General features: G+C 41.7%; 4 protein-coding genes across 8 annotated transcripts; 1 reads left to right on the top strand and 3 right to left on the bottom strand.

Annotated features, from left to right (window-relative positions):
- Positions 1 to 11076: 11076 nt before the first annotated feature.
- LOC110532374 (pleckstrin homology domain-containing family M member 2) lies at positions 11077 to 63988 on the bottom strand. Of its 3 annotated transcripts, none has more exons than XM_021616223.2 (20): positions 63148 to 63988; positions 62074 to 62180; positions 61883 to 61992; positions 59767 to 59866; positions 49944 to 50031; positions 49577 to 49751; positions 49073 to 49126; positions 47410 to 47686; positions 46212 to 47060; positions 38800 to 38869; positions 34152 to 34242; positions 33829 to 33893; positions 33057 to 33145; positions 32645 to 32777; positions 30876 to 31066; positions 18710 to 18775; positions 18219 to 18378; positions 14111 to 14290; positions 13275 to 13391; positions 11077 to 13133 (listed from the first exon to the last, which is right to left on the bottom strand). In XM_021616223.2, the coding sequence occupies exons 1-20, from the start codon at positions 63205 to 63207 to the stop codon at positions 12996 to 12998; spliced, it is 3120 nt and encodes a 1039-aa protein (XP_021471898.2). In that variant the 5' UTR covers positions 63208 to 63988; the 3' UTR covers positions 11077 to 12995. The 3 variants fall into 3 exon arrangements, with proteins under 3 accessions (XP_021471898.2, XP_021471900.2, XP_021471899.2); XM_021616225.2 differs by having other exon boundaries at positions 61883 to 62006; positions 63148 to 63166; XM_021616224.2 differs by lacking the exon at positions 49073 to 49126 and having other exon boundaries at positions 63148 to 63987.
- A 364-nt stretch (positions 63989 to 64352) lies between these two features.
- Positions 64353 to 68769, bottom strand: LOC110532373 (dolichyl-diphosphooligosaccharide--protein glycosyltransferase 48 kDa subunit). Its single transcript, XM_021616222.2, has 11 exons — positions 68482 to 68769; positions 67846 to 67956; positions 67645 to 67731; positions 66800 to 66903; positions 66475 to 66569; positions 66278 to 66371; positions 66002 to 66150; positions 65708 to 65855; positions 65373 to 65493; positions 65162 to 65268; positions 64353 to 65021 (listed from the first exon to the last, which is right to left on the bottom strand). Exons 1-11 carry the CDS (start codon positions 68714 to 68716, stop codon positions 64872 to 64874), a joined length of 1401 nt encoding a protein of 466 aa, XP_021471897.1. The 5' UTR covers positions 68717 to 68769; the 3' UTR covers positions 64353 to 64871.
- A 4261-nt stretch (positions 68770 to 73030) lies between these two features.
- Positions 73031 to 88323, top strand: LOC110532372. 2 transcript variants are annotated; one of them, XM_021616221.2, is made up of 7 exons: positions 73031 to 73179; positions 75143 to 75204; positions 78967 to 79036; positions 83392 to 85699; positions 85820 to 85894; positions 86121 to 86153; positions 87421 to 88323. In XM_021616221.2, exons 3-7 carry the CDS (start codon positions 78992 to 78994, stop codon positions 87627 to 87629), a joined length of 2670 nt encoding a protein of 889 aa, XP_021471896.2. In that variant the 5' UTR covers positions 73031 to 73179; positions 75143 to 75204; positions 78967 to 78991; the 3' UTR covers positions 87630 to 88323. The 2 variants fall into 2 exon arrangements, with proteins under 2 accessions (XP_021471896.2, XP_036844205.1); XM_036988310.1 differs by lacking the exon at positions 78967 to 79036.
- Positions 88324 to 90525: 2202 nt separating this feature from the next.
- On the bottom strand, positions 90526 to 106895 carry LOC110532371 (zinc finger and BTB domain-containing protein 17). 2 transcript variants are annotated; one of them, XM_021616219.2, is made up of 15 exons: positions 106688 to 106895; positions 105374 to 105579; positions 97370 to 97549; positions 96834 to 97163; positions 96660 to 96749; positions 96235 to 96476; positions 95090 to 95232; positions 94503 to 94803; positions 93810 to 93897; positions 93408 to 93524; positions 92893 to 93013; positions 92673 to 92803; positions 91563 to 91835; positions 91276 to 91365; positions 90526 to 91189 (listed from the first exon to the last, which is right to left on the bottom strand). In XM_021616219.2, coding segments are annotated over exons 1-15 (2757 nt in total). In that variant the 5' UTR covers positions 106690 to 106895; the 3' UTR covers positions 90526 to 90746. The 2 variants fall into 2 exon arrangements, with proteins under 2 accessions (XP_021471894.2, XP_021471895.2); XM_021616220.2 differs by having other exon boundaries at positions 106699 to 106894.
- Between the last annotated feature and the right edge of the window lie 4165 nt (positions 106896 to 111060).

The raw sequence follows: 111060 nt of genomic DNA, 5'->3' as shown, positions 1-111060 counted from the left end.
AGGTTTGTAGGCCTCCTTGCTCACACACACTTTTTCAGTTTTCACACACATTTCTATAGAATTGAGGTCAGGGCTTTGTGATGGCCACTCCAATACCTTGACTTTGTTGTCCTTAAGCTCTTTTGCCACAACTTTGGAAGTATGCTTGGGGTCATTGTCCATTTGGAAGACCCATTTGCGACCAAGCTTTAACTTCCTGACTGATGTCTTGAGATGTTGCTTCAATGTATCCACATAATGTTCCTTCCTCATGATGCCATCTATTTTGTGAAGTGCACAGTCCCTTCTGCAGCAAAGCACCCCCACAACATGATGCTGCCACCCCCACAACATGATGCTGCCACCCCCGTGCTTCAAGGTTGGGATTGTGTTCTTCGGCTTGCAAGCCTCCCCCTTTTTCCTCCAAACATAACGATGGTCATTATGGCCAAACAGTTATATTTTTATTTCATCAGACCAGAGGACAATTCTCCAAAAAGTATGATCTTTGTCCCCATGTGCAGTTGCAAACAGTAGTCTGGCTTTTTTATGGCCGTTTTGGAGCAGTGGCTTCTTCCTTGCTGAGTGGCCTTTCAGTTTATGTCAATATAGGACTGGTTTTTCTGTGGATTTACATACTTTTGTACCCGTTTCCTCCAGCATCTTCACAAGGTCCTTTGCTGTTGTTCTGGGATTAATTTGCACTTTTCGCACTAAAGTACGTTCATCTCTAGGAGACAGAACGAGTCTCCTACCTGAGCGGTGTGACGGCTGCGTGGTCCAATGGTGTTTATACTTGCATACTATTGTTTGTACAGAGGAACGTGGTACCTTCAGGTGTATGGAAATTGCTACAAGTTACAGCCACAGTCAACTTAGTGTATGTAAACTTCTGACCAATTGGAATTGTGATACAGTGAATTATAAGTGAAATAATTGTTCTGTAAACAGTTGCTGGAAAAATTACTTGTGTCATGCAAAAAGTAGATGTCCTAACCGACTTGCCAAACCTATAGTTAGTTAACAAGAAATTTGTGGAGTGGTTGAATAACGAGTTTTAATGACTGCAACCTAAGTGTATGTAAACTTCTGACTTCAACTGTAGATTGGGGCATAATGAATGTATTTCAATTGACTTATTCCCTTATATGAACTGTAACTCTGTAAAATATTTGAAATGATTGCATGTTGTGTTTATATTGTTGTTCAGTATACAATTATCCCAATCTGTAATGTACCTAAATTGTTCTGTGCCATATACCTTGCTAATCCTTCCTGATCTAAAAGTTCCAAGGGGGTGGGGCTTAAACATGATATCCTTCATGATGTTGGTCACGAGGGTGCTTAAGCAGTAACAACATTTTGTTGTGTTACAAAGTGGGATTAAAATAGATTTGTCTAATGTAAAAGTGAAAGAAAAAAATGTACATTTGTAAAAAACTTTTTTTTTAAAACACTAATATATCTTCAGATCAGAAAAGTATTCAACCCCCTGATTCAAAATATGTTAGATTAATCTTTGGCAATGATTACAGATGTGAGTCTTTGTGGGTAAGTCTCTAAAAGCTTTCCACACCTGGATTGTGCAACATTTGCACATTATTGTTTTCAACATCCTTCAAGCTCGGTTGCTAGACAACCATTTTCAAGTCTTGCCATTGATTTAAGTAGATTAAATTCAAACCTGTGACTTGGCCACTCTGGAACATTTACTGTCTTCTTGGTAAGCAACTTCAGTGTACAGTGGGGCAAAAAAGTATTTAGTCCGTCACCAATTGTGCAAGTTCTCCCACTTAAAAAGATGAGGCCTGCAATTTTCATCATAGGTACACTTCAACTATGACAGACAAAATGAGAAGAAATAAATCCAAAAAATCACATTGTAGCATTTTTAATGAATTTATTTGCAAATTATGGTGGAAAATAAGTATTTGGTCACCTACAAACAAGCAAGATTTCTGGCTCTCACAGACCTGTAACTTCTTCTTTAAGAAGCTCCTCTGTCCTCCACTCATTACCTGTATTAATGGCACCTGTTTGAACTTGTTATCAGTATAAAAGACACCTATCCACAACCTCAAACAGTCACACTCCCAACTCCACTATGGCCAAGACCAAAGAGCTGTCAAAGGACACCAGAAACAAAATTGTAGACCTGCACCAGGCTGGGAAGAGTGAATCTGCAATAGGTAAGTAGCTTGGTTTGAAGAAATCAACTGTGGGAGCAATTATTAGGAAATGGAAGACATACAAGACCACTGATAATCTCCCACGATCTGGGGCTCTGTGCAAGATCTCACCCCGTGGGATCAAAATGATCACAAGAACGGTGAGCAAAAATCCCAGAACCACACGGGGGGACCTAGTGAATGACCTGCAGAGAGCTGGGACCAAAGTAACAAAGCCTACCATCAGTAACACACTACGCCGCCAGGGACTCAAATCCTGCAGTGCCAGACGTGTCCCCCTGTTTAAGCCAGTACATGTCCAGGCCCGTCTGAAGTTTGCTAGAGAGCATTTGGATGATCCAGAAGAAGATTGGGAGAATGTCATATGGTCAGATGAAACCAAAATATAACTTTTTGGTAAAAACTCAACTCTTCATGTTTGGAGGACAAAGAATGTTGAGTTGCATCCAAAGAACACCATACCTACTGTGAAGCATGGGGGTGGAAACATCATGCTTTGGGGCTGTTTTTCTGCAAAGGGACCAGGACGACTGATCCGTGTAAAGGAAAGAATGAATGGGGCCATGTATTGTGAGATTTTGAGTGAAGACCTCCTTCCATTCAGCAAGGGCATTGAAGATGAAACGTGGCTGGGTCTTTCAGCATGACAATGATCGCAAACACACAGCCCGGGCAACGAAGGAGTGACTTCGTAAGACGCATTTCAAGGTCCTGGAGTGGCAAAGCCAGTCTCCAGATCTCAACCCCATTGAAAATCTTTGGAGGGAGTTGAAAGTCCGTATTGCCCAGAGACAGCCCCGACACCTGAAGGATCTGGATAAGGTCTGTATAGAGGAGTTGGCCAAAATCCCTGCTGCAGTATGTGCAAAGCTGGTCAAGAACTACAGGAAACGTATGATCTCTGTAATTGCAAAGGTTTCTGTATCAAATATTACGTTCTGCTTTTCTGATGTATCAAATGCTTATGTCATGCAATAAAATGCAAATTAATTACTTAAAAATCATACAATGTGATTTTCTGGATTTTTGTTTTAGATTCTGTCTCTCACAGTTGAAGTGTACCTATGATAAAAAATTACAGACCTCTGCATGCTTTGTAAGTAGGAAAACCTGCAAAATCGGCAGTGTATCAAATACTTGTTCTCCCTACTGTATATACACACACACAAACACACACACACAGTTGAAGTCAGAACTTTACATACACCTTAGCCAAATACATTTAAACTCTGTTTTTCACAAATCCTGACATTTAATCCTAGTAAAAATTCCCCGCCTTAGGTCAGTTAGGATCACCACTTCATTTTAAGAATGTGAAATGTCAGAATAATAGTAGTGTGATTTATTTCAGCTTTTACTTCTTTCATCACATTCCCAGTGGGTCAGAAGTTTATAAACACTCAATGGAATGATGGAATGAGTGGAATATTGGAATATCTAGATGGGCGTGCAGAGGCCCATTTATCAGCTACCATCACTCCTGTGTTCCAAGGGCACATTGTGTTAGCTAATCCAAGTTTATCATTTTAAAAGGCTAATTGATTAGTATTTGGTAGCATTGCCTTTAAATTGTTTAACTTGGGTCAAACGTTTCTGGTAGCCTTCCACAAGCTTTCTGAAGACATCAGTCAGGAAGTTAAAGCTTGGTCGCAAATGGGTCTTCCAAATGGACACTGACCCCAAGCATACTTCCAAAGTTGTGGCAAAATGGCTTAAGGACAACGAAGTCAAGGTATTGGAGTGGCCATCACAAAGCGCTGACCTCAATCCTAAAGAAATTTTGTGGGCAGAACTGTAAAAGCGTTTGTGAGCAAAGAGGCCTACAAACCTGACTCAATTACACCAGCTCTGTCAGGAGGAATGGGCCAAAATTCCCCCAATTTATCGTGGGAAGCTTGTGGAAGGCTACCTGAAATGTTTGACCAAAGTTAAACAATTTAAAGAAAATGTTACCAAATACTAATCAATTCGCCTTTTAAAATGATAAACTTGGATTAGCTAACACAACGTGCCATTGGAACACAGGAGTGATGGTTGCTGATAAATGGGCCTCTGCACGCCCATCTAGATATTCCATTAAAAAAAAAGTTTAAACATTTTTTATTTTATTTTATTTTTGTAATTATTATGATTTTTTTTTAAATCGTCCGTTTACAGCTACAATAGTCATTTACAACATTAACAATGTTTACACTGTACAGTCGTGGCCAAAAGTTTTGAGAATGACACAAATACTAATTTTCAAAGTCTGCTGCCTCAGTGTCTTTTGATATTTTTGTCAGTTGTTACTATGGAATACTGAAGTATAATTGCAAGCATTTCATAAGAGTCTAAGGCTTTTATTGACGATTACATGAAGTTGATACAAAGAGTAAATATATATATTTTTTGAATTTTACCCCTTTTTCTCCCCAATTTCGTAGTATCCAATTGTTGTAGTAGCTACTATCTTGTCTCATCGCTACAACTCCCGTACGGGCTCGGGAGAGACGAAGGTTGAAAGTCATGCGTCCTCCGATACACAACCAACCAAGCCGCTGCTTCTTTAACACAGCGCACATCCAACCCGGAAGCCAGCCGCACCAATGCGCCGGAGGAAACACCGTGCACCTGGCCACCTTGGCTAGCGTACACTGCGCCCAGCCCGCCACAGGAGTCGCTGGTGCGCGATGAGACAAGGACACCCCTACCGACCAAGCCCTCCCTAACCCGGGCGACGCTAGGCCAATTGTGCGCCGCCCCACGGACCTCCCGGTCGCGGCCGGTTACGACAGAGCCTGGGCGCGAACCCAGGGCTCTGATGGCACAGCTGGCAAAGAGTAAATATTTGCAGTGTTGACCCTTCTTTTTCAAGACCTCTGCAATCCGCCCTAGCATGCTGTCAATTAACTTCTGGGCCACATCCTGACTGATGGCAGCCCATTCTTGCATAAACAATGCTTGGCGTTTGTCAGAATTTGTGGGTTTTTGTTTGTCCCACCTGCCTCTTGAAGATTGACCACAAGTTCTCAATGGGATTAAGGTCTGGGGGGTTTCCTGGCCATGGACCCAAAATATCGATGTTTTGTTCCCCAAGCCACTTTTTCCTTATGGCAAGGTGCTCCATCATGCTGGAAAAGGCATTGTTCGTCACCAAACTGTTCCTGGATGGTTGGGAGAAGTGGCTCTCGGAGGATGTGTTGGTTGGTACCATTCTTTATTCATGGCTTTGTTCTTAGGTAAAATTGTGAGTGAGCCCACTCCCTTGGCTGAGAAGCAACCCACACATTAATGGTCTCAGGATGCTTTACTGTTGGCATGACACAGGACTGATGGTAGCACTCATCTTGTCTTTTCCGGACAAGCTTTTTCGGGATGCCCCAAACAATCAGAAAGGGGATTCATCAGAGAAAATTACTTTACCGCAGTCCTCAGCAGTCCCATCCCTGTACCTTTTGCAGAATATCAGTCTGTCCCTGATGTTTTTCCTGGAGAGAAGTGTCTTCTTTGCTGCCCTTCTTGACACCAGGCCATCCTCCAAAAGCCTTCGCCTCACTGTGCGTGCAGATGCTCTCACACCTGCCTGCTGCCATTCCTGAGGAAGCTCTGTACTGGTGGTGGCCCGATCCCACAGCTGAATCAACTTTAGGAGACGGTCCTGGAGCTTGCTGGACTTTCTTGGGCGCCCTGAAGCCTTCTTCAAAACAATTGAACCGCTCTCCTTGAAGTTCTTGATGATCCGATAAATGGTTGATTTAGGTGCAATCTTACTGGCAGCAATATCCTTGCCTGTGAAGCCCTTTTTGTGCAAAGCAATGATTATGGCATGTGTTTCCTTGCAGGTAACCATGGTTGACAGAGGAAGAACAGTGATTCCAAACACCACCCTCCTTTTGAGGCTTCCAGTCTGTTATTCGAACTCAATCAGCATGACAGAGGGATCTCCAGCCTTGTCCTCGTCAACACTCACACCTGTGTTAACGAGAGAATCACTGACACGTCAGCTGGTCCTTTTGTGGCAGGGCTGAAATGCAGTGGACATGTTTTTTAGGGATTCAGTTCATTTGCATGCAGGGACTTTGCAATTAATTTCAATTCATCTGATCACTCTTCATAATATTCTGAAGTATATGCAAATTGCCATCATACAAACTGAGGCAGCAGACTTTGTGAAAATGTATATTTGTGTCATTCTCAAAACTTTTGGCCACGACTGTATTCCAGATCAATTTGATGATATTTTTATGGACAATTTATTTGAGCTTTTATTACAAAAACAAGGACATTTCTAAGTGAGCTCAAACTTTTGAATGGTGGTGTAATTACATACATGCATACAGCTTTTCAAACACCCAATGACACCTCTTAGATTAATTTTAAAGAAACAAACAAAACCGAAGCAAAACAGGAAATAAAATAAAAGGCTGTTGAGGGAATAGCCTAGTCCTTACTCTCCATAGTCTCCGTTGCAATAAGCCATCCATCAACGTTGTTCATTAACTTTGCTTAGAACACCTGTAATCAGGTCATTAAAACAAAGTAACTAAGACCTGCTCTTTAAAGGTTTAGGTTTTAATTATTTTATTAATGTAGTCCTATTCACAAGCCTTTTTTCATACATTCATTATCATATGTACAATATAAAAACATTCAATACATGCAGGATTTAGTGTGATCAAGGGTTAGCATACAATAGATTCATCCCATTATTGTTTATATAATAAAAAAAATAACTGCTAAAACAATATACATACAGTACCAGTGAAAAGTTGACACACCTACTCATTCCAGGGTTTTTCTTTATTTTTACTATTTTCTACATTGTAGTGAAGACATTAAAACTATGAAACATATGGAATCATGTAGTAACCAAAAAAAGTGGTAAATCAAAATATAGTTTTTATTCTACATTATTCAAAGTAGCCACCCTTTGCCTTGACAGCTTTGCACACTTCTTGATATTCTCTCAACCAGCTTCATGAGGCAGTCACCTGGAATGCATTTCAGTTAACAGGTGTGCCTTGTTAAAGTTAATTTGTTGAATTTCTTTCCTTCTTAATGCATTTGAGCCAATCAGTTGTGTTGTGACAAGGTATGGGTGGTATACAGAAGATAGTCCTATTTGGTAAAGGACAAAGTCCATATTATGGCAATAATAGCTCAAATAAGCAAAGAGAAAAGACAGTCCATCATTACTTTAAGACATGAAGGTCAGTCAATGCAGAATATTTCAATAACTTTGGAAGTTTCTTGAAGTGCAGTCGCAAAAACCATCAAGCGCTATGATGAAACTGGCTCTGATGAGGACAGCCACAGCAAAGGAAGACCCAGAGTTACCTCTGCTGCAGAGGATAAGTTCATTGGAGTTAACTGCACCTCAGATTGCAGCCCAAATAAATGTAACAGAGTTCAAGTAACAGACACATCAACTGTTCAGAGACTGGGTGAATCAGACCTTCATGGTGGAATTGCTGAAAAGAAACCACTACCAAAGGACACCAATAAGAAGAACAGACTTGCTTGGGCCAAGAAACACGAGCAATGTACTCGGTGGAAATCTGTCCTTTGAGTCCAAATTTGAGATTTTTGGTTCTAACCGCTGTGTTTGTGAGATGCAGAGTAGGTGAACGGATGATTTCTGCATGTGTGGTTCTCATCGTGAAGCATGGAGGTGGTGGTGTGATGTTGTGGGGGTGCATTGCTGGGGACACTGTCTGATTTATTTAGAAAACAAGGCACACCCAGAATGGCTACGACAGCATTCTGTAGCGATTCGCCATCCCATCTGGTTTGGTGCTTAGTGGGAATATCATTGGTTTTCAATAGGACAATGACCCAAAACAGACCTCCAGGCTGTGTAAGGGATATTTGACCAAGGAGAGTGATGGAGTGCTACATCAGATGACCTGGCCTCCACAATCACCCAACCTCAACCCAATTGAGATGGTTTGGGATGAGTTGGGCCACAGAGTGAAGGAAAAACAACAAACAAGTGCTCAGCATATGTGGGAACTCCTTCAAGACTGTTGGAAAAGCATTCCTCATGAAGCTGGTTGAGAGAATGCCAAGAGCATGCAAAGATGTTATCAAGGCAAAGGGGGGCTACTTTGAAGAATCTCAAATATATTTTGAACAATTTTGGTTACTACATGATTCCCTATGTGTCATGTCATAGTTTTGATGTCTTCACTATTATTCTACAATGTAGAAAACAGTCCAAATAAAGATAAACCCTGGAATGAGTAGGTGGCTGAACTTTTGACTGGTACTGTAGATACAAAAACTAAATGTAAGAACTAGTTAATAAAAATATGTAATCCACCATCGGCCAGCAATGTCCAACATTCAAATGACTGTTCATAACAACAAACTTCACTTTGCATACGATTCCAAGACGCTTCATATCTTCATACTTTCCTCAATCAAATATTGACAAACTTTTCAAATACATACACTACCGTTCAAAAGTTTGGGGTCACTTAAAAATGTCCTGTTTTTGAAAGAAAAGCACAATTTTTGTCCATTAAAATTACATCAAATTGATCAGAAATACAGTGTGGACATTGTTAAAACCTCTTGAAGCAAGGGGGCAGTATTTTATGTTTGGAAAAATAACGTTCCCAAAGTAAACGGCCTATTTCTCAGGACCAGAAACTAATGCATGCATATAATTGACAGATTAGGATAGAAAACACTCTAAAGTTTCCAAAACTGTCAAAATATTGTCTGAGTATAACAGAACTGATATTGTAGGCGAAACCCTGAGGAAAATCCAATCAGGAAGTGCCTCTTATTTTGAAACCTCTCTGTTCCTATGCATTCCTATCCTCCATTTAAAGGGATATCAACCAGATTCCTTTTTCTATGGCTTCCCTAAGGTGTCAACAGTCTTTAGACATAGTTTCAGGCTTTTATTTTGAAAAATGAGCATGAAAGATCACATTGCATAAGTGGATACGTGGGGGCTCTGAGTGAGTTTTTGCGCTACAGGGTAAAGCAGCCATTGTTCCTCCCGCTGTTATTGAAAAGCCTACACACTCGGTTGATATATTATCAAATATATATTTTAAAAACTACCTGAGGAATGATTATAAAAAACGTTTGACATGTTTCTGTGGACATTATGAAGACTATTTGAAATTTCCGTCTGCGTTGTCGTGACCGCTCTTTCCTGTGGATTTCTGAACATAACGCGACAAACAAACTGAGGTATTTTGGGTATAGAAATAATCTTTATGGAACAAAAGGAACATTTGTTGTGTAACTGGGAGTCTCGTGAGTGAAAACATCTGAAGATCAAAGGTAAACGGTTAATTTGATTGCTTTTCTGATTTTCGTGACCAAGCTTCCTGATGCTACGTGTACATAATGCTATGCTAGGCTATCAATAAACTTACACAAACGCTTGGATTGCTTTCGCTGTAAAGCATAATTTCAAAATCTGAGACGACAGGTGGATTAACAAAAGGCTAAACTGTGTTTTGCAATATTGCACTTGTGATTTCATGAATATTAATATTTTTTAGTAATATTATTTGACTGTTGCGCTATGCTATTCAGCGGTTGCTGACGAAAATGATCATGCGACAGGGATGGTAGCGTCAAGAAGTTAATGCTGTATATGACTATTGGAGCTGGAAACGGCAGATTTTTTAAATGGAATATCTACATAGGCGCAGGGAGGCCTGTTATGAGCAACCATCACTCCTGTGTTCCAATGGTAAGTTGTGTTAGCTAATCCAAGTTTATTATTTAGAAGGCTAATGATCATCTTTTGCAATTATGTTAGCACAGTTTAAAACTGTTGTTCTGATTAAAGCAGCAATAAAACTGGCCTTCTTTAGACTTGTTGAGTATCTGGAAATCAGCATTGTGGGTTTGATTACAGGCTCAAAATGGCCAGAAACAAATACCTTTCTTCTGAAACTCATCAGTCTATTCCTGTTCTGAGAAATTAAGGCTATTCCATGCGAGAAATTGCCAAGAAACTGAAGCTCTCATACAACGCTGTGTACTACTTCCTTCACAGAGCAGCGCAAACTGGCTCTAACCAGAATAGAAAGAGTGGGAGGCCCCGGTGCACAACTGAGCAAGAGGACAAGTACATTATAGTGTCTAGTTTGAGAAACAGACGCCTTACAAGTCCTCAACTGGAAGCTTCATTAAATAGTACCCGCAAAACACCAGTCTCAATGTCAACAGTGAAGAGGCGACTCCGGGATGCTGGCCTTCTAGGCCGAGTTCCTCTGTCCAGTGTCTGTGCTCTTTTGCCCATCTTAATCTTTTCTTTTTATTGGCCAGTCTGAGATATGGCTTTTTCTTTGCAACTCTGCCTGGAAGGCCAGCATCCCAGAGTCGCCTCTACACTGTTGACGATGACGTAGCCTTTTAAAATGATAAACTTGGATTCGCTAACACAACGTGCCATTGGAACACAGGAGTGATGGTTGCTGATAATGGGCCTCCGTACACCCATGTAGATATTCCATACAAAATCAGCCGTTTCCAGTTACAACAGTAATTTACAACATTAACAAAGTCTACACTGTATTTCTGATCAATTTTATGTTATTTTAAAAATGGACAAAAAATTTGCTTTTCTTTCAAAAACAATGAATTTTCTAAGTGACCCCAAACTTTTGAACGGTAGTGTATAAGTACCGTAATTGTACATTTCTCTAAAATAGACTTAAGTATAGGATAGGTACCAACAAAAGACGAAAGGAGATATAAAATGACAAGTCAGTCGAAACTAAAATGTAGGACACGGTTACCCCTGGCTTGAGGTGTTGAGTCTTTTCTGCATGGGATCTAGGCTACTACATTTAAATTATTTGTACCATTTCTAACCTGAGATGCAAAATGCTAGGATGTTGGCTTCCCACGCCTTCAGAAAAAGCAGAATAGAGGCAAGACCACAATGCTCAAAGCAGAGAATATGTTTACTACTATTACTATAATGCAATGGTTAGACAAGGAACACACATAGGTCTTATACTGACACTTAAACAGTGTGTGTATTATGACTTGTCAGAAGCCCAATTCTCAACAGCAGTATAAGGCCACATTCAAGAGTAATACTTTATTTGGTAAAAATTGGGCCTGAGGCCATTATCTCCAATCAAATTAAGGTAATGAAAAAGGGCACATGATTAAGGGCACTGAAAGCCTCCAGAAACCTTCTCCTGATGATAGAGCAATTCCAGGATAGCAATTCCAGGATAGCAATGGCATTGGATAAATTCTCCTCTCGCCAATAGCAACACAAAAATTGAATTTTGACATGTCTACATCAGCAATTAGCTACATTGTCAAAATAATATTTGTGAGGATGATTTGCGTTTACTTATGTATGAATAGAATATGAGGTTGGGGATAGATTGTTTCAGGGGTAAATTGGATTAATGCAATGACAAATCATATGAATGAAGTAGTATAATCACTAGTCAACTAGATTTTTTCCCTAATGCATATTGATTGATTGTAGTATAACTACAAGCAATGGTCTGTTGTGTCTCAACAGCGATTTTACCACTTCATTGAGTGTTCTCCCAATGGGACGAAATAACTAACGACGACCTTCTCTTCTGAGCAACATCAAAACTACAGGGAGAATAATAAAGTAGGGATGCACTGATACCTCCACCAGACGTAGAACATAACGACATTGACACTTCCCACATCTTGACCAGGCCACTCTCAACATCTAAAAATGCAATGACAGACACTCACCTGATAAAGGAGTACTCACTCAAATAACAAAGACTAGAACAAAAACAATAAAATTAAAGTAAACTTATCCCCTTTATAAATTGCACACAATTACACTACCATAACAAGTCGTGTTACAAATAAACAACTATTTGCTTAAAATTAAAACGCAACACTGAACATGAACTTTGCACACAACCCCAATGAACTTATCAGTCCCCTCAAAATCGAACAACATGGACCAAACCCAAAAGCAATGTGCAATCTCGCATTCGATGGCAAGTTAGTCTCTCCTCTCATCCTTCTTGTTAAAAGTATATCCATGCTAGGTTAGCCCATTCCCCGCTATGATACTCCAATACTGACTTTGACCTGCCAAACCATCATAACTAAAAAAAACAATGGTAAACCAACATGGCTGACAAAGGCAATAGACGAGTGCTGTTAACGTCACAGTCCAAGTGGTAAACTCTCCATAGACATTCTTCATAGTTTAGGCCACTTCAAGTGACCGTCGATCCTTGAGCAAAATATCCATCACAACCTGTGCATTGGAGAGAAGGGTTGAGTTTTGTGAGGTATTTTTCAATAGACAACCTATATAAGCGGAAACCAATGTATGTCTGGATTCATGGAGGGATGGGAAATGTACATTTGAGTACGGATTGATTATAATATAAGTCAATACTATACTGTGCCATACACCACACTATAAACGTTGTGCAGTCGTTAAGGTTCAAAATAACACCTTAAAGCTGTTTGCGAACAACGTCTTATTCTATAGGGTAAGGGGTGCACTTCCTACCCTAACGTCTGTCTCAATGACAAGAGGAAAGGCTTGATATTTGTGAAGGCCAGGAGTGTGAACTGAGATTCAAACTGACATTCGTCTCGCTACCTCTGGTGATGATGCGACCCCTCGTATACTTATAATCTTCATGATGTACACAAAACGGAGTGTGTTTCCCTCTATTTGGCGATTGTCATAATTAACAGGTTTGGTGTGAATTCCATTAAAACTCTCCCAAACAAATGCCATTCAATGATCGAAAAAAATCCTCATAGAAAATACTGGTCCGTAGGAGTGCTAGTGAAAGCCTTTTGTCCTATATGTCCGTCCACCTGTCTGTTTGTCCGTCAGCACCAGGGCTCTCTCTGGGCGCGTCCCCGGGCAAGGCTGTCACTCCTCTGCCAGGCGCTCCTCATCAGAGCCAGGGCATCGCCACAATGCTTCTGCACCAACGGCTCTGACACCCTCCTACGAGGCAGACACACCTGGATCATCACAAGAAAATGAAAGAGGGGTGGGGGACAAAAAGTGTGAGAAAGAGATTGAGACACAGGAAATCATGTTATTGATATAATGCTTTTACCGTCACAGCAAATCCTTTCCTCTTCCATTCTTCTCTACCTTACCTGGAAAATGTCTCTCCAGACACTCTCTAGTGCCTCCAGCAGGCGGTCTCTCTCTTCACAGCCACTGAAGTACAGCACCCAGGGAGGCAGGAACTGAGCTCGGTCTGATGCAAACTCCTACACACAAAGAAAGAGAGATGGGAAGAGAATGTGAGGGAGAGGTCAAGACAAGAGACATGCAGAGGGAGAGAGTAGAGAGTGAAAGAAAGAGAAAAAGATAAAGGGAGAATGAAAGAATGTTAGAGAAAAAGAGTATGGGGCAAGATAAATAGTCAACTCCAATACCTGTCAATGCCTTTCTAATTTCCCCTCAGGGATTAACAGTAATATTTAATTGAGAAGAAAAATGGATGGGATGCGCATCTTTCCAGTTTGAAGGTTAAGGTGTTAGTTGATAATCAAAACAGGAGGACCCAAGGCATTCTTCATATAATTTGAGAAACAGGAAAAAGTATCTGCACATTTCCAGTCAGATGCAAATGTATTTTAATAGTAGCTGAGCTTTCAGTCAGTCGACCTTCATGATAGCTCATCTACTTTTAAAATACATTTCCATCAGACTGGAAGTATGCAGAGACTTTTTCCTGTTTCTCCAGTTTAGCATTTTGCCTCCAGCACCTTTACTAATCGTTTTTGGGTGTGCGGTAGATTCAGCCTATTATCTACAATATTCTTCATATAAATAAAATGCCTTTATAGTGGTGGCATGTTCAATAGAACAAATTCAATTTGTTCTGAGAATTTAATTGAGACACAGAAAGAAAAGACTAGAGAGCACAGGAGAGTGAGGACAACCGCCATTTGGTCAGAGGTTAGGCAGGCGTGAGGTCACTCACAACAACACAATACTCCTTGTCATCCTCCAGGCTGACTGAACGAATGTCAGAGAGCTCAGCTCCGCCCAGTGAGCGGAAGAAGCTGGTCTGGCAGTCCTGGTGGCATGTCAGCAGCTCCCTGTCCGTCACCACCAGGCAGCAGGGGATACACGGCGTGGGCGGCACTCCCTGGGGGATCACCTGCAGTAACAGAGAGAGGGGTAAATAATGAAAACATTTATATTGGGGGGGGGTCATCTAGGGAAACCAGTCTAATATAATTCTAAAATACAGACATACAGTTGAAGTCAGAAGTGTACATACACTTAGGTTGGAGTCATTAAAACTTGTTTTTCAACAACGCCAGAAATGTCTTGTTAACAAACTATAGTTTTGGCAAGTCGGTTAGGACATCTACTTTGTGCACGACACAATACATTTTTCCAACAATTGCTAACAGACAGATTATTTCACTTACAATTCACTGTATCACAATTCCAGTGGGTCAGACGTTTACATACACTAAGTTGACTGTGGCTGTAACTTGTTGACGCTACCCATCCCGGTAGTGGGATAATTGTCATCAGCAACCGCTGAATAGCATAGCGCCACAGTCAAATATTATTACTAAAAAATATTCATATTCATGAAATCACAGGTGCAATATAGGAAAACACAGCTTAGCCTTTTGTTAATCCACCTGTCGTCTCAGATTTTAAAATGATGCTTTACAGCGAAAGCAATCCAAGCGTTTGTGTAAGTTTATCGATAGCATAGAATAACATTATGTACACTAAGCATTAAGTAGCTAAGTCACGAAAATCAGAAAAGCAATCAAAAAAATAGTTTACCTTTGATGATCTCCGGATGTTTTCACTCAAGACACTCCCAGTTAAATAACAAATGTTCCTTTTGTTCCATAAAGATTATTTTTATACCCAAAATACCGACGTTTGTTTGTCGCGTTATGTTCAGAAATCCACAGGAAAGAGCGGTCACGACATTTATTCCAAATAATATCCATAATGTCCACAGAAACATGTCAAATGTTTTTTATAATCAATCCTCATGTTGTTTTTAAAATATATTTTCGATAATATATCAACCGAGTGTGTAGGCTTTTCAATAACAGCGGGAGGAACAATGGCGGCTTTACTCAGTTGCGCAAAACTCACTCGGGGCCCCACATATCCACTTACGCAATGTGATCTTTCACGCTCATTTTTCAAAATAAAAGCCTGAAACTATGTCTAAAGACTGTTGACACCTTAGGGAAGCCATAGAAAAAGGAATCTGGTTGATATCCCTTTAAATGGAGGATAGGCATGCATAGGAACAGAGAGGTTTCAAAATAAGAGGCACTTCCTGATTGGATTTTACTCAGGCTTTGGCCTGCAATATCAGTTCTGTTATACTCACAGACAATATTTTTACAGTTTTGGAAACTTTAGAGTGTTTTCTATCCTAATCTGACAATTATATGCATATTCTAGTTTCTGGGGCTGAGAAATAGGCCGTTTACTTTGGGTACGTTTTTTAGCCAAAAACGAAAATACTGCCCCCTACACGCAAAAGGTAAACAGCTTGGAAAATTCCAGAAAAAGATGTCATGCTTTAGAAGCTTCTGATAGGCTAATTGACATAATTTGAGTCAATTGGAGGTGGTGTACCTGAGGATGTATTTCAAGGCCTCCCTTCAAACTCAGTGCCTCTTTGCTTGACATCATGGGAAAATCAAAAGAAAATCATCCAAGACCTCAGAAAATAAATTGTAGACCTCCACAAGTCTGGTTCATCCTTGGGAGAAATTTCCAAACGCCTGATGGTACCACGTTCATCTGTACAAACAATAGTACACAAGTAAAAACACAGTGGGACAACGCAGCTGTCATACCGCTCAGGAAGGAGACGTGTTCTGTCTCCTAGAGATGAACGTACTTTGGTGTGAAAAGTGCATATCAATCTCAGAACAACAGCAAAGGACCTTGTGAAGATGCTGGAGGAAACAGGTACAAAAGTGTCTATATCCACAGTAAAACGAGTCCTATACCGACATAACCTGAAAGGCCGCTCAGCAAGGAAGAAGCCACGGCTCCAAAACCACCATAAAAAAGCCAGACTACGGTTTGCAACTGCACATGGGGACAAAGATCGTACTTTTTGGAGAAATTTCCTCTGGTCTGATGAAACAAAAATAGAACTGTTTGGCCATAATGACCATCGTTATGTTTGGAGGAAAAAGGGGGAGACTTGCACTCCGAAGAACACCATCCCAACCGTGAAGCACGGGGGTGGCAGCATCATGTTGTGGGGGTGCTTTGCTGCAGGAGGGACTGGTGCACTTCACAAAATAGATGAAATCATGAGGAGGAACATTATGTGGATATATTGTAGCAACATCTCAAGGCATCCGTCAGCAAGTTAAAGCTTGGTCGCAAATGGACAATGACTCCAAGCATACTTCCAAAGTTGTGGCAAAATGGCTTAAGGACAACAAAGTCAAGGTATTGGAGTGGCCATCACAAAGCCTTGACCTCAATCCCATAGAAAATTTGTGGGCAGAACTGAAAAAGAGTGCGTGAGTAAGGAGGCCTTACAAACCTGACTCAGATACACCAGCTATGTCAGGGGGAATGGGACAAAATTCACCCAACTTATTGTGGGAAGCTTGTGGAAGGCTACCCGAAACGTTTGACCCAAGTTACACAATTTAAAGGCAATGCTATCAAATACTAATTGAGTGTATGTAAATTCTGACCCACTGGGAATGTGATGAAAGAAATAAAAGCTGAAATAAATCACTCTACTATTATTCTGACATTTCACATTGTTAAAATAAAGTGGTGATCCTAACTGACCTAAAACAGGGAATTTTTACTAGGATTAAAGGTCAGGAATTGTGAAAAACGGAGTTTAAATGTATTTGGCTAAGGTGTATGTAAACTTCTGACTTCAACTGTATTTAGCCTATGTACTTAAGAGCTACTGATAAACAAAATAAAAATAATCTGGAATTCAAGATTTAAAATCATGGAAAGATCCCTTTTCTGCAGTGAACCATCGATTTAATCTGGAGGAACTGTACTCAAAAGGTGGGAGAGAAGTAACGACATGACGTGGTCATCCTGTCTGGGTTGGCGCCCCCCCTTGGGTTGTGCCATGGCAAAGATCTTTGTGGGCTATACTCGGCCTTGACCTCAGGATGGTAAGTTGGTGGTTGAAGATATCCCTCTAGTGGTGTGGGGGCTGTGCTTTGGCAAAGTGGGTGGGGTTATATCCTTCCTGTTTGGCCCTGTCCGGGGGTGTCCTCGGATGGGGCCACAGTGTCTCCTGACCCTTCCTGTCTCAGCCTCCAGTATTTATGCTGCAGTAGTTTATGTGTCGGGGGCTAGGGTCAGTTTTTTATACCTGGAGTACTTCTCCTGTCCTATTCAGTGTCCTGTGTGAATTTAAGTGTGCTTTCTCTAATTCTCTCTTTCTCTCGGAGGACCTGAGCCCTAGGACCATGCCCGAGGACTACCTGACATGATGACTCCTTGCTGTCCCCAGTCCACCTGGCCGTGCTGCTGCTCCAGTTTCAACTGTTCTGCCTAATTATTATTCGACCATGCTGGTCATTTATGAACATTTGAACATCTTGGACATGTTCTGTTATAATCTCCACCCGGCACAGCCAGAAGAGGACTGGCCACCCCACATAGCCTGGTTCCTCTCTAGGTTTCTTCCTAGGTTTTGGCCTTTCTAGGGAGTTTTTCCTAGCCACCGTGCTTCTACACCTGCATTGCTTGCTGTTTGGGGTTTTAGGCTGGGTTTCTGTACAGCACTTTGAGATATCAGCTGATGTACGAAGGGCTATATAAATACATTTGATTTAACATGGTGTGCATACAAAGGTTTTGAATACTACTAGGGTATTCTGCTCCTCATGCCAAAAACATGGTAAAATCTGCATGTATAGCCATGCATGGTCACTAATTTTCCCACAGGGCTGTGAGCAAAGCCAAACAGCCATGAGGCGAGTTTTAAACATGTGCTGGGAAGTATGTAGGTGATATGTGAGTGTGTATGTATACACGGCGTGTGTGAGTCAAAGTGCATCTGTGTCAGAGTGCAGCGTGTGTGTCCTCACCCCTTTGGAGACTGACTGGCAGAGCACCAGCATCCAGTCGGACATGTCTCCATCATTGTCAGCGCTCAGCACCAGAGGAGGCCGCTCTGTGAGGATCACCTGGAAGGCATGAGGCAGCTCTGTGCTGTTGGAGCGCCGGCAACCTCCGCAGTGCTCACCCCTCGATTAAGAAAAATAGAGAGTACACATAGATGGTCAAACAACAATTAAAAGATGAAGTGAACCATAGCCTACTATTTCCAATTAAATAAGAGAGGGTAAAACATTTTATTTTCATAGCAATAGATGTAGTATCTATGGGTATTTCCTAAACAATGACTTCGGATGATTCAGCAAAATAAGTGTGATCAACTATGTTTGAACCCAGTCCACTTGTTCTAACCACTTGACCCATAAAAGCTCTAGCCACAAATCCATTCTCTTGAGAAAATTACCCCACCATAAACAGACACAGCACACATGATTATGAGCAGTAACACAGTATGACTTACCCCATAGTGATGGACATCAGTGGTGTCGCATCACTCTTTTCTGTATACTGGTACAGATTCCCATTGCTGAACAAGAGGATCACATTATTGAAATATATTATTGTATGTAATGTATGAAAGAGCTATTCATATGAAATGTATGATTAGCATTATATTATTACATTTAATATTGCAGTTTCATTAAAATAAGAACAACATGTTAAATGGTTATTGTAGCCATACTTCAACCTGTTAAAGTAAAGTTACACAACATTCTATTACAAATGTAAGGGGCAGATATGTAAAATCGGTAACACTTAAAGCATTCAGTTATGATGCTTTATTACTTGTTTTAAGCATGTATGAGCCTTTATAATGTCTAATAACAAGCTGTTGTCTTGTGGCGGAGGAATCAGAATTAGTTGGGTAACATAGATTAATAAGATGTTTTATTTATCTAATATGCTTATGTGAGATACTTGTCATTAGAATGTATCCTTTTGGACTATAGTGTTGGCAGTTGCATTTTTTTTAAAGCTGAGGCTCAGTCATTTGGGGCCCAGAGAGGGGAGAGGTCAGGATTGTCTTTTACATGTCTCTGGTGCTATGCAGAATATCAGAAAGGGAAGAGGACAGGATGGGACTTTGTCTTCATATGTGAATGTATCTGTTAAACCATGTGAAGGGATGGCATGATTAAGGGGGGAACCAATTAATTGACTCCACAATGTCTGTGTGCAAGTCACTCCCCTCAGTGAGCTTGTCCAGGAGTGGGGAGAAGAGGGGGTTTACTTGAGATGGGAGTATTAAGAGTTGACAATTGAGAATAATTGACAATTCAATTATGCCTTGGATGAGGTAATGTTTTGGTACTATGATGTACCAGGAACGAGATTAGAAACTCGTTTTAGAAACCAAACTGAGCGATAATTTATAGCGAATGCAATCTGGCTAAGGGATACTCCTTTCTCAAGTAAAAGGCCCTTTGTGAAGAGATCCTAAGATCTGTGGTTCGTCATGTAAGTTGAGAGGGGTGTATCTTTGCTATAAAAATCTCAATTGCCATTATGTTGGGACTCTCAACAATTAATTATAGATAGTGAGTTGTTGAAAGTCAAAGGGCTATTGTAAAGCTCATATTATTAAAGATGAAGTTTAAGTATAACTCTGACTGGTGTGTGGTTTGTAACTCTCCTCATTTGGTAATACAGGACATTTCCACAACAGTCTACATACTGCTTGTTGGTATTTGGCCTTTTACTCTTAATAACTTAATCAAACTGTATTGAAACTAAATTTACCAATGCCTTAGCTTTGTCCTCACAACTTTTTCACCCTGGACACTTTACCTGGACATAGTTCTGCCGGACCACCTCCAGCCGAAAAAAGCTAAGTAACATTATGCCTTCTCATTGCATTCGCTGTACTCATAATATACAGAAGAACTATCACGTTATGGTGAGGATAGCAGAGTTGCAAGCTCTGCATCAGATGCAAATCGTTAGGCAAGAGCAATTTAAGTGTTGGAAAGAATGATACAGCGTCTGTGCTACCAATAAATACAGGTAGTTGTGTTAATCCCCCTGCACAGTCCCAGCAGCCAGATCATTTTCTCATGGCTTCAGGAAAGCAATGCCGGCATGCTCCACCGGTGCCGCTCACTCAGGCGATATTAACTTTCACCCTGTTTTCCCCACTGAGTCAGAGCCCGAGCCTTCTCATGTCTCTGAGCTGCCGAAGACTCCCTCCCACAAATTGAAAACCCTAGTCATTGGAGACTCCATTACCAGCAATATTAGACTTAAAAATAATCATCCAGCGATCATACATTGTTTACCGGGGGGCAGGGCTACCAACATAAAGGCTAATCTGAAGATGGTGCTGGCTAAGGCTGAAACAGGCACGTGTAGATGGCATAGGGGTATGTTGTCCACGTAGGCACTAACAATGTTAGGATGAAACAGTCAGGTCACCAAGCGCAAAATAACTTCAGCTTGTAACTTAGCTAGAAAGATGTGTTGGAATCAAGTTATTTTCTATGGCCCCCTCCCAGTTATGGGGAATGATGAGCTCTACAGCAGACTTGCACAACAAACGCTGGTTGAAAACTGTTTTCTGACCCTCATAAAAGATAGAATTTGTAGATAACTGGCCCTCTTTCTAGGACTCCCCCACAAACAGGACCAAGCCTGGCCTGCTGGGGGTGCTGGCTCCATTCAAGTTGGGGGGGTACTCTCGTCTTCTCTATCAACATAGACAGGGCACTAACTCCACAAAGTTAGCCAGCCTGACAGCTTAGTGGAGTCTGCCACTAGCACAGTCAGTGTAGTCAGCACAGCTTTACCCATTGAGACCCCCGTGTCGGTGCCTCGATCTAGAAAAAAATGAATGCATTTGTCTTTTGAACTTCAAGTCATGAAATCTATGGAGCCTAATCAATCACTTTATATAGCTATTGTCAATCACTTTATACAGCGTTCCCTGAATTTCTCAAATCGGACTTCGTAGTCATGGCATATAATATTAACATTTTTGGTGACTTCAATATTCACATGGAAAACTCCACAGACCCACTAAAAGGCTTTCTGAGCCATCATTGATCCAGTGGGTTTTGTCCAACATTGGAATGGAAATGACGCTCAACCAAACTGGGAGACTTCCGACAAGCTTGGAAAGACAATACCGTGCAATATCGAAGTGCCCTCACTGCTGCTCGATCTGCCTACTTTTCCCAAACGGATTGAGGAGAATAAAAACAAAAATCCCCTCCAAAAATGTTATGTCGCAAAGCCCAAGTCATGGCCTTCACTTCAGCAGTAATGAACTCATTAACCAAGACAGTCGTGAAGAGGCCACGACAAAACCTATTTCCCCTCAGGCAACTGAAAATATTTGGCATGGGTCCTCAGTTCCTCAAAAGGTTTTACAGCTGCACCATCGAGAGCATACTGACAGGTTGCATCACTGCCTGGTAGGGCAACTGCTCGGCCTCCAAACGCAAGGCACAGAGGGTAGTGCGTACAGCCCAGTGCATCACAAGCTTCCACCATCCAGGACCTTTATACCAGGCAGTGTCAGAGGAAGGCCCTAAAAATGGTCAGACTCCAGCCACCAGAGTCAGACTGTTCTCTCTGCTACCGCACAGCAAGCAGTACCTGAGCGCCAAGTCTAGGTCCAAGAGGCTTCTAAACAGCTTCTACCACCAAGCCATAAGACTCATTAAATGGCAACCCGGACTATTTGCATTGCCCCCGCACCCTTCTACGCTGCTGCTACTCTCTGTTATTATCTATGCATAGTCACTTTAATAACTCTACCTACCCATACAGTGGTGCAAAAAAGTATTTAGTCAGCCACCAATTGTGCAAGTTCTCCCACTTAAAAAGATGAGAGGCCTGTAATCTTCATCATAGGTACACTTCAACTATGACAGACAAAATTAGAAAAAAAATCCAGAAAAATCCCATTGTAGGATTTGTTACAGGCCTCTCACCTTTTTAAGTGGGAGAACTTGCACAATTGGTGGCTGACTAAATACTTTTTTGCCCTACTGTACATATTACCTCAATTACCTCAACACCGGTGCCCCCACACACTTACTCTGTACTGGTACCCGCTGTATATAGCCCCGCTATTGTCATTTACTGTTGCTCTTTAATTATTTATTATTATTATCTCTTACTTCTCTTTTTAGGTATTTTGGTTGTTGGTTAAGGGCTTGTAAGTAAGCATTTCACTGTAAGGTCTACATCTGTTGTATTCAGCGCATGTAACAAATAACATTTGATTTGATCATTAGAAAGCAAATTAAGGACTCTAAAATGCATTTGTCCTGAGTCTGCACAGAACTGCCAAGACCTAGGATCAATGGAGATGGAGTTTTTTTTTTAATCCTGAAACTCTCGACACATTTATGAAAATAGTCATGGCCTCTAAACCTTCCAGCTCCCTACTGGACCCTATTCCAACTAAACTACTGAAATAGCTAATTCCTGTGTTAACCATAATAAACGTCTCCCTATCCTCCGGATGTGTACCAAACTCACTAAAAGTGGTAGTAATAAAGCCTCTCCTGAAAAAGCAAAACCTTAAACCGGAAAACGTTAAAAACTAAAAACCCGGCCTATATCGAATGTACTTCCTGCCATCATGAAGAAAAATAAATACGAAAGGATCCAGTCTCTTTTAGACCCCATCATAGTACTGAGACCACGCTCTTAATGCCGCTTGACACCATCGATCCCAGCATACATGGACTTGCTCCTACCCATCTCTCTGATTTGGTCCTGCCGTACATACCTACACATATGCTACAGTCACAAGACGCAGGCCTACTTATTGTACTTAGAAATTCTAAGCAAACAGCCGGAAGCAGGGCTTTCTCCTATAGAGCTACATTTTTATGGAATGGTCTGCCTATCCATGTGAGAGACGCAGATTCTTGACCTTTGTATTTATTAGGGATCCCCAAGCCAAGGCAACAGCTACTCTTCCTGGGGTCCAAACACAGTAAGGCACTTACATCACACATAAAATAAAAGGTAACAAACAGTACATAATATAACATTATTGCACCACTACATATTTACATTACAAAACATTACAATATACTTCTGTGTAAAGTTTGTGTGCTAGCATGTGTGTGCCTGTGTCTCTTCACATTCCCCAAGCTGTTCCATAAGGTGTATTTTTAGCTGTTTCTTAAATCTGATTCTACTGCTTCCATGTAGTCATGGCTCTATGTAGTACTGTGCGCCTCCCATAGTCTGTTCTGGTCTTGGGAATTGTGAAGATACCTCTGGTGGTATGTCTTGTGGGGTATGCATGGGTGTCCGAGCTGTGTGCTAATAGTTTAAAAATAGACACCTCTGTGCATTCAGCTTGTCAACACTTCTTACAAAAACAAGTAGTGATGAAGTCATCCTCTCATCGACTTTGAGCCAGGAGAGATTGACATATATAATATATTAAATGTTAGCTCTCTGTGTTCATTTAAGGGCCAGTCGTGCTGTCCTGTCCTGACCAATTGTAATATTCCTAAGTCCCTCTTTGCAGCACCTGACCACATGACCAAACATTAGTCCAGGTGAGACAAAAGTAGGGCCTGTAAGACCTGCCTTGTTGATAGAGTTGTTAAGAAGGCAGAGCAGCGCTTTATTATGGACAGACTTCTCCCCATCTTAGCTACTGTTGTATCAACATGTTTTGACTATGACAGTTTACAATCCAGGGTTGCTCCAAGCAGTTTAGTCACCACAACTTGCTCAATTTCCACAATATTAACTACAAGATTTAGTTGAGGTTTAGTGAATGACATGTTCCAAATACAATGCTTTTAATTGTTGAAATATTTAAGACGAACTTTTTCCTTTCCACCCATTCTGAAACGAACTGCAGCTCTTTGTTAAGTGTTCCAATCATTTCAGTTGCTGTAGTAGCTAACGTATATAGTGTTGAGTCATCCGCATACAGACACAATGACTTTACTCAAAGCCATGTCATTAGTGCCTCCAGGACACCTACACCATCTGATGTCACAGGAAGACCAAAAAGATCATCAAGGACAACAACAACCCAAGCCACTGCCTGTTCACCCCGCTATCATCCAGAAGGCGAGGTCAGTACAGGTGCATCAAAGCTGAGACCGAGACACTGAAAAGCAGCTTCTATCTCAAGGCCATCAGACTATTAACCTCTTGAACCTCTGGGGGCAGTATTTCATTTTTGGATGAAAAATGTTCCCGTTTTAAACAAGATATTTTGTCACGAAAAGATGCTCGACTATGTATATAATTGACAGCTTTGGAAAGAAAACACTCTGACGTTTCCAAAACTGTGTGCCACAGAACTAATGCTACAGGCGAAACCAAGATGAAATTTCATACAGGAAGTGAGCCAGATTTTGAATGCGCTGTGTTCCAATGTCTCCTTATATGGCTGTGAATGCGCAAGGAATGAGCCTACACTTTCTGTTGTTTCCCCAAGGTGTCTGCAGCATTGTGACGTATTTGTAGGCATATCATTGGAAAATTGACCATAAGAGACTACATTTACCAGGTGTCCGCTCGGTGTCCTCCGTCGAAACTATTGCGTAATCTCCAGGTGCGTGCATTTTTCCATTTTGTTCAGAGGAGAAACCAAACTGCCACGAGTGATTTATCATCGAATAGATATGTGAAAAACACCTTGAGGATTGATTCTAAACAACGTTTGCCATGTTTCTGTCGATATTATGGAGTTCATTTGGAAAAAAGTTTGCCGTTGTAATGACTGAATTTTCGTTTTTTTTTTCTTAGCCAAACGTGATGAACAAAACGGAGCGATTTCTCCTACACAAATAATATTTTTGGAAAAACTGAACATTTGCTATCTAACTGAGTCTCCTCATTGAAAACATCCGAAGTTCTTCAAAGGTGAATGATTTTATTTGAATGCTTTTCTTGTTTTTGTGAAAATGTTGCCTGCTGAATGCTAGGCTTAATGCTATGCTAGCTATCAATACTCTTACACAAATGCTTGTGTAGCTATGGTTGAAAAGCATTGTTTGAAAATCTGAGATGGCAGTGTTGTTAACAAAAGGCTTGTGAGCCAATATATTTATTTCATTTCATTTGCGATTTTCATGAATAGTTAACGTTGCGTTATGGTAATGAGCTTGAGGCTATAATTACGCTCCCGGATACGGGATTGCTCGTCGCAACAGATTAAACAGCCATCACTAACATTGAGTGGCTGCTGCCAACATACTGACTCAACTCTAACCACTTTAATAATGGAAAAACTGATGTAATAAATGTATCACTAGCCACTTTAAACAATGCCATTTTATATAATGTTTACATACCCTACATTACTCATCTCATATGTATATACTGTACTCTATACCATCTTGCCTATGCTGTTCGACCATCACTCATTCATATATTTTTATGTACATATTCGTATTCATTCCTTTACACTTGTGTGTATAAGGTAGATGTGAAATTGTTAGGTTAGATTACTTGTTAGATATTACGGCATGGTCGGAACTAGAAGCACAAGCATTTCGCTACACTCGCATTAACATCTGCTAACCATGTGTATGTGACAAATACAATTTGATTTGATTAGTAAAGATTGAAAAAAAATGCGCCAAGACAGCTGCCCTGGGGAATTCCTGAGTCTACCTGGATTATGTTATAGAGGTTTCCATTAAAGAACATCCTCTGTGTTCTGTTAGACATGTCATCCTTTATCCACAATATAGCAGGGGGTGTAAAGCCATAACACATACGTTTTATCAGCAGCAGACTATGATCGATAATGTCAAAAGCTGCGCCGAAATGTAACACACCTCCCACAATCTTTTAATCATCAATTTCTCTCAGCCAATCATCAGTCATTTGCGTAAGGGCTGTGCTTGTTGAATGTCCTTCCCTTTAAGCATGCAGAAAGTCAGTTGTCAATGTTCTTTTACTGTAAAATGGCATTGTATCTGGTCAACACAATTTTTATTTTATTTTTACTAAGGGTTAGTAACAGGCTGATTTGGCTGCTATTTAAGTCAGTAAAGGGGGCTTCAGTAAACCGGCCCCCTCCCAGTTAGGGGGAGTGATGAGCTCTACAGCAGAGTCTCACAACTCAATCGCTGGTTGAAAACTGTTTTCTGCCCCTCCCAAAAGATAGAATTTGTAGATAATTGGCCCTCTTTCTGGGACTCACCCACAAACAGGACCAAGCCTGACCTGCTGAGGAGTGACGGACTCCATCCAAGCTGGAGGGGTGCTCTCATCTTATCTACCAACATAGACAGGGCTCTAACTCCTCTAGCTCCACAATGAAATAGGGTGCAGGCCAGGCAACAGGCTGTTAGCCAGCCTGCCAGCATAGTGGAGTCTGCCACCAGCACAGTCAGCTCAGCTATCCCCATTGAGACCGTGTCTGTGCCTCGACCAAGGTTGGGCAAAACTAAACATGGCGGTGTTCGCCTTGGCAATATCACTAGGATAAAGACCACCTCCATTCCTGTCATTATTGAAAGAGATCATGATACCTCACATCTCAAAATAGGGCTACTTAATGTTAGATCCCTTACTTCAAAGGCAATTATAGTCAATGAACTAATCACTGATCATAATCGTGATGTGATTGGCCTGACTGAAACATGGCTTAAGCCTGATGAATTTACTGTGTTAAATGAGGCCTCACCTCCTGACTACACTAGTGACCATATCCCCCGTGCATCCCGCAAAGGCGGAGGTGTTGCTAACATTTACCATAGCAAATTTCAATTTACAAAAAAAAAAGAAGTTTTTGTATTTTGAGCTTCTAGTCATGAAATCTATGCAGCCTACTCAATCACATTTTATAGCTACTGTTTACAGGCCTCCTGGGCCATATACAGCATTCCTCATTGAGTTCCCTGAATTCCTATCGGACCTTGTAGTCATAGCAGATAATATTCAAATTGTTGGTGACTTTAATATTCACATGGAAAAGTCCACAGACCCACTCCAAAAGGCTTTCGGAGCCATCATCGACTCAGTGGGTTTTGTCCAACATGTCTCTGGACCTACTCACTGTCACAGTCATACTCTGGACCTAGTTTTGTCCCATGGAATAAATGTTGTGGATCTTAATGTTTTTCCTCATAATCCGGGACTACCGGACCACCATTTTATTACGTTTGCAATTGCAACAAATAATCTGCTCAGACCCCAACCAAGGAACATCAAAAGTCATGCTATAAATTTACAGACAACACAAAGATTCCTTGATGTCCATCCAGACTCCCTCTGTCTACCCAAGGACGCCAGAGGACAAAAATCAGTTAACCACCTAACTGAGGAACTCAATTTAACCTTGCGCAATACCCTAGATGCAGTTGCACCCCTAAAAACTAAAAACATTTCTCATAAGAAACTAGCTCCCTGGTATACAGAAAATACCCGAGTTCTGAAGCAATCTTCCAGAAAATTGGAAAGGAAATGGCGCCACACCAAGCTGGAAGTCTTCCGACTAGCTTGGAAAGACAGTACCGTGCAGTATCGAAGAGCCCTTACTGCTGCTCGATCATCCTATTTTTCCAACTTAATTGAGGAAAATAAGAACAATCTGAAATTCATTTTTGATACTGTCGCAAAGCTAACTAAAAAGCAGCATTCCCCAAGAGAGGATGGCTTTCACTTCAGCAGTAATAAATTCATGAACTTCTTTGAGGAAAAGATCATGATTATTAGAAGGCAAATTACAGACTCCTCTGCGTATTCCTTCAAAGCTCAGTTGTCCTGAGTCTGCACAACTCTGCCAGGACCTAGGATCAAGAGAGACACTCAAGTGTTTTAGTACTATATCTCTTGACACAATTATGAAAATAATCAGGGCCTCTAAACCTTCAAGCTGCATACTGGACCCTATTCCAACTAAACTACTGAAAGAGCTGCTTCCTGTGCTTGGCCCTATGTTGAACATAATAAACGGCTCTCTATCCACCGGATGTGTACCAAACTCACTAAAAGTGGCAGTAATAAAGCCTCTCTTGAAAAAGCCAAACCTTGACCCAGAAAATATAAAAAACTAAAATCGGCCTATATCGAATCTTCCATTCCTCTCAAAAATTTTTAGAAAAGGCTGTTGCGTGGCAACTCACTGCCTTCCTGAAGACAAACAATGTATACGAAATGCTTCAATCTGGTTTTAGACCCCATCATAGCACTGACACTGCACTTGTGAAGGTGGTAAATGACCTTTTAATGGCATCAGACCGAGGCTCTGCATCTGTCCTCGTGCTCCTAGACCTTAGTGCTGCTTTTGATACCATCGATCACCACATTCTTTTGGAGAGATTGGAAACCCAAATTGGTCTACACGGACAAGTTCTGGCCTGGTTTAGATCTTATCTGTCGGAAAGATATCAGTTTGTCTCTGTGAATGGTTTGTCCTCTGACAAATCAACTGTAAATTTCGGTGTTGCTCAAGGTTCCGTTTTAGGACCAATACTGTTTTCACAATTTTCAAAATTGCCCTCGCTAGAAGCATGTGTTTCAAACATAAGGAAAGTGGATGGCTGCAACCTTTCTACTTTTAAACTCGGACAAAACAGAGATGCTTGTTCTAGGTCCCAAGAAACAATGAGATCTTCTGTTGAATCTGACAATTAATCTTAATGGTTGTACAGTCGTCTCAAATAAAACTGTGAAGGACCTCGGCGTTACTCTGGACACTGATCTCTCTTTTGAAGAACATATCAAGACTGTTTCAAGGACAGCTTTTTTCCATCTACGTAAACATTGCAAAAATCAGAAAGTTTCTGTCCAAAAATGATGCAGAAAAATGTATCCATGCTTTTGTCACTTCTAGGTTAGACTATTGCAATGCTCTACTTTCCGGCTACCCGGATAAAGCACTAAATAAATTTCAGTTAGTGCTAAATACGGCTGCCAGAATCCTGACTTGAACCAAAAAATGTGATCATATTACTCCAGTGCTAGCCTCCCTACACTGGCTTCCTGTCAAGGCAAGGGCTGATTTCAAGGTTTTACTGCTAACCTACAAAGCATTACATGGGCTTGCTCCTACCTCTCTCTCTGATTTGGTCCTGCCGTACATACCTACACGTACGCTACGGTCACAAGACGCAGGCCTCCTAATTGTCCCTAGAATTTCTAAGCAAACAGCTGGAAGCAGGGCTTTCTCCTATAGAGCTCCATTTTTATGGAATGGTCTGCCTACCCATGTGAGAGACGCAAACTCGGTCTCAACCTTTAAGTCTTTACTGAAGACTCATCTCTTCAGTGGGTCATATAATTGAGTGTAGTCTGGCCCAGGAGTGTGAAGGTGAACGGAAAGGCTCTGGAGCAACGAACCGCCCTTGCTGTCTCTGCCTGGCCGGTTCCCCTCTTTCCACTGGGATTCCTCTGCCTCTAACCCTATTACAGGGGCTGAGTCACTGGCTTACTAGAGCTCTCTCATACCGTCCCCTAGGAGGTCTTCCTGTCTTCCTGTCTGGGTTGGCGCCCCCCCTTGGGTTGTGCCGTGGCGGAGATCTTTGTGGCCTATACTCAGCCTTGTCTCAGGATGGTAAGTTGGTGGTTGAAGATATCCCTCTAGTGGTGTGGGGGCTGTGCTTTGGCAAAGTGGGTGGGGTTATATCCTTCCTGTTTGGCCCTGTCCAGGGGGGGTCATCGGATGGGGCCACAGTGTCTCCTGACCCCTCCTGTCTCAGCCTCCAGTATTTATGCTGCAATAGTTTGTGTCGGGGGGCTAGGGTCAGTTTGTTATATATGGAGTACATCTCCTGTCCTATCCGGTGTCCTGTGTGAATTTAAGTGTGCTCTCTCTAATTCTCTCTTTCTCTCTCAGAGGACCTGAGCCCTAGGACCATGCCTCAGTACTACCTGACATGATGACTCCTTGCTGTCCCCAGTCCACCTGGCCGTGCTGCTGCTCCAGTTTCAACTGTTCTGCCTTATTATTATTCGACCATGCTGGTCATTTATGAACATTTGAACATCTTGGCCATGTTCTGTTATAATCTCCACCCGGCACAGCCAGAAGAGGACTGGCCACCCCACATAGCCTGGTTCCTCTCTAGGTTTCTTCCTAGGTTTTGGCCTTTCAAGGGAGTTTTTCCTAGCCACCGTGCTTCTACACCTGCATTGCTTGCTGTTTGGGGTTTTAGGCTGGGTTTCTGTACAATACTTTGAGATATCAGCTGATGTACAAAGGGCTATATAAATAAATTTGATTTGATTTCTTACAATAGAACAGCCAATGACAACAGCTGGTGCAATGGCTGAGGTCTAGCCATTCTTTCACCTCGAGTGGTTTCGCTTTATAAACACATTTGATTTATTGAAATTTGATTGGTTATATTAAAAGGCGTAATGTGTAGCTTTGTGGACGACCCGACCAAATGCACATAGAAATGTGAGCTATAGATCTGTCATTCTGACTGAAAGTCTGATAAGCAGAGGATCCGTTCTATGTGCGCTATTTCTATGCTCCCCAGCCTTAAGTACACCGGCTTCAAATAGCTAAAAATTATCTTATTTTTGGTTATTGAAAATATATTTCACAGCAGTTTAGACATGACTTGTTTTGTCACAAACTGAAATAATGGAAACAGTTCAGAATTTTAGCAACCAGGCAATGGTGGAGGGATTTCTGCATATTGCTCCACTAAAAGCCTATGGCTGCCCATACATACCTCAGTACGAGGTAACAGCTCTTCCACAGCTCCTTGCCCAGGTAGGTGGTGCCAGCTCTGTAGAGTAAGGGGCCCTCTTTAGTGCTGGAGGAGTCTCCAGCACCCACCAATGCTGTCTGGGGGGCCAGAGTCACATCCATGGGGTCCTCCCAGTGGACCAAAGAATACAGGCGGATGACCACTTCAGAAACCTACAGAGACACACAGTGTCAGTAAACAATTCTATAATTTGTCTACTACTCATTGTTATATGTGTTGGGAATATACACTACCATTCAAAAGTTTGGGGTCACTTGGAAGAGTCCTTGCTTTTGAAAGAAAAGCTGAATTTTTGTCTATTAAAATAATCAAACTGATCAGAAATACAGTGTAGACATTGTTCATGTTGTAAATGACTATTGTAGCTGTAAATGGCAGATTTTTTATGGAATATCTACATAGGTCCATTATCAGCAACCATCACTCCTGTATTCCAAGACTGAAAACTGTTGTTCTGATTAAAGAAACAATAAATCCGGCCTTCTTTAGACTAGTTGAGTATCTGGAGCATCAGCATGTGGGTTCGATTACAGGCTCAAAATGACCAGAAACAACTAACTGAAACTCGTCAGTCTATTCCTGTTCTTAGAAATTAATGCTATTCCATGCTAGAAATTGCCAAGAAACTGAAGATCTCGTACAACGCTGTGTGCTATTCCCTTCATAGAACAGCGAAAATTGGCTCTAACCAGAGTAGAAAGAGGAGTGGGAGGCATTGGTGCACAACAGAGCAAGAGGACAAGTACATTATAGTGTCTAGTTTGAGAAACAGACGCCTCACAAGTCCTCAACTGTCAGCTTCATTAAACAGTATCCGCAAAACACCAACAGTGAAGAGGCAACTCAGGGATGCTGGCCTTCTAGGCAGAGTTCCTAGTGTCAGTGTTCTTTTGCCCATCTTTTATTTTTATTGGCCAGTCTGAGAAATGGCTTTTTCTTTGGAACTCCGCTTAGAATGCCAGCATCCCGGAGACGCCTCTTCACTGTTCTATGAACAGCATTGAACAAGATCTTCAGTTTCTTGGCAATTTCTCACATGGAATAGCCTTCATTTCTCAGAACAAGTATAGACTGGCGAGTTTCAGAAGAAAGTTCTTTGTTTCTGGTCATTTTGAGCCTGTAATCGAACCCTCAAATGCCAGTGTTATTGCTTCTTTAATCAGGACAACAGTTTTCAGCTGTGCTAACATAATTGCAAAAGTGTGTTCTAATGATCAATTAGCCTTATAAAATTATCAACTTGGATTAGCTAACACAACGTGCCATTGGAACAGGAGTGATGGTTGCTGATAACGGGCCTCTGTACGCCCATGTAGATATTCCATTAAATATCTGCTGTTTACAGCTACAAGTCATTTACAACATTAATGTCTACACTGTATTTCTGATCAATTTGATGTTAAAATGGACAAAATGAAGTGCTTTTCTTTCAAAAACAAGGTCATTTCTAAATGACCCCAAACTTTTGAACGGTAGTGTATACTGTAGAACACATATGATTGAGCTGGTGATGTCTACTGATGCATATAACCACTCCATCAAATTAAATCCATAATTTATGACGGTTAAGTGCCTCTTGTAATTTGATTCCAATCAAATTTAGATTTCACTTCTTGAGCATAAATCAGTATCCAGGCATTTTTCAACATGACATTTGTCTTTCATTTACATGACAGTCCTTGAGAAATTATGTTAGTGTGCTGGCCTAGCTAGATATCGGTGTTCCTCACCTCACAGTGAGACTCCTGGGAGACAAACTTAGTGAGGGCTAGTTTCTCCATGGTGGCGTCGGTCAGCACCGAGGGGTAAGGAGGCTCCCTGCACCCCTTAATCATGGCCGACTTCAGGGCTGCCAGGAACCAGCTGAAGGATAGAGAGAGAAGAAAAAAGAGCATGCTGGATTAGAAAAGAGAGGGAGGGATAAAGAGAGTGATTTCTACTACTGGTCTCCTCTCCTTCATCTATACTGATATGAAAACATGATCTAAGTGAGGGCGTGCCAACTAGGAACTTGCTTTCTCAGTCCAGCCCTTTAGTGTCCGTGCATTTGGAGGAAAGGAAATGGGAGAGGAAGCCACCTTAGACTATAAAGATGCCGCCAGGGAGAAGGGGAGAGCAGGGCAGAGGAGAGGAAGCACTCACATAGTCAACGAGGAGTCGGATGTGTCCAGGAGAAACTGCCGTCTTCGGTTTGTGCAGACCAGCGTGACCGTCTGCTGGTCCACGCCCACCTGAGAGACAGACAGGGACAATATCACAACTTAGTGGAATGGACATTGACAATAACTCTTCCTTCTTGTCGTTTTCCCTCTTCTGTCCATCATCTTTTTAGGTGATGGTCGTGAAGCAAATGTGCTATATAAAACCAACTTTTACATTTTTATGAAAATTGTTAAGGCTTCCTTCAATCACTTCCATTAAACAGCCCAAAGTGCTTCATAGCCTAAAATGACATGGTGGCATCCATACTATCTGGAAAATCAATTCCATTACATAACTGTAGAACATAAAATAAGAATTGGGCATTCACTTTCTTAAATTCCAGCTGCTGCACATTTGTCCATATAAGACCGACAATTTGTATTTGAACATGTTTAAGTCGAATGAAAGACAGTCACAGGGACAATGGCTTTCAAAATGGCTGCGTGATTGTCGGCCATATTGGAATTCACATAAACAACAACTAGAATGACCTGAACCTAGTAAACTCATGAACCATCTGACCTCATGAACCTTATAATTTAAGGATCCTGCATGACCCTGACGCTAAACATTGACCAAGACAACCTTCAAGCTAACCTGGAAGAAAACCTATTGCGCGCTTGCAGAAAAGATAACCATGTGACATTACAAGAAACCAGTCACAGACAATCTTGACAGTAGAAAACATATCCCAGCAGTGTAGACAACTCACAGAGACATAGTCCAACTCATTGTAAGAGATGGCATCCTCCACTGTATAGGGCTTTTCTGCTGCACCTGAAAGAGCGAGAGAAAGGGAGAGCGAGAGACAGCATGACAAGCAAAGTCAAAAGCCACCACCAAATGTTGCTCTTATCCAGAGCAATTTACAGTGAGTGCATACATTTTTTTATTTTTTATTGTTCCCCCTGTGGGAATTGAACCCACAAACCATGCTCTACCAAGTGAGCCACACGGGACCCACCATTAGAGAGCGAGAGAGAGTGAGACGGAAATAACGAGTATCTGAGAGCGTGGTGAGCAGTAAACCCTCACCTTTCCTCAGCAGGTAGATGTAACAGTCAGTCAGCAGCAGGTAGAGAGGCTGCAGGTCTCCCTCCATGTGACCCGTGCTCATCCTCACCATCTGGGAACAGACAAAAATAACCAAAGACTCAGGACTGCACCTTTTCATATAGACTACAAAGCATACTAATCTCACTGATTTACTTACCAATACCTTTGAAATAAATTTGTTCCAGATAGTGTACAAATAAAGAACTTTCCTAATATTGCGTTGCACCCACCCTCTTTTGCCCTCAGAACAGCCTCAATACGTCGGGGCATGGTCTCTACAAGGTGTCGAAACATCTACATGGATGCTGGCTCATGTTGACTCCAATGCTTCAAGTTAGCTGGATGTCCTTTGGGTGGTGAGCCATTCTTGATTCACACGGGAAACTGTTGAGCGTGAAACCCAGCAGCGTTGCAGTTCTTGACACAAACCGGTGTGTCTGGCACCTACTACCATATCCCATTGTCTTACTCATTCACCTTCTAAAATGGCACACATACACAATCCGTCTCAATAGCCTCAAGCTTAAAAATCCTTCTTTAACCCATCTCCTCCCCTTCATTAACATTAATTGAATTCGATTTTACAAGGGATCATCATTCACCTGGTCAGTCTGTCATGGAAAGAGCAAGTGTTCTTAATGTTTTGAACACTCAATATATGTGTATAAAGATGCATTCAGAGTAGAGATGGTTGGGAGGCCCTGGCAGCGTCCCGATTATCCATGCTTCTCCTAAAGTGTGTGCTTGCACACTCAATCATGGATTTAAATGCATTAGATTGAAGGAAAGCATTGGCTGGAGGGAATTTCCACCATTGTAAAATCCATAACGGGGAGTATTTAAATGCACATTTCAGAATAAGAGTGTTAGAACTGATAAGGCCCCGGGAATTGATGAGGAATTGAAAAGCTGTATGGTTGAGAAGCACCAGGCAAAAGGAGTGGCAAATAAGTCTGTCCCCACATCCCATCCGAATGACAAACTTACTGTAAATTGAGAAATTGTGTGACTAAACTGAACAAAAAGAAGAATAAATTGTATTAATGAAACCAAGATAAATGACAAAGTATGACGAAAAAAAGCTTTGGTATAATACAAATGAAATTATGGGGCAGAAAGACGAATTCAACTCCATCTTTCATTAAATCAGATAGCTCATTTATCACAAAACCTTTTGATGTTGCCAATTACATTATTGACTATTTCATTGGCAAAGTAGGCAAACTTAGGCATGAAACGCCAACAACTGTGAGCCATCATATCCATGCATAAAATACCAAACAATGAAGGGAAAGCATTGTAATTAAAAATTGTGTATCGTTAGTGTGGGTGAGGTGGAAAAGGTATTGTTGTCCATCAATAATGAGAAACCACCTGGTATTGACAACTTAGAATGGAAAGTTATTGAGGATGGTAGAGAACTATATCGCCACTCCTATTTGTCATTTGTCAAAAAATGGCTTCCCTCCAGGTTCGAAGACAGTCATTCCGTTACCAGCCAACCAATCAGCTTGCTGCCGACTCTTATTCAACTTTTGGATACATTTTTTGTTGTTGACCAGATACAATACTATTTCTCTGTAAACAAATTAACAACAGACTTTTAGCATGCTTATAGAGATGGGCCCTCAAAATAAACTGCACTGACACAAATTACTTATAATTGGTTGAAAGAAACATCATTATAGCCATTTAATTTCTTACTTGTTTCTCTGAGGGAAAGATCTGTTACAGAAATAGCATTTTTTTTGTGGAAAAACATTCCCTATTCCCTCCATCGTTGCTCTCTTTACATGAAACATGCATACTTACGGATTCGGTAGACTATTAATCACTCAAACTGGCAACAGAAGCCGGATCTGTCTTATTTCTGTAGATATTATGGATGATTTCTAAAGCCAGGCACGCTTAAAAGTTGGGCTATTATTACTTATAGACCTACTTAAGGTATCCTCTCTCTTCAATTTTCTTAAACAATTAAGCCAAGGGTGGTTTCCTCACTCTGCTGCTGCCTCAGCAGCATTGTTCTCAACACCAATATGCTGGTTAAGTTTGCTATTATGCACATACCAACATATAAGGCAAGGCGCAAATTTAATGACGTACTAAAGATTATGTTTCAGAACCGCGAACAGCAACCGATATCCATCGCGGGAGAAAGCGTGTTTGTTATAAAATAATATTATATTTATTAGTGTTGCACCATTATTCTAACATAATATAACCATGTACAATTTCAGTACCACGTCTTAAGAGTGATGGACTGCGCCAGCCCCGTGACCTCCGCAATGGATTAGTCCACTGAGACAGGTGTGAATCAGACATGTGTCTTGTGCACCACTTAAATCAATTTGTGACTAAAGAAATGTCGACCAACAGCCTATTGACCAAACAATCGACTGCCGACTAAATGGGTTCAGCCCTAATCAATACAACAGTATGCATATGTCTCTCTTGGCTAAAAGTAGAGGAGAGACTGACTGCATGACTTCTTATTTTTAATTTAAAAAATGACATGTTGGAAATTCCAAATTGTTTGCATAGGCAACTTACGCACAGCACTGACACACACTTACCCACCAGACATGCCACCAGGGGTCTTTTCACGGTCCCCAAAACCATAACAAAATCAAGAAAATGTACAGGATGATTGCATGGAACTCCCTTCCATCAAAGATTCCTCAAGTGAACAGCAAACCTGGTATCAAAAAAAAGATTAACACCTCGCCGCACAACGCCTCTTCCCTATATTTCATAGCTATTGTTTGTTTCTACTGATATGTAGACTGTGTGTGATGTTTTAAATGTACCGTAATTGCTGGACTATTAAGCGCACCTGAATATAAACCGCACCCACTGAATTATAAAAAAATATGTATTTTGTACATAAATAAGCCGCAGGTGCCTACCGGTACATTGAAACAAATTAACTTTACACAGCCTTTAAACGAAACACGGCTTGTAACAAATATAAATAGGCTTTAACGAAACACACTGAATCGCCTCAGAATTGCTTCATCCGATGTTGGATCGCTGCCCTCTTCAACACGCAGCAGTCCAGTCTTTCGAAACCCGTTGATGATAGTGGATTTTTTGACAATGCTCCACGCTGTCAGCAGCTCTATTTCCTTTTCCAACAGCCAGATCGATCGCCTTCAACTTGAAAGCTGCATCATATGCATTTCTTTGTGTCTTTGCCATGATGAGGGTGACAAAATGACTACCGTAATCAGAATGATGGGAAGTTTGAGCGCGCTCGATTTACGTCACATTATGTGACGGTCCTCAGTTTTTTGGCGGCATGAATCTTGTGAAAGCGGGAAAAATCCATAAATTAGCCGCGTCATTGTATAAACCGCGAGGTTCAAAGCGTGGGAAAAAAGTAGCGGCTTATAGTCCGGAAATTACGGTATATAGTTCTGTCCTTGTCTATTAAAGGAGTACTTCTATTTTTTAAGTAAATGGCATGTTATGGAAGGGTCCAGACACCTTTGTGATTTCACATGTTTTTGAGAAATCATGAACAAAGGCTCTAAAAAAATATTTAAAAAAAACAAATGCAGTGCGTTCGGAAAGTATTCAGACCCCTTCCCTTTTTCCACATTTTTTACATTACAGCCTTATTTTCTTTATCAAGCTACACACAATAAATACCCCATTATGAGAAAGTGAAAACAGGTTTAGATATTTTTGCACATTTATTTACCTTATTTACATAAATATTCAGACCCTTTGCTATGAGACTCGAAATTGAGCTCAGGTACATCCTGTTTCCATTGATCATCCCTGAGTTGTTTCTACAATTTGACTGGAGTTCACCTGTGGTAAATTCAATTATTTGGAAATTATTTAGAAATACACCTGTCTATAATAAGCTCCCACAGTTGATGGTGCATGTCAGACCAAAAACCAAGGCATGAGGTTGAAGGATCCAAGACAGGATTGTGTCGAGGCACAACAAAAATTCTGCAGCATTGAAGGTTCAAGAACACAGTGGCCTCCATCATTCTTAAATGGAAGAAGTTTGGAACCACCAAGACTCTTCCTAGAGCTGGCCGCCCAGCCACACTGAGCAATCGGGAGAGAGGGGCCTTGGTCAGGGAAGTGACCAAGAACCCGATGGTCACTCTGATAGAGCTCCAGAGTTCCTCTGTGGAGATGGGATAACATTCCAGAAGGACAACCATCTCTGCAGCACTCCACCAATCAGGCCTTTATGGTAGAGTGTCCAGACGGAAGCCACTCCTCAGTAAAAGGTACATGACAGCCCGCTTGCACCTAAAGGACTCTGAGACCATGAGAAACAAGATTCTCTGATCTGATGAAACCCAAGATGAAACTCTTTGGCCAGAATATAAAAGGGTCACGTCTGGAGGAAATCTGGCACCCTCCCTACGGTGAAGCATGGTGGTGGCAGCATCATGCTGTGGGGATATTTTTCAGCGGCAGGGACTGGGAGACGAGTCAGGATCGAAGGAAAGAAGGAAGAACGGAGCAAAGTACAGAGAGATCCTTGATTAAAACCTGCTCCGGAGTGCTCAGAACAAGGGCGAAGATTGACCTTCAACAACCCTAAGCACACAGCCTGATTACACCCCCTCCACCCAACATAATATACTAGGCTTACCTTGAAGAGCTGCTCCTCGGTCTCTCTGAAGACGTGGATCATGAGCAGTAGCAGGTGATTGTTGTCCACCCTGAAACAGCCACACAATCAGAATCGCCCCAAAAAAGGCTTAACAGTTATGTAATTTTGTGCACGACCGACAGATTTCCGATCGAAATGCTAGTAATAGATCTGTCATTCTGATTGCTTCCCTTCAGTAAGTTTAATTTGTTTATTTTTACTTTCAGTTTTGTACATCAGACTCATACAGCTACAAAAACAAGCTATTTCTGCCAAGATAGATTTTTTTGTTATTGAAAAAGATGGTACAATGATTCTCTACACTATACATTGCTTGTTATGTCACAAACTGAAATCAGGTGGACATTTAAAAAAAAAAAAAAATCCAGATATTGTGCCTTTAAAAACCGCTAGAGTCGATGTCTGCCTTGCAGCAATCTAACTTGCATAGTAACAAAAATCACCATCAAAATCAGTCTATTTTTTTTTGTTGTTGCATGAGCTGCATCTCAATCCACCACATCCACCAACAGTGGCCTTCCGCATCTGCGGTGGAACGTGGCCGAGCTAGAGCGGTGTTTGTCAGACAGTGAGGCATCCCAAAAATCGGTGTTGTCGCTAAAGTGTCTGTAGTGTCTGAATGGTTTGGCCTACAAACTAATAATCTGGCCACTCTACGTAAAGATGAGACTCATGAACACGATGGTGTTCTCTGTTTCGCTCTACGGCCAAAAGCGTCATGGAACTCGACTGAAGTTGGTACCGCTTATCTGCCAACTTCTGCCTGTTGCGTCCGAACAGTTTGAGCTACACACTAATATGACCCCTCTATGGAAAGGTTAGACTCTCACTAGCACGTACATGTCGGAAAATGAGGGTATAAACAGAGTGTACAAAATATTAGGAACACATTCCTAATATTGAGTTGAACCCCCTTTTGCCCTTAGAACTTACTCAATTCGTCAGGGCATGGACTCCACAAGGTGTCAAAAGCGTTCCACAGTAATACTGGCATATGGTGAGACTCCAATGCTTCCCACAGTTGCGTCAAGTTGACTCGACTTCCTTTGGGTGGTGGATTATTCTTGACAGACATGGGAAACTGAGTGTGAAAAATCCAGCAGCTATGCGCCTGGCACCTACTACCATACCCTGTTCAAAGAAACAAACCTTTGGCCTTGTCCACTCACCCTCTGAATAGCACACATACTTCCAGTTCCTCTGTGTCCAAATCACTAAAGACTTAAAAATGGTCCAAGCACACACGTACAAAAGGTGCGACAGCGCCTCTTTCCCCTCAGGAGGCTGAAAAAGTTTGGCATGGGCCCTTAAATCCTCAAAAACTTCTACAGTAGTACCATTGAGAGCATCTTGACTGGCTGCATCACTGCCTGGTATGGTGCTAGAGGGTGGTGCGGACAGCCCAGTACATCACTGGGGCCGAGCTCCTGCCATCCAGGACATATAAAATGCATTCGGAAAGTATTCAGACCCCTTCACTTTTTCCACTTTGTTACATTACAGGCTTATTCTAAAAATTATTAAAGAATAAATAATCCCCATCAATTGAAATACAATACTCCATAATGACAAAACAAAAACAGGTCTAGACATTTTGCTAATTTAGTACAAATGTTAAACTGAAATATCATAATTACTTAAGTATTCAGACCCTTAACACAGTACTTTGTTGAAGCACCTTTGGCAGCAATTATAGATCCTCTCAAGCTCTGTCAGGTTGGATGGGGAGCGTCGCCCCACAGCTACTTTCAGGTCTCACCAGAGATGTTCGATCAGGTTCAAGTTTGGGCTGTGGCTGGGCCACTCAAGGAAATTGAGAGTAGAGGTCGACCGATTATGATTTTTCAACGCCGATACCGATTATTGGAGGACAAAAAAAAATGCCAGTGCCGATTAAATCGGCCGATTTTTTAAACTTTATTTGTAATAACGACAATTACAACAATACTGAATGAACACTTATTTTAACTTAATATAATACAGCAATAAAATCAATTTAGCCTCAAATAAATAATGAAACATGTTCGATTTGGTTTAAATAATGCAAAAACAAAAGTGTTGGAGAAGAAAGTAAAAGTGCAATATGTGCCATGTAAGAAAGCTAAAGTTTAAGTTCCTTGCTCAGAACATATAAAAGCTGGTGGTTCCTTTTAACATGAGTCTTCAATATTCCCAGGTAAGAAGTTTTAGGTTGTAGTTATTATAGGAATTATAGGACTATTTCTCTCTATACCATTTGTATTTCATATACCTTTGACTTTTGGTCAATTGGCACTTTAGTATTGCCAGTGTAACGGTCTAGCTTCCGTACCTCTCCTCGCTCCTACCTGGGCTCGGACCAGGAACACAACAGCCACCATCGAAGCAGCGTTACCCATGCAGAGCAAGGGGAACAACTACTCCAAGTCTCAGAGCGAGTGATGTTTGAAACGCTATTAGCGCACACCCCGCTAACTAGCTAGCCATTTCACATCACATCTTTACACCCGCCTAATCTCGGGAGTCGATAGGCTTGAGGTCATAAACAGCAGAGCTGCTAGCAAAACGCACAAAAGTGCTGTTTGAATGAATGCTTATGAGCCTGCTGGTGCCTACCATCGCTCAGTCAGACTGCTCTATCAAATCATAGACTTAATTATAACATAATAACACACAGAAATGCGAGCCTTAGGTCATTAATATGGTCGAATCCGGAAACTATCATCTCGAAAACAAGACGTTTATTCTTTCAGTGAAATACGGAACCGTTACGTATTTTATCTAACGGGTGGCATCCATCAGTCTAAATATTCCTGTTACATTGCACAACCTTCAGTGTTATGTCATAATTACGTAAAATTCTGGCAAATTAGTTCTCAATGAGCCAGGCGGCCAAAACTGTTGCATATATCCTGACTCTGCATGCAATGAACGCAAGAGAAGTGACACAATTTCACCTGGTTAATATTGCCTGCTAACCTGGATTTCTTTTAGCTAAATATGCAGGTTTAAAATTATATACTTCTGTGTATAGATTTTAAGAAAGGCATTGGTGTTTATGGTTAGGTACACATTGGAGCAACGACAGTCCTTTTTCGCGAATGCGCACTGCATCGATTATATGCAAAGCAGGACACGCTAGATAAACTAGTAATATCAATAACCATATGTAGTTATATTTAGTGATTATGATTGATTAAGTTTTATGCTAGCTAGCAACTTACCTTGGCTTCTTACTGCATTCGCGTAACAGGCGGGCTCCTCGTGAGGCAGGTGGTTAGAGCGTTGGACTAGTTAACCGTAAGGTTACAAGACTGAATCCCTGAGCTGACAAGGTAAAAACCTGTCATTCTGCCCCTGAACGAGGCAGTTAACCAACCGTTCCTAGGTCGTCATTGAAAATAAGAATGTGTTCTTAACTGACTTGCCTAGTTAAATAAAGATTAAATAAAAGGCGTAAAATAAAATAAAAACCGGCAAAAATCGGCATCCAAAATTACCGATTTCCGATTGTTATGAAAACTTGAAATCGGCCTTAGTTAATCAGACATTCCGATTAATCGGTCGAACTCTAATTCAGAGACTCCCAAAGACGCACCTGCATTGTCTTGGCTGTATGCTTAGGGTCGTTGTCCTGTTGGAAGGTGAACTTTTGCCCCAGTCTGAGGTCCTGCGTGCTCTGGAGCAGGTTTTCATTAAGGATCTCTCTGTACTTTGCTCTGTTCATCTTTCCCTCGATCCTGAATAGTCTCCTAGTCCCTGCTGCTGAAAAACAATCCCCAAAGATGATGCTGCCACCACTAAGATTCACCAAAGGGATGGTATTGGCCAGGTGATGAGCAGTGCCTGGTTTCCTCCAGACGTGACACTTGGTATTCAGGCCAAAGAGTTCAATCTTGGTTGTATCAGACCAGAGAATCTTGTTTCTCATGGTCTGAGAGTCCATTAGGTGCCTTTTGGCAAACTCCAAGCGGGCTATCATGTGCCTTTTATGAAGGAGTGTGTTCCATCTGGCCACTGTACCATAAAAGGCCTGCTTGGTGGAGTTCTGCAGAAATGGTTGTCCTTCTGGAAGGTTCTCCCATCTCCACAGAGGAACTCTGGATCTCTGTCAGTGACCATCAGGCTCTTGGTCACCTCCCTGACCATCGGGTTCTTGTTCACCTACCTGACCATCGGGTTCTTGTTCACCTCCCTGACCAAGGCCCTTCTCACCCGATTGCTCCTTTTGGCCAGGCTGTCAGCTCTAGGAAGAGTCTTGGTGGTTCCAAACTTCTTCCATTTAAAAATGATGGAGGCCACTGTGTTCTTTGGGACCTTCAATGCTGCATAAAATGTGTTGGTACCCTTCCCCAGATCTATGCCTTGACACAATCCTGTCTCAGAGTACTACAGACAATTCCTTTGACCTCAAGGTTTGGTTTTTGCTCTGACATGCACTGTCAACTGTGGGACCTTATATAGACAGGTGTGCCTTTCCAAATCATGTCCAATTAATTGAATTTACCACAGGGGGACTCCAAGTTGTAGAAACATCACAGGGATGATCAATGGAAAAAGGATGCGCCTGAGGTCAATTTCGGGTCTCATAGCAAAGGGTCTGAATACTAATGTTTTGCAAACATTTCTAAAAACCTGTTTTCACTGTCATTATGGGGTATTGTGTGTAGATTAAATAAATACATCCTCAATCGATTTTAGAATAAGGCTGTAATGTAACAAAATGTGGACAAAGTGAAGGGGTCTGAATACTTTCTGAAAGCACTGTTTGTCAGACGGTGTGGAAGGAAGGCCAGTAAAATCGTTAAAGACTCCAACCACCCAAGCCATAGACTATTCTCTCCTCTTCCACACGGCAAATAGCTACACAGACTGAGTTAACCTTGCATCTTTATTGACCTTTTATTTTTACACTGTCTATATGCACACTCACAGGCCCTACACTCACTCCATCATCTGCTCACTCACACATAATATGTACTCTACACACACACACCCACTCACATACAAGCTGCAGCTACTCTGTTCATCTTATATCCTTTTGCCTAGTCACCTTACCCCTATACATACTGTATCTACCCTCCATCACTCCAGTATCCGGTGTAGGACGTCAATGTAAATAATAATTTGTTCTTAACTGACTTAACCTATTTAAAATATATATATACAGTGGGGCAAAAAAGTATTTAGTCAGCCACCAATTGTGCAAGTTCTCCCACTTAAAAATATGAGAGGCCTGTAATCTTCATCATAGGTACATTTCAACTATGACAGACAAAATTAGAAAAAAAATTCAGAAAATCACATTGTAGGATTTTCAATGAATTTATTTGCAAATTATGGTGGAAAATAAGTATTTGGTCAATAAGAAAGGTTTCTCAATACTTTGTTATATACCCTTTGTTGGCAATGACAGAGGTCAAACGTTTTCTGTAAGTCTTCACAAGGTTTTCACACACTGTTGCTGGTATTTTGTCCCATTCATGCAGATCTCCTCTAGAGCAGTGATGTTTTGGGGCTGTTGCTGGGCAACACGGACTTTCAACTCCCTCCAAAGATTTTCTATGGGGTTGAGATCTGGAGACCGCCTAGGCCACTCCAGGACCTTGAAATGCTTCTTACGAAGCCACTCCTTCGTTGTCCGGGCGGTGTGTATGGGATCATTGTCATGCTGAAAGACCCAGCCACGTTTCATCTTCAATGCCCTTGCTGATGGAAGGAGGTTTTCACTCAAAATCTCACGATACATGGCCCTATTCATTCTTTCCTTTACACGGATCAGTCGTCCTGGTCCCTTTGCAGAAAAACAGCCCCAAAGCATGATGTTTCCACCCCCATGCTTCACAGTAGGTATGGTGTTCTTTGGATGCAACTCAGCATTCTTTGTCCTCCAAACACGACGAGTTGAGTTTTTACCAAAAAGTTATATTTTGGTTTCATCTGACCATATGACATTCTCCCAATCTTCTTCTGGATCATCCAAATGCTCTCTAGCAAATTTCAGATGGGCCTGGACATGTACTGGCTTAAGCAGGGGGACACGTCTGGCACTGCAGGATTTGAGTCCCTGGCGGCGTAGTGTGTTACTGATGGTAGGCTTTGTTACTTTGGTCCCAGCTCTCTGCAGGTCATTCACTAGGTCCCCCCGTGTGGTTCTGGGATTTTTGCTCACCGTTCTTGTGATCATTTGGACCCCACGGGGTGAGATCTTGCGTGGAGCCCCAGATCAAGGGAGATTATCAGTGGTCTTGTATGTCTTCCATTTCCTAATAATTGCTCCCACAGTTGATTTCTTCAAACCAAGCTGCTTACCTATTGCAGATTCAGTCTTCCCAGCCTGGTGCAAGTCTACAATTTTGTTTCTGGTGTCCTTTGACAGCTCTTTGGTCTTGGCCATAGTGGAGTTTGGAGTGTGACTGTTTGAGGTTGTGGACAGGTGTTTTTTATACTGATAACAAGTTCAAACAGGTGCCATTAATACGAGTAACGAGTGGAGGACAGAGAAGCCTCTTAAAGAAGAAGTTACAGGTCTGTGAGAGCCAGAAATCTTGCTTGTTTGTAGGTGACCAAATACTTATTTTCCACCATAACTTGCAAATAAATTCATTAAAAATCCTACAATGTGATTTTCTGGATTTTTTTCCCTCATTTTGTCTGTCATAGTTGAAGTGTACCTATGATGAAAATTACAGGCCTCTCTCATCTTTTTAAGTGGGAGAACTTGCACAATTGGTGGCTGACTAAATACTTTTTTGCCCCACTGTATAGCGAAATCCCTGCTCCTTGTAAATCCCTGTAAATATGCTATTGGAACTTTACCATGTATATAGTATGCTTACTTAGTTATTGTGTTCTTCATATTTCTTATTTATTGTGTGTTTTACTAGTATTACATTATTATTGATTATTGCAAAAATCCTTCTTTAACCTGTCTCCTCCCCGTTCATCTACACTGATTGAAGTGGATTCATAGCTTTCACATGGATTCCCCAGGTCAAGAGCAGGTGTTCCTAATGTTTTTACTCAGTGTATTATGGAAGTAGTTTAGTGCCCAAAACAATTGGTTAAATATGGGTAAAAAATGTAATCATTTCTTACATTTTTAAAATAATCGCTCAGATATAGGACAGACACTTAAAAGTGTATGAATCTATTATTCAATTCGTTTATATGGGTTAATTCGTGGCCAAATTCAATGTTTCAAATACATGTTTTATATATTCTTTTGATACCTAAATGGGTTCTAAAATTCTAAATAAAATAGCTCAATGATCCTTGGTATGACCATCTTAAAACAGTTATATGTTAGCAGGGTAGAACATCCCCCCCAGCTTAGACAATGATTAAAAAAGGTTCCATTCATGGTTCACCCAAACATAATTAAGATTAATGTAATTAATCTCCCAACTCACTTGAATTCTGCAGAATGGGAGTTTTCTGTTGGACTGAGCCTGTCCTCTTCAGTTTCTCCAGCAGGCAATCCATTCTCGACCACCCCTGCCTCCTCTAAGAAGGGGTCCTGTTCTGGTGGTGCCTCTGCCTCTCTCTCATCTTCATGGCCACCAGGAAGAGCCTGCGGCTGGCCATGCCCTGCAGTGTCATGGTGGCCACCACGCGTGGCAGCAGCATCTGAACTGTGGGGGATAAAGCAGTAAAAGTCTGCAGGGGCCGGAGGGGCCTGCAGGAAGCTGGGGCTCGGGGCCAGAGCAGGGCGCAGGAGGGGGGCCCCAGCTTCCGAGTCAGGCGGCTCAATAATCGGATCCCCCCGAAAGGGCTGCTGCCCCGGGGGCTGGGAGTTGGCTTCAGGGCTGACAGAGGAGGACCTTCTAGGGAGGGAACTCTGATGGGTCTTCTCCCCCTCCTCATCTTCTTCCTCTCTGTCTGGTCGCCACCAGGCCTGCCCCCCGTCCAGAGCTCCATTGAGCCGGTTCATAACATCACGTAGGGGCTGGCCCACACTGTCCATGGAGGTGTCAGTCATCTCCGGCAGCCGCAGGAGACCCTCTGACTCATCCTCCTCCTGGCCTTCCTCATCCCCCATCCCTCTCCTTCTCCTCACTGTCTCGGCCCCTGAGCCCTGCGGCGGCCCCACAGAGGGGCTACAGGAGTCTCCATCCAGCCCCTCTCCCCCTCTCGCCTGGGTTCCATCTTCTACTTCCGCTTGCTCGGAGGCCGCTGTGTTCTGTTCACTGCTCACCGTGGAGTTGCTGGAGCCCTTCACGACATGGCGCTTCTTGGCTGGCTTCCTTCGTCTGGCCATCCTGGTGGAAAGAAAAGCAGTACGTCATAATAGTTAGTCCATGTGTACTCCTCCTAGGTCCATATGAATTCCTAACATTTCACAAGCCAAAAAGCTAGGTGACTTGCTGACCTGTATGAGTGTGCCAATAAATGAGGGCTTCGCTTGACCTGATAACCCCGATGTTTGTTGAGCTAAAATGAAGTTGGAACATGCCATTTGGATTCAATAACTCCAAGCTCTGTGTGTTGAGGCTGAGAAAAAGTGTGGGCAACATAAACCTGATAACCAGTTAGTGGCTAAGCAGCTAACTAGCCTAAATCTCATGTAGTTTTACCCATAGAGACTAATGTTAGGAGTGTGTGCTGTACCTGATAACCTCCAGCTCGTTGCTGGTGCTCTCCGTGTCGTCCACGGTGGTGGTGGTGTCGTGGGAGTGGCGGCTAGCAGTGTGGACGGGGGTGATGTCGGCCGAGGTGTTGTTGTCTGAGTCCTCGTTGAAGGGGTTGTGTCTGGTGGGGCTGCGGGGCGGGGAAGTTCCCCTCACTGGCATGATGGCAGCCCGGAGAATCACAGAATCTTTGAAGACCGTCTGAAGGTCTGAGGCGCTGGAGCAAGGACAGATAACCGGGTCGGTGAGGTCACCCTCTGCGGCAGGACGGGAGAGGAACACACACAGTAAACAAAATAGCAGAACATTCACACATACAGTATGCTACAGATACTGTACACATTCTGGATCCAAATAATGAGAATGGATACTGGTGGTGCTTTGGCTGGGACAGGGATTAGGGCATGCAACCACACATTTCCCACAGGATGCACAGGACAAAGACAGGCAGGCAGAAAAAAAGACATTATTTTTGAGTGACAGGCATTGGTGAAACTATGTCAAATGAATGCAGTGACAGTTTATTTTATTTATCCGTTATTTTACCAGATAAGTTGACTGAGAACACGTTGTGTTCTCATTTGCAGCAACGACCTGGGGAATAGTTACAGGGGAGAGGAGGGGGATGAATGAGCCAATTGTAAACTGGGGATTATTAGGTGACCGTGATGGTTTGAGGGCCAGATTGGGAATTTAGCCAGGACACCGGAGTTAACACCCCATCTCTTACGATAAGTGCCATGGGATCTTTAATGACCTCAGAGAGTCAGGAAACACGTTTAACGTCCCATCCGAAAGACGGCACCCTACACAGGACAGTGTCCCCAATCACTGCCCTGGGGCATTGGGATATTTTTTTAGACCAGAGGAAAGAGTGCCTCCTACTGGTCCTCCAACACCACTTCCAGCAGCATCTGGTCTCCCATCCAGGAACTGACCAGGACCAACCCTGCTTAGCTTCAGAAGCAAGCCAGCAGTGGTATGCAGTGCTATAGTACATGCTACAGTTGGTGGCAAAAGCTTTGAAGGCAGAGTTGAACGTAGAACAAAGCCATGCAATCCAATGGTTCCAATGAGAAATAGAGGATATACCACATATATGCCGGCAGACACCAAACAGAGTGAGTACCAGCTACATCAGGCATTGCAGTTCTCTAGTATTATTCCACATCAATGCTGCGTAAGCTTCAAGGTCACGTCTTGTAAAATAAACGTTGAGTGGTTAATTAAAACATAATAGACAACATTAACAATTCACCAGTGCATAGAAATGTCTGCTTAGAAAATAACTTACCTGGCAATAAAATCGTATGAAATGTTGGCAATAGTGCCACATTTTCTTGCATAAAGGTGATTCAGTAGTGTCTTAAAAGATAAGTGTAAAAGCACAGCAACAGTGGATTTTAATATGCTTATGAATCCATCTAGCCTACTTCCCAATAAACTAAAGTGCATAAAACAGAAGCCCCTTCATTGACTTCTCTACCATTTCCCTCTCAGCATTGATATTGCAATTGAGATACTCCAATTAAACCACTGACTACACAGAGGACCAGAATGCATTGAGCACACACTGTGGGATGGAGGACATGCATGATGCTGTGATCGGGGAGGAAGGGAGGAGAGGGGTAACCATGTCCCACCTTCCCAGTCTGCAGCTTGCTGCAACACGGGGAAGATGTCACCGAAATCATAATCTAAAAAGGAGGGATAAGACTCAACGTTAGAACTGGAAGGCCCGAGACAGAGGTAGAAAATGTGACATACGAGAGAAATATGATACACTTGATGAGAACAGTTACTGGTATGGATAGGCAGAGAAAACTACAAATGAATGGGGGCTCAACGGTTTATGGAAAGTGACAGGAGATAAAGCATTCACACCCTGGAGTTCATATACTGTGCCATGTGATCAATGAAGAGCACTTCAATGTGAGTGCTAAGCGACTATTTCTACATTAAAACCCATGAGCCACAAGTGTCTTCCTGATCGATCCAACTTCAGCATCAATACTTCATTACTTGACAAACCAGCCTATGAATTAGACTAGTGACACCACATAAGACAGACGGGGAGAGACGGGGTGGAGAGAAAAGACAGAGGTGGAGAAGGAGAAAATGAAAGAGATGGATAGGTGGAGCCCGACCTTCGCTGGACGGGGCGATGGCGCTGTCGTCCCACTCCAGGTTGGTAGAGGTGAGGGAGGTGAAGGAGAGCAGAGAAAGGCTGTCAGAGCTGGGAAGGCGCTCCTCAAAGTCCAGCAGATTCTGGGGCTTGTAGTACTCCGGCATGTAGGGTGCCACATCCAAGTAAGGGACATCCTAACATCCAGAAAACAATTGGGGTTTGAGAGTGTTCTTGATGTTACATCACACATCCCCTTTTGACTGAACTATTTATTAGTTTTACACACAAACCAAATACTATGTTTAGATTATTTGGTTAAAGCCTGAACCGTTGGAAGTGTATTAATGTGAATTATAATGGTTGTAAAGCACTGTCTAATAACTGACCAACTCCAGATCAAAGCGAATGAACTCCAGTCCCGACACCAATGTGAGGAAGAGTGTGAGGTGATCATGGCTGCACACCAATGCATTTCTGGGAAGAGATTCAAAGCAGATGGTTTATGTACAATAAGGGTTATACGCATTAGTCATACAGACACACTTTCATACTCATCATATGCTGCTGCTACTCTGTTCATCATTTTACTCTTATTAACTATCCTTATGCCTAGTCACTAAACCCTGCCTTTATGTAAACTCAACAACAACAAAAATCTCCCTTTTTCAGGAACGTCTTTCAAAGATAATCCAAACAACTTCACAGATCTTCATAGTAAAAGGTTTAAACACCGTTTCTCATGCGTGTTCAATGAACCATAAACAATTAATGAACATACACCTGTGGAAGAGTCATTAAGACACTAACAGCTTACAGACGGTAGGCAATAAAGGTCACAGTTATGAAAACTTAGGACACTAAAGAGGCCTTTCTCCTGACTCTGAAAAACACCAAAAGAAAGATGCCCAGGGTCCCTGCTCATCTGCGTGAACGTGCCTTAGGCATGCTGCAAGGAGGCATGAGGACTGCAGATGTGGCCAGGGAAATTAATTGCAATGTCCGTACTGAGACTCCTAAGACAGCGCTACAGGGAGACAGGACGGACAGCTGATCGTCCTCGCAGTGGCAGACCACGTGTAACACATGCACAGGATCGATACATCCCAACAGCACAACTGCAGGACAGGTACAGGATGGCAACAACTGCCCGAGTTACACCAGGAACGCACAATCCCTCCATCAGTGCTCAGACTGTCCGCAATAGGCTGAGAGAGGCTGGACTGAGGGCTTGTAGGCCTGTTGTAAGGCAGGTCCACAACAGACATCACCAGCAACAATGTCGCCTATGGGCACAAACCCACCGTCCCTGGACCAGACAGGACTGGCAAAAAGTGCTCTTCACTGACGAGTCACGGTTTTGTCTCACTAGGGGTGATGGTCTGATTTGTGTTTATCGTTGAAGGATTGAGCGTTACACCGAGGTCTGTACTTTGGAGCGGGATCAATTTGGAGGTGGAGGGTCCGTCATGGTCTGGGGCAGTGTGTCACAGCATCATCGGATTGAGCTTGTTGTCATTTCAGGCAATCTCAATGCTGTGCATTACAGGGAAGACATCCTCCTCCCCCATGTGGTACCCTTCCTGCAGGCTCATCCAGACATGGCCCTCCAGCATGACAATGCCACCAGCCATACTGCTTGTTCTGTGCGTGATTTCCTGCAAGACAGGAATGCCAGTGTTCTGCCATGGCCAGTGAAGAGCGCAGATCTCAATCTCATTGAGTACATCTGGGACCCGTTGGATCAGAGGATGAGGGCTAGGGCAATTCCCTGCAGAAATGTCCGGAAACTTGCAGGTGCCTTGGTGGAAGAGCAGGGTAACATCTCACAGCAAGAACTGGCAAATCCATGAGGAGGAGATGCACTGTAGTACTTAATGCACCTGGTGGCCACACCAGATACTGACTGTTACTTTTGATTTTGACCCCCCCTTGTTCGGGGACACTTTCCATTTATGTTAGTCACATGTCTGTGGAACTTGTTCAACTTATGTCTCAGTTGTTGAATCTTGTTATGTTCATACAAATATTTACACATGTTAAGTTTGCTGAAAATAAAACGCAACATCCTCTCACTGCCAACTGCGACAATGAGCTCACACTCTGGCTGAGTGTGAGCTCCGGCAAAGGTCATGAATTTTTTCTCTCTGTACATTCAAGACCAGTTGGAGACCATAAAGGGAGTCCTGTGGTAACTGAAAAGCAGTCTGGAGACCTTCAACAGCCTGAACCAGAGAAGGAGAACATTAATAAATGACTAGCATCTGCATATAGATGCAACTTCGGTTGCATCCCATTTCCCAAATGCTGTCACTTGCCACTGGCATAGCTGCAGCTTTGGTGATGTGCCCTGATCTAAAGCCAGACTGAACTGCTCTCAGTATGTTCCTTTCAATTAAATACGTTTTTTAACTGTGTGTTCATCGGGGATTCAAAGACCTTGGCCAGGATATGGAGTTTAGAGATAGGATGATAGTTATTAGCATCTGAGGAATCTTGCTAATATAAGCGGATTTCCAAATGCTGGGTATGGAATTGGTCAAGCGACTCAAGTTGACAATGTGAGCCACAGGTTCAGTAATAATACCAGCTGCTATCTTTTAGAGGTAGGAGGGATCCAGGTTGTCTGGACCTGCAAATTTTTTAGTGTCTCTTGTCTGTAGAGCTTTACAGACCTTAGCATAAGAAACAGGCTCAAAATGTAAATGGTTCACAAGGGCATTTCATTTACAGTAACAGAGCTTACATTAGAAGCCTGAGCTTCTGAGACATTATAAAAAACGTACAGCATGCAGTTGAAGTTTACATACACTTAGGTTGGAGTCATTAAAACTCGCTTTCAACCAATCCACAAATTTCTTGTTATCAAACTATAGTTATGGCAAGTCACTAAGGACATCTACTTTGTGCACAACACAAGTAATTGTTTACAGACAGATTGTTTCACTTATAATTCACTGTATCCCAATTCCAGTGGGTCAGAGGTTTACATACACTAAGTTGACTGTGCCTTTAAACAGCTTGGAAAATTCCAGAAAATGATGTCATGGCTTTAGAAGCTTCTGATAGGCTAATTGACATCGTTTGAATCAATTTGAGGTGTACCTGTAGATGTATTTCAAGGCCTACTTTCAAACTCAGTGCCTCTTTGCTTGACATCATGGGAAAATCAAAAGAAATCAGCCAAGACCTCAGAAAATAAATTGTAGACCTCAACAAGTCTGGTTCATCCCTTGGGAGCAATTTCCAAATGCCTGAAGGTACCACGTTCATCTGTACAAACAATAGTACACAAGTATAAACACCATGGGACCACGCAGCTGTCATACTGCTCAAGAAGGAGACATGTTCTGTCTATGTTACAGATACAGGTATCCTGTGTATGTGTATACTGTGTTATTTTCTCTCCTTCTCCCCTCACAGGTGAAAATCATCACTCCCCAATCAGTCACCAATCCAATCATCAATCAGAAGACACACCTCCTCCTGTTTCCTACCCTATCACAGTTCCTTTCCCTTGGTTTAAAAACCCCATCAGTTGTTTACTCTAGAGCGCAATCTCTCTGTAAATGCCATGTCTGTAGGTCTCTGTGTTTTACTCTCTGTGTCTTAACCTCTCTTTTGTTTGAGCACCTCCATAGCACTTTGTCATCACCTGTGGGTATTGTTTTGGGGGTGCTTTGATGCAGGAGGGACTGGTGCACTTCACAAAATAGACAGCATCATGAGGGGAAATTATGTGGATATATTGAAGTATCTCAAGACATCAGTCAGGACGTTAAAGCTTGGTCACAAATGGGTCTTCCAAATGGACAATGACCCCAAGCATACTTCCAAAGTTGTGGCAAAATGGCTTAAGGACAACCAAGTCAAGGTATTGGAGTGGCCATCAAAGCCCTGACCTCATTCCTATAGAAAATGTGTGGTCAGAACTGAAAAAGCGTGTGAGAGCAAAGAGGCCTTACTAACCTGTCTGTTACACCAGCTATGTCAGGAGGAACGGGCGAAAATAGACCCAACCTATTGTGGGAAGCTTGTTGAAGGCTACCCGAAACGTTTGACCCAAGTTAAACAATCTAAAGGCAATGCTACCAAATACTAATTGAGTGTATGTAATCTTCTGACCCACTGGGAATGTGATGAAAGAAATAAAAGCTGAAATAATTCTCACTATTATTCTGACATTTCACATTCTTAAAATAAAGTGGTGATCCTAACTGATCTAAGACAGGCAATTTATACAAGGATTAAATGTCAGGAATTGTGAAAAACTGAGTTTAAATGTATTTGGCTAAGGTGTATGTAACTTCAACTGTACATGAATTGCTTGTTAACCCCTACAATATGGGTTTTATCCTTCACTTTATTAGAATCCATCATTAATTGGTCAGGAAGGCCAGAGGAAACATTAGAACCTGACATTGATTTAAAATCCAATTTTATTTGTCACATGCATCTTACAGTGAAATGCTTTCAAGCCCTTAACCAACAATGCAGTTTAAATAAAAAGTAACATAATTAAAGAGCAGCAGTAAAATAACAATAGCGAGGCTATATATAGGGGGTACCAGTACAGAGTCAATGTGCGGGGGCGCCGGTTAGTCGAGGTAATTGAGTTTGATATGTACATGTAGGTAGAGTTAAAAGTGACTATGCATAGATAATAACAAAGTAGCAGCAGCGTAGGGGGGGGGGGGGGGGGGGGGATGCTGATAGTCTGGGTAGCGATTTGATTAGATGTTCAGGAGTCTTATGGCTTGGTGGTAGAAGCTGTTTAGAAGCCTCTTGGACCTAGACTTGGCGCTCAGGTACCGCTTGCTGTGCAGTAGCAGAGAGAAGTCTGACTTGGGTGGCTGGAGTCTTTAACAAATTTTTAGGGCCTCCCTCTGACAACGCCTAGTATAGAGGTCCTGGATGGCAGGAAGCTTGGCCGCAGTCATGTACTGGGCTGCATGTACTACCCTCTGCCTTGCGGTCAGAGGGCGAGCAGTTGCCATACCAGGCAGTGATGCAACCAGTCACGATGCTATCGATGGTGCAGCTGTAAAACCTTTTGAGGATCTGAGGACCATTGCCAAATCTTTTCAGTCTCCTGAGGGGGAATAGGTTTGTGTGTTTGGACCATGTTAGTTTGTTGGTGATGTGGATGCCAAGGAACTTGAAGCTGTCAACCTGCTCAACTACAGCCCCGTTGATGAGAATGAGAGCGTGTTCAGTCCTCCTTTTCCTGTAGTCCACAATCATCTCCTTTATCTTGATCACGTTGAGGGAGAGGTTGTTGTCCTTGTACCACACAGTCAGGTCTCTGACCTCCTCCCTATAGGCTGTCTCGTTGTTGATCAAGCCTACCACCGTTGTGTCATCGGCAAACTTAATGATGGTGTTGGAGTCGTGCCTGGCCGTGCAGTCATGAGTGAACAGGGACTACAGGAGGGGGCTGAGCACGCACGCCTGAAGGGCCCCCGTGTTGAGGATCAGCGTGGCAGATGTGTTGTTACCTACCCTTACCACCTAGGGGCGGCACGTCAGGAAGTCCAGGATCCAGTTGCAGTCAGAGGTGTTTAGTCCCAGTGTCCATAGCTTAGTGATCAGCTTTGAAGGCACTATGGTGTTGAACGCTGAGCTGTAGTCAATGAATAGCATTCTCACATCGGTGTTCCTTTTGTCCAGGCGGGAAAGGGCAGTGTGGAGTGCAATAGAGATTGTATCATCTGTGGATCTGTTGGGGTAGTATGCAAACTGAGTGGGTCTAGGGTTTCTGGGATAATGGTGTTGATGTGAGCCATGACCAACCTTTCAAAGTACTTCATGGCGACAGATGTGAGTGCTATGGGTCAGTGGTCATTTAGGCAGGTTACCTTCGTGATCTTGGGCACAGGGACTATGGTGGTCTGCTTGAAACTGGTTGGTATTACAGACAGGGAGAGGTTGAAAATGTCATTGAAGACACTTGCCAGTTGGTCAGTGCATGCTCGCAGTACACGTCCTGGTAATCCATCTGGCCCGGTGAATGTTGACCTGTTTAAAAAGGTCTTATATCGGCTGCGGAGAGCAGTTTTTCAGTTACCTGAAAACCCTTCCACTGATTCTAAATGTATTCAAAGTGACATGCTTATCACAGATGGACAGAAATTTCTTATAGAAATAGTCCCAGGCAGTGTCAACATCGGGAATCAGACATGTCAATATTAAATGGTACAGATCATGTCAGAACGCTTGCTCATAAAACTGTCTAAAATATATTTTACAAATATAACAGGGTTTGGCTTTGGTCATGTATTTCTAACACAAGCAATTGGACAATGATCATTGACATCATTACAGAATATCCCAGTCGATCCGGTACTGGTACTCCCTGTATTTGCATGTACAGTGCATTCGGAAAGTATCATGCATCATGCTGTGGGGATGTTTTTCAGCGGCAAGGACTGGGATACTGGTCAGCATCAAGGCAAAGATGAACGGAGCAAAGTACAGAGAGATCCATGATGAAAACCTGCTCCAGAGCGCTCAGAACCTCAGACGGGGGGCAAAGGTTTACCTTCCAAAAGGACAACAACCCTAAGCACACAACCAAGAAAACACGAGTTGCTTCAGGACAAGTCTCTGAATGTCCTTGAGTGACCCAGCCAGAGCCCGGACTTGAACCTGATCCAACATCTCTGGAGAGCCCTGAACATAACTGTGCAGTAACGCTCCCCATCCAAACTGACAGTGCTTGAGAGGATCTGCAGAGAATGGGAGAATCTCCCCAAATACAGGTGTGCCAAGCTTGTAGCGTACCCATACCCAAGAAGAATCGAGGCTGTAATCGCTGCCAAGGGTGCTTCAACAAAGTACTGAGTAAAGGGTCTGAATACTTATGTAAATGTGAGGGGGGGGGGGGGGGGTTGTGTAGATTGATGGGGAAAAAAACAAATCAATTTTAGAATAAGGCTGGTAACGTCAAGGGGTCTGAATTCTGCACTCACTGTATGTATGTATGTATGTATGTATGTACGTACAGTGGGGCAAAAAAGTATTTAGTCAGCCACCAATTGTGCAAATTCTCCCACTTAACCTGTTAGAGCTCTAGGGGCGCTATTTCATTTTTGGATAAAAAACGTTCCCGTTTTAAGCGCGATATTTTGTCACGAAAAGATGCTCGACTATGCATACAGTTTTGGAAAGAAAACACTCAAGTCTCAGAATCTGCAAAGATTTTGTCTGTAAGTGCCCCAGAACTCATTCTACAGGCGAAACCAAGATGATGCATCACCCAGGAATTAGCAGAATTTCTGAAGCTCTGTTTTCCATTCTCTCCTTATATGGCTGTGATTGCGCAACGAATGAGCCTACACTTTCTGTCGTTCGCCCAAGGTCTTAGCAGCATTGTGACGTATTTGTAGGCATATCATTGGAAGATTGACCATAAGAGACTACATTTTCCAAGTGTCCGCCTGGTGTCCTGCGTCGAATTCGGTGCGCAATTGCCAGCTGCTTCTACTTTACCATTTGATTCAGGGGAGAAAGCATGTGTCCAAGAACGATGTATCAATGAAGAGATATGTGAAAAACACCTTGATTGATTCTAAACAACGTTTGCCATGTTTTCAGTCGATATTATGGAGTTAATTTGGAAAAAAGTTTGTTTTGAGGACTGAATTTTCGGATTTTTTTTGGTAGCCAAATGTGATGTATAAAACGGAGCTATTTCTAATACACAAGGAATCTTTTTGGAAAAACTGAGCATCTGCTATCTAACTGAGAGTATCCTCATTGAAAACATCAGAAGTTCTTCACAGGTAAATGATTTTATTTGAAGGCTTTTATGTTTTTGTTAATGTTGCGTGCTGGATGCTAATGCTAACGCTAAATGCTAACGCGAAATGCTAACGCTAGCTAGCTACTTTTACACAAATGATTGTTTTCCTATGGTTGAGAAGCATATTTTGAAAATCTGAGATGACAGTGTTGTTTACAAAAGGCTAAGCTTGAGAGATGGCATATTTATTTCATTTCATTTGCGATTTTCATAAATAGTTAACGTTGTGTTATGCTAATGAGCTTGCTGATAGATTTACACAATCCTGGATACAGGGGTTTTTTCATAGCTAAACGTGACGCAGAAAACAGAGCGATTTGTCCTAAACAAATAATCTTTCAGGAAAAACTGAACATTTGCTATCTGAGAGTCTCCTCATTGAAAACATCTGAAGTTCTTCAAAGGTAAATGATTTTATTTGAATGCTTTTCTGTTTTTTTGTGTAAATGTTGCCAGCTGAATGCTAATGCTAAATGCTACGTTAGCCATCAATACTGTTACACAAATGCTTGTTTTGCAATGGTTGAGAAGCATATTTTGAAAATCTGAGATGACAGTGTTGTTAACAAAAGGCTAAGCTTGAGAGCTAGCATATTTATTTCATTTCATTTGCGATTTTAATGAATAGTTAACGTTGCGTTATGGTAATGAGCTTGAGTCTGTATTCACGATCCCGGATCCGGGATGGGGAGATCAGAAAGGTTAAAAAGATGACGCTTGTAATTTTCATCATAGGTACACTTCAACTATGACAGACAAAATGAGGGGGAAAAAAATCCAGAAAATCACATTGTAGGATTTTTAATGAATTTATTTGCAAATTATGGTGGAAAATAAGTATTTGGTCACCTACAAACAAGCAAGATTTCTGGCTCTCACAGACCTGTAACTTTTTCTTTAAGAGGCTCCTCTGTCCTCCACTCGTTACCTGTATTAATGGCACCTGTTTGAACTTGTTATCAGTATAAAAGACACCTGTCCACAACCTCATACAGTCACACTCCAAACTCCACTATGGCCAAGACCAAAGAGCTGTCAAAGGACACCAGAAACAAAATTGTAGACCTGCACCAGGCTGGGAAGACTGAATCTGCAATAGGTAAGCAGATTGGTTTGAAGAAATCAACTGTGGGAGCAATTATTAGGAAATGGAAGACATACAAAACCACTGATAATCTCCCTCGATCTGGGGCTCCACGCAAGATCTCACCCCGTGGGGTCAAAATTATCACAAGAACAGTGAGCAAAAATCCCAGAACCACACGGGGGGACCTAGTGAATGACCTGCAGAGAGCTGGGACCAAAGTAACAAAGCCTACCATCAGTAACACACTACGCCGCCAGGGACTCAAATCCAGCAGTGCCAGACATGCCCCCCTGCTTACGCCAGTACATGTCCAGGCCCGTCTGAAGTTTGCTAGAGAGCATTTGGATGATCCAGAAGAAGATAGGGAGAATGTCATATGGTCAGATGAAACCAAAATATAACTTTTTGGTAAACTCAACTCGTCGTGTTTAGAGGACAAAGAATGCTGAGTTGCATCCAAAGAACACCATACCTACTGTGAAGCATGGGGGTGGAAACATCATGCTTTGGGGCTGTTTTTCTGCAAAGGGACCAGGACGACTGATCCGTGTAAAGGAAAGAATGAATGGGGCGTGAGATTGAGTGAAAACCTCCTTCCATCAGCAAGAGCATTGAAGATGAAACGTGGCTGGGTCTTTCAGCATGACAATGATCCCAAACACACCGCCCGGGCAACGAAGGAGTGGCTTCGTAAGAAGCATTTCAAGGTCCTGGAGTGGCCTAGCCAGTCTCCAGATCTCAACCCCATAGAAAATCTTTGGAGGGAGTTGAAAGTCCATGTTGCCCAGCAACAGCCCCAAAACATTACTGCTCTAGAGGAGATATGCATGGAGGAATGGGCCAAAATACCAGCAACAGTGTGTGAAAACCTTGTGAAGACTTACAAAAAACATTTGACCTCTGTCATTGCCAACAAAGGGTATATAACAAAGTATTGAGAAACTTTTGTTATTGACCAAATACTTATTTTCCACCATAATTTGCAAATAAATTCATAGTTGAAGTGTACCTATGATGAAAATTACAGGCCTCATCTTTTTAAGTGGGATAACTTTCACAATTGGTGGCTGACTAAATACTTTTTTGCCCCACTGTGTGTGTGTGTGTGTGTGTGTGTGTATGCATGCATATCTTAAATATTTTATTTTCTTAATCCTTGTGTTACTATTTTTATTATCTTTTGATTCTGCATAGTTGGGACAGGCTCGTAGGCAAGCATTTTATAGTAAAGTCTACACCCGTTGTATTCGGTGCATGTGACAATTATATTTGATTTTAGTCTAAATGGATAATTTAGGGCTCTTTCGGTCAGAACACTCACTTGAAGTAATACTTCTGCAGCAATCCTTGGTTCTCTTGGAAGAGACGGAGATAGCTTTCTAAGGAGCTCTCACTCAGTGCTAGGTATAGCCAGGCACGACCTGCATAGAAAATAAATATAAACAAGGGACAAACATGGGCATATGTAGGTCATACAGTGCCTTGCGAAAGTATTCGGCCCCCTTGAACTTTGCGACCTTTTGCCACATTTCAGGCTTCAAACATAAAGATATAAAACTATTTTTTTGTGAAGAATCAACAACAAGTGGGACACAATCATGAGGTGGAACGACATTTATTGGATATTTCAAACTTTTTTAACAAATCAAAAACTGAAAAATTGGGCGTGCAAAATTATTCAGCCCCCTTAAGTTAATACTTTGTAGCGCCACCTTTTGCTGCGATTACAGCTGTAAGTCGCTTGGGGTATGTCTATCAGTTTTGCACATCGAGAGACTGACATTTTTTCCCATTCCTCCTTGCAAAACAGCTCGAGCTCAGTGAGGTTGGATGGAGAGCATTTGTGAACAGCAGTTTTCAGTTCTTTCCACAGATTCTCGATTGGATTCAGGTCTGGACTTTGACTTGGCCATTCTAACACCTGGATATGTTTATTTTTGAACCATTCCATTGTAGATTTTGCTTTATGTTTTGGATCATTGTCTTGTTGGAAGACAAATCTCCGTCCTAGTCTCAGGTCTTTTGCAGACTCCATCAGGTTTTCTTCCAGAATGGTCCTGTATTTGGCTCCATCCATCTTCCCATCAATTTTAACCATCTTCCCTGTCCCTGCTGAAGAAAAGCAGGCCCAAACCATGATGCTGCCACCACCATGTTTGACAGTGGGGATGGTGTGTTCAGCTATGTTGCTTTTACGCCAAACATAACGTCTTGCATTGTTGCCAAAAAGTTCAATTTTGGTTTCATCTGACCAGAGCACCTTCTTCCACATGTTTGGTGTCTCCCCCAGGTGGCTTGTGGCAAACTTTAAATCTTTAAGAAATGACTTTCTTCTTGCCACTCTTCCATAAAGGCCAGATTTGTGCAATATACGACTGGTTGTTGTCCTATGGACAGAGTCTCCCACCTCAGCTGTAGATCTCTGCAGTTCATCCAGAGTGATCATGGGCCTCTTGGCTGCATCTTTAATCAGTCTTCTCCTTGTATGACCTGAAAGTTTAGAGGGACGGCCAGGTCTTGGTAGATTTGCAGTGGTCTGATACTCCTTCCATTTCAATATTATCGCTTGCACAGTGCTCCTTGGGATGTTTAAAGCTTGGGAAATCTTTTTGTATCCAAATCCGGCTTTAAACTTCTTCACAACAGTATCTCGGACCTGCCTGGTGTGTTCCTTGTTCTTCATGATGCTCTCTGCGCTTTTAACGGACCTCTGAGACTATCACAGTGCAGGTGCATTTATACGGAGACTTGATTACACACAGGTGGATTGTATTTATCATCATTAGTCATTTAGGTCAACATTGGATCATTCAGAGATCCTCACTGAACTTCTGGAGAGAGTTTGCTGCACTGAAAGTAAAGGGGCTGAATAATTTAGCACGCCCAATTTTTCAGTTTTTGATTTGTTAAAAAAGTTTGAAATATCCAATAACTGTCGTTCCACTTCATGATTGTGTCCCACTTGTTGATTCTTCACAAAAAAACAGTTTTATATTTTTATGTTTGAAGCCTGAAATGTGGCAAAAGGTCGCAAAGTTCAAGGGGGCCGAATACTTTCGCAAGGCACTGTATTTACTAGTACCATGTATTATTTATTTCCTGCCTGAACTTGCAAATAAGTAGGCCTGCAAAGAAACTTCTGTAAAAAGAGAAACATATGTGCAAACACCAATGGTAATTACTGTAATCCTGACCTCAAATAACAACATCATCATGCTACATTTCTGGCATGTGGCACAAGAGGAACTTACAATTGGCAAACCACTGGCTAACATATGTCATTCCTTTTATCACAGTAAATGTAGGTGTATGAATTGATTGACAGAAATGGCATGTATGTATTAACTGCTGTGAAACGTTTGTTTCTCAAGTTGCCCACAAGACTGACCATGAATGTGGATGTGTGCGTAAGAAAGCAGTAAAAATTGTGTTCTTACTTCGCCCAAGGTTGGTTGCTATGTGCTGGAGCTCGTCTACCTGCCGGACCACTTCCCTGCGGGTGAAGTGTAGAACCAGTACCCAGTAACCTGAGGAGATATCCTGCAGCCTGCAATGCACAGACTATGAGAATTGAACTGAGTTAGGATGTATTAAAGTACTGAGCAGATTTGGCTCTCAGTCTTCTTACCCATAGAGTAGAGCATGGTCAAGGTGCTCGCACAGTCGCTGTAGGACCCGGTCGTGATTCCGGATGGCTGGAGTTTCATCCTCACAGGCAGCAAAGTAACTCTGCAACTGCAGTCAGAGCACAAAACATATGGAGCTGACAAGAGTACTAGGCCCACAGCCAAACTAGAAATATAGGGATATCTTCTTCATGAGATGTTGAGAGGAGTCCCTCAGTGCCAGATATCTGCAAGCATGGAGCCTGAAATTGGATAATTGCTACTGTACATCTGATCCACTAAATGGTATTACTATGACTGGCTTTAAATCAGACTTTTGTTCATAACCCCTGAAAAGACTAGTTTAACAGGACTGACTGAATATAAAGGAATGTGGGATCTTAAATTCCCGTCACCTGATGACAATCATGTGACTGGGAACAGGAACAAACTGAATATAAACTGGAGAGGACTTGAAAATCATACCAGGCAAGGTCTATTGAAGCACTGTCAGTCTGGCACAGTGCAAATACTTTGGAAGGATGGGACTGAACGTTAACTGTACAGGTGTATGCAAAGGATGAACATCAACAAACATTCAACCAGGGTTTAGCTTAATTGATTATAATTGATTAAGTAACCCAGAAGTCAAATTGAATGTGGTCACAGTATGCGGAACTATGCCTATATTAAGCAAGCATATTGAAATGTGTTTGGAAAATAAGCAACAAAAGTTATTTTAGCCTTCAAAAATAGACCTAGCTAACCGAGGGTTGTTGAATTGGCCGTGACTCAGAATTTTAGAAGCAAGAAAGTGTTTGTTTACATGACAGCATTAGCGAATACAACACAGTGTCAGCTAAGTTAGCAAGACAAAACACCCATGACATTACAAACGTAATCCATGTGTTTAACGTTAGCTAAACAATCTTCAAAGACCTCACAGATAGTCAGCAACTGTTTTCTACGATGAGTCAGGCCCACCTATCATGGCAAGCAGGGTAATACTGGTGTTTACCGTCTTCAAATAAGTTAGCTGATCTTACTAACATGACTTTGAGCTAACGGTATGTGTATAGACTTGGTATCAGTCTTACCTTCTTGACAGACGAAGAAATGTTTTCCAATATTCGGTCCTTGACTTTGAGTTGATCCATCACTGACTGGTCTCCTTGGCTGCCTGCAGCTGTCAGCTGATTTCCAGGGGTCTCAATGTGGTCTGCTGTCGATGTTCTCAAAGCTAGCCAGCCATATATTTTCAACACTGATAATTGGCTAGCGAAGCGAACAACATATCAAACAAAGAGCTGGCTAGGTAATGTAACAACTAGCATAAGACAACATGGCCATGGCTAATAACGTTGACTGGCAACGTCGTCCTCCCTCATACTAGTCCTCCTACTAAGGTTCGAGTGGCTAACGTCGTTAGTCAACCGAACTGGCCAGCACGTTAGTTGGCGTCAGCGATAGTAGGGAGTAAATATCCTGCTGTCGTAGCCGGTAACTTTTACTTTTTGTAGTTAGTTAGCACTCAACTTGTTTAAACTTATGTTGTAGTTCAACTTTATGATGTAAAATGTAGAAACCATGACCAAGTTAACAAGCTCGATGTTTAGTCCGGAGGAATATATTCAAGACAATGCTAACCCAGTCTCTAAAGCCAGAGGTGCAACATCGCGAGGCTTCCGGGAACGCTTGCGAAACAGAGCAAGCAGAACAGACCGGGGTTTCTGATTTAACAATTCAATTACAGAAGTGAAAGGGTATTCTATAGTTAATTTTCTATAAATGTCAATACACAACCTAGATTCGAGCCCACGTCTTAAGTAATTGAACATGTTATTACTCCAACCTCGTGAAATTGACACGTTTTCCTTTGTCAAAAATTACTTTATATCGAAGGAGTGCCTTTAAGTCGACGCCCAGCACGTGCGCATTCCGGCGCGAGAACATCATTAGAGCCGAAGTGTTTCTGCGCATGAGCTTAGCTACCCAACGTCGCCATGACATGGCCTAGAAGCGTGATCGGGTATCTCCATTTGGGAAGCAATTTCTGCCCATCTTCATACTGTACTGTCTATGGTTAAATTTAGCAGCTAGCCATTTGAAGTTATAGAATTGACTGATAAGTCACCAAATGCCTGTCAAAGAGCTCGTGACCCACGAACATCACCTCCAACAAATGTGGGTAACTGATTTTTTTTTGCTGTAGTTTGTCTTTTAAAAAAAAACTACATGTTCTCTACCCTATCCAGCTCAATGATTTATATATACACATAATTGATCACAATTAAGACTTCAACAGAGTGGAATGTCAACATTTTATTGTAGTTTAAGGATTTATGTAACGTTTGTTGCAAACATGTTAGTGTTTCTATTGGCAAGACTATTTGATCAGACAAAACAAAAATATTCAGTGCATGTACTGCATCAAGACGTTTTTATCCTCATACAAGGGGGTGGGAAAAACATACATTCATGGGATTTTTCCAAACAAGTGTTCCATCTGTTATTGAGATCGTGAAGCAACCATATCCAATTGCTGACTGAATTCAGAGATGTGTAAAATAAATCACTCAAATTATCTGTGCACAAGTGTATTATTTTCAGAATTACAAAAAATCTCAGTTTGCCTGCAAAGCCCTCATTAAATTCCCCCACAACCAATAGAGAAGCAACATGTTCAATTCTCACCAACTCTTCTTGCAGACTCTGCCAGATGATTTAAGCAACCAAGAACCTTCACCCCAATAAGGCAAATTCTTAATCTACCACCCCTCCCTCCTAATTTAATAAGCTTTTCTGGAAACGTTTCATCTCCCTAGTCTGATTTCTCCTTTTCTTTCATGTGAAGGAAGACTATGCTGAAGACAAAGAGTCCTCCCATCATGGAGAAGACACTGGCGTAATAAGGGAATGCTGAGGGGATGAAGCGCTCATACTGCGTGTGCTGCAGAGGACGCACCGACACCTATGGGAGAGGACATGTATACATTAGCAATTGAGTACTATACTTTGTTTGCTTATAGTGTGACACGTACAATGAATTAGCTGGTGTAGCCCTTGATATACTCAAGAGCCTTCCATTTCAAAACATGACAGTTCCCTCACCTGAGTAGAGGAGTACAGGTGTGTGTAGCCTAGCCTGTTGTAGTCCACCTTGAACTGGAAAACTCCATACACGTCAGGCAACTTGAACTGGACGCTGTATTTATCTCCTATTCAGGTAAATATAATTATTTGATTGACATCAAACTGTTCAATCAATTTCCACAATGTAAATAATCATGAAAATAAAGAGTAATCTCTGAAATGTTCATACCATTTTTCTTGAGGTAGGTCCTGACGAAGGGGTCGATTCTCACAAACTCCAACTGGATGTCTTCCCCATCAAACGGAATCCAGCTGCCCTCGGACAGCATCTCAATTACAACGCTGTACTCCTGTGTCGGAGGAAAAGGACAGAAACAACATAATGGCCACAGTTCATGGAGTAAAAAAACAAAAATATTCATGCCTTTTTTCATTTGCATTAGCTAAATTGGCATATTTTCACATTTGAATGTGTCGTTAAATAAGAAAAATAACTAAATACTGTCATAATGGACAGCAAAAATGTCTTACCACGAGATGTTGATGGATTAAATAGTGACTCACCACAAGGTCTGTGATGGTGTAAGCTGCAGGAGGGGTGCTCTCCCCCACAGGATGATGTGTAACGGCTCCCACTCGGAGTACACCGGCTTCCTTGAACACCCATCGGGACAGAGCCTCGGCTAATTCCATGTTCCCAGTCTGAGCGTACCTACAAGAGATCCAAGACTGGAATTAAAACACAGTTATTCCATTTCTTAAAATATAAAAGGTGATTATTGAACAATGAAAATCAGGATAAAAGTAGGGCAGGCAACTACAGAGCAGATGATGAAAAGCATTATGAGAGAGGGTTACCTCTGGGAGCCAGGTGTGGCCTTCTGAACAGCAGCGTTGAAGAAGGCGTCGCTGAAAAAGTGCAGTGAGCCACTGAATACCACTCGGGCGTTATTCCTGGCCTGGAGCCCAGCGATCAAAAGAGTGTTCTTTCCAACAGCATGGGGGTACTGTCCAGAAAGGAGAGTGTAGTGTCAACCAAAATATAAAGTTTCAGTTATAAACACCATACACACATAAGTTAGTCAAATTTCAAAGGAGAATGTTTGATAAGGAAGGAAACAGTGCTGGTATTACCTGAGAGATGGGTCGGTCAGGGAAGTAGGAGTAGGAGGTGGAGGAGCCAGTCAGAATGTCCAGGACCAGGGGGTTATCTGGGTCTGCCACCATGCTGGAAGAAGGGGAGAGGACAAAAATCCTTTACCATAGAAAAATATGTCCATAGGGGTATAACAACATAATACCAGTGTTCTCAACTGTAATGGTAGACTCACCCAACACCCTTGAAGAGGATGGGTTTGTCACTGGGGTTCCCGACAATAGTGGGAGCCTTCAGAAGATTGTCTGGATCAGCAACAATCAGGGTATGCTAGGGGAAGGAATAGGGGGGAAGTTTACCTCTTATGATTCACTTCATTCGCCTACCTCAAGTGCTCAGCAATTTTAATGGTCTCTTAATACCCATTTCACACCTTTTCTTGAGACTTAACTTGGGAATTCTACATTATTAGACAGAAGTGCATTGACACATGCCCCTGTAAGCAATTGCAAAACCTAATGCTAAAAGGTTTACATTAGAATGTTCTTTATTCTGCTTACCTCACCAGGGTCTGACACATCGTAATGGTGATGATCAATGACAGCAGTCTTCTCCTCATCAAACTCAATTCCACATTCACTGCCTATCTCTCTCAGAGGGTCACCTAGGACAAAGGAGATTACAGGAGAATGGCATTAGTTACTGTGAAACATTCTGACCAAACCGACTCAGTGTGCGCATGTTGTCTATCCCCATCAGACGTGCTCATGACACGCAGGTTTAAATACCAAACCAACTGTAAATGAACTATATTCATTATTGGACAGGTCGAAACACACATGAAACATTCATGGATATTTAGCAAGCTTGCTGTTGCTAGCTAATTTGTCCTGGGAGATAAACATTGGATTGTTATTTTACTTGAAATGCACATGGTCCTTTTTTTCTTTGTAAAATGTTGACCCATTTTGAGTCACAAAATCATGTGTTCTCTACTCTGACAATTAATCCATAGATAAAAGGGGAACCCTAGTTAGTTTTAAAGTTAGTTTTATTTAATTAATCTTCCCTCCTTCATTCTTATTCTTCTGTGGATTCTATATGGCAGTTGGCAACCAACTTTAAGGTGCATTACCACCACCAACTGGACTGGCGTGTGGATCTTGTTCATCTTTCAATCAACCACGTGGGTTAGTATGCTCCTAAAAACCAATGAGTAGATGGGAGAGGCAGGACTTGCAGCGGGTCAAGCGTCTAAAATGGAACCAAGTTTGTTGATGTTTAGATGAAATGATTAAATAACATTTATTTTGCAACATCTTGGTTAGTTTGGTCAGCACGTACATGTTGTAGAAACAACATCTGTGGTTTTTACACAAGTAAGAATAATATATTTTTCACTTACCAATATCAGAGCTTGCAGCAACCAGGACATTGCCTCCACCATCGATAAAGGAAGTGATTGTCTCAACACTGATGTTGCCACCAAAGTCTTAAAAGGATAAAAGTTGCATTAAATATTTAGTACTCTGTTTGTTGTAACAAAAATGATTTGATGCAAGATAAGAAATGTCAAAAATTAGAACTGCAATGTTAGGTAACTAACCTTCCACGGATGGGGAGAAGATGATGAGGTGGTCATAGAGAAATTGGCCATATTTGATCAGGGAAAGAGAAGGATCATCTGCAGTCTTGAATGAAAGGTCAAAGCCACGATCTGCAAAGAGGGACATAGAACTACATCAGCCTGGTGGAAATTGATTTGGAAATAAGTCTGCTAAGTTACTTTGTTTTAAACCATTTTGATGCCCAGGGTGGGTTAACACAGCATTTCTAGTGCATAAAAACAACACACACTTATGCATCATTTTGGGATAAACATCACATGCGCAGTAGGGACTGAAAGAATGTGTATGAAGTAGTAGTACAATCACAGTGCAAAAGCTAACATTCTCAGGTGCCCCGGCCCTTTTTTTTTTTTTTTACCCAAATCAATGCCACATGCCCCAGTAGTGACACCTATTCCTATCCTATGGAACGTTGCGTTGGCAACCTAGCTAGCAAAGATTAGCTAACAAGCTAACGTTAGTGGAGTTACGAGCGCTAACTAAGATAACGTTAGCTTACTAACGGAACGAAAACAAATTAATGAAAACAAATCTTCGTTATGGATAAAAAGAAACGTATAATTGTAACTAGCTAGCTAACAAATGGCTGAGAAAAGAACATGTATTCCTTCCACCTGCCAGACTGCGGAAGAAGATTGCATGGGTATCTCTGATGTTGAGGTTGTCCAACAAAACGAGCGTCTTTCCGTCAGCCAATGCCATGTGCATCATGGACGATATCATCAAGAATAAAATAAAATTGTTTCCCAACAATCTGGATTTTGTCTGACCCATGCTTACAGTGCGTTTTTTTAACAACAAAGTAGAACTGCACCAATTAATTTGCTTGTCTGAGGTCCACTTCGCCATTTTGGAGAAGAAGTCGACGTCAGCGTTCTTCTTCTTCTTTTTAAAATGTGTACTGGCTGATCGCAACCAACCGAAAGGCGCATACACTGCCATCTACTACACTGGAGTGTGTGAGGCCCTATTAATATTTTTGTTGTATCTAGCCCTGTGTTTCCGCCTACTGTTTTTGAGCGTGAATTCGTTCCACTTTGTGACACAAAAGGGAGGGGAAAAATGTCCCTACCATCTAACCCTACACCCATTAAACCTATCCTATCTGATCCGATACTATCGTTCAACACACCTTGTAACTCTTCTGCAGTAAAATCTCATACACCCAAGTACTTCTCTGCAGCTGCCACCACAACATCTATTTTCTGTGATTTACGTTTCCATTTCTGCAGTACAGTTGATATCCATGGCTATGAATGTTAAGGAGCCAACCTTATCGAAACACATTTCATTCCTATCACTCTCTATTGGCCTCAGCCTACTCACAGAGAGCTTCTCAGGATCCCTTACACTGGACCCCTTTTCCTCTGCTACTCTCTTCACTGCCTCAGCATACAACACCTTCTGAACTACTCTGATCCTGGCAACCTCAACCTACCTTTTTCTCACCAGACACTTCTGATCTCCAGGACCATGGGCACCCTTACAGTTAACACACACAGCTTTTCCCACCAATACTACACGTTCCTTTGTCTCATGCCCTCCTGCACACTTCTCACATCTAAGAATCTCCCTCCTACACACGGTTGCAACATTACAATAAGCTTGACACCTAAAGAACCATAATGGCTTCAGAATAAAAACTCTCACGGGATAAGTGACATCCCAACTCGACCAGAGTCCGGTAAAGACTCTGCATCAAAACAGAGCAGGACAGACAGTGTCTTCTCTGCTTCACCACACTCTCCACCGGGTCTGCGTCACACCAAACGGCAGGCGTTGCAGACACCACGAATCTTCCAAATTCAGTTGGTCCTCCTCAACACTTAACATCACTCCAATTGTCATTCCTTTCAATTGCACCCGGATAGCAGAGCAAGTCACAGGTCTTGTCCTGGGACACCTGCTCCTTCAGGATGGAAGACACAAAAAATATATTCACGAATCCACTTCAAGTTACTTTCACCGATTCAACAGTCCCCAACCTCTTCTTCACCCATCCTGATACCACATATAGATCAGCCAGAAGGCAAGGATCCATTCTCTCCAATGTTGTTTCAATCCTAAAAAACAATCTCCTACCAAAGCAATGGTTACCTGCAGATTGACTTGGTGAATGCTTGACCGCCTCGTACTGTCATTTGTCTTCCTGACTATGTTCCCGATGTCTCTATCTAGGGGGTAAAACCTCCTCTGAACATTTCAAGATACAAAGATGGAGATGTGTCTGACTTCAATCACTTTCCTAGCACCAGCCAATGCACATTTTTCAATCTGCATCTCTATCTCTATTACTGGCTAACGGATCTGAGCTGCCTATAAAAGCAAGCAATAATGCAATATCTCTTTGATTAGATAATTGCACAACAGATCTCTGTAAACAGAACAGATCTCTAAGTCAGTCCTAAAAGTAAATTATGTTGACCTGATTGCTCCTGATCTCTCCCACCACAAGATGGTTCTTGTGCTACTCAATCTCAGGAAAGCGTGCAACATATTGTTGGCCCCATGTTTCGTGAGCTGAAATAAAAGATCCCAGAAATGTTCCATAAGCTCAAATTTGTTAACATCCCTGTTGGTGAGCATTTCTCCTTTGCCAAGATAATCCATCAACCTGACAGTTGTGGTATATCAAGAATCTGATTAAACAGCATGATCACTACACAGGTGCACCTTGTGCTGGGGACAGTAAAAGCCTCTCTAAAATAAGCCATTTTGTCACACAACACAATGCCACAGATGTCTCAAGTTTTGAGGGAGCGTGCAATTGGCATACTGACTGCAACGTTGCTTTAGAGAATTTCTCAGTATATCGAACCAGCCTCACAACCACAGACCACGTGTAACCACGCCTACCAAGGACCTCCGCATCTGGTTTCTTCACCTGCATGATTGTCTGAGACCAGCCACCTGGACAGCTGATAAAACTGTGGGTTTGCATAACCAAAGAATCTCTACACAAACTGTCAGAAACCATCTCATGGAAGCTCATCTGCGTGCTCCTCGTCCTCACCAGGGTCTTGACCTGACTGCAGTTCGTTGTTGTAACCGACTTCAGTGGGAAAATGCTCAACTTCGATGGCCACTGGCACGTTGGAAAAGTGTGCTCTTCACGGATGAATCCCGGTTTCAACTGTACCGGGCAGATGGCAGACAGTGTATGACGTCCTGTGTGCTTGATGTCAACATTGTGAACAGAGTGCCCCATGGTAGCAGTGGGGTTATGGTATGGGCAGGCATAAGCTACTAACAATGAACACAATTGCATTTTATCATAGCAATTTTGATGCACAGATACTGTGGCGAGATCCTGAGACCCATTGTTGTGCCATTCATCCACCAGTTCCATCACCTCATGTTTCAGCATGAAAATGTCCTAGTTCTTCCATGGCCTGCATACCAGACATGTCACCCATGGAGCATGTTTGGGATACTCTGGATCAACGTGTATGACAGCGTGCTCCAGTTCCCGCCAATATCCATTAACTTTGTATAGCCATTGAAGAGGGGTGGGGCTAAATTCCACAGGCCACAATCAACAGCCTGATCAACTCTATGCGAAGGAGATGTGGTCAAATGGTGGTCACACCAAATAATGACTGGTTTTCTGATCCACACCCCTACTTTAAAAAAAAGGTATCTGTGACCAACTGATGCATATCTGTATTCCCAGTCACGTGAAATCTAAAGATTAGGGGATCATTTATTTCAATGGACTAATTTCCTTATGTGAATTGTAACTCAGTAAAATATTTGAAAATGTTGCAAATCCAGTTTATATTTTTGTTCAGTGTATATTTTGGAATAGCTGATGTTAATTTCAGGAGGCTGCCATCAGCGAAAAGGGAACAAAACACATTTTCACAACCCACCATACAATATCTAAGTGGCGCAACGGTCTAAGGCACTGCTTCTCAGTGCTAGAGGCATCACTACAGACCCTGGTTAGATCCTAGGCTGTATCACAACTGGCTGTGATCAGGAGTCCCAGGGTGGTGCACAATTGGTTAGGGGAGGGTTTGGCCAGGGTAGGCCATCATTGTAAAATAAGAATGTGTTCTTAACTGACTTGCCTAGTTAAATAAAGGTTAAAAAATAAAAACAATGACAATCGTTGGCTGCTATTTATTGATAATGGGACTGTTTATTGGTGTGTGGCTAGTGACTTTTATAGAGACGGCCCGAATTACCTGTGTTATTTGAGAAAGAAAACTATAGCTGCGTTCAAGGCTCTAAATTTAAAACGAAAATATTGGTAGCACTGGTACTCCCTTCTTAAAGAAAGGTAGGAGCCCCCAAATTAAATTTAGGAGCGCCAGAATTTTTGGGGGGAGATACAGTCTATATTGGGACTTTATGAATTCTAGCTACATTTGAAGCACATGTTGTGCCATAGAAATTAATGTGTAACACTGTAAATACATCAGCTTATTATCAAAGCTAAAATGTTGATACGAATACCTGTCATTGAAATTACTAAATAAGTTGTTTCTACATTGTGTAAAGCACTATATTCTTATTGAAACGCATTACATTGTACATCGTCTCTTTAAAAATTTCAGGTTTGTGACGATAACGTGCAAGAAATCTCGCTCATTCACCGCTTTCTGGTGGCGCTTTGAATGCCTTGTTCAAAACAACTGAGAACTCGGAAATCTCCGACTTCCGAATTCAGTGCGTTCAAGACAACTGGGAACTTGGAAAACGAGTTCCACCTGGAAAAAAAATCATTTTGAACGGTCATCCAACTCAGAATTCCCACTCGGGCCTCTTTCTAGAGCTCCGACTTTCCGACCTGAAGGTCACTGACTTCATGATTTGGCCTCGTATTTTTTTTATTAGTTCTCCTAAACCCCCTACGAAAAGTCCAATTTGACAAAATCTTTATCCCTTCTTGACAAAATCCACATACGCTTCCGTGACGCTAATGTTGGGCAATAGTTGTCCCGGGTTCTCCCAGGCTGCCGGGTTGGTGTAGGATCAGATAGAGCCAAGTAGTGGAATAGTGGTGCGGGTTTTGGGGTGTAGGGTTAGTTGGTAGGGCAATTGTTCTTCCCTATTCCCCATCCTTTTCCCTTCCATTTTTGTCTCAAATTGCAATGAATTCACATTCCAGAAGTAGGCAAAAACGCAGGGCCTAGATAAGAGAAATTGATTAATAACCTTGATTAATAGGGAAGGCCTCACACTCCAGTACAGAAGGTGGCGCTATATGCACCTAACAGTAAATTGTGATCTGCCACACTCATTTGAAGAAGATTTCTTGGGAGAACGCTTTCTCGCTAGAATAACAAAGACCAACTTCGTGAAATGTGAGTACAACGTTTATTTATTCAACAAATTACTTTCATTTGAATGTTTAATTCGATCATTGGGGTATGCAACGCCGAGTGTGTTTTCAACATCATCCCACTAGCCAAGCAAGCTATCTAGCTAACTACTGTTAGCTTACGTTGTTGGACACTACCGTCCGATTAGTAACGTAGGGACGAAAAACCCGTTTTGGTGATTCTTGGTAAATCATCCAAATAAATAAATCACTGCAAGTTTTTGGACTCATTCAGCAGTACAATACCATTAAATTAAATGCTAAATTCAATTTATATTCCTATAACTTTAGTTGAAAATAATGCAGCCGCTGCTTCCTGTTGACAAGGCATTAATAAATAGCCCAATGTCCAACAGTTTTAAAGTGTCCAAATCAATAACCAATATGCAGAAACAGTTAGTGATATATTGAAAACGTAAACATACAATTTACTAACTACACTTACATGTGCAACAATAGTAATCATATTACTTGTATTTTTTAAACGAGCACCCTATAAACTCCACACGCACCAAAACCCAGTTTTGTCAAGTGGTACTAAATCATTAATCGATGCGCTGTTCAAACTACCACAACTCAAAACCACATGGAATGAGGATATTTTTACTTCACTGGTTAGAGGATACCCTTCACAACGGTCAGCTGCATTTTGGAATGTTGAATTTGGATATGGGGGTCACCAAAACAAAAAGAGAAACGCAACATTGTTTTGTCAATCACTCCAATCTATTATCATGTTGAAATAAATTGCCCGAGAGGGGGGAATGCTGTGTAAATCTCACACTCAAAAACCACACGGAATCTGAGAATCATGTGTACATCACTGGTTGGAGGACAATTTGTAGAAGAACGCTAGCTACAATTTGAAGTGTTGCATTTTGATTCAAGTAGGTCACCAACGAGGTAAGTGTAACAACCCCTTTCTGTTAATCACTTCCATCGATATCATACTGAAATCAATAGAACAGGGGGTAAACGTTTGGGTTGTAGCGCTGTTTAAACTAACGCGATTCAAAGGCCACACGGAAACTTGGAATAACCTGTACATGGTTGGTTAGATGATAATTTGTATAAGGCTTCTATCTTTATTTTGAAATGGCGGATGTTGATTTCGGGAGGCTGCCATCATGGAAAAGGGAATACAACACTTTTTCTGTTTAGTTAATTTACAACGAATCACGACCCGCCATAAGGTATCAACATTGACAACGGTTGGCGGCTATTTAAGTAATCGTTTGACTTTCAATTCCGTCTATTGTTGTGTAGTCATCGACTTTTATATAGACCGTCCGAATTATCTGCGCCATTTGAGAAATAAAATGTTATTAGCGTTCTAAATCCTGCTACCCTCAGCGTGTATGACAAAATCAACATTACAACACCAAAGATATTGATCTGTTTTAAGCAATTGATATTTTGTCATCGTGTTGACGATAAACTTTTATACTAACATCACCAATCTGAGGTAAAAAGCATGTGTAACCCTCCCCCCATTCGATGTGGTCAGTTTGTGTAATGTAGTAGTAACACACAGTTTATATAATGGAAAGTAGCGTAATATACATTAATTACATATTAATCCTATTTTGTATTTTGATATGGCAAAATAATTCAATATCTTAATTTAGGATGATAATAAATTATGCAAACTCACAGATTTGTTCAATAATCACATTTCTCACAAGTTTATCCATTTAGAGATGTAAAACATGCTCAATTTAACCATTGCTCTAGACTAGAGAGACCATGGAAAGGGTCTCTGCAGCAGGCTGAACGTTTATGTCCCTGCTGATTGCCAGCAGGCGGTGTTTAGATAAACAACCAAAGTTAAACTAACTAGTTAATTGTACATTCAGGAATGTGTCAACTACAAAGAACCGCTTATTTTTTAAATCCTGAATTGGTTATTTGTTGCAAATCATCTTTTTAAATCCGTTTTCTTTCAGGGACTAAACAGGCCAATTGACGCTTTAGCAGGACAAAGCACTCTTTCCCGACTGGTGTGGAGGTAAGATATTGTAACATTATCTGATTAAAAACATTCGACATTCAGCTAGTTGTTTTCTGCTTCATGTAGGCTTACTAGCCAATTAATTGATTGTGCATCCTTAGCTACATGTATTAATGTTGTTGCCTAGTGAATACATGCATTCAGTGTCTAATTACTGCCAGTTCCCTACCTCTCTCTGTATTGGGTTGAGGGGCTGGGCAATGTTGTCAGTTAATTTTATTTAATTGTATCGTTATTTTAGCAGGGAGTTACCATTGAGATGAGGTTCTCTTTCACAAGGGAGCCATCAATATATAATTTCATAAATCTAAAAATCAAATACTATATGAAACAAGTAAAATACAGCACTACACAAATATTCAAGGAAAAGTATTACATTCCTCAATAAGCAGGTCCCCAATCAATATTTTAAATTGCCAGAGTGGCACCAGAACATGCAATTGTAATGTATTTTATAGTTGGTTCCAGCAATGCGGTGCTTTAAAACTAAAAGCAGATTTACCTAGTTCGGTGGAGACCCGAGGAACCTTAAGATTCAACCAACCTCGTGGACGGGTTTGGTATCTCGTGTTTTTATATTTGAACAGTGAAGTTAGATAAGTCGGAAGCTTGTGTAGTAGTACTTTGTAAACAAAAATGTAATAATTAACTGATCTACGGGACTTTAATGAGAACCAGCCAACCTTTTGATACAGCATTCAGTGGTGAGTATTGAAACTGTCACCTGTGAAGGGAGCTATGGGAGACATGGCATCCAAAGGTTTAACAGTAATGGCTGCTGCAGTCTGGTAAATGGTGTCACCGTAATCAAGAACTGGCACGAAAGTTGAATGTACAATCTGCTTCTTGCTATTTAGGGAGAGGCAAGATATATTTCTATAAAGAAGCCCACATTAAATCGTAGATTTTTAACTATCTCATCCATATCTTTTTTTAAACATTAAATCTTGTCAATCCAAATGCCCAGGTATTTATTGGCGGGAACCAGATTGATGGGAGAAACAGCCAATGAATAAATATGTAGTTAAATGTTTTTTGTTTGCGAGGATTAGAGAACAACATACAACAGTCTTGCCCGCATGAAGTACATGTTTTAAACCAAACAGGCTATTTTGTAAGGCAACAAAGTCAAATTGCAGCTCTAAAATAGCCTTGTCAACAGTTGGGACAATGGCATACATACGTGTCATCTGAAAACAGATGAATATTACAAGTTTTAACAGTTTTAATATTATTTATATGAATGGGAAAGAGAACAGGTCCCAATACTGATCTCTGCGGTACACCTTTTGTAATATCCAGAAAACTAGACAATCAGAAATCACGCATTGTGTCCTATTTGACAGATATTTGTCAATAAATGTCAGAGGTATTCTACTCAAACTGTAAAGACTTTTATCAGTAAAATTATTAACCTGACAATGTAAGGGGTTATTAATTGTTACAATGCACAGGCCATGTTATGATGATGGTTCAAGATAATCTGATAATTGTTATGAACATGTTTTGAAGTATGAAATGATCATGCTTATGAATATGTAAAACTGCATAATGATGGAACATTAAAGTGCAGAAACATTAATGGTGCTTTCAAGACAACTGGGAACTTGGGGAAAAAAACAGAGTCAAATCACAATGTCAGTAATCTTCAGGTTGGAAAGTCTGAGCTGTAGAAAGATGCCAGAGTTTCTGAGTTAGAATTCCAAGTTGGATGCACTTTTTAAATTGTGAAAGAGCAAAACATTTGGCACATATGAATTCAGGGCAACCTGCAGTGTTGTTGATGCACATTTGACAGAGAAGAACAGTGTTCGTTTTCATGTGAGAGAAGCTGAATTTAATGTTGTGTATGTTGATCCAAACACCGTTAAAAGAAAAAACGGCAGTGCTGTCATGTTTGGGAATTACTCTGCAGTAATATGATCAGTCCAAAACATTGCACAGCCCACAGACTTAAGTGCCTGCCTCAGATAAGATGTTTGCATGTCTACAGCTGGAGGGAACCCTCGGTGAGTGACGTCGGCACCTGTTTAGCTTTCGCAAAGAAGTGCCCCCTCCCCCTTCAGTATCGAACATGTCCCCAACAAAATGCAGCACCTCTGTGGGGAGATTAAACTCACCAAATCTCGTTGCAAAGATGTTTGGGAAAATACAACATGTCTGTAACACTTTACTTGACACCCAGCGTCCTTACACGTTATGAAACGGTCATAAACATGTCATAACAGCTGACATAACTTGTCATAAACTGGCATATTTACACCTGTTGTGACATATTAGATTATTTTATGGCTGGTTATGACGCCTACATAAATGTCAAAACCCACAACCTACCACACAAAGCAAAACATTTCATTACACCATAGCCTACTTGTCAGTAGTATGTTTATGTTACCAAACATTTTCTGGAATTGACCAGAATTTAATATCATTGTATTTGTGCACACATTGATGTCAGACATGCAACTACCCAAATGCTTTGTTTCTGATGACTGGGGTGCATGCAGGAGCAGATTTAAGGAACAGGACAAGACACCCTCTATTTGACTGATGACTGACATAAGGGAAAGTAGGTGATAGACATATCTGGCTTATATGATTATGATGGTCATAATGATCATAATGCTTAATGACAAATTATTTTAAATACGATGGAGAAAAAAATGACTAAAGAATTTGTTACAACAACAAACGAAAGGAAAGTTATTGGCAGGAAAAAAACACATTTGAACATAACCAGCCATAAAATGATGCAATTTGTCTCAGCAGGTGTACATATATGGGTCATGAGTGTTATGACTATGTTATGAAAAGTGTTATGTTAGCTTTTATGACATATTTTGACATGGTTTTGACCATGCCATAACGTTATGATACTGGGTGTCAAGTAAAGTGTTACCCAATTTTCTTTGGAAAAGCAGACTATTTTTAATTTATGTCATTAACTGTTTTGTCCCTCCCCTGTAGTCCCAAATTAAGTCCATTCAAGTGATTGAAGATGTCACAAAAAAAATCATTTTCTCTAGAATGTGATGTGTTTCTTCTGACGGCAGTCGAGAGATAAGCAACTCTCCCCTCCCTAAGCTCACATACTCTCTTAAGAGCGTTAGGTCTACCCTTATTTAACCACTGAATCATGATGCTCAGCAGACATGTCTTTCAGCAGACTAAGAAACAAGCAATGTTGAAGGCTAAATGTTGATCAGATAAAGTTTATGATGGCCATAACTGAGTCCAGTGCATTCTTTAACTCACTGCAGAGTTTAGCGCAAAGCACACTCAGGCAGTGTAGTCACATCTGCGGTGAAAGAGTCCATACCACCTATAGGTGACCAGACAGACCCTGTACCCCTGTTAGCTGCTCTGATTGGCTGTAACTGGTATCTTAGTGCTATTGATTGACAGCACTTAATGGGCAGGACGTTAGGAAAACAGATTCTCCCATTGGAGAATGTTGAACTCATTTTGGCACTTAACATTGGATTTCTGCATGGATTTTTAGCTGATGAAATAGTTTTTTATGTTTGAGCAAATGGCCAATCTAAATAGGTAAAAGGCCGCATCTTGCCCACTGGCAGCCATTTGAATAGCCCTAACCTAGATGTTGTCTTCTAACATTTCAGCTTGTCTGTGTCACTCTTGCTAGTAAGGCGCTTTGCTTCCTTTTTTATTTTGGAAGACTGTCAGTTCAACCTCACATAAGATGCAAGTCACTGATTTGAGTGTGGTCATTTCATTACCTGAAATGGTTCTTTTTAGATTTCCTTTTCAGTCAAGCTCAGAAATGGACAATACATCTTCTTCAACCAGAGAAGTGGAGAGTGTATTTGTAAGTATCATTGTATATCACAACACAAAATGGCTGATATTATTTAAGTTCTGCAAAGTTGTCACCACTTGTGTTTGGGGAGAAATGTTTGGGGATAATTGTACAATAGCCATTTTGGAGCTTGTTTCACTTCCATTGTGTGTCAACAGCAACTATGTCATGTTTTAGGCTGACTGTGAACTGCAATTCTGCAGAGGCTTCTGCCTTCCTGATTTTCAAAAACCCTTGACATACAGTGCCTTCAGAAATTATTCATACCTCTTGAATTATTCAACATTTTGTTAAGCTGCTGCTACTCGCTGTTATTATCTATGCATAGTCACTTTACATATTACCTCGACTAACCTCTACCCCCACACATTGACTCTGTACCGGTACCTCCTGTATATAGCCTCGTTATTGTTATTTTGTAACTTTTTATAGTTTATTTAGTAAATATTTGCTTAACTCGTATTTTTCGAAAACTACATTGTTGGTTAAGGGCTTGTAAGTAAGCATTTCACGGTAATACCTATTGTATTCGGCTCGTTTTTCCCCCCCCCATCTACACACACACACACAACCCCATAATGACAGTGAAACATGCTTTTAGAAATGTTAGCGAATGTATAGAAAATGAAGGATAAACATCTCATTTGCATAAGTATTCACAACCCTGAGTCACTACTTTTGTAGAAGGACCTTTGGCGGCGTTTACAGCTTTGAGTCGTCTTAAGTATGTCTGTATCAGCTTTGCACATCTGGATTTGGGCATTTTCTCTTGTTCCTTGCAGATTTTTGTAAATTAGATTTAATTAAAAAAAATATATATAAATATATATCAGCTAAAAAAGAAACGTCCTCTCACTGTCAACTGCGTTTATTTTTTAGCAAACCTAAAGTGTAAGTATTTGTATGAACATAAGATTCATCAACTGAGACATAAACTGAACAAGTTCCACAGACATGTGACTAACATAAATGGAATAATGTGTCCCCGAACAAAGGGGAGGTCAAAATCAAAAGTAACAGTCAGTATCTGGTGTGGCCACCAGGTGCATTAAGTACCGCAGTGCATCTCCTCCTCATTGACTGCACCAGATTTGCTAGTTCTTGCTGTGAGATGTTACCCCACTCTTCCACCAAGACACCTGCAAGTTCCCGGACGTTTCTGCGGGGAATGGCCCTAGCCCTCATCCTCCGATCCAACAGGTCCTAGACGTGCTCAATGGGATTGAGATCCGGGCTCTTCGCTGGCCATGGCTGAACACTGACATTCCTGTCTTGAAGGAAATCACGCACAGGACGAGCAGTATGGCTGGTGACATTGTCATGCTGGAGGGTCATGTCAGGATGAGCCTGCAGGAAGGGTACCACATGAGGGAGGAGGATGTCTTCCCTGTGATTGCCTGCAATGACAACAAGCTTAGTCCAATGATGCTGTGACACACTGCCCCAGACCATGACGGACCCTCCACCTCCAAATCGATCCCGCTCCCGAGTACAGGCGTTGGTGTAACGCTCATTCCTTCGATGATAAACGTGAATCTAACCATCACCCCTGGTGAGACAAAACCGCGACTCTTCAGTGAAGAGCCCTTTTTGCCAGTCCTGTCTGGTCCAGCGACGGTGTGTTTGTGTCCATAGGCGACATTGTTGCCGGTGATGTCTGGTGAGGTCCTGCCTTACAACAGGCCTACAAGCCCTCAGTCCAGCCTCTCTCAGCCTATTGCGGACAGTCTGAGCACTGATGGAGGAATTGTGCATTCCTGGTGTAACTTCGGCAGTTGTTGTTGCCATTCTGTACCTGTCCCGCAGGTGTGATGTTCTGATGTACCGATCCTGTGCATGTGTTGTTACACGTGGTCTGCCACTGCGAGGACAATCAGCTGTCCGTCCTGTCTCCCTGTAGCGCTGTCTTAGTCGACTCACAGTACGGACATTGCAATTTCTTTCCCTGGCCACATCTGCAGTCCTCATGCCTCCTTGCAGCATGCCTAAGGCACGTTCACGCAGTTCATCTTTCTTTTGGTCAGTAGAAAGGCCTTTTTAGTGTCCTAAGTTTTCACAAGTGTGACCTTAATTGCCTACCGCCTGTAAGCTGTTAGTGTCTTAACGACCGTTCCACAGGTGCATGTTCATTAATTGTTTATTGCTCATTGAACAAGCATGGGAAACAGTGTTGAAACCCTTTACAATGAACATCTGTGAAGTTATTTGGATTATCTTTGAAAGACAAGGTCCTGAAAAAGGGATGTTTTATTTATTTATTTATTTATTTATATATATATATATACACACACACACACAGTTGAAGTCATAACTTTACATACACCTTAGTCAAATATATTTAAACTTAAGTTCACAATTCCTGACATTTAATCCTAGTAAAAATTCCCTGTCTCAGGACAGTAAGGATCACCACATTATTTTAAGAATGTGAAATGTCCGAATAATAGTAGAGAGAATGATCTATTTCAGCTTTTATTTCTTTCATCACATTCCCAGTGGGTCAGAAGTTTACATACACTCAGTTAGTATTTGGTAGCATTGCCTTTAAATTGTTTAACTTGGGTCAAATGTTTAGGGTAGCCTTCCACAAGCTTCCCACAATAAGTTGGGTGAATTTTGGCCCATTTTTCTCATTTTGTGAGCATTTCTCCTTTGCCAAGATAATCAATCCACCTGACAAGTGTGGCATATCAAGAAGATAATTAAACAGCATGATCATTACACGGGTGCACCTTGTGCTGGGGACAATAAAAGGCCACTAAAATGTTCAGTTTTGTCACAATGCCACAATGTCTCAAGTTGAGGGATGCTGACTGTAGGAATGTCCACCAGAGCTGTTGCCAGAGAATTTGATGTTAATTTCTCTACCATAAGCCACCTCCAACGTCGTTTTATATATTCTGGCAGTACATCCAGCCTCACAACCACAGACCACGTGTATGGTGTCGTGTGGGCAAGCATTTTGCTGATATCAACGTTGTGAATGGAGTGCCCCATTGTGGCGTTGGGGTTATGGTATGGCAGGGATAAGTTACAGACAACAAACACAATTGCATTTTATCGATGGCAATTTGAATGCACAGAGATACCGTGATGAGATCCTGAGGCTCATTCATCAGCAGCCATCACCTTATGTTTCAGCATAATAATGCATTGCCCCATGTCGCAAGGATCTGTACACAATTCCTGGAAGCTGAAAATGTCCCCGTTTCTGGCCTGCATACTCGCCAGGCATGTTTGGGATGCTCTGGATCGACGCGTAGGAACGCGTGTTACAGTTCCCGCCAATATCAAGCAACAAGTGTAGTGGGACAACATTCCACATTCCAATCAACAGCCTGATCAACTCTATGCGAAGGAGACGTGTCACGATTCATGTCTGTATTTCCACTCATGTGAAATCCATAGATTAGGGCCAAAGAATAAAGATCATACCCCCAAGACATGCCAACCTCCCTTGTTATTGCTAATGGTGAGAGGTTAGCATGTCTTAAGTATATGATCTTTGAAACACAACCAAAACAAAGCGTGAATGCAACAAGTTTGTGTAGTCACTAGCTTGATGTAGTCAATGTGCGCTAAGAATATGGAACTAAATACTAAACACTAAACACTTTTGACAGGGGGGTCAAAATTATCTTCACCCATCTTTTTAAGAGATAAAAAATATTGAAACAATCTATTTCTCTGAAAAATTATATCAGTATAAAATAATAATTTGAAAACTTTTTGGAGCATAAAATATAGCTCAGTATTGGTATTTAGTTTAGTCTTTTTTGCTCTTCTTTATCAAGGGTGCCAATAATTTGAGGTGACTATGTATTATATGGGCCCAATGAGATCTTTAGCTATCTAAAAATGGTCTACCTGAGCAAGTCACCATTCCGGAAACTTTAAAGTCTGAAGATTATCCCTGAGTTGATATTTCTGTCTGTGACAGAGTCTGAAGAGGTCGAGCAAGACTGAGCTCAGGCCAAGATACTGTGGATATCATATTTCTAGGGCCACTGATTTGTGGTCATCATACAGGGATGAAATTAGTCTCATTCCTTTCACAAGGACCAAATCTGTCTCGGTATCCCTTTAGCTGTGGAGTTAGTCAGGAACTTAGAGACCTGATACATGTTTTACTCTGTACACTAGCATACAGAATAGATAATGGCATGATTACAAATAAGAAAGGTGCATGGTTTTATTTTATTACTTGATTGCATGAAATATGCCCTTTCAGAATAATAAGGACACAGTTATTGGTTTAGTAAATGAGTTGATATGTTGGAGTAAAACAGTTCAGGTTTTCAGTGATCAGACAATGCATTTAGTAAAACAAATGTATCAATTCTGATTTGTTTTCATGATTTCAGCTCAACAAACACATGCTTGGATATGATTCTGAAGATTCAATCAGCAACATAGAAATAAAAGAATATGAATATGTGCCAGGAACAGAAAGTGACAGTGAGAGCAGCTTAGAGGACTTTACTGCATTAAAGGACAAATGCACCACTAAAGCAAGATCTGCACCTAAAGATGGCCAACTTGACAAAGACTTGCTTGGTTATGATTCTGAAGACTCAATCAGCAGCATAGAAATAACAGAATATGAATATGTGCCAGAATATGAATATGTGCCAGGAACAGAAAGTGACAGTGAGAGCAGCTTAGAGGACTTTACTGCATTGAAGGACAAATGCCCTACTAAAGCAAGATTGGAACCTAAAGATGGCCAACTTGACAAAGACAGGATTGGATATAATTCTGAAGATTCAATCAGCTGCACACAAATAACACGAGATGAATGTGTGTCAAGAACAGAAAGTGACAGTGAGAGCAGCTTGGAGCACTGCACTGTATTGAAGAACAAAGGCCTCACCAAAGCAAGATCTGCTCCTAAAGATGGTCCAAAAAAGACTTATAAGAGACATAGAAATACAGAATCTGACACCTCTGTGCAAGAATCGACAAGTTCACTTGAAGTCATGCACGTTACAAAGACTAAAGATGGATCAAGAAGATACACCAAAAAACATTACTGTCTCTTTTGTGAGAAACCACAATCAAAAATTGCCCGGCATCTGGAAATGATTCATAAAAGTGAAGCTGAAGTCGCAAAGGCCCTTTCTTTCCCAAAGAACTCCAAGGACAGAAAGCTCCAACTGACAATACTGAGGAAACGAGGGGACAGGGCACACAACATGCAAGTCATAAGAGAAGGCAAAGGTGTTATAGTTCCTTGTAAACAAACCAGTTCCCCAAATGGAAATCCAAAAGACTTCTTGCACTGTGCAAATTGCCAAGGACTCTTTAAAAGAAAATTCCTATGGAAACACATGAAAAGGTGCCCACTGAGTGGTGTACGGCTGAAACCTGGTAAAACACGAGTGCAGGCTATTTGTGCCCATGCACAACCTGTGCCTGATGGGATAAGCAAGGGACTGTGGAAACTCGTCAATGATATGACACAAGATGAGGTGGTAGATGTCATAAAGAAAGACAAATGTATCATCCAGTTCGGGGAGCAACATTACAACATCATGGGACACAGACGTGCCAATCATGAATTGATACGGCAGAAAATGCGCGAGCTGGGGAGACTAGTTTTGAAAGGGAAGCATGTATCACCTCTCACGAGATTGGAGGAATACATTGATCCAGCCAACTTCCTCCACACAATCAGTGCAGTGAAAGCTGTTTGTGGCTTTGACAGTGATAAGAATACACTAAAGACACCTTCACTAGCCTTAAAACTTGGCCATAACCTTCAGAAGGTTGCAGACATAGTTAGTTGTGAGGCTAGGGTCTCCGGTAACAAGAAAAAGGCTCAGAAGGTAGAGGACTTCAAACATATCTATAAGACATGCTGGAGAGAGTACATCTCGTGTCATGCTCACAAAACATTTGAAAAAAATAAGTTCAATGCTCCACTGATCTTGACATTTGCTGAAGATGTCAAGAAACTGCACATCCACCTTCAAGAAAAACAGAAAACATGCTACAGCCAACTTTCCAAAGAACCTAACAGGAAGACGTGGGCACAGCTGGCTAAAGTCACTCTGTCACAAATGACGGTCTTTAACCGAAAAAGACCAGGGGATGCCTCCCTGATGACAGTGGCCTCATTCGTGTCTCGAGACAAAACTGCTTTACATGACGATTATGGGAACTCCCTTTCAGATGTTGAACGGGCGCTATGCCAACATTTTAGTCGCATAGAAATATGTGGGAAGCGATCAAGAAAAGTCGCAGTGCTTCTATCCCCTACAATGATCAAATCAATGGAGCTGCTTGCAGAGAAGCGTGAACATTGCAGCGTTCTGAAGGAGAACATCTATATGTTCGCCATTCCAGGCTGTCCAACATCATTCAGCGGATCAGACTGCCTGCGTCTCTTTGCCAAGAAGTGTGGGGCTAAATGTCCAGAATCCCTCTCGTCCACCAAGTTGCGTAAACACATCACCATGATGTCTACTGTACTCAACTTAAATGACACCGACATGGACCTGCTAGCCGATTTCCTGGGACATGATCTACAGATGGACAAAAAATATTACAGGTTACCTGAGGGGACACTTCAGCTGGCAAAAATCACCAAAGTCCTCATGGCGATGGAGCAGGGAAGGCTAAACGAATTCAAGGGGAAAGGTCTTGACCAGATCCACATCAGTCCAGTGGGTATGTAACAATCTGTCAAGTTGAACCTGGTACCTCAACCCTGTCATGGTGACTTTTTCTGAGCAACCTGTCTATTTTGCTCTCCTTGCTAAGAGATGTTCTTGCTTGCTTGTATTTCAGAGTGTGTTGAGCTGGATGAAGAGAGTGATACAGACTTGACTGAAGAAACTCCTGGAAGGTCATGTGAGCCACAAGGTAAAGATTTTGATGTGGAATGAAAGCATTTAAGGCCCAGCAGCTTTTAGAAACTTGTTCAATTTGAATTTCCAGCCATAACATATTCATAAATGACACACACATACTGTACCTTAGGGCCAACAGTTTAATTGATACTGTATATGCAAACAGCATGTTGTAGGATTTCAATACTGATCCATGGGATTTAGGAATTTGTATTCATGTGTTTCCATTGGCTCACCAGAGAGGACACGAGAGGCCATGGCAGGAAGATCAGGTAAGGAACCTGCCCAAATGAATCTTATTGATGTGTTTGTTCCTGTTTCCACTTGGCTCTTTAGTCTCTACTATTCTAAAATGTCTGCATGCATTTCCAGCACTTAGTCATGTCAAAATAGTTTCTCTGTTTACTCCCACAAACATTTTTATTATGGACATATTAGTCCTTGCACGTAGACTGTGGTCGGTGAATTAGTGGTTTATATTTCCTGCCAAGCCAGATCTTAGAGCTCTGTTCTTTAGTAAGTGGTACTCAGCCACTTTGCTGAAGGAGTCTCAAATTGTGGCTCTAAAAATGAACAAGTAATCCACACACTCGTGATTTCATTACTCATGCTCCAACAATTACATTCTTATAATGCAATGTTCCAATTTTTTAAAGAGAGACTCAGCGAGACCAGTGTTAATTTTGTTAGCTGTTTTAGTCTTAGTCACATTTGAGTAATTTCATCTCTCGTTAGTTTTAGTTATCTAAAACTCTGGACAATTTTAGTGTAGTTTTAGCCACAGCAATTTATTATAATTTTTTTGTCTTTTTAGCAGACGCTCTTATCCAGGGCGACTTAAGATAGCTTCATCTTAAGATGGCTAGGTGGGACAACCACATATTTTTATACCCATCGTAACTATCAAGGGGGCAAATAACAATGCTTTCCAGAAATGATTGAAGTATTACTGTACTCCTAATACTCAACAAATAGCATTTGTTTTTCCCATCGGTAAATGGCAACTACAACTCGCATTTGCGGATCGTGAGAAACCCCATCCGAATCAATGTGGTCAAAGCAAAAATAGCCTACATGAAAGTAAGAGAGTGAGTAAACGTTATTGTTTCTACACTGAACAAAAATGTAAACGCAACATGTGCTGGTCCCATGTTGGATGAGCTGAAATAAAAGATACATTTTCCATATGCATAAAAAGCTTATTTCTCTAATTGTATGCACAAATTTGTTTACAATTTTGTAGCCTAGTGGTTAGAGCGTTAAGCCAGTAATCAAAAGGTTGCTGGTTCGAATCTCCAAGGTGAAAAAATCTGTAGATGTGCCCTTGAGCACTTAACCCTAAGTAAGTCGCTCTGGATAAGAGTGTCTGCTAAATGACTGAAATGTTAAAAAAAATACAAATAAAAATGTATCCAGTTCGTAAACAGCATGCAACATAACGCATGACTACACATGCATAGAATTCAAATACAGCATGATGTATGGTGACGCACCAAAAATGCCTGAAATATTTTTGAATTGTTGTTTACTTGTCCCAAGGTTCTAAGAAGAGGAAGTGGAGTGAGGAGGACAAAGGGACAGTGGAAGAAACATATATTCAATTCATGGACTCTGGAGCTACTCCAGGGAATGCAGACTCTTGCATGCATCAAGGCAGTGCCACAAGCCCTCAGAGAGCGGGACTGGCGGGCAGTGAAGTATTATGTCAAGAACAGAATTACAGCACATGTGAGCAGGACTACCAATAAATGTTGTAGTCTGTCTGGCCCTCTGTCTGCTTGTCTTTCTGCCTCTGTCTGTTCCTCTACCTGCATATCTGTCTTCCTGCCTGTCTCTGTCCCTTTGCCTGCCTGTCTGTCCCTCTGCCTGCCTGTCTGTCAGTCTGTGCCTCTGCCTGTCTGAAATGCAGTGCCTCCAGATTCCCTAGTTGTAATCAAGACAATATTATGTACAATGTTTAATATTCACACAATTACCCCAATAATGTATAAGTTCATTTGCAGTTTGTTTATTTATCAGATTTTTAAAAATGTTTTAAAGCGTATTTAGTCCTAGGCAGTGTTGTGATTAGTTATAAGAACGTGTAACAAAAGTAATGTTGTTACAATATTACTTTGCATAGAAAGTAACGTTATATTACTTTGTTACTTTCATGAACAGTCTCAAAACCTCACTGTTTGACTGTCAGACAGAGTGAGGCAAGCCATGCGTGCTCTACCAAAGATACTACTAATAATATCTAATTCATTTAAAAAAATCAAACATCTTGGTCACTACTTTTTCTTCCTAAATGGTGTAGACTGATGTATTTGTCTGAATTTTGCAGTAAAGATTATACAAGAGTATAGACTACACCCATAGCCTGGCCCCTCTGCGACATAAAACATTTTATTGGCCAAGAACCGTTGTACAAATAAACATGATGGCTTTCTTTTAACCTTACCATGTGTTATTCACTACTGCAGTTATTTTTAAAGGTTTCCCAGAGTTTTATCTTCAAGTACATTAATAGCATAACAAGAAGGCATTCTGTAGGAACACTGGTCAGCACAAAGCATTGAGAAAAAATCAGCTGTAGTCGCAGCTAGATCGACAGGCAGGCAAGCTGACGCATCATATTGGACCACCAGCAAGTTAATTAAATCAACATTGATGAACAAATTGTAGCCAAATTAACCTCTACAGGATCGGTGTATCCCCTGCCGGACGGTTGAGCTAACGTAGGCTAATGTGATTAGCATGAGGTTGTAAGTAACCAAAATTCACAGGACATAGACATATCTAATATGGGCAGAAAGCTTACATTTGGTAATCTAACTGCACTGTCCAATTTACAGTACCTATTACAGTGAAAGAATACCATGCTATTGTTTGAGAGTGCACAATTATGAACTTCAAAATGTATTAATAAACCAATTAGGCACATTTGGGCAGTCTTGATACAACATTTTAAACAGAATGCAATGGTTCATTGGATCAGTCTAAAACTTTGAACATATACTGTCAAAATTTTGGCTATATTCCTAAGTCATATTGGCCTTTTTCTTGCATTTCGAACATGTTTTTTTCTTTGTATTATCTTTTAACAGATCTAATGTGTTGTATTCTCCTACATTAATTTCGCATTTCCACAAACCTCAAAGTGTTTCCTTTCAAATGGTATTGAGAATATGCATATCTTTGGTTCAGGTCCTGAGCTACAGGCAGTTTGTCATTTTATGCGAAAATTTAAAAAAAGGGTCAGATCCCTAAGCAACTTTGAATTGTGCACGACGGATGAGTTGAATGCAGTATTTGTTTGCATTCTCTATATTATGTACCGAATACGTAACAATATCTAGACTTCCTAGATTTACCCATTAGGCTTACATCTTTATGGCCACATGGCTTCGTCTGCTTACTTCCTATTTAAAGAAACAAACAGAAAATCAAATACTAATGAATGAATACTGGGTCTTAATCTATTAACTGTCCATAGAGGAACTGCATAGACTGAGGAGAGAGGCTGTAACTCTGGATGGAGTATATGGGAGGGGTCTGGGATGATTTGATTGAGACAAACATCAGACAGGCCAAAGATTACGGATAACAAAAATATCCCGCCCCGCAGAGGAGGCTCCCTTGACCAGACATTTTGTTAAATGTCAGACCAGATCACAGCCCCGCACCAAATTCTAAAGAATTATGACTGGCGTGTCTCAGTTTCATCTTCGGTCTCTGTCTGTTCATAGACAGTCTGAAGGGATGGTGTTAACTCACACCCATTACCTTTAACTGACTTGCCTAGTTAAATAAAAAAAACATTACAAATAAAAATGGCTGTCTGGATTAGGCTGACTGTTGGATTTGATTTAGTTTAGTGGCCGCTGATTGACAATGCTCAGAGCACTGAACTGACTTGGTCTGGTTGTGTCCAGTGCTTTCCCAGTGTCTTGCTGGCATTTGAAGTACATTTTTTCAGGTTCTTTCTTGAAGTTGAGCTGGATAAATACATTAACTTAAAAATATATTGTTCATGAAAAGCTATATTCTTATTTTATACGACCCAAAATACACTTTGCCAGTTATCTAGATTAGAATCCATCTTCCCCCTTGTGCCCCTAAACAATAGCCTTATTTCAATTATTTAATTAAAACTGAGGCGTCGGATAGCATACCTATTTTTTAAATAGGAAGACATAGGCTCCAACAAAGCCCTCTTGTTGTTAAGTCTAATGAAGACGATTGTTGAAATTAATTAGGCTACTCAAATGACTTTCAACACCATTTGCAGTCCACCTCTGATTGTCGAGGCCACCGCTTCACATTTCAGCACTCCAAAGCTGTCTGCCCGCTCACCTTTTTAGTTGACTGTCTCCTGCCCTCTCTTCAATAATTGAAGTTAATATACCTTTTGCATTATTTAGATGGGGTAACTTCCTTCTTGGGACATTACTTTTGGGACATTTTGCATAAAAAAAAAAAATATGGGGGGCCAAAAACTGTTGCCTGTTGCCGACTCCTGCATTCAATGGTCCCCAGTTTGAATGTTGTACAGCAGGGGGGTGGGCAATAATTTTCCCCGGGCTGCCACATTGAGAATTTCAGTGTGCATCGTGGGCCACATGCCTCATAAAAATTAAAAATAAACACCAAATAACAAACTTATTTAACTCTAAACACATATTTATTTTCAAGGTAATGGTAAAACACACAGATAGGCCTATAGCAATGTGTTTTTCTTCTTTTTTTATATAATTTTACTTTATACAATGTCCAAAAAACAAGCCAAACGGTTTCTTCCCAAACTTTGGACACAGATGTTCATGTCACTGATGCAGAGACTCAGAGAGACCCAGAGACTGGCAGCTTCGTATGAGGTATTGTCAGACCCCAGTAAGAACTTGACTGCTTTGCATTTTATTCTTATTCTTGAGTGCCACATCACTGCACATTCCACACTCCATCTCTTCTCCTTGTCCTTCTTCTGTCACAACCTCATCTTCCTCCTCTGGCTGGGGGTCAGCTTGGGCCACCACCTCTCCTCCCTCCTCCTGAGTCACCTCATCCCCTTCCGCCTCAACCTCTCGGGTGTGGAAGACGAGCTCCCCTCCCTGGATAATCTGCTCGGAAGTGGGTTGCCAGGTTGTGGTAACATCTTCCCCCACGGTGGTGGCAGCTACAGTGTACTGATGGTAGAAGTCAGAGTCAGCTTGGAACATGACCAGGGCCTGGGCGGTGTGGATTCGCACATGTTGGGCCAGTGAGCTGGCGTCCAGGAACTTGTCACCGCAAGAGTCGCATGCATACAGGATCTGAGTGTTGGGGTCTGGGAGGGAGAGGAGATAGACAGTGAGGATGTATGAGGAAGTTATGAAAAGTAAAAGCTATTCAAAGCTGTGTGGCCAGTCTCACCTGCTTCCTGCACCTTCTCCACAGCCTTCGCAATCTCAGCTTTCAGAGCCTCCGTCTCATCTGCTGACACTGATGCAGCCACAGGCACCACTGGAAACAGACAGAATCCCATATAAACACATGGCAGGAGAATTTTCTTTATTATTCCCTTTGTTCTGAGTCCATTTCCTTCTTACTCTTACACAGCCACCTTCCTTTCATCCCATTCCTTTTACAGTCACATCCCTTGCATAGTCCCCTTCTCCCACCCGTCTGAACTACATTACCCAGCATGCGCTCCATCTGACCTGTCAGCTGGGACACAGTGCTGCCAGCCAGGGCCTCCGTCGCCAGGGTGACGATGTCCTCGGTGGTGACAGTGACTATGTTGATCTCATTTTCGTCCATCTCCGAGGCCGACCCGCCATGGAACCCGTCACCCCCGTCATCACTGTCACCCCCGGCAACCACCAGGCGCTTCATCCCAGCCTTACCCTGGTGGACGGTCTTGACGTGGGAGCGTAGATTGTCGACACGATTGAACCCGCGACCGCACTTGTCACACAGGAAGGGCTTCTCTCCTAGGGGATGGGAAAAAAAAAAAAAGAGAACAAGGCAACAGTAAACATGTCCTCCCCCAAGAATGATGCAGCATCCCCATTGGGCCAATCACTGTAATTTTGTAAGTTTAGTCAAGATCGTATTGTAAGTTTAGTCAAGATCGGGCCAGTGGTGTCTGATATCGCGTGACTTACGTATGTACAGATCCATAGCCCGTCCATCCGTCCCCCTCCGAATGATTTCATCATGAGGGACAATAAATGTGATTAGTTCTCTTTATTTTTTAATAGAGGGTGCTTATACTTGTGTATCCCGCTCCCTCAGAGACCGGGTCATGGCCAGGGATCAGCCATTATTGACAGCAACCCTGGAGCAATTAGGGTTAAGTGATAGATCAGCAAATTTTTCACCTTGTCGACTCAGGGATTCGAACTATCAACCTTTCGGTTGCAGGCCCAACGCTCTAACCGCTAGGCTACCTGCTGCGGTTAGAGCGTGGGTAATTGTCAACTGTATCGAATTAGTGCCCAGGTTACACACTTGTGTTATTTTACCACATTAGTCACAGGTGATATCTCAGACACCACCCGTGGGGGAGAATTACTTGAAGGGGGAAGGTAGACTAATGCAGTTAATGTTATACCTCAGGGGAAGGAGGTTGGAGGCACACTAAAGCTGGAGGGGAAAGAATGTGCCCAGATACCCAACAGCTTTGTTTTCTTAACTAGATCAAGATACCTATATTCCACAAGATAGTGACATATTATAGACTTCTTTGACTATCCATTAATATCCACTACTCCCAGCAAACCGTACTTTCTCACTCACAGTTAGTTGTACATTCCATGTCTTCCTACCTGTGTGAATGATGATATGCTTGGAGAGGTCCCCGACGTTGACAAACGCCTTTTTGCAGTTGTGACACTTGTGTGGCCGGATGTTATCATGGTGACGGATGTGATTGGCCAGCTGACTGGACTGGACAAACCTGGAGTTGGAGATAGGGCATCAAGACAAAAAGGGCTCTATGTTACATCAATAGGATTATAGTGTGTGTGTGTGTGTGTGTGTGTTTACCTTTTGCCACAGCGGTCGCAGACATAGGGCTTCTCTCCGGTGTGCTGGCGGACATGAGCAATGAGTGAACTGGCCTGGGTGAACCCCTTCCCACAGATCCGGCACAGACACGGCTTCTCCCCTACAGGACCCACACACAAGCATGCACACTGACACTACAATTGCATGACAGTCTCCAACCTATCATGCAATGCACAGGCATTCCCTGTTCTTTTTGCACATGTTTAGGCTACACATGGGCTCCTGAGTGGCGCAGCGGAATAAGGCACTGCATCTCAGTGCTAGAAGCGTCACTACAGACCCTGGTTCGATTCCAGGCTGTATCACAGCCGGCCGTGATTGGGAGTCCCATAGAGCGCCGCACAATTGGCCCAGCGTTGTCCGGATTAGGGGTTGGCCATCATTGTAAATAAGAATTTGTTTTTAACTGACTTGCCTAGTTAAATAAATGATAAATAAAAAATACAAAGAAAGAGGTCAATGTGAACATAATCCTTTAAATCCAGGACTGTTACCTGTGTGTATGCGCTCGTGTCTCTGCAGTGCCCCTGGGTCAGCGAAAGCTCTCTGGCAGTGCATACAGATATAGGGCTTCTCCCCACTGTGCACGCGCAGGTGTCTCTTCAGGTTCCCTGGGAATCAAAGACTACAGTTATATATCAATGCGAAGACCAGAGACTAGTTATATATCAACACATCGAGAGACCAGGGCCTGTGTTCATAAAGCGTGTAAGAGTACTGATCTAGGTTCAGGTCCCCTCCCTGTCCATGTAATCTTATTAGGACCAGTGTTGCCTTTTAGATCATAATGAATAAGATTACATAGACAGTGAGTACCTGATCCTAGATCAGCACTCCTACTCTCTGAGATGTTTTATGAATACAGGTTCGGAAGTCCATGTCTGGTCTGGTTTTACCGGAAGTGGTGAACTGTTTGCCACACTCTTTGCACTTCAGAGGGCCGTCTGTGATGTGGATCTTCAGGTGAGCCTTTAGATTCCCAGTCTGTCCAGACAGAGGAATAGCCAGGTTAGATACAGTTCAACATTTCAATGCAAGGATAGAGAGCGACTATATACAGGATTGTACAAAATAGGGCTACTTTGACAGCAATATTGTCCAATTCACGCACCTATCAATATAACGCAATGTCATCCCTACTGCCTCTGATCTGGTGGACTCACTAAACACAAATTCCACTTTGTAAATGATGTCTGAGTGTACCCCTGTCTGTCTGTAAATAAAAAATGTAATAACATTTTGGCTGTCTATTTTGCTTAATATAAGGAATTTAATGTAGAGCATTTAATTTTACTCAAGTATGTCAATTGAGTACTGTTTCCACCACTGTACTTAAGTACATTTAAAACTGGATACTTTGACTTAAAAAATAAATAATGACTAAAGAGTATTTTACTGGGTGACTTTCACTTTTACTTGAGTCATTTTCTTTTCAGGTATCTATTTTTACTCAAGTATGACAATTGAGTACTTTTCCCACCACTGCTCAAACACATTGCCACACTATCTCCCAACTATTTACATGCAGGTCAAATTCTCCCTACTATCCCCAATACTGGTCAATGTAGTGGTCAAGAAGTGGTCCTAACCTGGTTGAACCGCTTATCGCAGTGTGGACAGCTGTGGCCCTTGTCTGCGTCGTGGGTCTCCAGGTGGCGCATCTTAGCGGTGGGGTCGGAGAAGGCCCGGTCGCAGTAGTTGCAGTGATACGGCTTCTCGCCACTGTGCACCAGAATGTGGCGCTTCAGGTTGCCAGACGTGGTGAAGAGCTTGCCACAGTCCTTGCAGCTGTATCGGGCCTTGCCTGTGTGCCTTTTCCGGTGCAGGTTGAGCAGGCTGATCTGCCGGTAGCTCTTCCCACACGAGGAGCAGCTGTAGGGTTTCAGGGGGCTACACAGAGAGAGAGAAACATAAGATATCTAAGTAAGATATAGCTACTTACTTTGGTGCTGAGGTTCGAGGGGATGTTGATGCTATGAAACTGTGATTACTATGACTGTCTTGATTTTTAATTCACTATCAATTTGATCATTGTTATTATCAATTAATAACTATTTTACAAGAGGACGTGTTGCACAAATGCGTATCGTCTCTGTCATACAAAGGGTTGTTATTGAACACTAAGGGATTTGTTTGGCATTGGGCCAAAGAGATGAGTGATGAGGTTGATACTAACCTGTGTGTTTTCTCGTGAGCCTTGCAGGCAGCCGGGTCGGAGAAGGCCTTGTGGCAGTCACGGCAGCTGAAAGGTTTCTCTCCTGTGTGAATGCGGATGTGTCTTTTGAAGTTACCCGTGTGGGTGAACTTCTTTCCACAGTCCTAGAAAATACATGACAATTTAGTGAGTTAGATATGCTCAATCCTGAATTACATGAATGTGAATGCAATATTCTCTAGTAGACCATTTTGAATGTATACTGAACAAAAATATAAATGCAACATGCAACAATTTCAAAGATTTTACTGAGTCACAGTTCATATAAGGAAATATGTAAATTGAAATACATTAATTAAGCCTAAATCTATGCTTATGTTAGAGAAATTAACATTCCATTTTCTGGTAACAGCTCTGGTGGACATTCCTGCAGTCAATATGCCAATTCCATGTTCCCTCAAAACTTGAGACATTTGTGGCATTGTGTTGTGTGACAAAACTACACATTTTAGAGTGGCTGTTTATTGTCCACAGCACAAGGTGCACTTGTGTAATGATCATGCTGTTTAATCAGCTTCTTGATATGCCACACCTTTCAAGTGGATGGATTATCTTGGCAAAGGAGAAATGCTCACTAACAGGGATGTAAACAAATTTGAGCACAGAATTTGAGAGAAATAAAGATTTTGTGCTTATGGAAAATGTCTGGGATCTTTTATTTCCGCACATGAAACATGGGACCAACACTTTCATGTTGCGTTTATATTTTTGTTCATGGTATATTATTTTTTACTAGGTGTTATCCAATGACTGACTATTCCCTTTAATCAGGGTTGTTTGTAAAAATGCTTGGTTCAAAATAATTTTGTATCATCGTACCCCCTGACAAAGGCCATGCAACCGAAACAAGTCAGTTAAAAATACATCTTGGTTCCATTCCAAAATGTATTTGAATTAATTATATGAAGAGTGCCTTGGTCCTCCTTACTTTTTGAAGACAATTTTGTCTATATGATGGTTCATTTGAAAGGAAAATATACATACACAGTTCAAAACAATAAGTCCTCCTCTAATAGGGAATGGGTCATCCAAAAACATTCAATCCTTTACATTTCTACAGTAACCACACACTCAAACTAGCACACGCAAACACACACGGTCCTCACCTCACACTTGTGCGTCACAGAGCCGTAGGACCGTGACTCGGTGCGGTCGGTGACGGCACCCGACTGGAGCTGCTTCCTCTCCTCTTCGCTCTCCGTCCCCTGGCCATCTTCTCCCTCATCCTCCTCTTCTTCATCCTCCTCACCACCTCCCTCTTCTTCATCCTCATCCATCTCACCCTCTTCAACCTCTTTTTCTTCATTTACCGTCTTTGATGTGCTGTTCCCCTCATCGGAGTCATTATCTATGAAGAGGAATTGTATAACCATCAGACACTGTGGTCCACTGCAGTCAAATATTTTGAAAATGTAGCCGTCCATCTTTCCTTCCTCGAAGTAGTCACTGATCTAGCATGATTGGGTAGGAGAAAGCATGGCAGATTAGTGATTGCTCCTAGGTAGGAAGGTCAGTCAAGCTGTTTGTTTACCCTGAGAGTGGTTGCGATGAGGAGCTCTCCTTGTCCTTCTTCTCCTGGTACTCATGTAAGATATACCGGCTTCAGACTTGAATGGAAACTCTAAGAACAAAATACATCTTTATCCGCACAGCAATATTAAACATACAGATCACCAATGAAAAGTATGAAGACTAATTCACTGACTGGGAGTGTAGTCCACATCCGAGTGGTCATCTTGACACTCAGGCACATCTTTAGTAGGGCTCTCCACCTCCATCTCCTCTCTCTCTGCTGTGGCTTTTCTTGGTGCGGCGTAGTTGGAGGTTTTGGAGGGTCTTCCTCTCCCCGGGGTCTGTGGGTTGGGTTTGTCGGGGGTCTTACTGTTGATCTGTCCATCGTCTGGGGTGGTCTCGTTCGGGTCCTCCTGAACGCCCTTTGACCCTCCGTCATCTGCTGTTTTTAGCATCTCCTCGTCATGTGACCATGTCTCTGATGGCACCTTCTCTATGTTCTGCTCTCCTTCCTCAATCTTGTCTTTATGGTTTGGAAGAGATTATGGGAGAGAGCAATATAAACCACAAAATGTACATTTCCTGAAGAAAATCAGTGTGCTTGCTTCAGCTGTGCAAAGCTATGACAGATAACATTAGTGGGCTTGTTAAAGAAAGCATACTAATTATTGATGGATATTTCTGTGTACTAATAACCAATGTTTGTGTACTGATTTGTACTGTACTCACTGTCATTTAAGTCTTGTATTGACTGGGATGTTGTGGAGACAGCCAGCGACTGGTAAGCAGAGCAGGCATTGACTATCTCCTGCATCTGAAGGAATGTGGCCACTGCCACCACATCTTCCAAATTCTGAGAACTCAGACTAAGCTTGGCCGTGTACATGAACTCAAGGACTTGGCCCAAACCTGCAGAATACACACAGGGATGGATCCATGAGCCCTGCTGTGACAGATTTTATTTTATTTATTTAACTAGGCAAGTCAGTTAAGAACAAATTCTTATTTACAATGATGACCTACACCGGCCAAACCCAGACGATGCTGGGCCAGTTGTGCGCCGCCCTATGGGACTCCCAATCACAGCCGGTTGTGATACAGCCTGGATTCGAACCAGGGTGTCTGGAGTGACGCCTCAAGCTGAGATGAGATCCAGTGCCTTAGACCGCTGTGCCACTTAGGAGCTCAAGCATGACGTTCAACATGGTCTTGGATATTAAGGTAAAGCAAATAGAGTTCAGATGAATTTGATATCACTTTGCTTCATTTTATAGCAGAACCAAATGACCTGGATTGCAGTTAGGTTACATTAAAAGTACATGGTGCAAATTATCAATGCAGTTTAAGATCCTGCACAGATTATAACAGCAATTGTGAAGATCTCCACAGATCTGCGATGTCTTATGCATGCTATCTTGAACACTATAAATCAAATCAAACTTTAAATGCACTTTAAATAAAGTTTGATATAATTTAGCCCTATTTTTTTACTTTGATTTTTGTTTGAGAAGGAGACATGAAATCAAACATATCAATTATTATTTTGTAGATAAACTGGAACTAAACAACACCAGGGTTGGGTAGGTTACTTTCTAAATGTAATCCGTTACAGTTACTAGTTACCTCCAAAACTGTAATCAGTAATGTAACTTTTGGATTACCCAACCTCTAATGTAATCTGATTACATTCAGTTACTTTTAGATGACTTACCCCTTAAGTGGCATTAGAAGAAGACAAAAATGAATGTTACCAATTGAACGACATCTATTGCAGGATAAATCAATGTTAAAGTTTACATAGCTGGCCATATATGGATGTACATTTTTACTTTATGGGTTGGTTATGTAGGCTTCTTCTAAACCAACGCTTTCTACTACATATAATAATTCCATTAAATTATATCTTTACATTAAAAACCAAAGTCTATCAGAATTCCAGTCATTCCAATAAATATTATACCCTTTGATCTTCAAGAATAGGACGGGGAAATAAGGAAGTCTAAATTAGCCATATTGTTTCACCTGAGCATAATCCCAAAACTAAAGATTTATTATCCAGCCCAACTCTGTTGTTTATGATTTTGTTGTCATTGAGGACTGATTGGGCTCATTGATTCAAGTTCAAAAATAAATGCGGCGCTCATGGAATGGCATGCTTTGAGCACTACCGAAAAGTGCTGTTTACATGTGAAAAATGAATGCCATATGCTGCATTTGCTATAGGCCTACTGTTTACCTTTTAGTTGGTGACACTTTGATATCTTGATAATATGCAGCTGTTTAAAGGGCAAATCCAAAGATGAAACAATAATAAAACAGTTGCCCCATCTCTGTTTTGGTAAAAAGCTGAGGGATGGGCCCTCTCAGATTAATAGGCAGTGCTATGGATGCAAGGACTGACCATCCATGATATCAAAATGATTGTTGTAACTGTGTTGAGGCTATACAGTGTTTGTTTACATGTACAATGTTAATAAACATTGGCGAAAAACAATCTTATATTTTGGGGTATCATGGAGTGTAACAGTTGAACTAAACTCCTGAGGCATTTAGAATGTATATTCTTCAAGAATCTATATATATATATATATATATATACACAGTGCCTTGCGAAAGTATTCGGCCCCCTTGAACTTTGCGACCTTTTGCCACATTTCAGGCTTCAAACATAAAGATATAAAACTGTATTTTTTTGTGAAGAATCAACAACAAGTCGGACACAATCATGAAGTGGAACGACATTTATTGGATATTTCAAACTTTTTTAACAAATCAAAAACTGAAAAATTGGGCGTGCAAAATTATTCAGCCCCTTTACTTTCAGTGCAGCAAACTCTCTCCAGAAGTTCAGTGAGGATCTCTGAATGATCCAATGTTGACCTAAATGACTAATGATGATAAATACAATCCACCTGTGTGTAATCAAGTCTCCGTATAAATTGTGATAGTCTCAGAGGTCCGTTAAAAGCGCAGAGAGCATCATGAAGAACAAGGAACACACCAGGCAGGTCCGAGATACCGGATTTGGATACAAAAGGATTTCCCAAGCTTTAAACATCCCAAGGAGCACTGTGCAAGCGATAATATTGAAATGGAAGGAGTATCAGACCACTGCAAATCTACCAAGACCTGGCCGTCCCTCTAAACTTTCAGCTCATACAAGGAGAAGACTGATCAGAGATGCAGCCAAGAGGCCCATGATCACTCTGGATGAACTGCAGAGATCTACAGCTGAGGTGGGAGACTCTGTCCATAGGACAACAATCTGTCGTATATTGCACAAATCTGGCCTTTATGGAAGAGTGGCAAGAAGAAAGCCATTTCTTAAAGATATCCATAAAAAGTGTAGTTTAAAGTTTGCCACAAGCCACCTGGGAGACACACCAAACATGTGGAAGAAGGTTCTCTGGTCAGATGAAACCAAAATTGAACTTTTTGGCAACAATGCAAGACGTTATGTTTGGCGTAAAAGCAACACAGCTCATCACCCTGAACACACCATCCCCACTGTCAAACATGGTGGTGGCAGCATCATGGTTTGGGCCTGCTTTTCTTCAGCAGGGACAGGGAAGATGGTTAAAATTGATGGGAAGATGGATGAAGCCAAATACAGGACCATTCTGGAAGAAAACCTGATGGAGTCTTGAAAAGACCTGAGACTGGGACGGAGATTTGTCTTCCAACAAGACAATGATCCAAAACATAAAGCAAAATCTACAATGGAATGGTTCAAAAATAAACATATCCAGGTGTTAGAATGGCCAAGTCAAAGTCCAGACCTGAATCCAATCGAGAATCTGTGGAAAGAACTGAAAACTGCTGCTCACAAATGCTCTCCATCCAACCTCACTGAGCTCGAGCTGTTTTGCAAGGAGGAATGGGAAAAAATTTCAGTCTCTCGATGTGCAAAACTGATAGAGACATACCCCAAGCGACTTACAGCTGTAATCGCAGCAAAAGGTGGCGCTACAAAGTATTAACTTAAGGGGGCTGAATAATTTTGCACGCCCAATTTTTCAGTTTTTGATTTGTTAAAAAAGTTTGAAATATCCAATAAATGTCGTTCCACTTCATGATTGTAGGTAGTATTGTATTGTAGGATTGTAGGTCTTGTGGCATATTTTGGATAAACTATCCCCAATTCAATGGAATGGCATGCACAGTGCATTCTTCATCACATGTGCAGTGCACTCTTCCATCACATGTACAGCTGATTCTCAAGATCTTGCACACTAATGAGATGCTATTGAGCCCACACTACTACACTGTCTGAGCCAAGGACTACATGCATTCTGGAAAGTTTTGATTACAATCCTGGGTGGGGTGAATATATATGACATACATTATTTTTTGTTAACTAGTAAATAGTAGCCTACAGCAAAGTGTGTTTAAATAATTTCTAACTTATTAACAATTTCTGCAAGTTAGTTTTTGCTACCATGTGGGTTTTAGCTTGCTTGAGTCTGCTAACTGAGGAGTGTTAATTCACCTGTTTCCATACATGTTTCATTTGAAAACATTTATCCTACAAAGGAGTTGTTTAATCTAACTGCTTAACTATCTATCTGTACATGGAATTCTATTATTATTTTTTTTTAAATAATCTTTACAGCGGGCACTATCTGATGTGTAGATACATTTCACTGCAGCTAATATAGAAAGAAAAGATGTGTACATTTGCAAATACTGTGCCAAATCATATGTGAAGAATGCAACAAAGTTTCAGAATCAGCCAAGTGCATAAAGTTCCCTTAGCGCTCACAATAAGCAACCTCTGACAAAAGTCCCTCTACTTCTATTCAAGGTGAAAATGATGAATCAGACACCTTATCGATAGCAACAGCTCATGGTCCTCCTGAAATCAGAAGTTTTTTTTGACTCAATGGAGGAACGTAGTCAGATAAATGCTGATGAATGTCTTGCTTGAGCTGTGTATGCAACTGGTTCACCTCTGATGCTCACAGGCAATGTGTGTTGGAAGAGATTTATGAATGTTCTTTGCCCAGCATACACCCCTCCAACCAGACATGCTTTATCTACTAATTTGCTGGATGCAGAGTTCAACAGAGTTCAAGTGAAGGTCAGGCAAATCATAGAGAAAGCAGACTGTATTGCAATCATCTCTGATGGGTGGTTGAATGTTCGTGGGCAAGGAATAATTAACTACATAATCTCCACCCCTCAACCAGTATTCTACAAGAGCACAGACACAAGGGACAACAGACACACCGGTCTCTACATTGCAGATGAGCTGAAGGCAGTCATCAATGACCTTGGAACACAGAAGGTATTTGCACAGTTGACAGACAATGCTGCGAACATGAAGGCTGCTCGGTCTAAAGTGGAGGAGTCCTACCCTCACATCACACCCATTGGCTGTGCTGCTCATGCATTGAATCTGCTCCTTAAGGACATCATGGCAGTGCAAACAATGGATACCCTCTACAAGAGAGCCAAGGAAATGGTTAGGTATGTGAAGGGTCATCAAGTTATAGCAGCAATCTACCTCACCAAGCAAAGAGAAGAATAAGAGCACCACATTGAAGCTGCCCAGAAACACCCGTTGGGGTGGTGTTGGCATCATATTTGACAGTCTCCTGGAGGGGAAGGAGTCTCTCCAAGAAAGGCCATATCACAGTCTGCCGATATGGACAGCCCCATCAAGAGGATCCTCCTGGATGATGTATTTTGGGAGAGAGTGGTAAGCAGCCTGAAACTCCTGAAACCTATAGCAGTAGCCATTGCAAGGCTTGAGAGAGACAATGCCATCCTGTCTAATGTTCAGACTCTGCTTGCAGATATAAGAGAAATCTGTACTGCCCTGCCCATTTCACTGAGAAAACTGCAGTTCTGAAATACATCAAAAAGTGTGAAGACTTCTGCCTGAAGCCCATACACGCTGCAGCGTACATGTTGGACCCCAAGTATGCTGGCAAGAGCATCCTGTATGGTGCAGAGATCAACAAGGCCTATGGTATCATCACTACCGTGTCTCGCCAACTTGGCCTGGATGAGGGCAAGGTTCTTGGCAGTCTTGCGAAGTACACTTCCAAGCAAGTGCTTTGGGATGGAGATGCAATTATGGCAGTCGTGCCAACATATCTCATCAGCCACCTGGTGGAAGGGAACTTGTGGATCTGAGGCTCTTTCCCCTGTTACCTCCATCATCCTCCAAATCCCACCAACATCAGCCGCCTCAAGGCGCAACTGGTCCTTGTTTGGGAACACACACACCAAAGCACGCGACAGCCTGACCAATAGAAAGGGCTGAAAAATTGGTGGCCATCTGGGCAAATTTGAGGCTTTTTGAGCCTGACAACAAGCCATCCTCAACAAGATTGGAAAGTGACAGTGTAGATGAGGCCTCAGAGTCTGATGTTCAAGAGGTGGACATTGAGCAGGTCCAGGGAGAAGACATGGAAGCCTGAGAGGAAGACAACCAAAGCTTTAGTTTCAAGACTATCATTTTACAGATGTATGTTGAAAACGTTTTTGGGAGATGCGATGGATCATTGGGAATCATTCAATATTCCCTTTCTTTTGTTGTTCAGTGAAATCATCCCATGTGAAGAGTCAACTAATTTAATTAAATTCGTAACTAATTGTTTTTATTTTTTCTATTGGAAGGATTTAATCATTTGCAATTATGTCTACTTATGATAAGATAAAATGTTTATGTTTCTGTCCCCATATGATATGGTAAATATATCCAATGTAAAAACCATTTACATTTAAATTAATATTAATTTCAATATATTTCTGTTAATTCCCATATATTCCCATGGAAAGTTTCCACCTCTGAATATTCCCCAAAATGTACAACCCTACTTTAAATACACATTTAGATTTGTGAACAGCCATCCACACAACAACCACAATCCGTAAGGCGCAAATAGCTAAATGAGAGAGCAGCAGTGTAATTCACATCATTGCGCTATGTAGATATCAATAAGTGATATCTGTATCACCATAGACTACACTGCTGTCACCCTTACCTCCAAGTGTTTATTCAAGTTGGATAATCTTTGGATGCTGACAGCAGTCGCACATTGCTTGGACTGTAGCCCACAAAAGCCTATTCCTGCTCTTTTCCCGCGATCCATCAAACCCATTTGGTGTGTCATTATAGTGTTCTCTGACTTGTGGTCAGATTCGCTCAGGTGTAACTAATTTACATTTGCGCCTCTTTTCTATGCTGATTTAAACGTCATTGAGAAAACAGAAGTGACAAAGATTTTTTTTCCGCAAACATACTTTCTGCATTTAAAAGTAATCCTCAAAGTAATCATCTAGTTTTTCAAAAGTATATGTAATCGGATTACAATATTTTAGCTGGTAACGGATTCCAGTTACCGTTTTTTTTGTAATCCCTTATATGTGATGGAGTCTATTAAAATGTAACATGTTTCAAATTAAACTGTACTTTGTTTGTATCCTGTTTAGTGAATGATTACTGTGAGTATTAATGGAGTTTAGGCCATGAAACTGTGTATATGCTAATTTTTCTTTTCTATGAAACTGCCTAGGATCAGAGAGCAGGGTCAGGCCCAGAACAGATGATGTACAGGGTGTGATTCTGACATCTGGCTAAACAAAGAGAGAACCATGGACATTCCACAAGGGAACCAGAGGGAAACTCATAGGGGTCATAACATGTATAGCTGGGGAGGTGGTGACATGTGACACCTACAAGGGAAGAGTATAACATGTGTTGTGAGTTTTCTAAATGTACGCACTCAGCTGACTGTATCCATGGTATTAAACACTTGAAACTTCTCTTAAGCCTTTGGTCTCAATTCCGTATTGCAAAGTGGTTACAAGAGCATTTTTCTTTTTAACATATGTAATGGATTCCATGGAATCCGTTACTCCCCAACCCTGAGCAAGACTAAGTCAGTGGCACAGATGAAACTGTCTCCTTCAAATGATCTCCTTAAAATGTTGATATTTGGTTGCGTTCACAACCAAACACAATGCAATATCACTAAATATCATTACATTTGAAATCAACCAGTCTTATTTTATTGTCTATTTTTTAGCTGAATTCTGGGTTAAATTGCTGTTGATGACTTGTTACATACTGTAGGGATAAATAGCATCATTGATGACTGATAATGTATGATCACATTTAATTTGCTCTGTTAAATATACCCTTTGGAATGACTTCAATAGCAAAAGCGAATCAGTGTCGTTTTTAAGTGGAGATCTCTCAACAATCATTCTCACGACAGCACATTGGTAATAGTCATTGACAAATAATTAATATAGCTAAGCTGGGCTTGGTTAAAACATCGGATGGGAGACCAAAGGATAGCTGTAGATAGATCTATTCTCCAGTAGGAGGTGCTGACCAGCCTATTGTATTTTTTCTTATTTTGGGGTGGCAGGTAGCCTAGTGGTTAGAGTGTTGGGCCAGTAACCGAAAGGTTGCTAGATCAAATCCCTGAGGTGACTAGGTCATTCTGCCCCTGAACAAGGCAGTTAACCCGCTGTCCTGTAAGTAAGAATATGTTCTTATCTGACTTGTCTAGTTAAATAAAAATATATAATAATATGACATTGTTTTAAATGTACAAATAAAACATTTGATACAAGATTTGTCTGTGTTGAAATTAAGTCACTGTGTTGAAATTAAGTCACCATGATGACATAATCCGGTGGTTGAAATTTCACTCTCAAATGTTTACGTTGATACAACATTGATTCAACCAGTTTGTACCCAGTCGGATGTACCTGCTGCATTGCTGATGTCCAGGTGCACCACATCCTTCTGGTCCAGAAAGAGGGTGTGGAAGTAGGCGCTGCAGGCAGCGAGCACGGCCTTGTGGGCCTTGAAGTCCACCCCGTCCACCACGAAGGTACAGTCACACAGCAGTCCCAGCTGGCGCTGGCGGTTGAGCTGTTCCAAAACCTTGCCACTGTGCCAGGGAAAGTCCATCCTGGTGAGAGTGGGCAGTGGTGGAAAAAGTACCCAATTGTCATACTTGAGTAAAAGTATAGATGCTTTAATCGAAAATGACTCAAGTAAAAGTGAAAGTCACCCAGTAAAATACTACTTGAGTAAAAGTATTTGGTTTTAAATATACTATCAAATATAGTGTCAGAAGTTAATAATGTCACATTTCTTATATAAAGCAAACCAGACAGCATAATTTTCTTGCTTTATTTGCATATACGGATAGACATGGGCATGCTCCAACCCTCAGATATCATTAACAAACAAAGCATGTGTTTAGTGAGTCCACCAGATCAGAGGCAGTAAGGATGACCATGGATGCTAAGCATTCAAAAAGTAACAAGTACTTTTGGCTGCCAGAGAAAATGTATGGAGTAAAAAGTACATATTTTTGTTTAGGAATGTATTGAAGTAAAAGTTGTCACAAATATGAATAGTAAAGTACAGACACCCCAAAAAGCGACTTAAGTAGTATCTTCAAATATTTTTACTGAAGTACTTTACACCACTGAGTAAATATGGGTTGTGTTGGATTTAGTCAATCAGATAACACATTACCACTGTCAAACTTATCAAAATGTTTGGAAATGTAAAAAGCCATGACTGGAGGGGATTCTCACTTCAAATGTGACTAATATACAGTATAATCACCTACAGCTAGTTGTATTCCTGGGTGATTTATGACATGCAATTTAATAATTTGACATAGCCTGACAACCAAATCATCGGTGCTCACAAGATATGGGGTTGTTTTATAGATAAAGATGTTAAAATATTCCATTTATAGCAATGCAAAATTAAATTTATCAAAAGAGTTGGCCTATACCACCTATATGGCCTCCCGATTATTAATATCAGAGTCCTAGTTTAATAATCGACGAGACATAATGTTGGTCGTTTTCAAGGAACACCTTGCATTTTTGTTGGGTTGACGATGCAGCGGATTGATTACGAATACTATATCCTTCTACATTCGCTATCCGGGATTAATTTAGCCTGCCTAGACATACATGTTTTGGGGCCTTTCGTTCTGCCCGTCCTTAGAGCCTCTTTGTGTGCTTTAAGCATGCACCATCTTTCAAAAGACGTACATTCAAAATACCTCTTGATGATCGCTGAATTTCCCGCTCCAAACGCTTGTTATGGTGTTGTTTTGTACTATTTTAACACCATCCGTTGAATTCCTTCAATCGAGTTTTTCGGTGATCGATCTAGCCCCACAGACTCGATTTACCCCCATCTTCCACTCTCTGATCGATTGATAGTGGCCGGGTGGGTGGTTTACATATTGCGCACGCGCAGTTTTATTCCTGCGTATGGAATGGTGTTTAAAATGACCACGCGATGGCGCGCTATGCCTGATCGTACTCAGGATGCTTCCAATGTGGTTCAAATCAAATTTTACTTGTCACATGCGCCGAATACAACAGGTGTAGTAGACCTTAAAGTGAAATGCTTACTTTACAAGCCCTTAACCAACAATGCAGTTTTAAGAAAATCCCCCAAAAAGTCAGAGATAAGAATAACAAATAATTAAAGAGCAGCAGTAAATAACAATAGCGGGGCTATATGCAGGGGGTACCGGTACAGAGTAAATGTGCCAATGTGCAGGGGGCACTGGTGTCAAGGTAATTGAGGTAATTATGTACATGTAGGTAGAGTTATTAAAGTGGCTATGAATAGATAATAACAGAGAGTAGCATGGGGGGCAATGCAAATAGTCTGGGTAGCCATTTGATTAGCTGTTCAGGAGTCTTATGGCTTGGGGGTAGAAGCTGTTTAGGAGCCTCTTGGACCTAGACTTGGCTCTCCGGTACCGCTTGCCGTGCGGTAGCAGAGAGAACAGTCTATGACTAGGGTGGCTGGATTTTTAGGGCCTTCCCTGGATTGCAGGAAGCTTGATCCCAGGGATGTACTGGGCCGTACGCACTACCCTCTGTAGTGCCTAGCGGACGGAGGCCGAGCAGTTGCCATACCAGGCAGTGATGCAACCTGTCAGGATGCTGTTGATGGTGCAGCTGTAAATCCTTTTGAAGTTCTGAGGACCCATGCCATATCTTTTCAGTCTCCTGAGGGGGAATAGGTTTTGTTGTGCCCTCTTCATGACTGTCTTGGTGTGCTTGGACCACGTTAGTTTGTTGGTGATGTGGACACCAAGGAACTTGAAGCTCTCAACCTGCTCCACTACAGCCACGTTGATGAGAATGGGGGCGAGGTCTCTGACCTCCTCCCTATAGGCTGTCTCATTCTCAACACAGTGATAAACTTATTTTACTACTCTCACAACTACTTTGTGCTGCCCTAAACTTTTATACTATGTGCTTCTAATGGTCATAATGACATGCTAAAATAATGGACAGCTAGTATTTTTTTTGTGCCACATTTCAGGCTTCAAACATAAAGATATAAAACTGTATTTTTTTGTGAAGAATCAACAACAAGTGGGACATATTCATGAAGTGGAACGACATTTATTGGATATTTCAAACTTTTTTAACAAATCAAAAACTGAAAAACTGGGTGTGCAAAATTATTCAGCCCCCTTAAGTTAATACTTTGTAGCGCCACCTTTTGCTGCGATTACAGCTGTAAGTCGCGTGGGGTATGTCTCTATCAGTTTTGCACATCGAGAGACTGAATTTTTTTCCTATTCCTCCTTGCAAAACAGCTCGAGCTCAGTGAGGTTGGATGGAGAGCATTTGTGAACAGCAGTTTTCAGTTCTTTCCACAGATTCTCGATTGGATTCAGGTCTGGACTTTGACTTGGCCATTCTAACACCTGGATGTGTTTATTTTTGAACCATTCCATTGTACATTTTGCTTTATGTTTTGGATCATTGTCTTGTTGGAAGACAAATCTCCGTCCCAGTCTCAGGTCTTTTGCAGACTCCATCAGGTTTTCTTCCAGAATGGTCCTGTATTTGGCTCCATCCATCTTCCCATCAATTTTAACCATCTTCCCTGTCCCTGCTGAAGAAAAGCAGGCCCAAACCACGATGCTGCCACCACCATGTTTGACAGTGGGGATGGTGTGTTCAGCTGTGTTGCTTTTACGCCAAACATAACGTTTTGCATTGTTGCCAAAAAGTTCAATTTTGGTTTCATCTGACCAGAGCACCTTCTTCCACATGTTTGGTGTGTCTCCCAGGTGGCTTGTGGCAAACTTTAAACAACACTTTTTATGGATATCTTTAAGAAATGGCTTTCTTCTTGCCACTCTTCCATAAAGGCCAGATTTGGGCAATATACAAACTGATTGTTGTCCTATGGACAGAGTCTCCCACCTCAGCTGTAGATCTCTGCAGTTCATCCAGAGTGATCATGGGCCTCTTGGCTGCATCTCTGATCAGTCTTCTCCTTGTATGAGCTGAAAGTTTAGAGGGACGGCCAGGTCTTGGTAGATTTGCAGTGGTCTGATACTCCTTCCATTTCAATATTATCGCTTGCACAGTGCTCCTTGGGATGTTTAAAGCTTGGGAAATATTTTTGTATCCAAATCCGGCTTTAAACTTCTTCATAACAGTATCTCGGACCTGCCTGGTGTGTTCCTTGTTCTTCATGATGCTCTCTGCGCTTTTAACGGACCTCTGAGACTATCACAGTGCAGGTGCATTTATATGGAGACTTGATTACACACAGGTGGATTGTATTTATCATCATTAGTCATTTAGGTCAACATTGGATCATTCAGAGATCCTCACTGAACTTCTGGAGAGAGTTTGCTGCACTGAAAGTAAAGGGGCTGAATAATTTTGCACGCCCAAATTTTCAGTTTTTGATTTGTTAAAAAAGTTTGAAATATCCAATAAATGTCGTTCCACTTCATGATTGTGTCCCACTTGTTGTTGATTCTTCACAAAAAAATACAGTTTTATATCTTTATGTTTGAAGCCTGAAATGTGGCAAAAGGTCGCAAAGTTCAAGGGGGCCGAATACTTTCGCAAGGCACTGTATTACATAAAGATGGCAAGATGCAGTAGATGATATAGAGTACAGTATATACATATACATCTGAGATGAGTAATGTAGGGTATGTAAACATTATATTAAGTGGCATTGTTTAAAGTGGCTAGTGATAACTTTTTAACATCAATTTCATTAATTGAAGTGGCTGGAGTTGAGTCAGTATGTTGGCAGCAGCCACTCAATGTTAGTGGTGGCTGTTTAACAGTCTGATGGCCTTGAGATAGAATCTGTTTTTCAGTCTCTCGGTCCCTGCTTTGATGCACCTGTACTGACCTCGCCTTCTGGATGATAGCGGGGTGAACAGGCAGTGGCTCGGGTGGTTGTTGTCCTTGATGATCTTTTATGGCCTTCCTGTGACATCGGGTGGTGTAGGTGTCCTGGAGGGCAGGTAGTTTGCTCCCGGTGATGCGTTGTGCAGATCTCGCTACCCTCTGGAGAGCAGTTGCCGTACCAGGGCGGGGTCGAGACCCAGGGTCTCGAGCTTGATGATGAGTTTGGAGGGTACTATGGTGTTAAATGCTGAGCTGTAGTCGATGAACAGCATTCTCACATAGGTATTCCTCTTGTCCAGATGGGTTAGGGAGGTGTGCAGTGTGGCTGCGATTGCGTCGTCTGTGGACCTATTGGGGCGGTAAGCAAATTGGAGTGGGTCTAGGGTGTCAGGTAGGGTGGAGGTGATGAGTCTCTCCATGACGAGTCTCTCAAAGCACTTCATGATGACGGAAGTGAGTGCTATGGGGTGGTAGTCGTTTAGCTCAGTTACCTTAGCTTTCTTGGGAACAGGAACAATGGTGGCCCTCTTAAAGCATGTGGGAACAGCAGACTGGGATAAGGATTGATTGAATATGTCCGTAAACACACCAGCCAGCTGGTCTGCGCATGTTCTGAGGACGCGGTTCGGGATGCCGTCTGGGCCTGCAGCCCTGCGAGGGTTAACACGTTTAAATGTTTTACTCACTTCGGGTGCGGTGAAGGAGAGTCCGCAGGTTTTGGTAGCGGGCCATGTCAGTGGCACTGTATTGTCCTCAAAGCAAGCAAAGAAGTTATTTAGTCTGTCTGGGAGCAAGACATCCTGGTCCGCGACGGGGCTGGTTTTCTGCCACATACCTGTTGTGTCTGAGCCGTTGAATTGCGACTCTACTTTGTTTCTATACTGACACTTTGCTTGTTTGATTGCCTTGCGGAGGGAATATCTACAATGTTTGTATTCTGTCATGTTTCCGGTCACCTTGCCCTGGTTTCAGTTTCCCGGGAATGCTGCCATCAATCCACGGTTTCTGGTTTGGGAATGTTTCAATCGTTGCTGTGGGTATAACATTGCAGATTGCACTTTCTAATGAACTCGCTCACCGAGAGATGGAAAGGGGAGTGGGGGGCAACAGAGAAAGATTGGTGCTAGAAAGGGAGAAAGATGCGATGAGGGGGAGATTTAGGAAGAGAAACTAACAGAGAGCAGGTTGCCAGAGAAAGAGGGATTGATAGAAGAGTGAGAGGCAGG

The sequence above is a fragment of the Oncorhynchus mykiss genome, chromosome 9 (assembly GCF_013265735.2).
Source record: "Oncorhynchus mykiss isolate Arlee chromosome 9, USDA_OmykA_1.1, whole genome shotgun sequence".
NCBI classification, from domain to species: domain Eukaryota; kingdom Metazoa; phylum Chordata; class Actinopteri; order Salmoniformes; family Salmonidae; genus Oncorhynchus; species Oncorhynchus mykiss.
Note: the sequence above shows the minus strand (reverse complement) of the source record. Positions and strands in the feature narration are given on the sequence as shown.

Coding starts and splice junctions, on each gene's coding strand:
- LOC110532374 (XM_021616223.2), bottom strand. CDS start 63,207: ATGGATCAACTCAAAGTCAAGGACCGAATATTGGAAAACATTTCTTCG. Junction 47,687..49,072: donor GCAAGCTGCAGACTGGGAAG/GTGGGACATGGT, acceptor GTCCTGCCGCAG/AGGGTGACCTCACCGACCCG. Junction 18,379..18,709: donor CTGATGTCCATCACTATGGG/GTAAGTCATACT, acceptor TTCTTAATCGAG/GGGTGAGCACTGCGGAGGTT.
- LOC110532373 (XM_021616222.2), bottom strand. CDS start 68,716: ATGGCGAAGTGGACCTCAGACAAGCAAATTAATTGGTGCAGTTCTACT. Junction 65,494..65,707: donor ACACCATCACAGACCTTGTG/GTGAGTCACTAT, acceptor CCTCCGACACAG/GAGTACAGCGTTGTAATTGA. Junction 65,022..65,161: donor ACCTGTACTCCTCTACTCAG/GTGAGGGAACTG, acceptor CCTCTCCCATAG/GTGTCGGTGCGTCCTCTGCA.
- LOC110532372 (XM_021616221.2), top strand. CDS start 78,992: ATGGACAATACATCTTCTTCAACCAGAGAAGTGGAGAGTGTATTT. Junction 79,037..83,391: donor GAGAAGTGGAGAGTGTATTT/GTAAGTATCATT, acceptor TCATGATTTCAG/CTCAACAAACACATGCTTGG. Junction 86,154..87,420: donor GGCCATGGCAGGAAGATCAG/GTAAGGAACCTG, acceptor ACTTGTCCCAAG/GTTCTAAGAAGAGGAAGTGG.
- LOC110532371 (XM_021616219.2), bottom strand. Junction 96,750..96,833: donor GGATGTGGACTACACTCCCA/GTCAGTGAATTA, acceptor TTTTGTTCTTAG/AGTTTCCATTCAAGTCTGAA. Junction 95,233..96,234: donor CTGTGACGCACAAGTGTGAG/GTGAGGACCGTG, acceptor TGTATTTTCTAG/GACTGTGGAAAGAAGTTCAC.